We start from the raw sequence: 130,154 nt of genomic DNA, 5'->3' as shown, positions 1-130,154 counted from the left end.
GCTTTGCTAAAGTCAAGAAACAATACATCCACTGCTTTCCCTTCATCCACAGAACCAGTAATCTCATCATAGAAGGCGATTAGATCAGTCAGGCATGACCTTCCCTTGTTGAATCCATGCTGGCTGTTCCTGATCACTTTCCTCTCATGCAAGTGCTTCAGGATTGATTCCTTGAGGACCTGCTCCATGATTTTTACAGGGACTGAGGTGAGGCTGACTGGCCTGTAGTTCCCAGGATCTTCCTTCTTCTCTTTTTTAAAGATTGGCACTACATTAGCCTTTTTCCAGTCATCCGGGACTTCCCCGGTTCGCCACGAGTTTTCAAAGATAATGGCCAGTGGCTCTGCAATCACAGCCGCCAATTCCTTCAGCACTCTCGGATGCAACTCGTCCGGCCCCATGGACTTGTGCACGTCCAGCTTTTCTAAATAGTCCCTAACCGCCTCTATCTCCACAGAGGGCTGGCCTACTTCCTGTCTCTCACCTTTTGTCCTTCTTATCTGCTTAGAGCGCATGATCTTCAAGACAGGGACTATCTCATCTCTTACTGTGTGTATGTACAGTGCCTAGCACAATGAGGCAAAGATGTTAGAGCTTGTGGATGCTACTATGGTACAATAATAATAATCAGCGATTAATATTTATAAAGTGGCATATGCCCATTGCCTGTGCCTCAAGGCACTTACAAAAATTAAGAACACAATCCTATATTTATTATTATGCTGCCAATCTAATCTCTCAAATTTACCACCACCACCAGCACAGTAAAATGCATACACCCAGAGATAACCCAGAGATAACCAGGTTTTCTCACCTGGATTTGTGCTGGCCCACCCTGATTATCATGCACATTGTAGGGAGAGTGGTCACTTTCGATAAGCTATTACCAGCAGGAGAGTGAGTTGTGTGTGTGGTTTTTTGGAGGGGGGTGAGGGAGTGAGAGAACCTGGATTTGTGCTGGAAATGACCCACCTTGATTATCATACACATTGTGAAGAGAGTGGTCACTTTGGATGGGCTATTACCAGCAGGAGAGTGAGTTTGTGGTGGGGGGGGGGGGGCGGAGGGTGAGAAAACCTGGATTTGTGCTGGAAATGGCCCAACTTGATGATCACTTTAGATAAGCTATTACCAGCAGGACAGTGGGGTGGGAGGGGGTATTGTTTCATGGTCTCTGTGTGTATATAATGTCTACTGCAGTTTCCATGGTATGCATCCAATGAAGTGAGCTGTAGCTCATGAAAGCTCATGCTCAAATAAATTGGTTAGTCTCTAAGGTGCCACAAGTACTCCTTTTCTTTTTGCAAAGACAGACTAACACGGCTGTTACTCTGAAACCCCTAAGAATTGATACTAATAATACTTCACATATACAGAATATACCGGGTTGGAGAGAAAAAAGTTTTTTGTCAGAGCATGTTAGAACAAAGCTCTCATGAGGCGTTCTGAGGGAGTGGCAGGGAGGGTCTGTCAAGTGATCAGTAGACTGGAAAGCTGAGTAAATAAATGAGCAAACAGTTATAAGGTTACTTCTTACACGCAATGAAAAATACCCCATCTACCACTTTATTAAATAAACCTATATACCCCTTGTGTGTATCTGTTGACTATTAGTTCCCAATGAAGCATCAGCTCATGCTCTTGAAAAAATTCCAGGGAGGAGTGCTCAATGGCTATGTATTAAGCCTATCAGCTATCTCAAACAAATCATTTGGTAAGTGAGACAAAGGGAAAGTGGAAAAAAAGCACAATTGGAAAATAACCTTTTGGGGTGAGGGGGGTATGTGCCACTGTACATTTTAAAAATATGGGAGAACTGTTTCTAAAATGAAAACATTTGGTCTATTAAAGGTGGGGAAATTATCTTGAAAAAAAGGAAAAAAGGCTTATCTGACAACAGATTATAATGCCAGTCCATGCGAAGTTTCAGACTTTATGTTTAAAATGCTTTCACATGATGTTTCCACTCCTCCAGTGCCACCCAGTTTCTTTCAAATTGTGTCTGTTTTCCAAGTTAAAGGAGTTAAATATGAGCTCTCTAATTCATTTGTTTCAGAGTAGCAGCCGTGTTAGTCTGTATCCGCAAAAAGAACGAGAAGGACTTGTGGCACCTTAGAGACTAACAAATTTATTTGAGCATAAGCTTTTGTGAGCTGAAGCGAGCTGTAGCTCACGAAAGCTTATGCTCAAATAAATGTGTTAGTCTCTAAGGTGCCACAAGTACTCCTTTTCTTTTTGTTAATTCATTTGTGGTGTTGTAGCCATGTTAGTTCCAGGATATGAGAGAGAGAGGGGATAAATGGGGCAATATCTTTTATTGGACAAACCTCTGTTGGTGGAAGGTACTAGCTTTCAAACTTCACAGAGTTCTTCTTCAGGCTGAGGGAAGGAAAACAGAGTATCTGAGCTAAATACAAGTTGGGATAGATTGTTAAGCATGATGGGGTTGTCCCAACTTGTATGCAGCTCAGACTGGTTTCTTTCCCCAGACCTGAAGAAGAACTCTGTGCAGCTCAAAAGCTTGTGCCTTCCACCAACAGAGGTTGGTCCAATAAAAGATATTACCTTATCTAACCTCTCTCTCTCTCTCTCTCTCATTCGTGACAGGGAAGATATTGGTTATTACATTGTTAGTAAAAAAAACTGTTTTGAATCTATTTATTTTTAACATAACATGGGGGATTCAGGTCAGAATCTCCACGTCCTGTAAGTGCTTAGAGTAAATTGAACAAAAGTAATTGAATGAAGGCTAGATATGGCCTGTGGTAGTCGTAGAAGTTAGTAGAACTAACCATTCAGTCAACAGGGTAAGAAAATTTGCTAAGAAAGAGCCAGCAAGTTTTAGTTGGTGTCTCCTGCAAAGATCAAGTAAAGACTGGATGCTAGTTTCTTTTGCTTTTTCCCCGTCTTCCTGACAGAGCAACATTTAAGGCTATTCAAACCCTGCTCCTGAAACCACGTATTGTTAATATGAAGGTGCCAGAATTTCAATGCCGGGCCAGCATTAACACTCACATCATGAAAGCTCTGCATGTCCATAGGAGGGGGAGTGGGATATGCCACCTAACCCGTGTGATATCAGTACTAGTGTCATATGATTACATCTCTAGATTCACAGGCACCATAATTCCAGAACAGCCGGTTGGTATCATGGTAATTGCAAACATAGTAAATTCCTCCTTATTATTAAACGTATGCTAAATAACTTATGTCTTGATTCTGCTAACTTTAGAGGGTTTTGCCAGGGTTTTGACGTGGATGAGAGTTTTGCTGTTGATTTCAATGGAATCAAGACATGGTTCATGGAGCCTCTCATCCTGGAAGCTTCCAAACTCCTTCAAAATGGACCAAATTCTATAGTCTTTGGAAGTTTTGTCTTAATAAAGACTGCAAGCTTTGGCCTTTGATCACTTGTACACTCTCTGAGTGGAACCCAGTACCTTCTGTGTGCAGCAGGCAAGACTATATTCTAAATTTGCAATAATTTCTCCAATGGAAACTACAAATAGATACATAATGATACTATACTTGGCTAGATCACCAAGTTTACTACCGAGATTGTATATTTTTGTACTGGGGTGCTGTTGTCTTTAATTTATGATAATGCATTAAGTGTTTGCTACCTTTTTCCATCCACACAGAGCAAATATATTTGCAGTCAGAATGCCTTTTATTTTACATTAGGAATAACAAGAAAAGAAGCAACACTTTGAGAGAGCACACATATGTTTGTGGGTGCTGCAACAAGTTTGAGAGCAAAATGGCTGTTGTCTTCACACAAGTGGAAAACAAAAGCAAAGATTGCATAGCTTCATACAGCATGTTTGACTTGCTGGACCTTTTAATTAGCTTCTTTAAACACACTACTATTTTCTCTGTTATGAAGTCACCTATTATTGCAAAGTGAAAACACTTTCCTTTTCAATCTCTGGGTAAGAGACTGAAAACAAATCCCTTGTCACTTTATGGAATTCAACAGAATTTCATTTGGAGGGTTTGTTCAAAGAGCCTCTTTGGGAGCAAGTATTGCTGATTAGGAGTTCACAGTGTAGGCTGTTAATCGAAGCGATATGAAAAATGAAATGAGAAACTGCAGCTTCATAATGTTCCTCTCGGCTTTCAAATTCCGATTGTGTCTGAGTACGTATAACATTTGAAGTGAATGGAAAGAAGTTCTCTTGTTTCCTATTCCTTCCCTTTAGACAACTCTAAATGTCAGAGTTTCAAGTCTGAAAATAGACTTTAATGATTGTTTTTAGTAATCATTTTTTCTATTGCAATAGCACCCAATGGTCCCAGTACATATGGTCACATTGTGCTATTAAGGTACTAGCCTACGCTGGAGGTGATGTGGAACTCTACTGCCTCAAAAGAAGCTTAGACATTGTACCACAGAAATGCATGATGCATCCAGGAGCTCCTGGGAAGCACAGGTGCATATGCTCCCCTCTCCAGGCAGCTAGAGCTGCTGGCCATTGCAAAGGTGTGGGGGAAAGGGACTCAGGCTTTGCCTCCTGAGTAACTAGTGTCCCAGTGGGCAGTGCAGTCCTTGCATTCATAAGAGTATGGTCTAGTTTCAGTAAGCCCTTATGCTATAGGTGTAAGAAGAGGCGTGCAACTGGTTCTCTCCCCTATGCACCTGCACGGAGACCAATCCCAATCTGGCCATGTGCTTTTTAAGAAGAAAGTCAAATGCACCGAGGGGCCAATCTAAAATAGTGAAACATTACTTGGGAGCTAAAAAAAGGAAAGGATTTAAAGTGGCCATATGCACACATGTAATTTGCTTATTTTTCTGTGTGTCATTTTCCAAAGTGGCATGAGTTTACATGTATCCTGGAGCACTGGTTTTGATAAGAAGATCTTTTAATTGCTCATTCGCTCCTATTTTCTATCTTTTAGACTCTTCCCCCCACTCCAGTGCTCTTGTAATCTGAAGGCAACATCCAAAGACTGCTGTTGCCTGCTGGAGCATGTTGTCAGTTATGAGAAGCAGCACCAGTCTGAATCATTATTTTCCTACTATGTGTGAGTTGCCAAGAAGGATTATTAAGGGGAAAAAAAGAGAGAGAGAGTCTATGCACAAATTAAGATTGGGAAAATGGGAGTGGCATTACTTGTCAGGTGAGTTAATAGATTCTTTCTGCCCTGTGGGGTGGCACCACGAACACTTAGTTCTTTCTGCTGTGCCGATTTAATTTTTGTCTCTTCATTTTACCAGGATTATTGCCTAGCAAGGTAAGTGCAGATCAAAATTGTTTACTCACCTTTAACTAATATCTGTTGTAAAATATCAGTAAGTGGGATAGAAAGGCCAGTAAGAAAAAAATAATATTTTAAACTGCGGCATGTATTTCTTTTGTTTCATTCAGTAGAGCTTTTCAGTTCCATCCAAAGCCAATTGCTTTCCTTAAGTTACCTTCCTTTCCACTGAAAGGGTGTATCGTAAATAGTGAATAAGATCAGGTAGCCGTGGTTGAAAAGAGTAGGAATGATTAAAATCTTCATACATTCTGTTGCAGAAATTACTTTCCCTGTGTTACAACAGGCTGATTGTGTATTACGTGGTCAAGGCACCCTTCAGGTGTGTTTTGGGATTTAGACTATTAGATTGTTGTAAGAGCCTCTGCTGCAAAAGGAATTTTCCTGTCAATTTCTATATGGGTGTGTACACTCTGCTCTGCTTTCTGTGTACTATGACTAATCCTGACTAGGTTGCGCTGTGGGGCTGGGACGTTAATCTAATAATCATTTTGATTTTCAACCTGGCTGTTTAGTCTCCTTAATTCACTCCATATGTACTAGGCACAGTAAATTTTTTGGTTCAATTTGTCTCCTTTTCCCAAAGTTGCTTTCTCTTTCATATCTCCTGACACAGGACCTTATCCTTCTTCCAATAAAATCAGTGTAAAACTCTTTGCTCCCACTGAAGTCAAAAGAGCAGGCCTGCACTTTTAAAGAAATGACAGTTCAGAGGAGATCATATCTTTCACGTGTTCTCCTTTATACATCACTGGATGATCTGCCAATAGGAGAACTAGTTTTATTTTCTTCTTCTTCTTTTAAAAAGGACACCCCAAATCCTTCTAGTTCTTTGATACCTTTCTTCCTTAAGGGTTGAATTGAGCCCATTTTCGTTTTAAAGGTCAGTGTCCTACACATCAAGCATGGACATGGGAGGTTGACACTATTTACTCTGCTCAATGAAAACTTTCATTCCGTTTCAGCCTTGAAGTGGACATATTGGTCACATTGACAGCTCCAGAAATTCAAGTCCAATCATTATTCCCAGGATTGTGTAGATAGCAGCAACACAGGGTTCCATCCACTACCCCACACAAGGGTGCCCTATGCTTCTTTCGGGGAACTGCTTCTCAGAATAGATGGTCCTTCTCCATAGCTGATTTAACTGCTTCTCCTCTACTTAGACTGCCGAAAAAGTATGTCTATTTGGTAGTTATTGTATTGTAGATTACTGTCTTTTAGAAACTGGCCTGAGACCAAAGTAATTTCCCACAAAGCACTTTCACAACACTGGTTACTGCTGAGTCTGATTCAGCTGGATTCAAAACGGGAGATGCAGAGATTAAGAGCTTCCTATCATATTACCAGTCCTCTGAACCATGCAGGTCTCAACATGAATATCAATATTTTCCTGATTATTATCTATTGTGATAGGGTATGCTACGTGTAGGTCTCTGATTAGGCTTGCTTTTTCTCTACTATCTGTGAAGATTTTTGTTGCATTCAGGAATGAAGTTAAAACTATGTATTGCACCAAGAAACTCCTTTCTGTCAGGAGTCCTCAAACTTGTTCTAAAACCTCCCAGCTATTTTTGGTATTTGAAGCTTTTCTATAACGTCTTGTCCTACCAGTTTGTTTTTTTTTTAAATCAAATGCAGGGTCACAAGCTAACTGTGCTTAAAAGATGCCACTATGCCTTGGGCAGCTGTACAGATGCTGACCTATTATTTCCGTAGAGTGAGGAAGGAAGGACGCAGCAGGAGTCTATGCTGCAGTTTTTTTAATCCCCATTCAATTTTTTCTTGACTCCTCCCTGTGATTAATGGCTCAACAGTTGGGTCTCTCTACAGTTTGCTTCTTTTAGAAATGCACCAGTATAGTCTTTCTAGGTCTGCTAATGGGCTTTCCTTCAGTAGAAGTCCCAAACCTCCTCTCTTTAGCTATTCCTGTTCCTGTTCCCAAGGCTTTAATGGCAGGGAAATGAGGGACATGGCCCAAGGCTTTCCAACCTTTAAAGGGCCCTGATATTCCATAATATTTAATACAGTAGCTTTCTTTCAAACATTAGATATCAAGTCAAGAGCCTCTAAATCTCATACATCTCTGATAGGAGAACCTCATTCATCCAGAATCTGACCATGGCTGCTCCGTGTGAAAGGATATTTAAAACCAATGATCTGAAGGTATGGATAGAGTTTGAAGCTGGTTCTGCGTGATGCCAAAATGATTTTATTAAGGAAGATAATATAGACTTTGAATGGTTACCTTAAGCTTTTCCTCACTTTGAAGTCTTTAGCCTCCCTGATTCTCTGATTCACATTCTTCTGCCTTCTTTTTGACCCAGATGGATTATTTTCTTCTGATCCCAACTTTTCCCTCCCTCACTTGTTCCTCCATCTTGATCCCTTCCCTCTGAATACAAAAGATCAATAGATTGAACAGTCCAATCTGGACACAGGGTAATATTTCTTCTGTATTTTCTCTAATCTCTGTGTGGATCCAAGGCATGTCCTACCATCAATAGGGATCATAATCTTTGCTAACAGTCTACCAGCTCAGTTGGGTGTGGGAGATGGTAAGGCCTCAGCAGATCTCCCAGTCTCTCTTGGACATGGACTAATTACTGTCTTCAGATCTGGTATGCTGGGATTCCATGACTCAGAGGAAGCCTATCATGTGTGTCTTTGACTCCTGTAGGCCACCACAGTACTTTAGGTTTAAAGATTTGTGGTGGGCCAGCTGCTCTGATTTGATCACAGGTGTTTATCCAGACTGATCCAAACCTTCCATAACATTTGAATTTTATCTGGCTCAAGGTTTAGGGTGAAGTTCAGGCTGGGTAATTTTACAAACTCATTCATCCACCCCAATTAGTGCAGACAAGAGAGTGTGATGGGTGTCACCAGAATGAAAGTGCCTTTTGCTTCCTCCCAGTGGCGATGCTCAGGAAGTAAGAACTAGCTCAACCCTAATGCTGAGTAACACTTGCACGGCTCCAGTGGGAGTTTGGGGTGGGGGGGGAGAGACGGGGACATCAGGAATAGATTCCTGCACTTTCAAAAAGACAAATAAAACCCCACCCTTGTGGGGAAAAGGGTATTGCTGGGGGCTTTTTCCTCTTCCCCTTCACTCCAAATGCCAGAAGGAAGGGTTGGGGTCAGCCTTTTTTCCTGGCTCCATTTTCAAAAGCTATCAGCCAAGGAGGTTTGTCTGCAGACACACTGCCCAACTCAGCCACTCCTTGGCTAACTATCATTCATCCAGGAAAGATCTTGCCCACCTACTAGGAGATCAAGTGAGACACTGTATGTGCTCTGTGCCTTCCCTGATGTCATTCCGTCATAATCTCCAACTTCTTCCTAGGGCATCATAAACCTATCTCTAGTGAAGACTATCTGTGAATTTCTGCCTGCCCTAGAAATTCCAAAGAAGAGTAATACACTACCAGAAAGAACAGAACCAGATGAAAACCCTTTTGGTTTATAACCCACATCAACAAGCTTTGATACATGCAGGTGAAAAAAATGATGGATTTTGCACTATTCTTCCAATCCCAATACAGTGTCTTAGGGAAAATGATGACACTAAAGCCTTTTGAAACAAACATTCTATGTTTTACTGATGGCAATCAGATCACTAGAAAAAAGAAATTATAAATGTCGAGTAGTTTATCATCCCCAAAATAGAATCCATTTGGCAAACAGCCTCTCAAATAGGATTAATTGTTGGATCAATATACAATACAATGAAAGGTTCTTCATGCAATACTTTCAATTTTCAGTAAGGAATGCACTTGATTACAAAAGAAGCGTGAATCTTTGGTCATATCCATTCATGTTTCTCTAACACTATCGGACTTAGCAAAAGAGATGGAAGGGAAGGATTTCAAAGTCATTGTGTTGCAGCTTTTTATTGGAATAAGGAAGAAGAGTTTCACTCAATTTAGCAAAATTTTCGTACTCTTACTCTCTGGAAACCAAGTAAGACACTTAACTCACATGCATTTCCACAGTAGAATGATTTGCATTAAGTATGAGAATAAAAATTCTATTATGGCTTTGTAGAATCTTTTAGTTACAATCTGGAAGGACCAAATTCAGGTGTAATATTCTACTCTTCTGGTGAATAGTTTAGCATTTAAGAAGAATATCTTTCAGATAAGTTGCACATTTCATTCTACATTTTGTTAAGTCTTGCCAAGGAAGCCAATTGTCCATTGTCTTTTTGATGATGTCACACTTGTACACCAATTCCCATTAGCACATGGCTGGGACCACATTATTGAAAACGAAACAAAATAATCCTTACCTTCATTATACTAGAAGGGTGGGGAAACGAGTTAAAACGTGTGTGCTGGTGGTGGGGGAGGCGTGTATGTAATAATGCAGGCTGCTTGGGAAGGAGTGTGGGTATGTAATATTTTACATATATGCACACACATAAAAGTGAATGTGTGTAACTAGCAAGTGCATAAGAGAGAAAGAGACTCTAGGAGAAATAAAAGGTCAGTTTTTACCTGTTCTTTCCTCCCTGTCTCTTGTAACTGTTCTATATTTCATGTTTTGTTTAAAGTGGCTGTTGAGCCCTAAACTACTACTGAAAGGTCAGCCTGGCTTTTCAGGTATGGAGAAGAAATTTAAATAAGTAACTCTTCACTTAACGTTGTAGTTATGTTCCTGAAAAATGTGACTTTATGCAAAATGATGTTGAGCGAATCCAATTTCCCCATAAGAATTAATGTAAATAGCGGGGGTTAGGTTCCAGGGAAACTTTTTTTGCCAGACAAAAGACATTATATACATATACAGCATAAGTTTCAAACAATTTTAAACAAACAGTTTAATATTGTACACAGCAATGAATGATTGTAGAGCTTGGTTGAGGTGGTGAAGTCAGAGGGTGGGATATTTCCTAGGGAATGCCTTTCTGCTACATGATGAACTAGCACTCAGCTGAGCCCTCAAGGGTTAATATGCTGTTGTTAATGTAGCCTCACACTCTACAAGGCAGCATGGACTGAGGTAGGAGGGACGAAACACAATAGATGCAGGGCAGTAGCTACAAACACTTCCCTGCAAAAACTGAACATGATGATGAGCCCACGCTACCCAGCTGGAGCGCACCACACCCTCCTCCTGACAGCACATGCACGGCTGCACAGGCACTGACTTTCCAAAGTGCTGGGGGGGTGCGTGCATGAGTGAGAGAGAGAGAGACGTGCATTACCCCTTTAAGTACGCTGACCGCATTTCAAGTATGTTGCCCTTTTAAGCAGATCAGCCAGTTCATACAGGAAGCAACAGCTTCCTGCAAGCTCCCCCTCCCCTCGTTCTGGGGTACGGAGTGGAGGGCGGGGGACATCCTGACATCAGCACCCCTCCCCTTCCTGCCCCCCAGCAAGCAGGAAGCTCTGGGGAGCAGCTCCAAGGCAGAGGGCAGGTCAGGAGCAGCACGGCAGTGGGGGGAGGACCACCTGAATTGCTGCTGAGCAGCCGCTGAGCCACATACTTTACAGGGAATTTAGGGGAGCTGATGCAGGGGTGCTGCCCCCTCCCCCCAGTTCTAATCCCCATGAGGAGGGGCTGCTGTTCCAGAGTATCCTGCAAGCAGTGGACAAAGCAGGCAGCTACCAGAGGACGTTATAAGGGAGCATTGCACAACTTTAAATGAGTATGTTCCCTAATTGATCAGCAATGTAACAATGAAACAGCGTTAACCGGACAATGTTAAGTGAGGAGTTACTGTAGTCCAGGGAAAGGAAAAAAGATAGAGAAACTTAAAAGCAAATAAGTCAAAACAATAAGTGCTTTTCTCTTTCCTTTTCTCTTTTCTCTGCTATTTTCTCTGAATGCTTTTCTCACAATGGAAGGATACACTGCATAACCTTTGCGTCTCAAAATTTAAAAATACATTTATGTAAGAGCTCAATACAAAATGTAAAATTAATGAGCTATACTCTACTAGGAATAAGCCATGCCTATCTGTGGGCCTGAGTGTGTGGCATAGATTTGGTTGCAGTTCTTGGGTGGTAGCAGACACATGGCTCTCTGCCTTATGCCTCACAAAGCATAACGCAAGTTTCCAATGCCTCGCTATGCACACCACAATGTGGCATACAGCTGAGGTAAAAATGTGATAGAACACTCTTGGCATATGTTTACCAAAGCATTTGGTATACTTTGAAAGGTTTTTGGGAAACAGGTGCATCTTGCAAGGAAATTAATCCATTGCCAATAATCACTGACGCTGAGAAAACCTTGCAAGAATGCAGTATAAATTAGGTGTGTTTTTTAAACAGGGACCTGGTATGATGCCATTTGGTTGCTTCATATTATTAAATTGTGCAATACATTTCAATAATCTTTTTACATAGTGTCTTTTATAGATTAAAGATATCTCCAAATGCTTTACAAAAGTGAATCTAGAATTACATACAGAAGTTAATTAAAAAGAAATCAAAACTATTTTTCTTATAAAAGGCCCTCTCTAATAAAAAAATCTTGACTATAAGATGACAAATTAATTCTAATGTACAGGAGACACTAATATGCACATATATATATTCCCATAAAATTTACAAATACTATTGTTTATTTTAGAAGTCTCTACTAAACAGCAAGGGCCACATTTTCAACAGGTCCTCTATGCAGCATCTCTCAGCAATGTGCGTGCACCCCACACCTACATAGTTTGTGCATACAGATGTTAGAATTTACAGTCAGAAGTCTTTGCACTTACTATGTAAATGGAGGCAAGCGTGTACAAATTCTTTCACAATGTGCAAAAAAAAAAAAAAGAATTTGCTACATGCAATATTGCATAGGTACCTGATTACAGACAGTCCATTGTCCACATGGCTAGTGGTTCTTATTGCAGTTCCAGTATACTCTGCTGTTTGTATCCACTGGGATTAGGGTTGCCAGGTGTCTGGTTTTCAAGTGGAATGCCCAATTGAAAAGGGACCCTGGTAGCTCTGGTCAGCACAGCCGTTAAAAGTCCAGTTGGCATCACAGCAGGGCTAAGGCAGGCTCCATGTCTGCCCTGGCTTCACGCAGCTCCTGGAAGCAGCCAGCATGTTCCTGCAGCCCCTAGACGCAGGGGTGGCCATGGGAGCTCCATGCGCTAACCCCGCCCAGAGCGCTGACTCCACAGCTCCTATTGGCCGGGACTGCAGCCAATGGGAGCTACGGGGATAGTGCCTGTGGGCATGGGCAGTATGCAGAGCTCCCTGGTCCCTCCATCTAGGGGCTGCAGGGACATGCCATCCGCTTCCAGGAGCCGCGTGGAGCCAGGGTGGGCAGGGAGCCTGCCTCAGCCCCACTGAGCCGCTGACTGGGAGACTCCTGAGGTAAGCGCCTCCCGGCCAGAGCCCACACCCCAACCTCCTGCCCCAGGTCAGAACCCCTTCCTGCACCCAAACTCCCTCTCAGACCCTGCAACCCCTCCTGTACCTCAACCCCCGCCCCAGCCCTGAGTTCTCTCCTGTACCCCAAACCCTTCATCCCCAGCCCCACCCCAGAGCCCACACCTCCAGCTGGAGCCCACAGGTCCTCCCGCACCCCAACCCCCTGCCCCAGCTCTGAGCCCCCTCCCACACTCTGATCCCCTCAGCCCCAGCCCGGAGACACTTCCTGCATCCCCAGCCCCACCCCAGAGCCTGTACCCCTAGCCGGAGCCCTCACAACCTCCTGCACACCAACCCCTTTTTCCCAACCTGGTGAAAGTGAGTGAGGATGGAGGAGAGCAAGCAATGGAAGGAGGGGGGAATGGAGTGAATGTGGGGGTGGAGCCTCAGAGAAGGGCAGGGCAGGGGTGTTCGGTTTTGTGCGATTAGAAAGTTGGCAACCCTAATGGGATCTTTTCTGGTTATGATGAGAGAGATGTAAAATAGCTTAGTAAATGTTTGAGAATGCAGCAGAAGATTAAGTAGCTAGTCAAGTAAAAAGCCCATTTCAAATGGAAGTAAATAGACTGTGAAAGGTTCACTGAAACTTAGAGAAAACCTAAAGGTTCTTACAAAAGTAGCTTTCTCCCTTTCATGTTAAGGGGGAAAAATTCTGGATGTGGATCTTCAGGATCTGAACCTAGAATTTAACTTGGAGGAAAATATAAAAAAATATGAGATTGTCTGGATTCACTTATGTTTTTAACAGCCCTACTTGACAAATTTTTGTTATAATTTTGCTCTCTTTTCTGGTAACAGCACTCTCACAGCTAAGATCCATCTTCTAGACATCATAGTACTGGGGACAGAACTAGCCCAAATTAACTAAACCAATGGGCCATATTCTTCTGTAAATCCAGAGGAACGCTTAAATCCTACTAATCAAATTTGGCTCATTGACTACAGTATACCTGAGGTACACCTTCTTACACAAGGGCTGAATTTGGCCGAAATCTGTTCCCAATAACTTGACAGTCTACAAGATCAAAATGTTCCCAAACACCTTCATAGCAAGGACCACATTTTAATACAAAGATTGTCTCATGGACAATCCCTTCCTGATTTCACAGATCACCTAAACATCCCTGTGGCAATGACAGTAATTGCTTACATATAAAAATCTTAGGAAAGCAATTGCAATGTAAACAGTTGGAAATGATAAGTCAGCACCCTAGCTGGGATTTCCATAGGAACCTAAGGGAGTTTGGTACTCGACTCCCATTGAATTTCAGTGGGATTTAGTCTCAAAAAGATACAAAATGCACTTAACTCATTTAGCCTTCTTTGAAACTCCCAGCCTACAGGACTAGCCTGCTCTTTGCTGAGCACTAGTGTGAGGACCACCAGTCACAATCTGGGAATGGGAACTTCTGCTCTAGAAGATGGACATGCACAAAAATTCATCGTAGGCTTTGATGGAACAGTTCATTGTGAACCAAGAGACACGAAGGTCAATGAAACAAATAAAGGGGTGTTTCAGGTCAGGGGTACCTAGAGCACAGGAGAGGTACCTTTTAAATCTATGTAGTTTAATGGTAGACATCAAAAATAGATTAAATACAGATTTGGCCCTTTGTGCCTCAACATGCACTGTTTTATCTTGATCTGACCAAACTTCCCCCGCTTCCCGCTGCTGTTATGATGAACAAATCAGTGTTGCACCCCAGAATTCTTTACAGCATGAGCAAGTGGTAGATTTTTTAGTTACCTTGGTCTTTTTTTTCCTTTTTTCTGTTTCAGGAAAATGGCTATCGATGCTCTGCGTCTAGCAAACACTGCCTTTGCAGTTGATATGTTCAAAAAATTGTGTGAGAAGGACAAAACAGCCAATGTTGTTTTTGCTCCACTGTGTACTTCAACTTCTCTTGCTCTGGCGTATAAAGCTACCAAAGGTGACACCGCAACCCAAATGATAAAGGTGAGCCTCTAGTTTCATTTTTAGGTATACAATTATGCAACTGGCCATTATAGACTATGTATTTACTTATTCTTTTTAAAGTTGAACTCCCCTGCTAGGTAATAGTATACAGTAAAAGCTCTTCCAACATGTGTATGTGGGGGAAAGCGCATGGTTTAAGTGATATCATGGTCTATTGCACCAAGGCTTGCATCTCTTTCAGACCAGGGTTTACTCCTGGGGGAATTTTGTGCCCCAAATTGAAAATTTTGCACCAAAAATATAAAAATTCTGTCCACAATATTTTAAAATTCTGCAAAATTCTGCATATTTTATTTGTCAAGATAACACAATAATCATGCCAGTTTCAGTTGGTAATTTATTTAAAAATACCTCTCAACAAGTATGTCTATAACAATACAGACAACAAAAAAAGATTCAGGAAATGTTTTTTGACAAATAGATTCCTTACTAGACATAGTAATACAGAACTCTGAGTAATAATTCATTAAAACTAAAATACAAAACCATATTTTCCCCCACCCCTCAGAAGCAGTGCAAAGGCATGGGGGAATCAGAGTTAATGGAGGAGCTTAGGGAGAGGAAAATAATTGCTGGGAAGGAGCCTGGGTACGAACTTGGAGGGTTGTAAACAAACCGTCCTGGCCTGCCAGCAGATTTCCCTGATGGGCCACGTGCCAAAGGATGCCGATCCCTGATCCATCGCCATACGTCCTTGCATCCTCACTCAGCCACTCCTCCTCCCCCCATCCCCATGTATCCCTTTGTCCCCCTCTCCTCTGTACCCATGTGTCCCCAAACCCCCACTCAGCCACCCCCTCCCGCTGTGGCCCTGCATTCCCTCCCCCCCTCCCCTCCCCATCTCCTCCCCCAATGTGGTCCAGTACTTCGGTCAGCCAGCCCCCTCCTCTGTCCCCAGGTGTCCCTTGACTCTCTCCTCGATCACCATTTGTCCCTTTGTCTCCACTCAGTCACCCCCTCCCTCCATCCCTATGTGGTCTGAAACCCCCACTCAGCCATCCACTATCCCCATGAATTCCTGCATCCCCTCCCCCTGTCCCCATGTGTCCCTGCACCCCCCTATTCAGCCCTTGCCCCAGTCTGTCCTCTCCACTAGCCCTTCTGAACCTCATTCTGTGACCCCCACAGAAGCTCCATGCTGTCTGTTCCCGCATACACTGTGCCTCCTGACCTGGCCCCGTGGACAGGATGCTGTGAGCAACCTCTTTCTCTTTTCTATCCACAGCTGGGGCTGCTTGCACCTGGGAGCAGCTGATGTATTCTGGCAGCCCCTGGTGGGCAAAAGGAGTAACTGCATCACCTTTTCAACAGAATATATTTTCTGTTGAAAAAAAATTCTGCACAGCACATGAATTCTGTGCATGTGCAGTGGTGCAGAATTCCCCCAGGAGTACCAGGTGTGGTTTACTACACAACTGAGACCACCAAACTTTCTGGAGAATGGCTTTTCCTTACAGCACAATTCAGCATGATTGGCAATGCCTACTCAGGCTAGGCCTGGTGTTTTAATAGCAGTGTGTGTTGCAGGGATGTCTAGGGAAACATGCATAAAACAATTTTTGCCAAAATCCATCAGTAGTACAGTAGAATCTCAGCGTTACGAACACCTTGGGAACGGAGGTTGTTCATCACTCTGAAATGTTCGTAACTCTGAACAAAACATTATGGTGGTTCTTTCAAAAGTTTACAACTGAACATGGACTTAATACAGCTTAATACAGCTTAATTAATTCAGCTTTGAAACTTTACTATGCAGAAGAAAACTGCAGACAGACAGCTTTTAATTGTCTTACTATAAAGGAAACAAGCACAGAAACAGTTTTCTTGCCTTGTTAAATCTTTTTTTTTAAACTTTCTCTTTATTGTTTTAGTAGTTTACATTTAACACGGGACTGTACATTATTTGCTTTTTTTTGTCCCTGCTGCTTTGCTTTGATTGCATACTTCTGGTTCCAAATGAAGTGTGTGGTTGACTGGTCAGTTCGTACTCTGGTGTTCATAACTCTGAGGTTCTACTGTAAAAGTACTTAATTCCATTGGCAATAAGATTCACCCTTTCCCCTGAAAGTAGTCAAGAGAGGTTTAATGCAGTAGAACAAGCAGTGATGGCCCATGTGGACACAGCTACAGTGCACTGAAAGGTATGTAGTGTACTTCGATATACTGCCGTTGTGCACCGTAGCAGTGTGCTTTGATGTACTGGTAGTGTCCTGTAGCAATGTCCACCCTGGGTGCTACTACATGGCAAACTAGTGTGCCGTAGACCCTTCCTTTCCAGGTGCCAGTGTCCCCTAAGATAAGCCCTGATATAGCTCTGGAAGTATTGCTGATGTGCAAACTGCTGAAGAGTCTCCCCCTGCTGGATAACTTACAGGGTTGCAGCTTTACTAACTGCTTCATGTATAAAGAAAAGGAGTACTTGTGGCACCTTAGAGACTAACCAATTTATTAGAGCATAAGCTTCATGTATGCTGTAATTGCCATACAGATATATTTCCCATGCTTAAACAATAGCAATCAAGGTATGGGGCTTTTCATGAGGAGATAATGGGTAAGGCTTGGCCAAGACAATTTTTCTATGGTTACAAAGACAAACTGGAAAGAAGATGACATAGGCTTGGAGCTTTTCTTTTTTCTGTAGGAGATATGCGCCTCATTGGTATTTACACAACATCTCTATAGAGATAATGCCCTATATATTAGTGAGTCAAATTTCTGGAATCATACTTGAACATTTCATCAGTCATTTTGTGTGCTCTTTTATACCTGCTGAGGTGGGGCACTTAAAGGGTTACACTTGCAGGGGAATAAATAAGGTGGTGGGGGACATAGTGTATGCACACTGGCAGTGAACGGATTACATCTACTGGGGAAGGAATGATGTGGGGAAAGGACAATTATACTCTACTATTCCCTGTCCGTCATTTCAGGAACTTGAAATAGACACTGTAATGACAGTGGGGAGTCGATGAGAGCTGGGCGGGGCTTTTTATTTAAAGCAGTGTGACAAACTTAATGCTATTGATTAGTTTACATTTAGAAGGCGATCTTCAAATTGAAACTGCTAGAAATTCTCCTCCCGCTGTCCAAAAGCAAAATCAGCACTTACATTTAAAGGGGTAGCAGGATCGTCAATTCTCAGGATTTCATTGTGACTTTTGTAATATTTGATGATTTTCTTAAAGCCCTGGCTCTTAGAGAAAGGCGATTAGTAAAGAAACCCACTGCTTAATTAAAAAGAAAGTTTCTAGCCCCCATAGTTGCTGAGAAAAGCATAAAAACGTGACCGGAGTGTACCTGAAAGGCTTAGAAACCAGAAGACAAAAAGAATCCACTTATTTGTTTTTCTTTTTTTAAAATCTCATGACCCTTTGGAACCTGACTCATGATTTTTGAATGCTTGGGCTTTGCAGTTCTTAGTTAGATACCCAATTGTCAGCTGTATTTTTCATGTCACTGTAGCTGCTGGCATCTGATTACTCTTTAAGCAATTCTGCTTCTGCTCCCCTTCTACCCCCAAATAGTTTATATACCATTGTGTTGTATAAAAACTGCTCTTTCCTGTTCACTAATTCTTTGGGAGGTGTAAATGCATAAGAAGTTTGAACTACTGATATTTCCTTACCTTAAAGTTATAATTCAATAAAGCTTCTGTAATTTGCTTCAAATGTTTAAAAAGTTTCATCTGTCCTGATCCTAAGAATGATGTTTTCTCAAGCTACAAGAGGTTACTGAAAGTTTTTTTGGAGAGACTGGCATTTGTGGACACAGTGACAGCCCAATGCTGAAAAAACAAATGTGATTAGCATCACTTGCATGACTAGTCATATTGATTTCAGTGGGACTACTTCCACAAATAACGTTGCAGGATCAGGACTTTAGCTTTATGTGAGATTTGCAGACAGGGCTTATAAAGGGAGAAAGAAGCTTTGTTACCATTGTAAATATAAGGAGCAATGACAGTGGCCACATACTAGTACTGTTTATTACTGAACAGCTAGAAGTTTTAAGGCAAGAAAGACGCATAATATCTTAACATGTTCATTAACAGGCACTCCATTTAGAAGATGTCAAAGATGTTTTGTTTGGGTTCCAAACAGTAACGTCTGATGTTTCCAAACTCAGCTCTTTCTATTCACTGAAAATGGTCAAACGGCTCTATGTAGAAAAGTCTCTTAACCCTACCACGGTAAGTAGTTAAGGAATACATTTGATAGGCTGCTTGGCCAGCGTATTGACTGGCCATACAGACTTTATGGTTATTTTAACATAATAGACTGTCTCTGTTTGGATGTTACTGTATTGGCCTCAGAATTAAAATGTCTTTATCCCTTAAACTGTATTTCTTTCTAAAAAAAATTTTAATCAAGCCAACGTATCAAAATGCCTAGCCTACTGTTGACACTAAACAAGTTATTAATAATCAAAAATCTCTCCCTATCCATGCTATTGTAGTAACTTTAGAAAGCAAGCCCCCTTACTTAAAATTGATATAATGGTAGTTTACTAATTTCTGTCTAGCTATACATTAGCATGGACTGTTGAAATAAAAAATAAAGTTACAAAGTCAAGCACTCAGAAATGACAAAATGCCAGAATTAAAGCTGCCCATGCTGCCTTAACTCTGCTTCGTTGTGCACAATCATTATGATAGTCTTTAAATATATGATTACATCAAAAATTTCCCCTTCCCCTGGGTCTCCCTTTCCAATCAAACATAAATGACTTTTCTGTGTTTTGAAGACCCTGCACAACATAGCAACACTATTAATCAGCTTTAAAATGTTACTGTCTGAAATTGTTTTACCTAGGACATGGGTTCTCAACCTTTTTCTTTCTGACTCCCCCCCAACATGCTATAAAAACTCCACAGCCCACCTGTGCCACAACAAATGGTTTTCTGCCCACAGCACAGGAGCCCCAGTGAAACTACATTGCTCAGGCTTCAGCTTCAGCCCCGGGTGGCAGGTCTCAGGGCCCTGGGCTTCAGCCCCATGTGGTGGGGCTTTGGCTTTCTGCCTTGGCGCCCAGTGAATCTAATGCTAGTCCTGCTTAGAGGACCCCCAGAAACCTGCTTGCGGCCCCGCAGGGGGCCTCAGACCCCTGCTTGAGAACCACTGACCTTGGAGACTGTAATCACCTAAAGATAGTTAAAAATCTATTTCTCTGTTTTTCCAGGCTGAACATTTAACAGGATTCTGTGTAGTGTCAATTTCACTGTTTCCCCTAAAGAATCAGTTTCACGTTTTCCTTTTGGGTCATTTTCCTTGTGATTGTAAAACCACAATAATTAGAATGGGGAGCCAGGGGCAGTCTGTTACCTGAAACTATTTTTTACTCACATCTGGAAACTGACTTGATATCAAGTGAGTGTCACTTTAAATTATGAAAAAGAAGACCAAACGATTACTCTATAGCTTCCACCAATTACAATTTATTTTCCCTAATATCAGGCTTGAAGTTTTCAAGTACAAGACATGCTTACATTTTATTTTAAAGTATTGAGTGGTTAGTGGAAGCTAACTAAAAATCTCTTGTGATATACTCTTTAGAGGGTATATTAGACTTTGTTAGATCTGTATCACCTGTTGACTCCTATTAAGGGTCACCACACGGAGGACCATTAAATTTTTAGGGTCACCAGGAAGAGCTATAGTGTTATGATATTAAATAGGCATACATTATAGAATTACAGTATTGTAAAAAAATAAATAAAATTGCCTATAAGCTGCGTGCTATATAAGTATTATTGTATCTGCTCCCTATTTGTTTAGTAGTAATATTTGTTATTAGATGGAAACATTGTGTCAAATAAGAAACACCATCAATTAAGTAATGTACAAGGTAGAATGTTAAAGCTTTATTGTAATTTTATCTTTAAAAAAAGTTAAAAAACAAAAAAAGAAAATGAAAAAATGAAGTTTCTAGTAGCAACGTTAACACTTCTGCATTGCACATCCTGTGTGGTTTTATGCTAAGTCTTTTATGATGAACGGCTATATATTTATATATATATTAACACGTTTATCCAGACAAACAGGAGCTGAATTACTACATGCAATACTGGTACATCAACATTACATCGGGAACCTTAACTTAGGCATTTCCTGATTTTTGGAGACTTCCACTGTGCAATTAACTTTGCATTAACAGGGTTTATTTGCATTTAATGTGCCAGATTTTTTTACAAAGGAAAATCATTATGGCAGCATCAACTCTTAGAATAATCTCATAATTAAGATGGTTAAGAACCTTTTCCGCTAACTTAAACATTTACATCAGGATAAGAATGTCGGCTTCCTTACAGCTGCATAAATATTTAAACTACCTGAAATCTTTACAGTAAAAAGGCTTTAAGTCACAATAGGCATTTATGCTGGGTTTAAGGATTTATGTAACCTTAAGTTCTTCAGATCTTAAATTCGTGACCCCAAAGGTTCAAAAAAAGAGGGTGTGTAAGTGTGCCCCTAATTTACACACACACACACACACACATTATGATTACGTATATCAGGTTTTGAAGCTCAGCTGTTTTTTTAATTTGTGTGGGAAAAAACAAGTGTGAGAAAAAGAAAAAGAAAGTGATTTTTTGTTTTTTCAACTCGCAAAACTCAAAAATGGCTGAAGAGATTTCATTCAAAATTTAAAACAAACAAACAAACAAACAAACCTCCTTTGGACAGAGCACAAGCATGAAAAATTTCAGCCCAAAAGCTTTTTTTCAGAAAACTAAAATCCAGTGAAAACAAAGCTATAATCATGTAAACTGTTTTTCAGCCTTATTTTAGTGGAGACCTAATAGCATCCATTAAACTCTTCAAATATATTGTCAGGATGTTGAGGATGTAGATTGTGTGAATAGTCTGTTTTTACCAATCATTTGCAATAGGAAGACCATGGATGTGGTGTCATTGTATCTTCTCAAATTGTGGTAAAATGGGCACTTTTTAAGGGCCATAGGTCAATTTATTCCCTCATGTAATACAATTGAATCTTGACTCCTGTTGAACCTCTGAGTTGATGACATTCACAGGATCTCTCTGTGTCAAATGAACCCATGTGGTAGAATTGCACCAGGGATGTATTTGGCTCTGTGTATCTTTCAGGAGTTTATCAATGCCACCAAGAGACCCTTTCCATCTGAACTGGAACTAGTAGACTTCAAGGAAAAAACTGAGGAAACCAGGCAGCAGATCAACAAATCTGTTTCGGAGCTAACCGATGGCAAGTATAGTTAAATCCAGGAGACCCTACTTAACGTCTCTGACGAGAAATGGGAATTCTGTTCCCTTGTGACATTTTTTGTTAACATTTTCAGACATAAATATATAGTGAAAGAAAAGAAAGAAACAGGAACGTGCTTTTTTAGTGTGATCCTTAAGATAAAGATGTTAAATATATTCTGACCAAAAAAAGATGCAGTAGTGAAACTGAACTAAGGACTAGATTGTGAAAGCCTTCCTTATCCTGGTGAGAATTCAACAGGTCAATTTGAGAGTAATTGCTCTTTGACGTAAGGGGTTCACATTCTGGCCTAAACAAACATTCAAAGGATCGTATTAATAATTTTATTTCAATATATGACCTGCTTTAAAGTTATATGCTAATGGCAAATGTTCCCCAGATTCCAGATTTTGGAGGGGGGGAGGGGGTTTCAATTAATTTCATATAGGCCATTCATTTCTTGGCCTGTTCGCTGACATAAAGGTGCCAAAAGGTGGTGATGTTTCCTTAACTGGATATGTCTTTATGTAAGAATTGGACTGAGATCACTTACTCATATCAAATAGGCCACCAAACAGCTGTCAGAAGTTAATGATATTTTGGACACCACCAATGGATACCAGATTTGAATCAGTGACCAGGAGACTAATGGTCCCAGGACAGAGCGTGCAGAATTCCTTAGGGGGGTTGCATTTCCAGCTCTTGCCAGCCTGCTGCTGAGTTTGGTAGCACAGAGCTTGATAGCACTGTGTATTTACTGAGCACTCATGGGATTTCTTGGTCACTAGTAACCCCAGTGGTAGGACTATGAAATTAGATGTACATGATTCAAGTTTTCATTCTTCCAGAACTGGCACAGATGGGATTGTGCAGGTAGCTTGTACTGCCTATTTTGTGCCTAAAACTGTGCATAAAGAGAAGTTATGAGTCTAGAATGCTGTCAATCCAGTTCCTTTCATGACATTACTAAAATTTTAGAGTGTCTGGAAAACAAAACAAAAACCACACGCATATGACTTTAAAGCATACCATGCGGTACTCGGTAGTGTACTATAACTGAAACAGCACTTCTTGCTTTTTTCCATTCGTCTGATTCCATCTCAATCTGAAATTAGCAGCAACTGGCTTTGAACTTTGCCTTTTGCTCCCAAAATTACAAACTGTATCTCAAAGAAACTTGCTATAGAAGGCTGCAGCTCACTAGCCATTACCTTTCTGTATCTAGTGTCTGAATGGCTGCTGCTCTCTCATAATAGCACTTCCTATTTACCCATGACCACAATGGATCAAATTCATTAACCTCCAGTACTTCCAAGACAGTTACACCCAAGATGAATTTGGTCTCCAGTGCTTAAAATATTCCTTGTAAAAAATGTAACCAACTATAAAAATAAAATAAACACCTGTAACTATTTCACTAAAAATGAAAGTTCTATAGCTTTTTGAAATTTATTTATTATAATATACCCAGTATAGGAAAAATCATCTGGATTTCAACACCACATAAAACACAAAATAAATATTTTGCATCATTTGGAAGTGCAGTTTCCGAGTTAGGCTACAAATACTAAAATAACAAGTAGGATGTCTCCCTCTTGAATTAAATTTCCTCATCTGTGAGTACAGTATCTAGCCAACCCTAGTATTGTAATCTGGCAGAGTAATCAACTATTCAAACAACAATATGGCTGTATTCTATTAATGACATGCTTTTTTAAAAAACATGCATAGGTAAAATGGAGAACATTTTGAATGAGGGGAGTATAAATGACCAGACTAAGATCCTCCTGGTTAATACAGCTTATTTTGTAACAAACTGGATGAAGAAGTTCCCAGAGGCACAAATCAAAGAATGTCCTTTTAAAATCAACAAGGTATGTTTAAAAACGGCATTTAAATAACCCTGTTTCAAAGTAAGTAAATGTTTGGAAGAATTGAAATAGAAATCTTCAGTATTACTAGGCTGTCATGGAGCTCTCTACTGAAACTTGTTTTGTGGCCTGGGTGCCTTAAACCAGTTAACGTTTTAATGGGTTGGTGGTTTTATATAAACCTTTCAGAGACTCAGTTTCAAAGACCCCACCTCATCAGTTTCTATGATCTGAAGAAAACTTACCAGATATATTTTTCTCTATGCTGTGAAGTTTACTGCACCATGTGTTCTCACTCTTTTTCTTTCTGAGGCCCCCTCTCCAGCCCCCAACACCCTATAAAAACTCCATGGCCCAGCAGAGCCCCGACAACTGTTTTTCTGCATATAAAAGCCTGGGCCAGCATTAGAGGGTAGTAAGCAGGGTAATTGCCTGGGGACCCACAAAGCTAAGTTGCTCAGGCTTTGGCTTCAGCCCCAGGTAGCAGGGCTCAGGGCCCTGGGCTTCAGCCCTGCACGGCTTTCTGCCCAGGGCCTCAGTGAATGTAACACTGGCCCTGCTTGGAGGACCCCTGAAACCTGCTTGCAGTCCTCCAGGGGGCCCCAGACCCCGGCTGAGAACTGCAGTAGTACACTATGACTAGAGTATCATTGACAGAAAGGGTGACCGTTAACTGCCATTATGTGAGCGAGGGAGAAGTGCAATCTCACAGGTAACTGCACCCCAGAGATTGTAACCAATACCAGAAACTGCACCCTAAACCAAAGAGGTAGCCAGTGCAGGGCACAGAATATTGGTGTTATACACTCAGAATGGGTCCCCAGCTTGAGACAAATCACTGCACTAGCTGAAGACTTCAGATACTCTTGAAGTAACCTTAAATAGCTCACATTACGGAAATCCAGTCTAGAAGTTACAGAACAGTAGATCACTGTGGTGGGATTTGTGTCAAAGAGAATGGTCACAGCCTGTGGACCACACAGAGACTGAAAAAAGTACAACACACTACAACTAACTCCTGGTGATCCAGAGACATCAATGACTCCATCATAACCCAGAGACTGTTAACAGCACTGGTGAAGGCTAGTTGCACTTCCCAGAGAAGGCATACTCACAGTTCCTGCCCATTCCTCAGTCCAAATGCTTCCCCCTACCCATCAGCAACATTTCCATTTTATCAGAGTGGAGACACTAAGCTGGTTTTCTAAAGGGAAAGCAGAGATAACAGTGTCTGGGCTCTGCAAGAAGATGGTGCAAAGCTATCTACATCTTCATGTTAGAGCTTTGGAGCACCTAGCTGAAGGTCATCTACAAACTAGGAACATTTCAGGCCACAATATTTCACTATGTCATCTAGTGAAATAGCATGTCCTTGGCTTGTGTAATGTGGACCGTTATTTTCTTACTGGGTCAATGATATGTTGGTCCAGATCAGTTGCTCAAGATCAGTTAATAGTTTTGTTTGACAGTAGTCAAAATGTTAATGACAGGAAACATTTGGTTGTATTGTATGGTTGGATCCCCAAAGTTCCTTCCAGACTAGTACTAAAACAGTTTATGGAAATTGTAAGGTTCTTTATAAAATAGGGGCACTCTTTTTGCTTTCCGCTTGTAGCAGAGTTGTTGCTAATTTTTTGCTACCCCATGCTGATTATGTTGTGCCTCAGCCATTGGCATATCTTCAGTGCTTTAGGGTGACTGATATTGCAATGCCCTTTAGATGTTATACATTGTAATTTACAGTGAAACTGGTACCAGAGGCCACCCATCTGAGGCAACCTCCTGTCTTCAGAAACCTCCCCAAAGTGTTCCCCAGTCTATTAAGTAGAATCCTGATCCACCATTATTAGAAGGCCATTTCCACCCATGTTTGTCATCCTGGAATGAGGCCAGACAGGTTTCACTGTATATGAAGGCAAACAAATGCCCCAATCCAAAGAAATGATGCATAGGTACCACTCTCATCCAAGCACACACGCTTTCCTTCCTTCCATCCCATTTGTGAAAGACAGGGGCTGCCAAGTTGTTCCCTGTATGTTTTACAGACTGAAACAAAACCAGTGCAAATGATGAACCTGGAAGCTACATTTTGCTTGGGCTACGTAAAGGAATTAAAAATCGCAATCCTTGAGCTCCCTTGCCTCAACAAGCACATAAGCATGCTCATTCTGCTACCAAAAGAGATTGAGGATGATACCACTGGCTTGGAACAGGTAAGAGAAATAGACAAGGTTTAAGTGTTGTTTCCAAGGGAAGCATTCCATTTACAATAATTCTGCTTCTAAGGTATATTTTCTGTATTACTCTCAAGTTACTAAGAAGGGAACAGGATATTGGTTCCTTAGGAGTTAATCGTCTCCTTCTGCTTCTCTGCACTGGATGTCATGTTTGTGAAATTGTATTTCCACCTCAGCTAAAGGAAATGAATCACTTGGAGTGCTGTGTCTAGGACGAAGTGCTTTTGTAGAGCCCACTAGGTGCGTCACTGCATCTTTAGGCACCTAAGTACCTTTAAAAATCTGGCCCAGAGATCTAGTTTCCATGTTAATGTACGTGTAGCCTGGTGATTATAGCAAAGCACTTAGGCCCAGATCCACAAAGGTACTTAGGCTTCTAACTTTCACTGAAATTAAAATTTGCAGTGTATTTGTAGCCATGTTGGACCCAGGATGACAGGGAAACAAGGTAATATCTGTTATTGGACCAACTTCTGTGGTGAGAGAGACAAGCTTTAGAATTGACTCAGTGTTCTCAAAGTTTGTCTCTTTCACCATCAGAAGTTGTCACCAATAAAAGATACTATCTCACCCACCTTGTCTCTCTGTTGAAATAGAGGGTTGTTAGGAACCTAACTATCTTTCTAGGTCTGGGCATTACAGTCATGATTATTGGGTTCTCTTATCAGCTCTGACCTGAACTTGTTCAAAGTAAAAAAACAAGTCACTTCACTTTTCATGCCTCAGTCTCCCTCATTTGACAATGGGTATGTACTAGTGATTTATTATACAGATGAGACGCTTAATTAAGGCTTTTAATGTCTAATTTTGAGCAGAGGGTGCCTGACTATCTCTAACAATTTGCTTTTTCATTGTAACTGCACACAAACTGGAAGAAATTTTTAAAAGCATAGTCTAAAGATGAACTAGATTAGTGCCATTTTATTATAAAGTTATAAATTGATGTGGTTCACCTCCATTCACAGCTCAGACATTAAGGGTCAAGGAACCCCACTTACCTCTGTGCTACTCACTGTGAGTGAGGATCTCAGAATCTGGCCCTAACCGTGTTAGCACAAGCATAAGCACGTGCAGTTCTGTGAGTACTAGCATTTATACATGGAAGTTGTGTTCAGATCATGAGCCTTCCTTTAATGCAAGTTCAACATGGATTCCAATGAAATCGCCTGCTCTGCACACCCCTCAGGCGTTGGGCCAAATAAAATATCTGGAAACAAACACTGACAAAGCTGATCTAGATCCAGATCAGAATTTTGAAGCTTGAGTCTGTTGTCTAGTTCAAATGGCAGCAATTCCTTTGCTGCCGGGCTTGGGAATCAAGAGGCCTTGGCTCACGTATCAGCTTTGCCTTTTCACTTTCTATGTGGCCTTGGGCAAATCACTTAACCTGTCCTTCCCAATTTCCCTGAGGTACTTACCTCACTGGACTATTGTGATGATTACTCACACAGTACTTGTAATGTGCTAAGGACCAGATTATACTCATTTAATGGAGTTACTATAGAAACCTACACCAGTGAGTTAAACCAGAGTTCTACCAATGGAACCTATCAATGGAACTGAAAGCACCATTTACCCTTAGGCATGATAATTACTATATATCAAGGGCAAGTTTAAGTCCCTTATCTTTGGTTTTTGAAGGGAGGAGAACAGTGGGGAGGGTCTTTTCCCCCTTAAACTGACAATTAATATGCTCCCTTGCCTTATTCTTTCAGCTTGAACAGCTGCTCACTCCTGAGACGTTAGTACAGTGGACCAATCCCAGCGTGATGGCCAATACCAAAGTGAACGTGTTTCTTCCCAAATTTAAGATGGAAGGGGATTACGATCTGAAGCCTGCTCTGGAAAGCTTGGGGATGACAGATATTTTTAATGAGAATGTAGCAGACTTCTCTGAAATGTCTGAGACTAATGGCGTAGTTTTGTCACAGATCATCCATAGAGTCTCTCTGGAAGTAAATGAAGAAGGTGCTGAATTGAGAGACGTACCAGGATATCGGATCCTGCAACACAAAGATGAATTTAAAGCTGACCATCCATTCATCTTCTTGTTTAGGCACAACAAAACTCGCAACATCATTCTTTCTGGCAGATTCTGTTCTCCTTAAATAGGGCATATATTGAGAAAAGCAGAATCCATTTGTTGCGATTCTTATTTCTGTAAAGCTTTGCACCCTCAGTACCACTACTGAAAGGTAATCTAAGATGTTCATACATCAAACAGGCAACACTGTGTACTTTTCACATGCAGCAGTCATATAAAATGATGCAATTTAACTCCTTTTGTTTCACTCACCTAAAATAAGGAATTTACCACCACACAGGAAATCTCATGTCTTTTATGTGGAAATACCCCATCTCCAGCAGCAAACAAACATTCATGTTTCTCTGATGCATTTCTTTTTCTAAAAGAAAATTAAATCAAAGTCCATTTTCCTTGAGGAAGGTGAATTGGAATTGCTGAGGGATCTGGAATTTCATAATGAAAGCTGGCTCAGTTTTCTATAAATTTACCTTGTGCTGTGTCCAGAACCTTCCCAAACCTTTAAAGTGTATTCCTACTTCCAAAAAAGTAAATAAATAAGTATTTTGACATTTGGGATTATAGCTCTGATCCTTCGGTTGACTGTGCACTGGTGTGCTGGAGTGGAACAGTGAGACTCCATTCGGGTTGAGCAGTGTATCTACACAGTCTATTGGAGGACTGGGGCTGCCATCGGTAATACGGGAGTTAACAATTCTTATTCACCGTCATAAACTGCTGCGATATCTAGGGGAAGAAATGTGCTAGATAATAAAATAATTAATTATATTACCTTACCTAAAGTGGGTAAATTAACCTAGACTGAACTCCATATTCCCCAAATGAGAAGCAGGTAAATTCAGTTCACCCTCGACTACACTACTGCTCAGTGGCAGTTCCAGCTATAAAGAGCCTATGTTGTGTATATTCTGAAAACGAAAACTGGAAATACTGAATGCACCAAACATTTGCTATGGAGCGATAACTGCCACACGTCTCAGGCTTGTGTTGCCTGTCATTTCTGACTTCAGAGGAGTAGTTAAAGCCTACCGCATTTAATGGGATATGTAAAAAGGAAATCCAGACATTAACACGGATTAGATTAATATATTTAATTCCTGATGCAAGAATGGAAAAATGATATTTTTTTATGAACAAGGTCTTCAAGCTAAATATAACAGCACTGTAAGTAGGTATAATTTTTGGCTAAGGTCTTCCTGCTGCATGTGTTCAGTATTAGTTTACCTTATACCATTCAGAATAAAGCATTATAAAAAGAAGTGTGTGTTGTCTACTTTTAAACTAAAAAGAAAAGGAGTACTTGTGGCACCTTAGAGACTAACCAATTTATTTGAGCATGAGCTTTCGTGAGCTACAGCTCACTTCATCAGATGCATACCGTGGAAACTGCAGCAGACTTTATATACACACAGAGATCATAAAACAATACCTCCTCCCACCCCACTGTCCTGCTGGTAATAGCTTATCTAAAGTGATCAAGTAGAGCCATTTCCAGCACAAATCCAGGTTTTGTCACCCTCCACCCCCCCACACACAAACTCACTCTCCTGCTGGTAATAGCCCATCCAAAGTGATCACTCTCTACATAATGTGCATGATAATCAAGGTGGGCCATTTCCTGCACAAATCCAGGTTTTCTCACCCCCCCACCCCCATACACACACAAACTCACTCTCCTGCTGGTAATAGCCCATCCAAAGTGACCACTCTCCCTGTGGTTCAAAGGCCAAAAATTGGTTTCTGTTATATTCATGCCCACCCTTTAATCCTGTACTATTGATATTGCAGACAGATAGACACACTTTGGATATATTTTTTTTTGTTAAAAAAAATTGTTGTGTGGTGAAAACAGGAGATCAGAAGGGTGGTTACTGCATCTCCAAATACTGAATAAGTTTTTTTAAGATATTGCGCTAAAGCAGGTTATGTAATGAATGGATGACTGATGGGGAGAGATACACAATTAAAATGGTTGGTTAAATAGCGCATCTCTTCCGGCTGTTCAGATCAAATGTAAACTGGAGCTTTAGTTGGAGTTCTGCGTTTTTCTAGGAATGAGTTTTCAGCAAAATGCCTGCAAAGCCCCCGAAGTCAGTATGGTGCAATTGGTCCTTGTCTTCTGGCAGATTGTGGGGTTCTGAAAATTCACCGAAGCCTAAGAGCCAAGATAACAGACCTAACCGTTCTGGATCACCACGGGAACCAATATATCAGCATTTCACTGTCAAATGTACAACGCTAACGGTTCAAAATCTGCAGTAAGTCCAAACAGATGTGAACGTTACAGACAAAAGACTTCTCTTGGTACTTCTGAACTGAAAGCAAAGTCCCTCTCAGTGGGAATCCATGTGACTCAGGCTATGTCTACACTACTGCTTATGTTGGTATAACTTATGCCGCTCAGGGGTGTGAATGAGCCCCCCCCGAGCAACTTAAGCTACACAAACCTAGGTGCTAACGTGGGCAGTGCTATGTTGGAGGGAGAGCTTCTTCTGCCAATGTAGCTACCGCTGCTCATTGTGGGTAACGGGAGATCTTTCCCGCCAGCATAGAGCAGCTCCACTACAGCGCTTACAGCAGTGCGGATGCATAGTGTAGCCAATGGCGGATTTAGAGTTAGTAGGGCCCTGTGCCCAGCTTCATTTTTGGGACCATTCCTTGGGACCCAGCCAAAAAAAAAGAACATTCTCTCTTATCTCCTCCCCCGCCCCCGTTTTTCATTCTTTTTTTCTTCCTCCTCCTCCTATAAGTAATAGGAAGTAAATGAAAATAAAGTGAGGTACCTTGATTATTTTTGTAGTCAAACTGATTTTTCCACAGACCTCTTGAAAATCGCGGAGGGTCTCGACGGAACACTTAATAATCTTTCCAAATATTGTTTGTACCGTTAGCTAACTATTGTAACGTGCTTTGGATAAGAGCACTTTATAAAAAAAAAATGTAAAAAAGCATCGGGGTGCGGGGTCTGGCCAGGAGCTAGGGTGAAGGAGGGGGCTCAGGGTGTGGCTGGGGATGTGTGAGGGGGTGCAGGAGTCAGGGAGGGCACGGGGCTTGGGGTGCAGGGTCTGGGAGGGAGTTAGGGTGCAGGAGTGGCCTGGGGGTTGGGGTGCAGGGTCTGGCCAGGAGTTAGGATGCAGGAGGGGTCTCAGGGTTGGGGCAGGAGGTTGGGGTGCTTACCTGGGGCAGTTCCCATTTGGTGCGAGGGGTGCAGGTGGGAATGTGGGGGGGGTGCAGGAGCTCCCGTTTGGTGCTCAGGGTGGGGGAGGGACGTGGGGGGGTGCAGGAATCAGGGAGGGCAGGGGGCTGGGGGGGGTATGTGTAGGGAGAGTGTGGGGGGGCCTCACCTTTGCTCCGCCCTGCCCCGATTCCACCTCCTTCCCCAAGGCCCTGCACCTGCCTCTTCCCCGCCTCCTCCCCCGAGTGTGCTGCAGCCCCGCTCCTCCCCCTCCCTCCCGGAGTGACCTGAGCTCTGGCAAACAGCTGTTTGGTGGCGGGAGAAGCGCTGGGAGGGATGGAGAGGGGCAGGAATGCAGCATGCTTGGGGGAGGAGGTGGGAGCTTGGCTGTTGATGGGTGCGGAGCCTGCAGCAGGAGCCCCAGGAGCCGGCAAGCTTCTGTCCCTGCAGCTGCCCAGCCCTGGGGCCCCCTGTCCTTGGGGGCTCTGTGCCAGGGCACCCTGTGTTTCACTGTAAATCCACCTCTGGGTGTAGCTGTGCCATTGTAAGCTCTCTAGTGTAGCCATAGCCTCAGAACATATAGGCATCTATCTTCCAGAAACAACATTTCTGCAACACAGGGGAAAGCCCTGGGTCTAGTGGTTAGAGAGCTGGTTTGAAGACAGGAGTTCTGGGTTTTACTCTCAGCTGTACTATAGACAGTGCGTAACCATGGGCAAGCCACGTAAGCCCTGTGCTTCAGTTTCTGCATTTCTAAAGTGGTGGCAATAACACTTAGCAACCTCACTAGCATATCTAGAGACTATCTATATAGGCTTGTAGGTGTGACCATAATACGAAGCCATCACCGCTGGGAAATGACGGAGGGCAATCATTTAGTAGAATCCTTGTCTGGGCCTACAGAAAGGGAAATAGTTCACTTCCCAGCAGCCTGCAAATATCTAAATATCTCTCTCCTTCTGAATGGATGTTCTCAATGACAATCAGCTAACACTGTGTAATAAAGTGAGACTCAACTAAGGGTATGTCTACACTGTAATAAAAAACCTGCACTTCTAGCATCCTGTGAGGAAGGAGGGTCCCTGAACTGGGGCTGCAGCCCAAGCCTGAACGTTTACACTGCAATCAAACAGCCCCGCAGCCCGAGAGCCCAAGTGAGCTGGCACAGGACAACGGTGGTGTCTAATTGTAGTGTAGACATACTCTAACTGGCTAATCCTTTTGGTAAAGCGATCTTGTGACCAGGAAACCCAGAGCAATAATTATTTTGGCTACAACTATGACTTTCCAAATTCCCTTTTTTCACACCTCCTGCCAGTTTCAGAAGAACAGAGCATGAAAATATTCTATTTGGTGAGTAAGGCCCAGTTCCACAAAGTGATTGAGGTTCCTAACTTCCATGGATGTCAATGGAAGTTAGGAGCCTAAATATCTAAATATTCACTTGCTGCAAGTTGCTTGCTGTTTGAATTAGAAATAGACCCTCATACACACACTTAGAAATCAAAGCTTCTCAGACCTAATACCAGCCCCCCGTGAGCTGTTATCTCATCTGATCTCACCACCTAATCAGAGTTGGGCCTGGACTGTATTTGACGGGAAATCTCATAAGAAACACTTCTGGCAGGTATTGCAGAAAGTGCTGTTGCTGATTCAATAGGTGGTGTGATATCCTTGGAGACCCAGTGGCGTGCCAGGGGGTGCAGCTGAAGAAGAATCCCATCTACTTGCAAGTCTATGGAACTGATTGGTTTGCCCACTGATACCAAGCTTCGCCTGCCCACTTCCTGGATCCCAATAGGATACCAAGCATTGTTTCATTGTACACACCTTCAATCTCCACGTAGCCCCATTACCACAGTGTCTGATACCTCACAGTCTTTAGAGTATTTATGCTCACAACACCCTTGTGAGATGGGGAAGTGCTATTATCCCCATATTATAGATGGGGAAAGTGGAAAAATACACACCACCCCTGAGTGCTTCTAAAAGGCTGTACTTCCCCTCTCGCAAGCAGGCTGTGTATGGAAAAGAAAACTTTTAATGAAAAAGGAAAAGGAACCCAGCATTATGACATATAACCATAAGCAAAACGCCCACCCCAGAGTACACTGGGCAGTGCCCTTTGCCTCAGTTTCTCACAGTCCAGTGTGAAAGTCCGACAAAGTAACGTTCTTTTACCAAGCCATTCCCCTCTCCCTTCACCGCACCCCACTCACAGTTGTGGTCCTTGGCCAACAATGACCCAGAGTTCAGAGGTGCGTTCATGTGAGTTCACCTCCTGCCCGAGGGGGATGAAAGGCATCAAGCAATGCCTCAGCTGCTGCTGCCGTGCTGTCGTTCACTTTGCGTCACTGACCTCCACGCTGCCGTTCACTGCTGCATCGTTGTTCCCTCTGTGACTGTGCTGTTGCTCACTCCACTGCTGTTGGCTGCTGATCCATCACTTTCTCTGCTGCCACCAGCCTCCCTACTACAACCTTGGAGGTTCTTGAGGTCCCACCACTTAACACAGCTCTCTAATTTCAGCAGAGGCCATACCACCAAGTACAAACACTTGTCCCCACACCTCTCTCCCTTTTACTGGCCTCCCTACCCCCTGCTTAGCAATTGCAGTTCAGTTGAGGGTGAACCCTCCAGCCAGGGCAGGCCAAGCTCGGCCTCCTGTCCCCAACTCACATACCAAGAACAACAACCTTTCATTACTCCTGCACTCAACACCAACATGACTTGCAATCCAACACCAGTCAAAAGCGATCATTTGGGCAAATCTGCTCCATGATGCTGAGCATGTAGGCAGAATAGGCATGTCTATGCAAACAAGGTTGGTTCCTAAAGTCTTTTTCCCCAGCTCATCACTAGATGTCAGGGGAGAGCTCATTCAGACCCTGCTTAGACATAGTTTGTATAAGCAAGGAGTCAGATAACTAGCACAGAATGTATTCCAAGACAAAGATGTGTGCTAGGCTGGAGTGCAATGTAAATATAGGTAGTTCAATGGTAAGAAGAGGCTTAGCAGAACATTGCCTTCATCATTAATAAAGAAGCAACCATTAGATTATTCAGAGTGAAGGTTAAACTCAAAAGAACCCAAACATTTGAAATATGGAATCCACAGTTAAGGTCAATTGTAACTCTGCCCCATAGTGACATCAGCCATCCTGCTTTTTTTTTTTTTTTTTTTGTTCCTGCTGATCCTACTGCTTAAGTTGTGTTATTTTTGAACCAACGATTTTTCCTATGGGCTTTAAGAAGTTACAGCCTACTTCTTTTGAAAAGCATCTTATGCTTTCTTCTCATTCCTCTGCTTTCATATTTACCTCCACTTTTCTGGATCACCCAGTGGAATCATATTGTCTTCTCCCTTCCTTTGCTTCTTCTGTTTGTGTCTGTTTCCCTGCTCCGTGTTGCTTTCCTTCCATCTTTTTGCTGTTTCTCTCTTTCCCTCCTTTTTTTTCCTTCTCAAATTCTCCCTGAGGGTCTTCCCACAGGTTGCTATTACTAATACTATTATTTGTATTACCATAGCACATGGGAGCCCTAGTCACGGACCAGCACCCCATTGTGCTAGGTGCACAAACACAGAACAGAAACAGTCTGGGGCCCAAAGAGTTTACAAACTAAGTAAGAGCTTATGTCTCCCTGCTCTGAATTTCTTTGCTCCTCCTTCTTCTCCCCCAGCTTCTCCCCAGCATCTACCCCCTGTACTCTCCAATTCCTGAGGATCTCTAGAGACCCAATGGGTGGAGGGAGGGAATCTGTGATGATAGAGGAAAATGCTTCATGGATCCTGTTCTATGCTCTCCAGCCCACTCTTAAATTTGATTCTCTCCTGAAAAGTGACTTCAAGTGACCTCTCAGTTCCGTATCCAGATGGCTCACTGATTACCACATCTGATTTTCTCAGTTTGCAAGCAAAGAGATTATTGTTTTCATCACTGCAAGATCCAAGAATCGTGCTGAGTTCTTTTCATCTTGTGCACCACACCCAGTAATAGAGATTCTGCTGAATGATGCCATCAGCTACACTCATGCAAACAAAGACATTCATGGCAATGGAGCTGCACTGAGACATTATTGAAGGCAGAACTGGATCTGCAGAGTTTTTATTTCTGGTGATGCTGCACAAAATGGGAAGAACACACCTGGCTGGCCACTATGTGGGGCTGACAAGATGAGAAACAAATAAACAAACCACCACCATCATTGTATTTGCTCTGCCACAGAGTGAGCCTTTGGAAGTCAGGAAAAAGGCTCCTGTTGAATAGGCTTTACATCAAGTCCCAAGTGGCCTAGACTCGCTCTTGTAAGCTTTACTAGCTACTGCTCACTGACCAGAATCTGACAGGAAGGCCTGTGTTCTGGCAGAAAGTTTGCTCAAGTCCTGATGTTGTTAATTAGGTTGTAAGCGCCTTAGAGCAGGGACCATGTGTGTTTGGCACCTAACACAACAGGTCTCTGACCGGGTCTTTTTGGTGATACAGTAATATCAATCTGTTGGAGTTTTATCTCCGAGGTGAAATCCTGGCCCCATTAAGTCAATGGCAAAACCCACACTGACCTCAGTAAGGTCAGGATGTCACCCACTGTGCCCAGGCCAAATTTCTAAACTGGGTAGTTCCAGGCTGCCTCCCTAAATTCTGCAAATTAATTTGGATAAGATGTTGTATGGAGTTGCATCCAACTCTTCTTTCTATTAAAAAGATTAGCAGCATATGACTGAAAAATGGTGTGGCACACCCTGCTTTGAGGAATTATACCTCATAGGTTCCCAAACTCATTTCATGTTTTATGAAATGTGCAATTATGCTCATCGTGAAAAGTTTTCAACTCTCCTTGTACTCAGCTTTTCCTTCTTTCTCTCAAGCCCAAGGCTGGCTTTAGGGGGCAATGTTTAAGGGATATCCAAAAACAGTCCAAAATTAATAATGCAAAACTAGACTCTCCTCCCTTATTGATTCCACAAACTTTTTTATTCCCCTGCTCCCATGGCCATGATACTCTGGTTATCTGGGTTCCTGATTCTCCACTGCCCAGCAACAGAAAGGATTCACAACACATGCATAATATAATTAAAAGAGAAGAGTTTGTGTTCTTGTTTTTCCTTTTCCCTTCCCCATTTCTTTGGTTCCTTCTTTCTTTCCTTTTACCTAATGTTTTTTCTTATTTCACAGCCATTCTCTTTTTTCTTGCTATATGTCTCTATTTTGTCCTTTTATACTATTTTACCTTGAGTCTCTCCCTATTCCTCTTTCCTTTTTCTCACCCCACGCGCATCTTTCTTTCTCCTTTGGGCCTCTTTCACTGCCCACTCTTTCCACATAATTCCTTCTGCCATTGAGTCTCCTATACCTTTCCCCCTTGTCCCCCGCACCAGTTTTCCCCTTTCCTCATTACATTCCCAACATTCCCCTATCTCTTTTCCTTTTTCTTCATAGCTCACATTTCCTCCCTGGCCCTCGTACCAACCGTATTTTGTCCATTAATCTATCCACTGCTTCTTACAAACATCCCTTCAGCTCTCCCAATTCTCTAACCCTGTTTTGTCTGAATCCTGTACTCTGAAACTTCTCTTCCCCCGCAATACAGCCTTGCTATCCTTTAGCCTTTGTCCTTTTCCTGCAACAGCTGCCATCTCTCCCCATAAAGTCTACACACATTTTCCCAGGGCCTCCCCAAACAATCCTCTCACGACATTCCCAACAAACTCCTTCCCTTCCTTCACCTGCCTGCAGACCTACACGATAGCAGCAGCAAAGATAGTGATTGCTCAGGTTTGAAATTCTGGCAGTTTCCTTCTAGAGATGGGCTTCTAGAAAGCCAGGAGATAGGGGGTGTTTGCCCTTCCACCAGCCGTTGCCTGTTGCTCCATTGTTGGGCCCCACATCAGTAAATCTTGGAAGTCCAGTTGCCTGTGCTGGGTGCTTGATAGCTGAACTGCCTCTTCAGTGAGCTCCCTCAAACCCTCTGTAGCTGCAGGATGGGTTTGTGGCTCTGCTGAGGAGCGACTAGCTGCACTTCTTAGTCCAGAATCTCAGAGGGCTGTGCTGGCCCACGTGACCAGTGGAGGGGACCTTATAAATTGGATGTCCTTAAAGTCAGTCTTGGCTAATTACCTGCCATGTTCCACTACAGAGCTGGCTGTTCTTGTGTGGTAGACTGTACAATGTTCAGATAAGATGGTAGTCGGGAGAAGGATGCAGAGGAGTTGTCATTGGTACCCATCAGGTTTCTCCCCCCCCCCTTTATAATGTTACTACTGGAGTCAGGGAGAAGGTGGTTTTTAATCAGGTTTTGTTGCAGAGGGAGCTACAGCTCAGAAAAAATGTCCAGCTATTAGAAACAAACCCACGCTGCCATTCCTGATCTATTTTTACTGGTAACTAACATTTAAAAGCTGTCCTGACTTTGGATTTTTTGTTTTTCTGTGTTTTTTGTTCCAGGAGACAATTTTCTCTTCTTGATTAAAATCTTTAAATACAAATTAAAACTAGCTTTCTGTATTATCTTCAAATAAAATAAGATAAAATAAAATAAAAAGAGAGAGAGAGAGATGGCCCTAGGCAATAGAAAAGTAATACATCTCAATTGTTTCCTCTATTACTTGCAATTAGACTGAATTCCAAGCAAGGACTCTCTGAAGATAATATCACCTTCTGGCCTCAACCCATGAAATGAGCTCTGCCTGGAGAGATTTCTGTGCACATGCAGAGCCCCACTGACTTCAAAGGGGTGCCCCGAGGGATCCACCTTCACTGAGCTCGTTGCAGGTCTGGATCCTGAGTTTCCATGTGAAGAGTATCTTGGCTTTGTGATCAGGAGATTTTGGCAACAGATATAGACTGTTAGACTTGCCAGGCAAAATAGTCAAAATAAAGCTCTAATTGCAGATAGTTGGACACTCTGTTCCTCCAAAATGCTGCAAGAAACTACAAGATGATGGGCCTTTGACATGACTAAATTATAATGATTTCACCACCACTGCAGAGAGTGGGTAGACCATTATGCAGTGGGAGTGGCAGAGACTTTTATATTCTAGCAGCCACAGAAAGCTGCTTGGAGCTCACTTACTCAGCAGACAAGAAGCAGACAAGAAGGTAAACAATTTTAAAACAATTTTGTTTTGTAACTATGAACTGTGATTGGTGAGGAAGGCTGTTTTAAAAGCAAACTTTTAAAATTAAGGAATTCTGTAGGTTTGCAAAATAAACAGTGTTTCAGAGGGGACGGACAGTATGATCTTTTAGATTGTTCATCTTTTGAAGAACTAGGCAACAAAAGCACCATGAAAAATCTGAACATGGAGGAGATAAGTTCAAAATTCTTAGACGTGTATGTTGTGTGATAAAATCTGTTGTGACATATGTATATAACTGCATGTGATACTGTTGAAGTTGTAATTAGTGGAGGCCCTTGGCTAAAATAACCCAAATCTGTTGATTTGCATGGCACAATGCAAATCCTATTCCCTCTCTTTGGCTTTTGGAGAACTAGAGAGGTGGGAGAGTTGAGTATCTTTAGTTTTTCAGTATTGGTTGGGAGGTTAATGTTGGCTCTGGAAGTATCCGATGTTGGCTTTGATATTTGGATTATGCTTTAATGTTTGGTAAAAAGCACACAGAGCTCAGGATAGATGTAGGTAAATACACAGATATAAAAGTTCTTCATGCAGGAACAAATAGAGTCAGAAAGTAATGGAAGGGATGCACTCCCAAGGCATTAGCTACTAATTAGTGGAGCATTGCCAATGGCTTTACCAAAGAGAATGATCCTCATTATTTCATTTTACAAATGGGGAAATTGAGGGACAGAGGTTAAGTGTCTTGCCCAAGGCCACTCATAAAGGTAATGGTACAGCTGGGATGAGAATCCAAGTTTCCTGACTTAAGCACAGTGTTAGGATATAGATATTCAGGCCTGTCTGCAAAGGCCTGTACTTTAAGAATTTAGGTGTATTCTTATCACTTGGCTAATCAGAGGTATAAAAGAAAGAATCAAAATCACTGTCTCCCAGTGTAAGGTCCTTCTCTTACTGTGACAGTCTAAGGCCCTGTTCTTAGGCTAAGGCCTTTGGCTAAGCAACAGAGGCAGCCATAAACTGGGAAGCTACCGGTCACATCCTCACATTCCAAACTAGTCACATTGAAAGAAGGTTGTCATAAATATAAGGGGAAGGGTAAACCCTTTTAAAATCCCTCCTGGCCAGAGGAAAAATCCTCTCACCTGTAAAGGGTTAAGAAACTAAAGGTAACCTCGCTGGCACCTGACCAAAATGACGAATGAGGAGACAAGATACTTTCAAAAGCTGGGAGGAGGGAGAAAAACAAAGGGTTTGTGTCTGTCTGTATGATGCTTTTGCCGGGGACAGAACAGGAATGGAGTCTTAGAACTTAGTAAGTAATCTAGCTAGGTATGTGTTAGATTATGATTTCTTTAAATGGCTGAGAAAATAGCTGTGCTGAATAGAATGAATATTCCTGTCTGTGTGTCTTTTTTGTAACTTAAGGTTTTGCCTAGAGGGATTCTCTATGTTTGAATCTAATTACCCTGTAAGGTATCTACCATCCTGATTTTACAGAGGTGATTCCTTTACTTCTATTAAAAGTCTTTTTGTAAGGAAACTGAATGCTTTTTCGTTGTTCTAAGATCCCAGGGTTTGGGTCTGTGGTCACCTATGCAAATTGGTGAGGATTTTTACCAAACCTTCCCCAGGAAGTGGGGTGCAAGGTTGGGAGGATTTTGGGGGGAAAGATGGGTCCAAACTCCCTTTTTTCAGGAACCCAGATAAAGTTTGGTGGTGGCAGTGGAAATCCAAGGGCAAAGGGTAAAATTAATTTGTACCTTGGGGAAGTTTTAACCTAAGCTGGTAAAAGTAAGCTTAGGAGGTTTTCATGCAGGTCCCCACATCTGTACCCTAGAGTTCAGAGTGGGGGAGGAACCTTGACAAAGGTGCTGTTGGGCTGTTAGGAATACAATCCTGTCCTGATAATGCCTGTTACCTCCAGAGAAAGGGAAGTGCCTAGAAGATGTAAAAGGAAATTTAGGTTGATAGTTTTCTGTCTGGTAAGAACTCACTTATCAATAGACACAGCTGGGAAACCCTTATGTCTTTATAGATGTCGTTGTGAAATCCTCACTTCTGTATTGTTTTGTCATTATAGTTCCCACTTTGCTATTGTTTATTGGCATGGTCTCTGTCTGGTTCTGTGATTGTTTCTGTCTGCTGTATAATTAATTTTGCTGGGTGTAAACTAATTAAGGTGTTGGGATATAATTGGTTAGCTAATCATGTTACAATATGTTAGGATTGGTTAGTTAAATTTCAGTAGAATGATTGGTTAAGGTATAGCTAAGAATATCACTATATAAATTAGGGGCAAACAGGAAGTAAGTTGGGATTCAAAAATAAGGAAAAAGGAACTTGTATTTAAGCTTGCTGGAAGTTCACCCCAATAAACATCGAATTGTTTGCACCTTCGGACTTCGGGTATTGCTGCTCTCTGTTCATGCGAGAAGGACCAGGGAAGTGGGAGAGTGAAGGAATAAGCTCTCTAACATCTTTGTGCTGGGACTTGGGTACATCGCATCGGATAGGTGAGTGGCAGCCTGTAAGTCCCCCTCCCCAACAGTCTGCGCAGCTGCTTGGAGGGGGTATGGCGAACTCTTGTGATGGTAGTTGCGGGTTCTGGCAAGCTGACCTTAAAAACTTCAAAGGAAGGAGATTCCACCACCTCCCTAGGTAATGCATTCCAGTGCTTCACCACCCTCCTAGTGAAAAAGATTTTCCTAATATCCAACCTAAACCTCCCCCACTGCAACTTGAGACCATTACTTCTCGTTCTGTCATCTGCTACCGCTGAGAACAGTCTAGATCCATCCTCTTCGGAAACCCCTTTCATTTAGTTGAAAGCAGCTATCTAATCCCCCTCATTCTTCTCTTCCGCAGACTAAACAATCCCAATTACCTCAGCCTCTCCTCATAAGTCATGTGTTACAGTCCCCTAATCATTTTTGTTGCCTTCCACTGGACAGTTTCCAATATTTTCACATCCTTCTTGTAGTGTGGGGCCCAAAACTGGACACAGTACTCCATATGAGGCCTCACCAATGTCGAATAGAGGGGAACGATCACGTCCCTCGATCTGCTGGCAATGCCCCTACTTCTACAGCCCAAAATGCTATTGGCCTTCTTGTCAATGAGGGTACACTGTTGACTCATATACAGCTTCTTGTCCACTGTAACCCATAGGTCCTTTTCTGCAGAACTGCTGCCTAGCCATTTGGTCCCTAGTCTGTAGCAGTGCATGGGATTCTTCCGTCCTAAGTGCAGGACTCTGCACTTGTCCTTGTTGAACCTCATCAGATTTGTTTTGGCCCAATCCTCTAATTTGTCTAGGTCCCTCTGTATCCTATCCCTACCATCCAGCATATCTACCTCTCCTCCCAGTTTAGTATCATCTGCAAACTTGCTGAGGGTGCAATCCACACCATCCTCCAGATCATTAATGAAGATATTGAACAAAACTGGCCCGAGGACCGACCCTTGGGGCACTCCACTTGATACTGGCTGCCAACTAGACATGGAGCCATTGATCACTACCCATTGAGCCCGACAATCTAGCCAGCTTTCTATCCACCATATAGTCCATTCATTCAGCCCATAATTCTTTAACTTGCTGGCAAGAATACTGTGGGAGACAGAGCCCAGACTCCATCCTGTTGTTCCATTGCATCTAAAAAAGAGGGAGAGGAACTACTGTTGGTCATGACGACATCCAGAGACACTCTATCACATCTGGATTGTCACAGAGTGTAACACCAGAAGGGACTATTAGATCAGCTAGTGTGGCTTCCTGTATATCACAGGCCGCCAACACCCACACACTAAACCCATTCAGTCAGGAGAACTATAAGTTCACGTCACTAGCGGTATAATGTCACTTAAACTTATATTTGTTTCATAACTGCCTGCTTAATCTTTTCATAAATTTATAACCGATACACTGACTGAACACGGTTGTTTCTCAAAACTTGAACACTAACTTATGTGGGGCAGAGGGGAACAAACTTAGTCATCTTGAATCCATTCTATATTTCAATAATTTAAAATATTGCCTGATTCTTCCTATAACCTATAAGTTGCTCTGCTGGCATTTTCCCCCCTTCTTTATAAAAAACAGGGGATATAAATAATCCTGGGAATTACTGGCCAATCAGCCTTTTAAATTTGGTCTTTAAAATGTAGACCAGCTATTTTTAGGGGAGGTTAGAGGACTGTGCTGAGAGCTTTGATCTTCTGTACAAGAACAAGCCAGCTTTAGGCATGGCTGCTCAACCACAGATAATTGTTTCATGCTCACACATCTGATTTATAAATATTGTTGCCTTAAGTGGAGAGTTTGATGTGACTGCTGATTTTAAGTCTCCTTTTGATTCTGTGGACAGAGGTCATCTTTGGGAGAAACTAAGGAAGGCTGGGATAGATTTTAGGTTACTTTATCTTTTGAGCCCCCCCTCAAGGTCAGATGGTGGCCAGGGTCAGGACATTAACTGATCCCATTCCCATTACAACTGGCAACAAGGCTGTCTACTGGCCCCCTTTTATTTTTACTTTTTATATCAATGAGGTTTTGATGGTTTTGAGGGGAAACAGTATTTTCCTCCCAAAATTTGTAACCAACCTGGGCGTGCAGATGATGTGGCCAGGTCGAAGATTTGCCGTGTTGCCTATTATTTTGCAACTTTTATTGCAGTTTGATAAATGTTTCTTCCCAATCTTGGCTCAGAAGCCTTTTGCATCATGGACTCGAAAATTGGAATATTAGTTGTACAGCAATAATGTTTCTGTTATATGGGCAGTTGCTGTATTTGCCTGATCAGCAGCCAAAATAAAAATTGTGCGAAGGATATGCTAAATGTCCTAAATGGATCTGTTTATTCCTAACTTCTGTAATTTTATTTTTGTATATTGTTTTATGGACTGTTTCAAAAATGTAAATTGAATCTTGGAGACTGGTGTTTAAATCCATTCTTTTTAGTTACTGCATTGTAATGAGTTTAAAACTTATATTATTCAGTTATGGCTAATTGCTAAGATGCCATATTAACAAGAGAGATTTGATTGGCTTTCTCAGAAAGGTGTCTCACCACTGCCCTGTTTTGAGTGTTCCTTTTGAGCTTATTTTATAATTCCATTTTGAGATATTTTTGGAAACATTTGCATTTTTCTTATTTCGGGTTCTTGGGGCCCAGTTCTGTCCTCAGTTACAGTACAACTCACTGATGTAACTCATGATTATATAGATGATGCACACAATTTAATGATTAAGACAACAAGGAGTACTTAGAATCATAGAATATCAGGGTTGGAAGGAACCTCAGGAGGTCATCTAATCCAACCCCCTGCTCAAAGCAGGACCAATCCCCACTTTTTGCCCCAGATCCCTAAATGGCCCCCTCAAGGATTGAACTCACAACCCTGGGTTTAGCAGGCCAATGCTCAAACCACTGAGCTATCCCTCCCACTTGTGGCACCTTAGAGACTAACAAATTTATTTGGGCATAAGCTTTCGTGGGCTACAACCCACTTCATCAGAAGCATGGAGTGGAAAATACAGTAGGAAGATATATATACAGAATACATGAAAAGATGGGCGTTGCCTTAACAATTCTAACAAGACAATTCAATTAAAGTGGGCTATTAATTTAATGGTTGTGAGTCTTTGAAAACCCCTTCTGCCTGTAGTGGGTTAGTGGTTGTCCCTCCCCCTCTGGCTCAAAGGGAGGCCAACCCAGTTGCAGGGGGAATTAGCAAATAAGGGCTGTGATCTATGGGGCTTGGGCACAGTCCTCAGGCAGGGCAGAGCAGCCAACACCCTAGGGGGGCTCTGGCCCTCAGGCAGGGCAAAGCAGCAAATAGGCCATTCAGCCTAAGATGGGGAGAGGGTGGGGTGGGGTTGGCAGCAGGGGGTAAGGGCCCACTCTACTCCACTGGGTCCCAGCCAAGGGCCCTGACAGTGGCAGAGGGCTCCACCATTGGGTCAGCAGGGATCCCACCAAAACACACTGACTCGAGCACTGGGCTACTTCCTATCATAATCCAGGGGGGGTTTGCGGTGGCCAGGGATAGTTGGGGTAGTCGGCCGCTGACAATCTCAGCAGTCCTCTCCAGCCTCAGTCTCTTCTGAGGGCTGGGCGCTACTCAGCTCAGTCTCAGGACCAGTGGCCTACAGCAAGCAAGAGACATCTGTCTCCTTCCCTGGCTCTCACTCAACTGAGCTGGTATCTGAAATAAGTTCACTTTTTCCATGGTGCAGATCGGGTGAACAAGCCTTCCTGAAGGCCATGTTCTGATCATTTAGTTAGACAGATTAGAGGAGGACACACTAGAATGAGGGACCCTGCAAGCTATTCACATTCTGTATATCGTACAGTTTTCATTAAGGACCAAGTTATAGTTCATATTTTTTCCATTGAGTGTTTCATCCTGTAATAGATGTAGTGATCTTTGTAAATCAATTGCATGGCTACTTAGCTTATAATTGTGATTGCTAGAGATAGTAACAGACCTATTTATTTTCCCTTACCTTGTAACTAACTATTCATAGTTATAAGGGAGAGGTAGGTTATATGTAGTTTGTAATTACGTTATTCTCTCCTAGTGCTGTTTTAACTAGTCCAGAGTAGTCTAATAGTGATCTATTCTCAAAAACATGACCTGCCCATCATGAAAGAGCAAAGCAACCAATTTTAGCTATGACTTTTTCAAAGTTCTTACTTGCTTAGCTATCATTCAGTAAGACAAGGTGGGGGATGATACCAGTCAGCTCTGTGTTTTTGGGGAACCAGGGCGCAGTATCTAGCCTGTCTGACACATAAAAGACACCCCACCACACACCAGTCTCTGCTTGAACCAAAACCGACCAGAGAAAAGGCTTGCAGAGAGCAGTGAAGGGCTTTGGGAAACACACCCAGACCCCTCCTGACAAGGGTGACAAGATTAAGACATCTCCATTAGCATACAGAATGGAAAACAGAGATAACTCCCCTAGCCTCATCTGCATGAAAGATGGGACAGGGAGACAACTCTATTTGCATAAAGAATGGAGAACAGAGACCTGCACTGAACTCTGGGATCAGAAAAGCAGGGACGCACTGCATCCTGTGGATCTCTGCTCCAGATGTTAATGAACCTATGCCTGCACACACCCAGCTCAGCAGTTATCAGACCAATTCTAATAATAAATCCTTGATTGATATCCAAAATACTAAAGCAGCCTAGTTGCATTGTGAGCTCCCTGGAAGAAAACACCACCCATAGCCAACAGTGATCAGCTCCTATTGTCTAGCCTAAAGAAAACTCTTGAGTCATCAGTTTACCTATAGACAAATCTAGTGTTCTCCCTTGAACCATTGTATTTCCTCTACAAAAATCCCTACTCACCCTCCAGTCAGTGTTCTGATGCATGGATGCAAACTCTGCATCAGTTCCACTGGGACTCCATCTTCTCCTGACTGATCGTGCTGGGGGCTCTGCCTGTCTCCCGGCCTCAGGACCCTGAGCTACCACCATCACCTGGGAACCCCGACCAGTTCATGCTTCAGGGAACAGTGAGATCCTTTTCTTTCTCTCTCTCTGTTTTCCTTTCTACCTCAGGTATTGACATTTAATAATGTATGTTATGCTGGTTTAGGCTTTTCTTGTGTGGTTATCACTATTATTCAATAAATAACTTTTATGGTTAAGCTGGTTGCTTCTCTCCCTCTCTCTTAACTTTACTCTTTTGTGTTTTTAGCTTCCCCCATTTACTCCGCAGCAACACTTCTTTTACCTAAGCTAAAAATCCCTGTAGCGCCCACAAATACTGTGGGGTTTGCTCATCAAGTGGGTTACTACCAGTACAATTGTGACATGAAACTGGAGATAGGGACATGGTAAACCTGTGGCATATAAGGGGGGACAGCTGAAAGTGCTGCTTGGCCCAGCCTATTGAGTACAGGGACATAGAAGGGGGTCAGCTTAAGAGTGCTGATTGACTGGTCCACTCAGTCTTGCTCTATTAGTGTGTGTGTGTGTGTGTGTGTGTTCATCTGGTTCTAGGGCTGGAGGGACCCAGTCCTGGGGAACCTAGGTCCTGCGGGATAGCTCCATTGGGAGGGGACTTGCAGAAGGAAGGAGTAGAGCTCCATATGAACATACAAGTGACATAAGTAGTCCATTAATAAAATTACAGAACCCTCCCGCCCCAGAAGAGTAACCCTAATAAATGAGCATACCCCAAAGTAAAGGGCACATCTGGTAACAGGGAGGAAATATCTTTTATTGGACTAACTTCTGTTGTTGAGAGAGACAAGCTCTGGAACTGACACAGAGCTCTTCTTCAGGTCCTCTCACCGACAGAAGGGGGTCCAATAAAAGATATTATCCCACCCACCTTGTCTCTCTAATATCCTGAGACTGACACGGCTACAACAGCATTGCAGACCATTCAGTAAGGCAGAGAAGAATCCAGTCCTACATTAGGAAATCAGAGCATGTTCAGTGCTGGATCTAGTATCATTGCCCAGGCCCAGCTGCATTCTTGCTGCTAAGCTGGGCACAGTCAGGAGCTGTACCTTGGAAAGTGGAGAAGACTGGAGAGAAGATGGCTCATGGCTATACAAGATGGTTCATGATGATCAGTAGTAGCCTCCTTGGCTCAGGAGCACCTAAGCTTCTGTTGGTTAGCAATCAGATATAGTAATTTCAGCTGAACTCAGGCTTTAGTCTCACAAAGTTGAGCAAAGTAAATTATTCAGATTTGGTTCTCTTCTTTTTTGTTCCTAGCCATCTGTGACTTCACAATGGGCTCCATTTCTCAAGCAATTACTGAAATGGGCCTTGATCTTTACAATGAACTGAACAAAAATGCTGCAAACAAAAATATCTTCTTCTCCCCTATGAGTATCTCTACTGGCCTGGTCATGGTCCTTTTGGGTGCCAGAGGTAACACTGCTAATCAGATGCAAACGGTAAGTGTCAACAAAACACGTGTACGTGCTTTTATATTTTACATGCTTTTTTCTGTTAAGGCAAACATTAAAAGTAAAGACAAATTATGTGAGAATTTATAAAAAAGTGCATTTTCCGGGGATAATGCGGAATTAAGAAAAGAAACACTGTTGTCAAAATTGCTGCATCATGATTTCTATCACCTGCTTGTAGTGTCTGACTAATGATATGATTAGGATTCAGCGGCGTAGAGGCAGGGCTTAAGTCACATGGTGACATGGCAGTCTGCCACCATTCCCTTGCCACCACCTTGGGCTCCATTTTAAAAATAATGTTTCTAGTAGTTATGTTTGTCAAGATATCCTTAAAACTGGAAATATAACCAGTGCAGAGATGTCTGCAGAAAGCCTGGAGCAATTGTTCTGAGAGGTGTGAACTGTCCTGTTCATTTTAGTGAGGTGTTAGCTCAGCTGCTCAATGTTGACATTTTGGGGTCTAATTTTCTGAAGTGCTGAGCCCAACAGCTCCTTTTAAAGTCAAAAGAACCTACAGAAGGTCTACTTCTCTGAAAATCAGGCCCTTAAGTTTTTCACTGCTCATCAGAAAGTCAGAAAAGACAGAGTTTAGTTTGCCACTGCATAGGACTCATCCTCTCAGAAAGCCCTTCAAACTTCCTGTCCACTAGCAAAGTTGTAAGAGTTGGTCAGAAATCAGGATTTTTTTCCTCTGTCAAAAACGTTTGCCTTTTCATCCGAAAACCAAAATGTTTTGGCCAAAAGCTGCTGAAAAACCAAAAACATTTGGTCAAAAACTTCTGAAAGATTGAAAAATTTTACTTTAGGTGTTTTTGGTTTGCTGACATCAACAGTAATCACCTTTTTGAAGAAAGCAGACACTTTCCACAAAATTTTGTTCGACTGAGACCCCAATTTTCCTTTTTTTTTTTTAAAGGAAAAGTTTCAACCAGCCCTTTAAAGGATGTCCTTTTGTTTAAGCTACCTACCAATAAGTGGCTTTAGAGTGCATTTACAAAGATTGTAGCATCTATGTTGCGTGGGGCTGTCCTTTAAAAAAACAAAACTAAATGTTGTCCTGTATTTTCATATCAGTCCCCTTTATTTCCTTGAAATGATGGTCATCCTCTCAAACAACAAATGGGAGAGGACTTGATTCTACTCTTACACCAGTATTAATTTGTAGCAGCTGCACTATAGTCAGTGGATTTACATTGCTGTAAAACTGATGTGAGATCAGAATCAGGCTTTTAGTGTGTGAACCACTTCTTAGTCTTCATCTTAGATTTGAAGAAAAATTCAGAATAAAACTATGAAATGCTGGACTACTTAAAAATTAGACTATGGATTAAGAACAATGGGCTGCCTCCTCAGCTGTTTTAAATTGCTAGCGCACCATTCAGGACAGGTTCCATCAGCTCAGATTTGACCCAGCGATTTAATCTCTTTATTTAGAAGAAGATATTGAGAACGATAAAGGTAGGAAAACCATTCGGACATATTCAGAAGTACCTAGCAACGTCCTAATTCAGGAGAAGTAAAAAGGCTTGGATTCTAGAAACTCTATGATATGGACCCTTTAATTATCTTTACCAATCAAAGTCTAGCACAATTTTTCAATCTAGGTGCCAAAAGTAGGTTCTTAAATCCATATTTATGTACATAAATTGCTGAGCAGCCACAAATTCCACTGAAGTCAAGAGAACGTGCAGTATATGATAAAGATGTGAACAAATTAGAGAAAGTCCAGAGGAGAGTGACAAATAATAAAAAGGTGTAGAAAACCTGACCTATGAGGAAAGGTTAAAAACACTGGGCATATTGAGTCTTGAGAAAAGCCTGAAGGGGGACCTGATAATAGTCTTCAAATATGGTAAGGGTTTGTCATAAATATAAAGGGAAGGGTAAACCCCTTTGAAATCCCTCCTGGCCAGGGGAAAGCTCCTCTCACCTGTAAAGGGTTAAGAAGCTAAAGGTAACCTCGCTGGCACCTGACCAAAATGACCAATGAGGAGACAAGATACTTTCAAAAGCTGGGAGGAGGGAGAGAAACAAAGGGTCTGTGTCTGTCTATATGCTGGTCTTTACCGGGGATAGACCAGGAATGGAGTCTTAGAACTTTTAGTAAGTAATCTAGCTAGGTATGTGTTAGATTATGATTTCTTTAAATGGCTGAGAAAAGAATTGTGCTGAATAGAATAACTATTTCTGTCTATGTATCTTTTTTGTAACTTAAGGTTTTGCCTAGAGGGGTTCTTTATGTTTTTGTAAAGAAACTTGTAAGAAACTGAATGCTTTTTCATTGTTCTCAGATCCAAGGGTTTGGGTCTGTGGTCACCTATGCAAATTGGTGAGGCTTTTTATCCAACATTTCCCAGGAAAGGGGGGGTGCAAGTGTTGGGAGGATTGTTCATTGTTCTTAAGATCCAAGGGTCTGGGTCTGTAGTCACCTAGGCAAATTGGTGAGGCTTTTTACCAAACCTTGTCCAGGAAGTGGGGTGCAAGGTTTTGGGAAGTATTTTGGGGGGAAGGACGCGTCCAAACAGCTCTTCCCCAGTAACCAGTATTAGTTTGGTGGTGGTAGCGGCCAATCCAAGGACAACGGGTGGAATATTTTGTACCTTGGGGAAGTTTTGACCTAAGCTGGTAAAGATAAGCTTAGGAGGTTTTTCATGCAGGTCCCCACATCTGTACCCTAGAGTTCAGAGTGGGGGAGGAACCTTGACAGGGTTGTTATAAGGGTATGGTGATCAATTGTTCTCCCTGTCCACTGAAGGTAGGACAAAAAGTAATGGGCTTAATCTGAAGCAAGGGAGATTTAAATTAGATATTGGACAAACGTTCTATCTATCAGGATAGTTAAGCTCTGGAATAGACTTCCAAAGGAGGTTGTGGGATCTCCACCACTGGAGGTACAAGAGCAGACAAGGCAAACACCTGTTGGATGGTCTTGGTTTCCTTGGACCAGTCTTATTGCAGGAGGCTGGAAAAGATCAGTGTTTCTCAACCTTTTTGATACCAGCTTGCTGCCTTCTTAAAGTGTGTCAGGAAGATTTCAGGACCTGGCGCCAGTCCATGGATAGGCTGTTGAGAAACACTGGACTAGATGACCTCTTGAGGTCCCTTCCAGCCCTACATTTCTATGATTGGTATTCTTAGGTTACCATGTGCAGAACCTGACTGCTGCATGAACACTTTCTCAAGGTGGAGCTTGCTCCCTTTTCACCCACCCAACGGCCTTGACAGCTATACTGAATACGCTTATGTTAAAACAGGGATGGAGTTCTAATCTTCCCCAGAAAGGGGCTAATACCTCTTCTTCTTTCTGAATTCAAGTGTCAATCGCAAATTGAGATTCACACCTTGAACATTTTCAAAATGAAAATTTTGTTTTCCTGTTCAAAATGACTAATTTAGAAACAATCTACTTATAGTTAAAATATGTAAAGTAGAACTTGAAGTGTTTCAAAATCATCAGAACAAGATGTTTTGATTGACCCAAAATTATTATTTTTTTTTTTTGCTTGTGGGTTCAAAAATTTTAGATTTAGACATTTTATCCCAATTTGGGACTGGAAAACTTCTCAAAATCTCAAATATTTTGTCAGGACAGGAAAACTGTTTCCTGCTCAGCTGGTATCTAGTGTAACAAATGTCTTAAGATAAGAAAAAGCCTTTCTGTGGATGTATTTATGCTGCTTACAGCTGCCGTAATGTTACAATTTCAATCACAGGTTCTTCATTTGAACAGAGCTGCAGGAAGTGCAAACCTTGGAACTGGGCCTGTCTTGGAAAGTGGGACGACAGAAGCTGAGCCCGAATATCTCAATGAAGGGCAATATCATGAACTTCCTCACTTCCCAAAGGTACCTCTTCTAACCAAGATAGATAGCATTTTCATAGCTGTAAGGGGAGCTGCAGGCAGTATAATGGCCAGTGACAGCCGTTAGAGGAGTCATGATCACAGGCAGGAGGCCGCTGTAGTATACTAGGAAATCCTTGACCGGGAGGTCGTGATTGATTGATTAAGGGCCCAGTCCTGGAGAAATCAGTGCGCGCACGCGCACGCGCGCGCACACACACACACACACACACTCTTTCTCTCTCTCTCTACTAAGAGCCAGGGGAGCAATTCCCCTGCTTTTGTACACTTACTCATGCTGGCTCCCAGGGGAGCTAGGATGAGTATAAATAGCCGTAGAGCCGCTGTAGTATGGGTCGGGGCAGTGGAGGCGCTGCTGAGCCATGCCGTGTGCATGCCCACCAGTTTCCGGCAGGCTTGTACTTGTTGCCACTAGCTGCCCTACCGTGGTTGTGCTGCTGTTTATATCCATTGCTAGCTCCCACTGAGAGAGATACTCAAACACCCTGTGTAATGGAACGATCAGTCCCGCTATTTAACTTTTATACAACTTTAACAAAGAGAAAATGAAGCGTCTTTATTTCTACTTCGTCTGAAGCCGTCTCCTTCCCGATGTGACTTGGCTGGAGGAATCCACACAGAGTTCCAGACACTCCTTTCCCAACTGAAAAATCTCAACAAGAGCTATGTATTGAGCCTGGCCAACAGTCTGTTTGCACAAAAAGGATATCATTTTCACCAGGTAAGTTACCTGTGTTTGTTACATGTGAGAATTGAATCAAAGCTCACCTTTATACCAGATATTCAGGGATGCCAACTCTTGTTATTTTTAGCATACTTTTCACAATATTTGGTGTTTTCCTTAAAGCCCTAACTCCTGGACTTATGATTGGGTGAAAATCTCAACTTTGTGTTTTTGTTGTTTTAAGCAAGCTTCTAGTCCTCAGGAAAGCTTGAAAACGTGACCCAAGTACACCCTAGAGGCTTAGAAACCGGAAGGCAAAGAAAAAGAATCCAAAACTTTTGTTAATTAAAAAAAAAAAAAAAAGATGTTTTGGTCGGAGTTGGCTGCCTAATTCCTCTTTGTGGCCTTGGGAAATCTTCCTTCATGGTCAGGAGACTTTTCCCTTTTTGTTCAACTACGTGTTAGTGGGCTGAATGCACCAGATGCTCAACATAAATAATAACAACAGTAACTTTCTATGTCTGATCTAATCCTTATTTTTACACTTATTGTAGATAAGCAATTCTCCATGAAAAATCACCAATGTAATAAGGGTCCAGTTCATGATTGTACTATAAGGCAATTAGCTCTGTCCAGATGCTCAGTGAATAAACTTCTAGTACTTTAGTTTCCCTATCAACTTCAGTCCTGAACAAATTGTAAAAGAGCAGGGCTTTTTTCTAATTGGCTTGAGTCACCCAGTTTCATATGGAGGATCTGATTTATGGATTCTAACATTCATTAATGATCTTTATTTTACTGAACAGCAATATTTAGAATGCACTAAGGAATTATATGGAGCAATGCTGCAAACAGTTGATTTTGAAAGTGCTACGGAAGCAACCAGACAGACGATAAATTCCTGGGTTGAAAGCAAGACACAAGGTAAGAAAGCATAGGTCCGATTGTCATTGGCTTTTCTCACCGTTTCAACAAAAGAAGAATCAGGATTTGAAAGCAAAAGGTTTTCCACCTGTGTGTGTGTGAGTACTCGTCTAAAATATTTTAACATTAAAAATATGAATTTGCTATCACATTTTCATTTTTATAACATTGCTTTCATATCCTGGTTGATGGCAAGAATACAGGTCCACAGTGCTGGGGCAACAAATGGGGGTAACAGAAGCTGTGGGTCTAGCTGTGAGGTGCAGCAAAGCCAGGGAATGGGAGAAGACAGATCGAGAGACTGATCATGTGGAAAGCAGAGCCTACAGAGGAATGCTCAGGGTGTGGATGATGTCCTAACTGCCAGGGAGGGTCACATCATGAGTAACTTACATTTTCTGTTACCATCTCCATTAAGAACCCAAACATGAGTAATGATCTCTTGCACGCTGGCATATGGCACATTCCCTTTACCTCGGCTGCAGTCTCACCTAGCCAAAGATAATCAAACTTTGAAATTTCAATCTGAAGGTGGACAGAATGGCCCAGAGGGTTGGTTTTGAGCAGTGGAGCTTTTTCTCTAAGTCAGAGATTTGTCTTTGTCTCTGTAAACAAGTCAGTTTTGAATAAGAAGTTATCACCTGATGACTGTCCAGTGACCCATGTGGAAAGAGTTGTTGTTTTCAGTCAGGTTTCTAGTATCAGAACCTGAGGTTCACCTTTTAAAAGCAGCCTCACAAGGCTGGAAATGCATGCTTGTGCAGAGAAGCAGCCCAAGGGCTGTGCATCAATGAACTCCAGCTTCAGTCCTCAGAATGGAAGTAAAAAAACTACACAGATTATTACAGGTTTCAGAGTAACAGCCGTGTTAGTCTGTATTCGCAAAAAGAAAAGGAGTACTTGTGGCACCTTAGAGACTAACCAATTTATTTGAGCATGAGCTTTCGTGAGCTACAGCTCACTTCATCGGATGCATACCGTGGAAACTGCAGCAGACTTTATATATACACAGAGAATATGAAACAATACCTCCTCCCACCCCACTGTCCTGCTGGTAATAGCTTATCTAAAGTGATCATCAGGTTGGGCCATTTCCAGCACAAATCCAGGTTTTCACACCCTCCACCCCCCCACACAAATTCACTCTCCTGCTGAATTTGTGTGTGGGGGGGTGGAGGGTGAGAGAACCTGGATTTGTGCTGGAAATGGCCCAACCTGATGATCACTTTAGATAAGCTATTACCAGCAGGACAGTGGGGTGGGAGGAGGTATTGTTTCATATTCTCTGTGTATATATAAAGTCTGCTGCAGTTTCCACGGTATACATCCGATGAAGTGAGCTGTAGCTCACGAAAGCTCATGCTCAAATAAATTGGTTAGTCTCTAAGGTGCCACAAGTACTCCTTTTCTTTTTACAGATTATTACCAATCCCTAGAGCCATTCTGTCCATATTTGACTAAAAAAATGCAACTGAAATGGTCCTGGCCCCATGCACAGGGGTGAATGTCTGTACCCTCATTGAATGAGATGGGTTTTGTGAATTATCTACTTAATCCTTCTAAATCAGGGCTGAGTCATATTAGTAGCAGTGCATAGAGAAGTTTACAATGCAGCTGGCTATTTCATCCCCGCTCGGTGGATAAACGGAAAGATTTAATTTGCAGAGCCAAGAACTAGATTTTCCCTATGTTAAATTAACCTTGCAAATAAATAAATATTGATAAATGAAAATTCAGCTAGATCTGTCTGCCTCAAATAATAATTTACATTTAGCTTGTTTTTCTCTGACTGTTTTTAAGGTAAAATCAGGGAACTCTTTGTTCCTGGTGTTATTGACTCAACCGCTGTGCTGGTGCTAGTGAATGCAATCTACTTCAAAGCAACTTGGGAATACAAGTTTGAAGAAAAACACACAATGCCAAGAGACTTTAGGATAAACCAGGTACTGTAGCAGAATTCTATAGTTTTAGCTTTGTTTTGTCTTAGACACCTTCAGCAATGTCACTGTAGAGCACAACTTAGATATGGACCTATAGACATTGGCATCCCATCAACCTTACAAGCAAAATGAGGGTATATATTAGGCATAACCCGACTCTTCTACTGCATGAAAGAAGTTTTTCAGTAGAGGCCAGTGATCTCAAAGTGAATGAAGAAAACAAGAGCAAAACTGTAGCAATGTTAACTGCTTAGTACGCTACATACTTGGAACATGGTCTAAACACCAGGATACAGATTTATTTATTTTTAACTACACCATCACTTCCTGTAGGCCATGATCCTGGAAAGACTTACACATGTAAGTAATTTCAGCATAGGTCCGTTGACTCGTGAGTGAAGTTGAGCACATGCAGAAAATTTGAGCTTCGACTTCAGAATTTTAAGCCTAGTCCTGCAGGTGCTAGTAACACCAGATAAGTGCCAGAAACCTTAGGGAAGGAAGGTCGGGGTTTAGCCATGAATTGGTTTATGGTACTAGTGATGTCACACACAACTGGCAGAGAAACAAGAAAGTCTGAAGTTCAGATTTCTCACAATCTTAAGGCAATTGTGTCAGATTTTATTAAGTGTTCATTGTACTTCAACAAAAACCATAAGTTTTGGGAATTTAAAAATAAAATCACAACAAAATGCCCATTATACTTCACATTGAAAGGCAAACTGCAAAGCAAAAACAACAACCAACACAGGTTTGTGTTTGCTTTTTTATCATGTCCAAAAAAGCCCTTTTTAAAAAAAAATGTAACTTTTTTTCTTTGTTTGCCATAGGGATTTCAGGGAATGTCAAAGCTGGCTTTCCCTGTTAGCTGAGGTCTTAGAGGCCTCAGGTGCCTGTTCAAAAGAGGTATGAACTGAGAGAAGGTCACGAATGATGGAAGTTACACATCAGTTAACAAGTCATTGGCCAGATATTCATGTAGATTGGAACCCATTACAATCCTAGATCCAAATTCTCCAGTCATTAGGAAACTTCCAGGGACCTCAGCTAGAGGAAAAACAAAATAGATAAGATGAGACCTGAATTTCTACAGTAATAAAACATGCAGATTTTTGTTGAGAGTCCTGTTTAAATCTTCTTTACGCATTAAAAAACAAAACAAAAAAAGGTCAGCAACCTATATTCCCACCCACCCCTTTGCAGGGTTAAGAGACTAGCAAGATGGCGTTGCTACAATATCTAATGGGTTCATTTATATCCAAAGCGTTTACTATTTTCTTCAGAATATGGAAAAAGAGTCTGTTCTATAGCTGAGAAGAGTCAATGCATTTGTGAGCACCATATCACATACAAATCTCAGCTACACCTTTTTATTTGAATACAAATTAGCAGGGAGGGGAATTTTATTGAACAGTAAAAGAGGGTGTCACCTTAAAGATTTTTCTCTGAGCAAATTGGTTACACCTAAAATAAGACTTGAACAACAACCTAAACAAAGATATAAAAGAGGATGAGGCGCCCATTAAAGATGAAAAGGAGGACTTGTGGCACCGTAGAGACTAATTTATTTGAGCATAAGCTTTCGTGAGCTACAGCTCACTTCATCGGATGCTGTAGCTCACGAAAGCTTATGCTCAAATAAATTTGTTAGTCTCTAAGGTGCCACAGGTACTCCTTTTCTTTTTACGAATACAGACTAACACAGCTGCTACTCTGAAACCTGCCATTAAAGATGGTAACTTCTAGAAGATGAATGATATGAATGAATGACTACCAGAAAACCTAGATATGATTGTAATCCGGACATGGGTATTGGTTGCTGCACTGCTACATCATACAGAAGCCCACAGAGATGGGGAGAAATTGTGCAAGTGAATTACTAACAAATTTTGGGAAACAAAAGTCAGCAAGGTATTGAAATCCCATTTGTTAAATTGAGCAACTCTATTTGCATAGCAATGAACTTCAGAGCAGGTTAGCATTTAAAGCCATATCTTCTTCTCGCAGGGGGAAGAGGAATAATGAATAATTGTTATTAAGCTAAAAAAACAGGAGTACTTGTGGCACCTTAGAGACTAACAAATTTATTTGAGCATAAGCTTTCGTGAGCTACAGTCCACTTCATTAGATGCATAGAATGGAACATATAGTAAGTGTGTGTGTGTATATATATATAAGTTGGAAGTTACCATACAAACTGTGAGGCTAATTAGTTAAGATGAGCTATTATCAGCAGGAGGAAAAAAAACTTTTGTAGTGATAATCAAGATGGCCTATTTAGACCGTTGACAAGAAGGTGTGGGAAATAGATTCAATATGTGTAATGACCCAGCCACTCCCAGTCTCTATTCAAACCCAAATTAATGGTATCAAGTTCGCATATTAATTCAAGCTCAGCAGTTTCTTGTTGGAGTCTGTTTTTGAAGCTTTTCTGTTGCAAAATTGCCACCCTTAAATCTTTTACTGAGTGGCCAGAGAGGTTGAGGTGTTCTCCTACCGCTTTTGAATGTTATGATACCTGTTATTAAGCTCTGTCTTTGTACAGGGGCAAGGTACAAACAAATGGGGGAGCTTTCTGTGTTGAAGTGCTCAGGATTCTAGGAGACAAACTATGGTTTGGTTGCACGGTTCATAAAAACAGGGAAGCTACACTTTTATGGCTTGTCAGACATCAGCATTTTTTCCAACCAAAGTCATTCCACAGCTCTTCCTGTGTGGAGCCTCTGAAGAAGCTGTGTCACAGGCAGAATGAGGGGGGAGGGGGAAGGGGGAAGTCTCCCTTCCAAAAAGCTTCTATTCTATGGCTTTCAGCAACATTACAATTCTCCTTTACCTAACAGTGCCATAGAGATGTTCCTTAAATGACTGGTTAGCAATGATTTTCACCTTTCCTGTGTTTTATTCAAGCCAAGTATTTCCAATGACATATAATGTTTGAAAGATAGCAGGAAGGTGAACTGAACGAATTGGGGTGTGTGTATTTTCCTTGATCTTGTTATTTGAGTACTGATCACACTTATGCTGGTTTTATACCAGCATAACTCCAGTAGACCTGATTCTCCTCCCACTTACACCAGTTTTAACTGACTTCCATGGAAACAAAATAGTGGGGGCTCAGCACCCACCAGCCAACCACTAATCAGCTGTTTGGCGTCAGGCAGGAGACGCTGGAGGGATGGCATGGAGCTGGGGTGGGAAGAGGTGGACCAAGGGTGGGTGCTTGGGGGAAGGGACGGTGTGGGGCAGGGGCTCAGGGCAGAGTGAGGGTGGAGCACCCTCCTGGAAAGAAAGAAAGAAAGAGCCTGTGTTTCCCACACCATTTGCATCCTGTTTCTCCTCCACCTCATGTGTTTGTTAAAAACAAGAGAAGTCAATAACCTTCACACAGCGGGATGGAGAGTAAAAGTAACCCTTCCTTTTTCATCAAAAAACGGTTGCTGAAACATGGGAGACTGATATTTCGCCTCCAGCAAAAGGAAACAAACTTGAATAGGTTTTAATTAAGTTTGTTTTGCATAATCACTCAATTCCAGTTTCACTGTAAATGCTTGTTTTAATGTCTCATTCCTTCTTGTGTTTAATTAATAAACTTTCAACTTTAGAAGGAATGTTTTTGGGTGATTGTCAAGGAACAGAGTAAATCCAAGGCACCTGCAGAAAATGATGTATCACTGTTGGACAGTGAAAGAGTTGATAAACATCTCTCTTTTGGCCCTTGATATCAGTTCAACAGCCCCACTGGCTTTCCATGATACGTAGGCTCCTAAGTGCCTTAATAATGCTTGAAAATGGGACTTAGGAGCCTAAGCCACTTCGCAGCTTTTGAACATTTTACCCTCAGTTAACATTGCCAGACCACTTGTCCATGATCTATGTTAGGTCCAACTTCTTGTCTCCATTACACTACTTTAAATCTGGAGTGATTCCACTGACGTCAATAGAGTTACTCTGGATTTACATCAATGCTCTGAAAGCGGAATTTGGCCTTTGCACTGGAACTCAGCTGCCTGATTTTTTGAGAGTTGATTATCGCACCAGAACAGGACTGACTTCAGTTGAGGCTATCCTGATTTACAGCAGTGTTTGATATCCCATCAGGCCCCAGATCTTTCAGTGTGGAAGCCCCCGGTATTAATCTACTACATTCCCTCATTTTGTTCAGTTTTCAGCACCTTCTGTTTGTCAAATGATCATCCCATTTTAAACACTAGCTTGAGCAATACTCTGCTATGCCTTGATTGATAGTTTTTCCATTTACGAATATAATTGACTTATAAAATATTTATCCTATCTGCAATCAGTGTTCCTGTGAGCACTTTTCATTGTCTTTTGTTCAAATGCAGGAGGGCACTGTCAGTTGTATTTATGTATCATTTTCTTTTAAATAGAATGAGAGCAAATCTGTGCAGATGATGTATCAGAAAGGCAGATTTAAAATTGCCCACATACAGGAGATGAATGCTCAGATTCTTATGATCCCATATGCTGGAAAAGCACTGAATATGATCATACTTCTACCCAATGACATCACAGGTCTGGAACAGGTAAAGGACATTATACCACTGAATATCTGTGAAGTAGCCCGAATGTTGGCTCTCCTTTTTATCTGAATTAAACTTAGATAAAGATCTGAAGTGTTCAGAACTTCTCAGTTCCTTTGTCATTTATCGTGATCTCTCTTTTGGACCCTATAGGTTGAAAGGGCAATGACTTATGAGAAATTAACACACTGGACTTCCTTGGAAAGTATGAGAGAGAGAGAAGTGGAGGTGTATTTGCCCCGGTTCAAACTTGAAGACACCTTTGATCTCAACTTACCTTTACAAGAGATGGGGATGATTGATGTCTTTGAGCAATCAAAAGCTGATCTCTCTGGGATGGCTCCCTCACGACGGCTGTTTCTGTCAAAGGTTGTCCACAAGGCCTATGTGGAAGTTAATGAGGAAGGCACTTTGGCAGCAGTTGCTACAGGAAGTGTTGTTGTTAACCGATCCTATCCATCTGGTGATCTGTTTATGGCTGACCATCCTTTCCTTTTCTTTATACAGCACAATCCCACCAATACCATACTTTTCCTGGGAAAACTCTGCTCTCCTTAAAATCAAGGCAATTTTCTACCTCAGCAAGCACAGACAGATTGTTATATTCTTCTACCATGAAATACTAGGACAGGTTTATTTTCTTAGTGTTTTTATAATCCTTTGAGATAACAAGCTAATAATTTTGGTGATGGCTCTTTAGATCCTTTCCATAGAGAGGAGAGAATTAGGGTCCATTTCAGGGGCACAGGACACTCCCACTAAGCAGAATCTCTTTTGCTAACATAGGTCAGCAGTTCAGACTGAGCTCAAATTCAAGAAGTACTTGGCATAGCACCTTCATGCTTCTGATCAGCGTAGTTATAATGGAGTCTTACTCTGTTACTATACTTTTAACCAATCCACATACTACCCAATTGCAGCTCATGTGGCATCCATTAACTAGGTCTTAAACATTGTCGGCCAGATTCTTGATCCCAACTAAGAACACTCCATAGCAAAGCAGGCACACAGTTGCTCTGAAAGTGTAGCCAAGGACTCCTGTTGGTAGGTATCTGGCCCTATGTCACCTTCCCCCTCCCTCGTCCACATAGGGTATGTCTACACAACAATTAAAAAATTGAGTCTGGCCCAGATCAGCTGACTGAGGTTCGCAGAACTCTAAAACTAGTGTAGATTATTAGGCTTGGGCTAGAGCCCAAGCTCTGGGACCCCATGATGGGGGAAGAGTCCCTGAGCCTGAATGTCTACACAGCAAATTTTAGCCCTACAGCCTGAGCCCAAGTCAGCTGACTCAGGCCAGCTGCAGCTGTGCTGAAGGTCCTTTATTCCACGGTATATGTATTCCTAGAAGACATGGTGGGGTTAGAGAAAGGAAAAGTGACTAGTGCTCCACTGATCCTGGTCCCTATGTCACAGTTGTTACTGCAGCCATTCTAATTTAGGACAGTGATTAGGATGCATTAAATCAGCATAGGGACTGTTTGGGGCCCTGGCCAGCCCAGTATCAGAAATAGAAAAATGGTAGAGAAGGGTCACATTTCCCCCTACCCCACTTTCTGCAGCTGTGTGCTAAGTCTGAACTTGACTCAGATGGCAGTCCAGCCCTGAAATTCTCTTTTCTCATTCATATTCAAATAAGAAATATTTCCCTACAGCAAATAATAACCACGTATGTGCCAATAAATGCAACGCCTTACCTGTGATAATGGATGCTTGATTTGTCTTCGTGCTATTTTACACTCCATTAAAAATCAATTGCACATAAAGTCCCCCTACCCTCTTTTTTTTTTTTTTGCACATAAACCCACAAGATTTGAGTTTACAAAGGTTTACACAGGAGAGTGATGTGGTGTGACTTGGGTGTCTTATCTACATGGTATCTGAATTTTGTCACATAGCTGGAGCATTGTTTTGTATTATAGCAGCACATAGGCCCCATATCACAACTGCAACTCCTATCACAGGGCAGCTCAGTGGCTACCCTGTGTACCACACTGCCTGCCTGGTTTGTGTGGTCTCACAATCTCAACCATACACTAAGTTGTAACTCTTTCATCACTTATGTATTTATTATTTCCTTACAAAGTATAACAGTGTACGCCAGGCTTACAGTAGGAGAAAGCTTCCATGCAGCCATCACTCCTCAGCCCAAACTTACCCTCTGAACTTAGAGTCATAGGGTTAGAAGTGACAGAAAGGGTCAAGCTTCCTCTTCCTGTTCCTCCCACTGATAGCCTTTCAGTTACTGAGCCCATTGCCCGATTTGTCCAGCAATTATCACCCCAGTGTTAGTAATCCCCAACAGAAATCAATTAATTGGCTTCAATTAAGCCTGCACTCTTCCCAGTGCTGCAGCAACCTCCGTGACCAGGGTGCTCCTAATAGTGCCCTGTCACTGAGCCCCATCTGTACACATTATAGAAGATAAGTTCTTCAGGGCAGGAATTGCAAGACAAATACAGGGTGGGAGAATGGAAGTGCCATCTCTGCTCTACAGATGAGAAACAGAGACAGAGATTAAAGTGAAGTGCCCAAGAATATACAGAAAGTTTGTGGTAGAGCAGGAAATTTAACCCAGATCACCTGTATTCCAGTCCCACATCATAATCCCCAAACCATCCTTCCAGGGGTATGCTTATTACCAGAGGCATGAAAGTCAAAAGTCCAGAAAGGAGGCTAGGAAAAAAAAAATAGAGGAAATAAGCCACTACATCATGATCAACAAGCACTTAGTATACTGTATCTAAGGAGCATTTGTCATTCTAAGTCCTACGGGTCTTAGGCATTTAGCCAAGCCAAACTGTTTCTCCATGTTTCGCTCTGTACAAGAGCCACCCCACAATATTTGTTACCATTATCACATTCATGTGCACTATTGCCAGGCAACTTTGAAGGAAAATGAAAATTACTAGTCAAGGTTTTGATTTGGTATTGTCTCTTGCAGTCGCAGAGACAGTAGTAAAAAAGGCAGGTATGAACTGGGAGACGGTCACTAATGATGGAAGTTACACATCAGTTAAAAAGTCATTGGCCAGATATTCATGGAGATTGGAACTCGTTACAATCCTAGACCCAAATTCTCCAGTCATTAGGCAACTGCCAGGGACCTCAGCTAGAGAAAAATCTTTATAAAAGGCTCCAGGATTTGGCCTAGAAAGGAGTGAAATTGGTACATTTCAATGGAATTTCATCTTACTTATTGGTCTTGACCAAATATTCATTCCCGTCAATGGGATTCTTTCCAAGATAGCTAGATGGGGCCTATAAAAAAAAAAGCTTCACTATATTTACAGTGAAGTTTCACTCTGCCATGGTAATTCTTTGGAAGGCAACAATTAACTACTCGACATGAATTAAGTGCACCGTGCCACTGCTTGATATTTATTATTAGGCATCTAATCTATGTGTGCAGAGTGCTGACAGTATATTATTAGTGGTTTATCCAGCCCAACTTTAAATGGCTCAGGCAATGGATCTTCCTCCAGCCTTGCAGCGACAAAGTGCCCAGTCTTTGCTGAGCAACAAAGCCAGTAGCAATGCAGTTGTTATAGATGGAAGCATCTGAACAACCCTCAGATTTTAATGCAAGACATAATGCCCCTTGTTTTAGCCAATCTTCTTTTGAGCATCTCCAGGACAGCTCCTCAGCCATTATCCATGCTCTAGCCCAAAGCCTGATACATCTGCAAATAAGTGTTTCCCATTACCTGGCCTGAGTTATTTTGATTTGACTTTGAAGACATTATTCCTTTTCTCACATTTTCAGATAATGGGAAGAGACGAGGTGTGTTCCCTTTTCATCTTTCCGTGAAAGTCAGTGGCAGAGACCCCACAAACTGTAGGGAATTCAGAAAATGATGGTTAAAAATGCATGTAACAGAGGCATTGCAACAAAATGCATGGATTAACATTAGACTGACTTAATTCATTTATTTGCACTAATAAAGAGAAGCATTTAGTACTCCTCCCAGGACCTGTAAAGCTACTAGCAGTGCTGCAAATATGCAGTGGGTGAGAGCCCTTTGCATTCTGTCCAACTCACAGACCCCATTTAACAAGACTGTGTGTGGGAGCTGGCTTGCAGATTGTTGTTTGGGCAGTTCTGGCATAAAGTACACTATAATCTTTATGGAAGTTCCTTGGAGCAAGCTCCCGTGAATTACAGTTTTGTTCTCTACTAGATCAAAAAACCTGTAAGTAGACCAAAAAACTGCAAGTTTTGATGTGTACAGTTACAGCAGAAAGTAGAATTGGTGAAATCATTTGTTATACTAAAAGGCAATATTAAAGGGACATTCAGGTGGCAAAGTCAAACATTCAGAAGCTAGGAAATGCTCAACTTAAAGTTGCCTCTGAAACCTTAATTTTGCACCTTTGTGGCTATGAAACAGTCTTTAATTACAGTAATTCCTCACTTAAAGTCATCCCCGATCAATTAGGGAACATGGTCATTTAAAGTTGTGCAATGCTCCACTATTACGTTGTTTGGCTACCTGCTTTCTCCACAACTGACAGCCTCCCTCCCCCTCACAGTGCCTCCTGCCAGACCCCACGGATCAGCACCTTCCCCCTCCTCCCCCCACCTCCTGCCTGTGGCAGTCAGCTGGCTTGTGGCATTTAGGAGGCAGGAGGGACTGGGGAGAAGCAAGGACTCGCAGCTCAGGCTCCCCCTCCCTCCTGAACACCGCAAACCAGCTGATTGCCCCGGGCAGGAGACAGGGAGAGGGTGGGGGAGCCTGTGCCCCGAGTCCTCATTCCTCCCCCCTCCCTCCTAAACACAGCAAGCCAGCTGATTGCCCTGGGCAGGAGGGAGGTGGGAGGAGCGAGGACTCGGCATGCCTCCCCCTTCCCTCGGTAATCAGCTGGCTTGCCACGTTCAGGGGGAGGGTGAGGAGAAGCGAGGATGCAGCGTGCAAAGTAAAGGGGGGGGACAAGAGGCGGGTCAAGGGTGGGGGTTTGGGGGAAGGGGTGGAGTGGGCGGGCTGAGGGTTGAGTGATGGCAATCCTGACAGGGAACGCAGATCCAAAGTAATTAGGGGAGTTGGTCATCTAATGACTTGCTATAAAGAAATTTACCAAGAAAAAAAAAAAAAGGAAATCAAAACAACAATCTCTAGATGTGTTTTTTCGAGTTCAGAAAGTTCAGCAAGAGGAGCAGACGGACAATACACCCTCTTCCACTCTCTGACTCCACTACCTCAACCAAGCTTCATACTCAGCAATGATGATTGCAGTATTAAACTGCTTGTTTAAAATGTATATAACACCTTTTGTCTGGCAAAAATTTTTTCCCCTGGAACCTAACCTCCCCCGTTTATATTAATTCTTATGGGGAAATTGGATTCGCTTAACATCATTTCACTTAAAGTCGCATTTTTCAGGAACATAACTACAACGTAAAGTGAGGAGTTACTGTACCGGATACGAATACCCAAACCCAAACCAACCCCCCCAGCAAGTCCATCCTGTGGAACCATCCTGACTCCCATCTGGCTCATCAACTGCACGACAACTCCAAGGAGGCACCGCAGCAGGCTTTTTGAATAAGAGTTTTTCAGTTTTCAGCTGAAAACCAAAATGTTTTAGGTTTTGGGCTAGGACATAAAGTCAACATTTTCTGCACAAAGCAGGTGCTTTTTGTTAAATCTTTTAGTCAATGTCACAGCCCCAGTCAACAGCCCTCTGGGGTTAGACTACTTGATACCCCTTCTTGGAAGTAGCCTCAGCCCGATGGCCACTGCTGAACTCCCACAGGCAAGCTCACCCTGCCCACAGCTCCGCCCTCCCAGTGGGCACTCTGGTTTACAGTTTAACCCTTCTGGGAACCCTTGATGAAGCCAATAAGACACTTTGCAGAGGGATTTTTAAACCAATCCAGTATTGCCAATCCCCAAGGCTCAAAAATCATGAGTCTGTCCCCCAGCTCAATGAGCTTTAAAGGGGGGGAGAGATAATTTTGTATTTATTTTAATCTGACTTTTGATATTTGACCTCCCATTGCTCAGTGTGTGTGTGTGTGTGTGTGTGTGTGTGTGAGAGAGAGAGAATTAGCATTGCCAATACTCCCGTATTTATTAAAGTGATTTTCACCCCTGCTGCAGGAACTCTCACTCCCGTCCCCCACCCCTTATCAATTGTGTTTCACCCACAGCCTCACCTCTGCTCTTCCTGAAGCTTTGGGGGCTCTTCACTGCTCTCTCCCTGGGAAGGGGGATTGCAGCAGGTCCCCCTTTTTCGCTTTATAGACTGGGGGCAGCTCTGAGGGATTTTCATCCCCTGTTGCCCCTTCCCAGGCCAGGTGCTGCAGGGAGAGAGGGGAGGAGCTGAGGAGTTGTCCCCATTGATCACAGGGGAAGGGGGAACCACCCTGAGCTGCAGGGCTCTTTCAGCTTCTTCCTTATCCTCCCCCTCCCCCCTTTGAGAATGGCATCAGCTCCTGAGGAAAGGAGGAAGTGAGCTCTGCCTGATTCAGGCAGTCTGGGTATTTTTCCCCCAGGCAAGCTGGAGCTTATGATGTTAACACCAGGCTGGCTGCAACCCCAGCCCAACTCTTGTGAATCAGGGAGGTATTGCAAGAGTTGACAGCGCTGCCAATCACACTTTCTTTTCAATAGCACAAGCAAAATGATACACCTCCATGCAAAATACAGGACATTTGTATGTCATTCCCTGCCTCAGTTTCCTCACCACTCCGGAATGTACCCAGTCCTGCATGATATTCCGCCAGCACAGGGGTCTCTTTCTGTTCTGGTTGGTGAGGGAAAGCGGACGCTGCTCTAAGCAGTCCTGGTCTTTTGATAACTTCCAGTCCCCTCTACTGTGGGAAACCTTGTGGTCAGCCTCAAGGCACTCCCTCAGGAGATCAAGATCCCACATCATGTGGGCTGTGCTTGGTTACCACCCATCTGGTAACCAAGTCCTAACTCAAAAAAACTGGCTCTAAGTAGGCTATTGCCCCACCAGCCCCAGTGTTCTGATTAGTTGTAGATCATCTTGAAGGATAATCAAATTCAGAGGCACACCGCCCTCTCCTTATCACGATTAGTATGGTGAAAGAAGTAGAGCAAGACATCCATAAAACAGTCCCCAAAGTTACCTTGCCTCCACATTGAACAAACAAAGGCTGCGTCCCTGTGAGAACTGGAAAAACAGAATATCTAGTGCCTCTTTTCTTTCAGAGGATAGTAGCACAATTCCAACAACCTTCTCCTCAGGATTTAAACCAAGTTTTTAGCTTCTATTTCCTTCAGGGAAGAGATCTGGGAAAAGTTCCAAACGATATTTAATAAAGTCTCCAATTTTTTCTTCCTTCATGGAAAATGTATAAGGAAATTCCAGACAGATCTTAAACAAATGAATGAGCATCTTAGAAAAAGCCCCTTTGTGGCCCATCAGTTTCATACTGTTAGCTAGTCAATGTCAGATCCTAGAAGCTAACTTCCTCTTCCTTTTACCTGCAGCAGCCTGGCTCCCTGAGAGGCCAATCAGCTCCAGCTGTTTCTTGACTCCCTGCATCAAACCCTATCCCGGAGTTTCCTGACCCAGCTACTCTGACCTTCCTGAGCCCCAGAGGGGTAGCAAATTATTCTTGTTACACAAGAATCTTTATTATTTGCACAGAAGGGTCCTCCATTTTGTTAGAAATCATTTAAAAAGTAAATACCCCATTGTGAAAATATACATAAAAAATTTTGCAAAAATATAAATTTCTTCAAAACATAACAAAATTCTAGAGTTTTGGTTAAATTGGACAGACCCTTGCAGCAACAGTAAGAAGTGCAGCTGTCAAGGTTCCTCCCCCACTCTGAACTCTAGGGTACAGATGTGGGGACCTGCATGAAAAACCTCCTAAGCTTATCTTTACCAGCTTAGGTCAAAACTTCCCCAAGGTACAAAATATTCCACCCTTTGTCCTTGGATTGACCGCTACCACCACCAAACTAATACTGGTTACTGGGGAAGAGCTGTTTGGACACGTCTTTCCCCCCAAAATACTTCCCAAAACCTTGCACCCCACTTCCTGGACAAGGTTTGGTAAAAAGCCTCACCAATTTGCCTAGGTGACTACAGACCCAGACCCTTGGATCTTAAGAACAATGAACAATCCTCCCAACACTTGCAGCCCCCCTTTCCTGGGAAATGTTGGATAAAAAGCCTCACCAATTTGCATAGGTGACCACAGACCCAAACCCTTGGATCTGAGAACAATGAAAAAGCATTCAGTTTTCTTACAAGAAGACTTTTAATAAAAATAGAAATAAAGAAATCCCCCCTGTAAAATCAGGATGGTAGATACCTTACAGGGTAATTAGATTCAAAACATAGAGAACCATTCTAGGCAAAACCTTAAGTTACAAAAAAGATACACAGACAGAAATAGTTATTCTATTCAGCACAGTTCTTTTCTCAGCCATTTAAAGAAATCATAATCTAACACATACCTAGCTAGATTACTTACTAAAAGTTCTAAGACTCCATTCCTGGTCTATCCCCAGCAAAGACAGAATATAGACAGACATACAGACCCTTTGTTTCTCTCCCTCCTCCCAGCTTTTTAAAGTATCTTGTGTCCTCATAGGTCATTTTGGTCAGGTGCCAGCGAGGTTACCTTTAGCTTCTTAACCCTTTACAAAAAGAAAAGGAGTACTTGTGGCACCTTAGAGACTAACCAATTTATTTGAGCATGAGCTTTCGTGAGCTACAGCTCACTTCATGAGATGCATACTGTGGAAACTGCAGAATTATATACACAGAGACCATGAAACAATACCTCCTCCCACCCCACTGGAGAGTGGGGTGGGAGGAGGTATTGTTTCATGGTCTCTGTGTATATAATGTCTTCTGCAGTTTCCACAGTATGCATCCGATGAAGTGAGCTGTAGCTCACGAAAGCTCATGCTCAGATAAATTGGTTAGTCTCTAAGGTGCCACAAGTACTCCTTTTCTTTTTGCGAATACAGACTAACACGGCTCTCTTAACCCTTTACAGGTGAGAGGATTTTTTTCTCTGGCCAGGAGGGATTTTAAAGGGGTTTACCCTTCCCTTTATATTTATGACAGCAGCAGCTTAAGTAGTTCAGCTGGCAGAGTCCACACCTTAAAAGGGATGCTGAAAATCGGAATATGTTCAGAAAAGAGCTACAAGAATGTTTTGAGGTATGGAGAACATACCACGTTGTGAGACACTTAAGGTCAACCTGGTTAGTTTATCCAAGAGAAGGTTTAGCGTTGACTTAATCACAGTCTACATCTACCTACATGGTAAGATTCTCCATCACATGACATCGTTAAATCAAGACTGGTGATTTTTCTGAACGATACGTTATACATAGCTCAGACAGAAGATATGGGCTTGAAGAAGAGTTTAATGGGGGAGGTTCTTTGGCCTGTGTTATGCAGGAGGCCAACTAGATCAGTGTTTCCCAGATGGTGGGTCCTGACCCACCAGTGGGTCCTGGAAGGTTACAGATCGGTTATCATGTCCAGGGCCAGAACTGGCCTAGACAAACATATACTTCTCCCAGCCCAGCCAGTTTGGAGGGGAAGCCCCGGGGGAGGGTGCAGGCTTGGAGAGCAAGCCACCCCTTGCTCACCCCACAACAGCTGGGGCAGGCTTTCTTTCCAAATCCTGTCCGCGGTGGGGCTTCCCTCTACACCAGGCTGGGATTTGGGTTGTGGAGCCAGGCAGAGGGTGCACACGTGTATTAATGGATTACCAAAAAGAAAAAAAGAAAAGAAAAGAAAATGCAGTTGGTGGTTGCCTTGGTGCAATATTTGGGAACCTCTGAGCCGGATGATCATAATGGTCCCTTGTGGCCTTAAAACTGAGAAATCTGTTATCCAGTCCCGTGCCTTGTCAGATCTCTCAGCTACAAAATAAAACACCACTAGATTATCCTATCTCTGTTCTGAGATTATTTATGGGATTGGTGAAAGTATAAAGATTCAGGTCCCAATCCTACAAAAACTTAAGCACATACACAACTTTATTCATGTGAAATTAAATGGGCCTTCTCATGTGAATAAAGTTATGCACATTCACTTTTCCCTAGCCACACTCTGTTCATTAGTCCTGGCTACGGTGGCTCTATGGCAGTGGAGGAGGATTCCCAAGGGGGCCTAATCCACCATATTTAGGGCAGATTTGTGTTGGAGGATCAGTGAAAATATACAGCAGAGGTAGCCTCTGACAAATAGTGTCTTATCTTTCCAGGAGTATAAGAATGATAATTATATTTTATGACTAACAAAAAATATTCTGTGGATTGCATTCTAATTAGTTATGCAAGATACCGTTAAGAAATCATACATCTAATAATTTCGACATATGATAATGCCAGTGGGTGTTGCAAATGCTTTATATTCCAGCACCCTGCAAGACACCACACCAAATATCTAGCAAGTTTCAAACTTCCTCTCTATAGCCAGGTAAGCATTTCTTTTTTGTAAGTTTATGGTTTTAGTTACTGTTATGATTTGTGAAGGGAATATTTGTAAATCGTTTTGCTATACCCAGTCCAGTTTAGGATTGCATGGATTAGTCCAGCTGTCCAGAATGTTACATCCCCAGTGGAGCGTGTGCTAATGGTACAAGGCTGGGGTTCAGGAGTCTATTCCTGACTCTGCCATTATATTCCAGGGCAAGTCACTTTGGCAAAATTTTCAGATGTGGGTGCCTAAGGGTAATCACTTAAACCCAGATTTATGTACCTAAATAAACAGCATGATTTTCAGAATGCCTGATCCCCACAGATCTTGTTGGCTTAAGGTAAATTATGATGCATCTATAACAGTGTAAGAGCAAAATTTAGCTTGCAGAATTTACATAAGATGTTGCAGGTGTCACCACTTTCCAAAGCATATCACATTGCTACATAAAGCCATCAACTCTTGTGAAATCTGTAATTTTCCAGCTTTTGATTAGGAAAAGAAATTCTCAGCAATCTTCTTACTTTTTCCGTAACAAAGCATGTTGTATTAACAATAATACACAAATTTTCTTCTCAACTTCAGACGGCAGTAAATCTGTGCATATTTTTGAAAAGAGTCTGAGATGGAAACAATATATTTAAGTAAGGAAATCATATAATGAAGGACCAGAAGGGAACTCAACAGGTCATCTAGTCCAGTCTCCTGCTCTGAGGCATGACTAAGTATAATCTAGGTCATCCCTAGATTATAGTTAGTCCTGCCTCACATGTTTGTCTAACTGGTTTTTAAACACTCAGTATTGGGGTGTCAGTCCATGATCTGTTCCACTTTGCATTTTGCTATGATGCTAGGAGAACTTTTCCAGACCCGAAGAAGAGCTCTGTGTGGCTCAAAGGCCTGTCTCTCTCACCAACAGAAGTTGGTCCAATAAAAGATATTACCTTGCTCACCTTGTCTCTCTAATATCCTTGCAGTTAGGAAATTTTTCCTAATGTTAAATCTAAATATCCCTTGCTGCGATTTAGTCCCTTACTTCTTGTCCTGTCCTCAGTGACTAAGGAGCACAATTTATCATTCTCCTTATTATAACAACCTTTTACGTACTTGAAGGCTGTGATCATGTCCCCCCTCAGTCTTCTCTTCTCCAGACTAAACAAACCCAACTTTTCCAATCTTTCCTTATTGATCATGTTTTCTAGACTTTTAATCACTTTTTTTGCTCGTCTCTGGACTTTCTCCCATTTGTTCACATCTTTCCCAATTGTGGTGCCCAGAACTGGACACAGTACTCCAGTTGGGGCCTTATCAGTGGTGAGTAGTGTGGAAAAATTATTTCTCATGTCTTTCTTACAAAATGAAAGGTGATGAGTATAACACAATTTCAGAGGAACAGTGGATTAGAATTTGGAAAAGGAAAACCACTACATCGTTCACTTGTGTAGAGAAGAAGATGGGGGACTCAGATTCAAGTCCCTGACCAATGACTATTTAATTTACACAAAGTTGAACAGCTTCAGTAGGAGACACTCACTCCAGAATATCTGATAGCCTAGTCATTATGGTAATCTCCTGATCAGTGAGAGATTCAAAATTGAACTCTCTGTTCCAAACCAGGAAAAGGGGAGAATTGAACCTGGGTCTCCCACATCCAGGTGAATGCCCTAACCTTCAGGCAGAAGTTATAAGGGAGAGCACCACCACCTAAATACTGGGCTAAAGCTATAGAGGAGCAAGGACCACACCACCAACCACTTAACAAATCTAACCTGAAATATTTTTTTGGCCCAAACTCTGGAAAATTTGGGCCAAATTTACAAATAGTTTCAGGTCAACCAGGATTACATTTTTTAGCAAATAAACTATTTGTCAGAAAAACTCCCCCCCCCCCGGATCTTTTTTATCAATTTGTGAAAGTCTTGAAATAGCTACCTGGGAAGAAATCAAGGGTATCCCTTTTCAGAGTTAATGGAGATGGATTAGAGTATAATCTTCCTCTCAGTCAATCCCAGTTGCAAAATGTATTGCAATAAATAGATGTTCACACATCTTACATAGTGTAGATTTCTTTTACAATAGAATAAACTGATTTGGTGATACCTTATCCCATATTATTCAAATAATTTTCTACCCATTGTCTGTTTTTGTTACCTAGATACTAGGGGTCAAATTAGACTCTCATTTACAACCGTGTATATCTGGATTCACTCCTCTGAAGTTGCTCCAGCTATAACTGGGTGCAAAAGAGAGCCTAGTGTGGCCCTGATCACATACAAACAGAAATTGGAGCATCCAATAATCCCTCTCAGGATGCCTGATTTTGAACTCAGACTGCTATAAATCATGAGTAACTCCCCTAAAGTCAGATGGGGAGATGCACCAGTGTGTTTCATTGCTCTAAGAAATAGTGTTGGTAGAAGATTTTACTCCTTGTAGCATTGTACATTAGCCCCAGAAGTGGAAGAAAAAGGAGAGTCTCAATTTCCTGGGTGGAAGATTGGAGATGAGGCTGTTTTCTTAATGGGAATTCTTTTTTTAAAAGTCTGTATCACAATGTTCCCAACACGTATGCCCATGCCCATCCTGAGGCTAGACACGAGTGTATAACTAACAAGAAAGCCACTGAAAACATCTGATGCAGTAAGAGGTTGAAAAAAGAGACTGTTGAACTCCATTGATTTGGTTTATTTTTTTCCTCGACAGCTTTTCATTTTCACAATGAACTCCATCAGTGAAGCAACTACAAAATTTTGCCTTGACTTTTTCAAAGTACTGAACAAAGATTTTCCATCTGACAATATCATCTATTCTCCTCTGAGTATCTCAGCTGCCCTGGGCATGGTCCTTCTTGGGGCCAGAGGTAATACTGCCACCCAGATAGAAACGGTAGGCAACAATAAATCATTTGTTTTATTCCTTCGTATTTGTTCAGCAATGGCAGACCATTCCCATGTGCAATGTTAGTTGAGCTCCTCAAGGCTTTTCTTTTAATGCAGAGCGTTTTCATTTTCCACGTGTAACATAGCCTGCACAAGTAGCAATTGTCCTAGTTAAAGGTCTCAAAGGCACTTTTATATTGAATGGAATTAAACTTTATGTAGTTGAAAAGGTGCCTGGCAGAAGGTGCAGGCTGAGAACATTATTATAAACTGGAAATAACATTTCCAGTCCAAGAGCAAGAGATTTTCCCCCTCAAGCCCTGATCCTGCAAACCACTCCATACATGAGTGTCATCATGTACATGAGTAGTGCACAATGGTACCTGGGTGTGTTATTGTTTGTGAGACTATGGCCTATGGTACAGCTTCACTTACCTTCTGCCTAGGCTGGTCTATTTTGGCCCATAGGAATGTTTGAGCCTCTTGGCCAATAGGCAAAGCCCCAGCAGCAGAAAGGTCATCTTTGATAAAACCCAGAGAAACATTTCCTCAATGTTTGCAATTTCCAGCCCCTCACATTCACTTTACATATACATTTCTGTGGTATTGTGCACTGCCTGGTGCCTCTGGTTTTAAAGGCATTTTTATTTATTTTGTTTTGGTGACATTTTTGTGTTCTGCATTGTACCAAAAAGGGAGATACATAGAGTAAATGGTTATTTCAGAAACGGGTGTATCTCAGACGCAGGGTCCTTTTTAGTTGCTTACTATGGACATGCTGAGCATCAGACTTACTAGTGCAGAAGTGTCACAATTTTGGGTCATAGTTATTAAAAAAATTAATTGAACATCTAGTTTGGCAAAAGTATTAACTTATTTCGGATCCCATGAGCCTGTATGAGTCAACTTTTTTCATTGGAAAATTATTTGTACTGCTCAAGCTTGGATTGCACAGGAGTTAGTACAAATCAAGAATCACGTATCATCAGTCTGAATAAATCAACTGTCATTATTAGAGCTTTGAGATGAATATTTTTCTTTGAAGGCTAGATGTGTGACCCAATACAGTTAGGGGATGTAAAGGGATCTGCAGATGAGAGGAATAAAATTAAAAAATAACCACACAGGTTCCAATGATGCTGGCACTGAAGTCAAAGGCAAAACTCATGTCCACTTAAATATGAGCAGCAACTAATTCTACATTTGACAGACAAACACTGCATTTGTTCGATTTAAACCTAGCAAATTCTGAAAGCATTTCCAGTGGTCTTCAGATTGTTCCTTACATTTAGGTTTTGTAAAAAATAAGCTTTTATCCAAGTCCCAATCATGTGATAGGATCCACACTTGCAGATTGCTGCGTGCCTGCAGAACCCTACTGAATTTATTGCCCTATTGCAACACAGTGCAAAAAGATCTAACAAACTGAATATTATGGGCAGAAATAGGAAGTGATTACCACAATCATAGAAATATAGCTCACCCTTCTAGTGATTTTAAGTAGTATTCACAAAATGGCTTGCTGATCTTGATGTCAATGGATGGACTGGAGCATTCAGTGATAAAAGTTGAGAACACCTGAGTTTTGAAAGTGTGATGTCCATCTCCAGTAGAAAGGACAGTAGGTAAGACAGACAACTGAATTCTCTGTAACAAGTTCAGTTTCACACATTGTCGTAAGTAAATCAAAATAGTGTATGACTGTTGCAATGTTACATTTCCACCTCAGGTGCTTCACTTCCGAGAATTTGCAGAAAATGAAAATCCAGAAACAAGAAGCTCTTTTGAAGCAACAAGAAGTGATGACAATTCAGAGAGCAGTCACAGACAACCTCTTCCTCCCCAGCAGCCGGTATCTTAGAACAAGTGTTGGAGTTGGAGAAACTTTGGGGAATTTGAATAAAAATTCAAAATTGGCAGATTTGAATTAAAACATAAAAATGGGGGGGGCGGGGAGAATGCTGTGATGTTGGGTGACAGAAAGTACAGAGAGAAGGATAAAAATGTATACAAAATCGCAAAAAGTAAGGTTTAGGGGGTTTTTTTATTGAAAATATTGTACAATTATATGCTTGATTTGTGAATGCAATAGTCATAACCGCATTTACAAGTGATGAGTTCAGTTTGCATCTTGTTATTTTACGAGCTTCTACCATGATTCTGAGCACATTTGCATGTATAAATCAGACATACAGAAAGCATTTGAAACTCTTCTACCCTGAACATTTTTCATTATTCAACAAATTTTCACGTGTGGTGCTCCATAAGTAACAAGTGGAACATCCCAAAAGAGCCACGAAATACTTAGGCCTTATAACAGGCTTTTGCGCCACAGATTTGCACTGTCAGGAACAAGAACAAGTCAGACAAGGTAAAGCTAGTTAAGTTATTGAATCTGAATGGTTTAATAGGAGAACAATTATTTTAAAAAAACCAGTGTCTCTGTTACTCTCAGCCTTCTTCAGTCAGAAATAAACTACAGCAGCTTTGTGTTATTTGAAGGTTCCTGATGATCAGTGTGATATATCTGGAGGGATTCATTCCCAGTTTAATGACATCTTCTCTGCAATCAACAAACCTACCACTTCTTACGAACTGGCTAATGCCAACAGACTGTATGGAGAAAAGACATTCAATTTTCTTCAGGTGAGTTGCACTGGGGATTCACATTAACGGCCTGTGACATTGTAGGACAGATAGAGATGAACAACATGGACTTAGTTCAGCTGAGGTCCCATTTCCTGCTGACTTGTATGTGATGTGGCAAAGTACCTTGTTCTCCTCAGCAGACTCAGTCCTTTTTAGCCTGGGAGACACTGGCTAGGGCAAGGCAAATCCTTACAGGTAGCACAGGGTCTGGTTAGTCCTTTCCCTGATCAGTCCCTGGTGCTTACTTTCCCTCCCTTCTGGGCAGGGAGTGCAGCCTCCCTTCCTGGAAGGGTTCTGTGTCTTGCTGCCCTTATTCAACTGGCAGCTTCCCTACTTCTCTCACTCTCTCATCCCCTCCCCCTATTTCCACCAAGGGGAGGGTTAAAAAGAAAAAAAAAAGAAAGAAAAAGAAAAAAAAAAGGTCTCCAGCAGTTGGAGCCAGCTGAACCTAATTAGTTCTCTAGCAACCCCTTTTCCAGCTGAACCTTATTTCCCCATGGTTCTCCTCAGTGGACAGGGAGAGGCCTTTTAATCCCCTACTACTCCTCCCTTTTTTGTAGCTGTTTGTCCTGGGTTTACCACAGTGAGTTGTGTCCACTTAGACAAGGGGTGGAGTTGATCCCATGGAGGTACTGAACAGTAGGGCAGAACAGCCAATCATCTTAAAATAAAGTGGTTCCGGAATGGAATATTTAAGATAACTTCAATCTAAGGCCTTAGTTACAGGCTCTGCTCATTTCTCCCCTGGTCATAGAGCATTATAACCTAACTGTAATTAGGTGTGTTGAACAGCACTGAAAGCAAAATGTCTAAGTGTTTACTATTACTATTTATATTATGGTAGTGCCTACAGGCCAGGATCTCCCTGGGCTAGACACTGTACAAAAATATAACAAAGAGACAGCGTTATGTGAACCTCACCCTGAAAAGCTGTTTTATACAGTACATTATTGTTACTCAGGTTTGTCTTCAGCTTTGTAACTATTACTTAAATAATTACTTCAGTACATCAACAGCAAAATAAAGTTTAGAGGGTTGCTATAGTCAAAAAAGTAACTGTTTAATCATGGCACCAGATACTCAGATATATATTCAGAGTTGTATTTGTTTATTTCATTGACAAAATTAAGATTTTAATGCTTTTTACTCTTGTTAGCACTCTAGAAGTAATACAATGATAGAAAAGTGAGCTAGAATTATGAATTCTGGCTCATGAAAATTCAATAAAATTGCTAGCTATGTTCTGGGGTTTCATGCTACATTTTTAACCAATTTATTTCACATTATTTACAAGGCCTCACCATTTCATTTGTGTGAAATTTCATAGGCCCCAAAACTATTCACAAATCAGCTTTCAAAATTTGCATCTAGTTTTAAATTTTATGTGGCAGCACCATTGTAGTCATCTTTAGTTATTTTGGCTGGTGGGGAAAAAGAAACATTACAGGACAGTGCTTCAAAACATTCATGAATTACATATAAATATACAGTCATGGACACACTAAGTTAGACAGCGACAGAAGTGGCCAGACAGTATATATTGGTTTCTACTTCCAAGATAAATTCAGGGTTCTACCTGTAGAACTAACAGAAAGACCTGTAGTGGGTCCTGTTCCACCAGTTTCTCCTGTTCCGCAGTCTACCCAGGATGGAAAGTAAACTTGAGAGACCTAAGGATTGGTTGCTGCAAGAGGAGGCGCATCTATCAGATCTTTCCTCTGAATGGGAGTAGGAAGTGGCCTACGTGAAAATGGTCCCCCAGTCCTTTAGGGCATAAGCAGCCATTTAAGGACCACGAGAGGACCTGTGACAACCAGATATTCTGGTTATTCAAGAGCGACCTAGGTCCACCTTCCATTGTGTAACCAGAACCTGATGTTCTCTAAATGCCTGCTAAAGTGGCTAGGTTGCCAGGGGGCTATATGTGTTTATTGCATCTAAAAAACAGAGAGTAAATCAGCTTTACATAACAAGATCACATGGAAAAGCAAACACCAGCCTCACCACAGCAGTAGTGAGAAGTCTGGGGAGAAGTCATTATTATTTGTGATGAGTAGTATAACATAGGGGTCCCAACCAGTGACGAGCTGCCAAAATCTTAACAACGGGTTCCCTCCTCACCCCACGAGGGGGTCGTTGCCCACCCCCGCCCCCCGGGACTCCTGCCCCATCCAACCCCCCCTGCGTTCCTTTACGCCCCCCCCAGGATCCCTGCCCCATCCACCCCCCTCCCCTGTCCCCTGACTGCCCCCAGAACCGGGCAGGAGGGTCTCATGGGCCACCGTAGTGGGTGCCCACCTCACCCCTAACAACCAGAGGCACCTGCCAGGGGGCGAGGTGGGGAGTCCTGGCGGTGCTTTCCTGGGGCAGCTCCCAGGAAGCATCCGATAGGTCCCTCTGGCTCCTCGGTTCAGGGGAGCGTAGCTAGGAGGGAAGTAGGGGGAGCAGCCGCTACCCCCCACTGATCACATCAAAAGTGGTGCCCTAGGCGCTGACTCCCTGGGTGCTCCAGGGCTAGAGCACCCATGGGGAAAAATTGGTGGGTGCAGAGCACCCACCAGCAGCTCCCCGCCCCACCCCCGGCCCAGCTCACCTCCGCTCCGCCTCCTCCCCTGAACCCACCGCCCCGCTCTGCTTCTCTGCACCCCCACCCCCACCAGCTTCCCGCAAATCAGTGGTTCCGCAGGAAGCCAGGGAGGGCAAAGAAGCAGGTTGCGGCTTCCCACTCAGGCTGAGAGTGGCGGAGGAGAGCTGGGGCGGGGAGCGGTTCCCCTCAGCACCCCCCCCCCCCGGTTACCTGTTGCGGCACGGGCGGCCCTCCTCATGCCCCCTTCTCTCCCCGCCCGAGCTCACCTCCACCTCCCTGGGCCTGAGCGGGAAGCCGCCGCTTGCTTCTCAGCCCACACAGGCTTCCTGTGCGAACAGCTGATTCGTGGGAAGCCTGTGGGGGTGGAGAAGCAGAGCGGGGCGGCGCGTTCAGGGGAGGAGATGGAGGCGGAGCGGAGGTGAGCTGGGGCCGGGGGTGGGGCGGGGAGCTGCCGGTGGGTGCTCTACACCCTCCAAATTTTCCCTTTGGGTGCTCCAGGGCTGGAGCCTAAGGCGCCACTTTTGGCTGGTTAAATTTAGAAGCCCTTTTAGAACTGGTTGCCTGTCGCGGAACAACCGGTTCTAAAAGGGCTTCTAAATTTAACAACCGGTTCTAGTGAACCGGTGTGAACCGGCTCCAGCTCACCACCGGCCCCGACCAGGGTCAGGGCCCTGTTCTGCTAGAATGCTGTAGAAACATAGTAAAAGACAGTCCCTTCCCCACAACTTACAATATAAATAGACAGGACAGACACAGGGGTAGGAGAAAAGCAGTATCACTATCCTTATTTCACAGATGGGGAACTGAGACACAAAGATTAAATGACTCTCTCAAGGTCATACAATGACTCTGTCACAGACTCAATCAGCTGGTGGAACTTCAAAAAGGTTCAGTGTTTGACTCTTATGTAAACTGTCCAAACCCATGTGGCCCTGTATCTACACTCTACCCATCTGGTCCAGTTCCTTCTGCTCGTCCCCACACTGTCTCTAGCATGTACAAACACACTTTTGAATATTTTGTATATTTCTTGCAGTGTTGCAGAACTAAAAAACAGCGACATTTTATTCTATTCAGGAGACAGCCTAAAAAGAGACCTGTTTTCTGATATATTCTTCTGATCTTCTCTCTTATTGTACAGCAATACCTGTCCTGCATCCAAAAGTTATACCAGGCTGAATTGAAACCAGCTGATTTTCTGAATGCTGCAGAGGAAACCAGGCAGCAGATAAATTTGTGGGTTGAAACCTTTACAAAGGGTAAGGACAAGTCAGCCATTGGCTGCTATTTCTTGATATTTAATAAAAAAAACAATGAGGTAAAGTGTACAAGGTGCTTAAAAACCTGGAGGAGAAAACTATTTTGTCATAATTGGAGCATGCCCAGTATGCAGTGGCAGCTCTCAGCAATTTGACCACCTGAGTGACCTGAAGATGGATCATTAATTCCCACAGAGAAAACATATTTGAGGAGAACAGAGTAGCCAGCAGACTCTGGACCTAGTACAACACCCATTGAAATCAATAGGAATTCTTCTGACAACTTCAGTGAGCGCTGGATGAGACCACCAGTGTGGTTGACTGCATGGAGTTTAAGGAATTATTCAGTCAGTTGCAAGAGGTATTGGAGCAAGGAGAGGGAACCCTCAAAAAGTACCTTGATTTATGAGCTCCTCCACAGAGAAGCAAAAAGAAAAGGAGTACTTGTGGCACTTTAGACACTAACAAATTTATTTGAGCATAAGCTTTCGTGAGCTACAGCTCACTTCATCGGATGCATTCAGTGAAGTGAGCTGTAGCTCACGAAAGCTTATGCTCAAATAAATAGGTTAGTCTCTAAGGTGCCACAAGTACTCCTTTTCTTTTTGCGAATACAGACTAACAGGGCTGTTACTTTGAAATTTACATATAAGGTAAATGACAGCACACTACTTAAAATTGACTTGGATCCAAGACTAGTCGGCAGAAAAAGAATAAAATGGCCATTTTAGGAGATGGCATCTATTCTCCATTATTCACTTGAAGCACATCAGTGTGGGGAAGCGACAAAGATGCTGCTTGTGTTGCACTTGTTCTGTGAATAGATAGAAGACTTCAGCCTCTTAGGCCTGTCAGTCTAATATCTTTCATGTGTGTCCAGTGTCATGTGTATATTCTTACACCCAGGTACATAGATGCACTGTACATCAATGTTATTACAACAGATAAATGGAACTAGAGTTACTGAACTGCCAAAATGAAATAATTTGCCTCCATTTTTTTAAGGTAAAATCAAGGACCTCCTTGCCCCAGGCACTATTTCTGCTGGTACTAAGTTAGTCCTCCTGAATGCTGTCTACTTCAAAGGGCAATGGGAAGTGGAATTTAACGGAAAAAACACCAAAGAAAGAGCTTTTCAGATTAATAAGGTAGAGTACAGAAATACACATATCACATCATTGCTTCTATTGTTTTACACGCTTGGCAGAAAATGGGGAGCTACCATGGGATATGGCCCTCTGCCTGGAGACCAGCTCTGTGGGTGGAGAGGGAGCTGTTTCCCAAAGCTTCTGCTAGAAGAGTGCATCATGCCTGACACATGTACAATGCCTCACAAAGCCACTTGGAGCACAGGGGAAGTCAGTGTATAAGAAACTGTGGCCTGTCAGCTCTTCATTCAGGAGTGGAAGTGCTCAGGACAAAGCCCTGCTTTTTCCCCTTCCGCTTTGGGGTTGTGGGTGAAGTTAGGTTTACTATCCTTGTAAAGATTTGCACTCAGGTGAGCAAAGACCGACTGGCCCCTGAGCAGAGGCCTAGCATAAGGGTGCTTCTTGTACCTTCCCCCACTACACTCCTAATTTGGAGCAGTCCACAGTCTGGCCTCTAATCATTATCTTCATAGACCCTTAACTGGTTTCCATTGTATTCAGACCTACAATGAGCTGTTTTGCTGCCACATTTACAATGACGGCCACCAAGCGATCCATTTAGTCTGTGTTCGGTTTCCACATTCTGTCACCAGATTGAGCTCTCTCCTCATTAAAGTTGAATACTGTAAGTGGGTTTTTTTAGGTGACATTCTGTACATTGTCCCAATGCTACTCCCCCCACCCCCATCCCCCCATATTGGGTGGGCAATGAATGTAGAGTAGCCAGCTTCATATTGCTTCAGTTCCATTTCACCTTCTGTTGGTCACACATTAGCACAATGTAGCAAAAATAGGTTGGCAACGTTGCGAGGGAAACATTTGTTTAGCTAAAGGAAAATTGTTCCTAGTGGAATTTGTTTCCATGAAATTGTTTTGTGGATGTCTGTTGCTTTTAGGTTTTGTAAATTTCTGGGTCAACGTGACCTAAGAACATGCTATTATATTGAAATGTAAATTAAACAGAAGATGGAAAGCCTGTAGTTTTAATGTCCTTAGCATGGTTCTCAAGCTCAACAACCTAACTGTGAGGCACACACTATCAGTGGCAACTACTGAAAGTGTTGGTCCAAGGAAATAGCATTAACTGTTCTTCTAAACCTTCTATTCGTCGTGGGGTGGGTGCACCTGAGTGCAGACACAGGGAGATGATAAATGGTATCTTAGCTTTAAAGGGGCAGGGGAGAAGCAACATCGTGGAATCCTGGACCATGGGGATGGGCTTTATGGAGTTTCCCAGTCCCCCCACCCCCGATGCCTCACTGACCCCTTTCCCTTGAGTCCAAGACAGAGATGAACCTGTTGTGAGATGCTTGAAGAGATTCAAGGGGACTATATACACCTTTCTTTAGAAGGTGCGAATCTGGCCCTAAACAATCACTGCAGCATTCAGGTCCAAGTGAAGATATAATACAAGGAAAAATATGTAAATACAGGAGGATATATTGTATGAATTTCATTTGTTACTAATTGTCATTGCTTTCAGACTACAAGCAAACCTGTGCAGATGATGCACAAAATGGGCGAGTATAAAATAGCTACAATAGAGGAGCATGATTGTCAGGTGCTTGAACTCCCGTACAAGGGTGATGACCTGAGTATGTATGTACTGCTGCCAAAAGACTACACGGGTCTAACACAGGTAAAGTTACCTATGATGAGATGATAACCTTATAACCAGAATATGAACATGGCAATATATCTCTGACCACCTGGACAGGCAGTATAGAAGAAAATTACCTTTCCTCCTCCTTGTTGCAGAGTATGCAGCATGTTGAATAGTAAATCTGAAGGCAGGCTGCTTATGCTGTTCCTGTGTCTATTGAATTTTCAGGAAACAAACAATGAGCCAGCCTTTTTATTCTCCAAATGGGGCACAGTGACAATGTAATTCATAGCTAATTGCTACATTTTTGTATTATCAACCTTTCTAAACAGTTAATACCCACACAGACTCGTCTAAAAGTGAATGAATAATAAATGCAAACAATATAGGTAACGCATCGGCAGATCCACAGAGGCTGACTGCCACATATTGCTGCCACACTTAACATCTGATCCATCTCCTTACCCTTCTCCCATACAATTTAATTGCAAAACACCCATTGACTTCACTGTTGCAGGATCAAGTCCTTTAGCTTTAATGGTAGAGGTCTGAGCACTGAAGTTAAAAGTTTCACCATTGACTCCCACTGTTGACCCAGCATTGTGGTCATTATATTTACATTAAAAAAAAGAAAACAAGATTCTATAATCAACACTGGACAAACACTTATTTGGAAATCTTTAGGGTACAGCTACATGGAGATAAAAGCCCTGCAGCTGAGGGGCTAAAAATTGTGGTGTACACCTTCAGGCTTAGGCTGGAGCCTGAGTTCTAGGACTCTGTGAGGGTGGAGGGTCTCAGAGGTTGGGCTCCAGCCTGCGTCCAAAAGTCCACAGAGCAATTTTTCAGCCATATAGCCTGAGTCAGCTGAGACGGGCCAGCTGTGGGGTTTTTATCCCTTTGTAGACATACTGTTAGTGTACGTCATGCTACTGACCCCAGTAGTATTGTAAGAATCATGCCTGATGTGGCTACCACAGTGTGAATGAAAAATCATTTTTCCAATTTCTCACACAGTTGCATGTCTTGTTGATTTTGATGCATAACCACAAGATTCTGATTCCCATGTATCTTTATACCTGTAGCTGGAAAAGGAACTTACTTATGAGAAATTAACAACTTGGATTAGCCCCGACCATTTGAAAGAAGATAAAGTGGAGGTGTCTCTTCCTCGGTTCAAAATCGAGACAAGCGCTCAACTTAAAAAATATTTAGAAGCTTTAGGATTGACTGATGTGTTTCACCCAGGAGTATCAGATTTATCTGGAATGGTAAAAACAGATGGCCTGTCTGTCAGTGAAGCTATCCATAAAGCTTATATAGAGGTCAATGAAGAGGGCACTGTGGCAGCAGCTGCAACTTCAGGTAGCATAGGTATAACCTCAGTAAGAATACCTGTACAGTTTGTGGCTGATCACCCTTTCCTCTTCTTTATTAGACACCAAAAAACCAAATGCATTCTCTTCTATGGTAGAGTCTCTTCCCCTTAAGAAAATTTCTAATTAACATGAATGAGATTCTGGACCATGGAACCATGATATGGAAAATACAATGGAAATGTTTATTTTCTTCATTTTTCTCTTTTCCTTCCACTGTATCTTGCCAGTGACTCCATAGTTGCGGGTGAAAATGCACACTATACTCATGGCAGGACTCATGTGACATTCTTTTGATGAACATGTCCTACATTGTCTGTTGTTTCTCTCCCTCACAAGGTTGCTTCTGGTTCCTACTTAAAGAATGCCCCACTCTCTCAACACCTAAGGAAGGGCACCTCTGCTAAGTCCCAGCTCACTAGGAATCACCTTGAACCAAAGCTTTGATAATCAGTAGTGATCCTGAACTGAATGGGTATTGACACAAACATTGACCAAACACTTGCAGTGGAGAACCTGGCCCAGAGTTGAAGCTATGTAATGGTGAAGGATCAGGCTCATTGTTCTTGGTTATTGCTATTGCCCTTCAGCCACCTGTACTCAGAGAGAGTTGTGCTTACTTCATAAGGTATTTTGCTGAAGTGAGTAGGACTACCATGGAGGAAGGCACTATGCACTGAGGGAGAAGGGAGAGCTGGAAAACAGAGTCTGACCTCTTAGTACTTGAATATAAAGTTAACACTGTACACTGATACAAACTCCTACAGACAGGGTGTGAATTAGGGATGCTGTGGGAACTTTGTACTTCCTGACACATGCATTGATAATTAACACAAATGTTGCTGTGACCCCAAGAACCTCTTAATACCAGCAGGCAATGGGGTGCAGAGGGCTCCAGGGTCTTCCTGATTCTCATTCATCAAAAGGGTGTCATGTGAGGTCAGAAATAAGAGTCCGTGTTGCACTCTTCATCCATATTGTTGTGAAATGTATGTAAGGATACTATGTAAGGAGTAGTGTATCTATACTGAACATATGTTCTTAAAGTCTGTGTCTGGGGGTTGGTCACCAGCAAAGGTAAAAAACAGGTTTTTTGTCAAACAAGAGATGTTCAGCCACCTACATATTTACGTGTACATTGAGCATTGTCTCATTCACAATGGGTCTCCTATCACCAGTCTGAATGGAATGCAAATAAAAGGATTGTGAGAACTTCAGAAAGGAACTAATAGGAAGAAAACAGCAGGGAGGGAGAACCTTATCTTGAAGTGCACCTCAAAGGCTTTTTCTACTATATTTGGGGGGCAAAGACAACACCCAGGCATCCATCAGCTAGGAAGGAAATGGACAGCAGATTTGCTTCATGAAAATGGGATCTCAGCCAGGCTGGGCTGAAAACACTGGAGAGAACTTTGGGTGAGATAAGCTTCTTTAGCAGGAGGTCAACCTGTTAGTTAAGTCTAGCTAGTCTATAGAAAGAGCGTTATTTTGCTTTATACGTAACCATTGGATTCTAATATTCTTGCTCACTTTTACTTGAATCTCTAATCTTTGATAATAAATGTATTCTTGTTTTCACTACAAACATATCTGAGTGCTGGGGTGTTAAGTAAAGCGATGATCCTGAGTTGAATTTTACAAGCTAGTGTTTAATGTTTCTTTGGGAACGGCAGGCTTGGTAATTCTGTGAGTGGTCAGTGGATCAGGGGCCGGACGCTGCAGGGAACGCTCTGAGGACTCGAAGGTTGATGTGTGTCCATCACTACTTGTGCAGAGAAAACAAGGGCTGGAGGGCAGTGCTTGTGTTGTAAGAGGCTGTTGGTTTCAGGGAGCTGATCCACAGCAGGCCCAGACATGACTTCTTCACACTAAGGGCAGGTGGTGGTGAAGTGCCTCACAATCGTGGGTACCCCGAGGAAGTGTCACGGTTGCATTAGCACTTTTAAAAATCATTTAGTTTGTTATAATTTAACTAAGTCCAGGTGTTTGCCACCAGCTGAGAGGTTATTGTGAACAGGAATATGGGATCTTCCAAATTTCATGTAGCGATTTCCTGCCAGTTGTTTAGCGTTTAACACAAAATTAGAAAATTTTGTTGACTTGTCAGAAAAATTTGAATTGTAATTAACCAATTGTCTTCCAAAAGGGCAACTGGGGAAAATAACTCTCTTTCTGCAGCGCTCTCGAGATTGTAATTTTATAGCTTTTCTTTGGTGAAGTACTATAGATGTATTTTGCTTTTGACCTTTTAATTTGTGCAATTGCAATGCATCTATACAGCTATCAAGTCAAAGATTCAATAAATCACTACATATTTTGCCATTTTCAGTAGTGGCAGGGAAATAAGCGGAACAGAAGTTGAAGACATACCTATCTGCATTCACGTAAGACAGAAGCAGCAAGTGTATAACATACGGCTAGTGGTCACATGGTGATAGACAGCATATTGATCCCTGTTCCAGACAGTGGGACATAAATGCATGGCCAAGTGCTGATTGCAATGGGACTCAAGCAGATGTGTTTAAGTGCTGTTCTGAATACAGATGCACTCCTTAGGGCCATAACATACATCTTCTTCTAATCATTCTTAAGTAGACAAGTGAGTATTACTAATACATACTGATGTTTTGGCAATTCTACTCAGTTTCATTTTTCAGTTTTATACTCCCTTGGTTCCTAACCATAAATGGTTAGTCTTAAAACATTATATTGGTTTATTACAGAAACAATCTACCTAGACCAGTGTTTAGATAATTTATGTCCCCTGAGAAATGATCAAAAGAAAGAAGCTCTAATCTACAAGGTACTAAGCGTTCCTCATATATGAGGTGAGAAACAAGAAAGCAGCCTCCTGTCCATAAATTAGGGCTTGTAGCAATCTGCATGGAACTGGGAGGGAAGAGTTTGGAGCAGGCACTGGGAAGCCAGTCTGTGTGCACATGGCTGGAAATGTCACTGCAGTTACAGCATTGTGTAAAAGTTGCACTCATCGCAGGTTCACCCTAGTGGCTGGGTGTTGTGTAGCAGCTCATCATCTAGCATTCCTTGCTGACAGCTGCTACGGCCTTGGGGTAGCCTCTTTTCTCATGACTTGGCCTTCCTGCCAGGTCTCTTTAGAGTCTCTCTCCTGCCAGGGTTTCTGTGTGCTACATGGACAATGCCCTACACAATACTGGTAATCGATCTGCCATCTTCCTCCCCTCCCAGACTCCTCTTCCACTCTTCTATCAGACTAGCAGCCTGAGGGCTTCTCCCTGGAGTTTGTTAACCCAACTCAAAAGCAAACCACAAATTTCAGGGAAAGCAGCGTCAGGCCCTTTTCCTGCCTTGAACTTTTAAACCATCCTGTGTCTGCTCCCTTTCCCACTGCAGCTTTTTAGTCTTCTGCAAAGTACTGACTTTCAGGGACTATCCTCCTTAAGTCTTGCCCTGTTTGGCTCCTCAACTCCAGTCCCTCCTAAGGCTTTCTGCCTGTGGGGTGGCCTTCTCTCAGGCCCACTTCAAGATTCCCCATCACCCCGCTCCCTCTTCCATCCAACTCCCTCCTGAACTTCCTCCATGCTCTACTTCCCAGACTACAGGTTTCTTCCCCTTTCTCTTTGTCCCTAAAGCCCTTTTCTACTCTGGGCTTCCTCTCTTTATAAAAACCACCCACATCCTCCACCAGCTGAGAGGTCATCTTTAACTGGTCCTGGCCTGCTCTCCAAGTGCCATCACCTGTGTGTATTGGTCTCTCAGGACCACATTAACCATTTCATCACCTGTGTGAGGTAAACAAAAAGAGAAATTTAGTTTTAGGATCATGGAGTCTTCTCATCTTATTGCCCTGTACACGGTACATGAAACATGGTGTCAATGGTCAGTCTAGAAAGAGACAATAAGGAAGAGTGTGTGATTAACAGGCCTACAAAGCAGCACCTAGAAAGAGAGGAAACATGCGACATGCAGGTAGTCAGAACAGCAAAAAGGTTGACAGCCATTCAACTGCCATACTTGCAGCTACAGCAGATCAGTGATTGCTTCCATTCCAGGCAGATTAACTGGAACATAGAGGCTGTGTCTACACTAGAAACACTACAGATGTAGCTGCACCTCTGTAGTACTGTTATGTCAACACTCGCTACAGCAATAGAAGGGGTTCTTCCATTGCTGTAGTAAACCCTCCTCTCTGAGTGGCGATGGCTAGGTTGATGGAAGAATGCTTCTGTCAGTCTAGCAGTGTCTTAACTACATTGCACAGGGTGTGAAATTTTTCACAGCCCTGAGCAATGTAGCTAAACTGACCTAACTTTGTAGGGTACTTCAACCCTGATAAACAGCACTATTAGACCGGAGAAATGTGAGCAGATGTGGTTATGTACAATAAAACCATTTGGAGGTCAGTGGGAAAATACAGATGGTTGATAAGAAACCCACAAAACGAGAGACAGCTTGGAACTTATAGTAGTTGATGCATAGATGCACCACCCACTGCTGGACAGGGTAAGCCATGGATTTGATCTTAGTACAACACTACAATATCTTTAATGTGAGAGAGGAGAGATACCAGTCACCATGCGCCCTGTCCAGCATTCTAACAGAATGTAAGGATGAAACGCAAGGAGATGAACACCTAGAGGGCAAGCTGAAGTTAGAAATACATCCCCACGTGCAGCCCAGGATACTACTGAAATGCAGAGTTTCATTACCACTATTGAAGTCACTGAAGAAGGATCTGACAAGCCTTCAAAGAAGAGGCATCATTACACCCATAGAAACTAGCACAGAGTGGATAAGCTGCCTAGTCCTGGTGAGAAAACTAACAGGTAAACTGAGGATCTCCATGGATCCCAAACCATTGAAAACAAGTCACTAGCCATTGCCAGTGACTGAGGACATACTATGTGATGTATCCAGGGGAAATGCATTCGCTGCTTGTGATGTCAAAAATGAGTTCTGGTGTACTGAGCTAGACAAGCCATCCGGCCACCTGACAACCTGTGTCACACTTTTTGGCAGGTGCCGTGGCTATAAAAGCTTATGGGCATCAGCCTGGCCCCAGAAATGTTCCACTGAAAATTGAACTGGGCACCTCAAGAGCATAGTTGACAACCTTAATATCTTCTTCCTCTGTAATAAGAATGAAGCGGCAATCCAAATCCTCAGTACTAAGCTGTGGCAACTTCTAAACAGGTGCCAGGAGCGCAATATTACGCGGAATACAGACAGGCTGAAAATGAGAAGAACTGAGGTTCTCTACTCCAGGAATTTGATTTCTAAGGGATTTGGTGAGAGACGTTTTGACTGCCATTAAGGAAATGCTCAGACCAAAGGGAGTCCAGCAATTTATAGGGATGGCCAACAATTTTTCCAGATTCTGTTCCCACCTGTTAGAAGCCTATGATCCTTTGAGACCGTTAACATATAATGACGCACCCTAGGAATGATCAGAGACCCAAAATCAGGCTATGATGCTGGCAAACCAGGTGTCAGTTCTTGCCAAGGCTTTAGGCCTCAGCTGAGCACTGAGAAATTCCCTACTGGAAACCAGACCAGCTCACCTGTGTGTTAGTATGGTTAAGATGGATATTAGACTTATAACATGTGTTTAGTCCTTATAAAATGCTTGTAAGTTGCTGCATGTATTAATCCTACTTATAATGTCTGTTTTCCATGCTGTAAGGTAATACTTAAGTATTTGCTATACAGTTGTAAAAGGTTTGTTCTGAAATATCTAACTTATGAACCAAGAAAAAACCCTGTTACCTAGTGCAAAATGCTAAATCCCTATGAAAGGTTTTACCTCTTGCCCATCAGGAGGGGCTATCCGAAACTAAATGGGCCAGCGTGAGACATCAGGGTAAAAAGACTTTTCTAATTGTCTCTGCATACCCATGAAGAGGCTACATGTAAAAGGACTTGTCCCATCAGCTTGAATTCTGGAAGAAGGAAATAAGTTTGCTTGCTTTAACCTTGTAAAAACCCTCTCATTTCTTTTCTTAGTTAATAAATCTTTAGTTAATTAATTACAGGATTGGGTACAAGTGTTTGTTTTTGGTGAAAGATCTAAGGTACAAATTGACCTGGGGTAAGTGACTGGTCTCTCGGGACTGGGAACAACCTGAATATTTTGTAATCTGTGGTGTATAGCAACCATCTGCCACATAATCCAGTTTGCCTTGGTGGCAAGATAGATTGGAATGCCCAAGAGGATTGCCTGTGACTCCATGGTAAGACTGTTACAGAGATTTAGGAATTCACATTTGTTAGTGGGTTTGTGAAATCTCATTATAACATCTAACCAGTTTGGCGTCTCGGCCCTGCTTCTTGACAGTCTGCCCTAAGGTTGGCACACATGGTTGTGAACCACTCCAGACAGGGTGACACAGGCATTTGAAAGAGTAAAGAAAAATGCAAAGTAAGCCATCAGTCCTAAAGTACTAAAACCCCATGAAACAGCTAGCACTGCAACGTGATGCCTCAGAAGGAGGCCTGGGAGCAGCATGGATGCAAAACCCATAGCATCTTCTACTACAGCCCAGAGAGACACAGAAAGGGGATATGCTCAGATACTTGCTGTGCTGTTAGGAAAGAAACAATTCCATCAGTTCACTTTTGGGCACAATGTAAGATGTGCAGCTGGACCAGACGCCAGTAGAAAGCAGCATAAAGAAGCCACTTCTGAGTGCACCAAAGTCTACAATACCTGTTATTGAGATGGCAGCACGGTGATTGTGAGGATAAGGCACTGCCCAGGAAAGGGTCTACTGGTGGCAGATGCACTCTGGAAGGTAAGCCTTGCTTAGTGTAACACAAATGGCTCTGTGGAATAGAAGACGGGATCGATGAATATGCCACAATACCTTTGCATCTTTGATGGGAAGCTCCAGGAAGTCCAGCAAAGCACCAAGAGGATGGAGTCCTCCAGACAGTGAAACAATACAGACTTCAGAACTGGCCAAATTGCAAGAAGTAAGTGCCATAGGAGGTTACCTGATATTATCACATAAGGGATGAGCTGAATATGCATGATAGGATTTTGAAAGAAGGGTGGAAGACATTCCCCACCATCAGTGATAACACAAAGAAGAAGTGGGAGACTGGTTTTAAGACCAACACACTTGAAGGAATATGAAACTTAACAAGCCACAAGGGGCTGGTGGAAAAGGTCATAGCTCCCTAGTGGGTTATGTACTAGTAATCTGTGGCCCCAGCAACTCAACAGAAAAGTCAGGCCATAAGCGTTTCAAATTGGGCACTCCAAAATCAATGCATACTGCCGGTGGCACAGGAACATTTTTAGTTGTGGGGGTGCTGAAAGCCAGTCCCTTTACCCGTCTGCCCCCCACCTCTGAGGCTGGGAGCAGGGCTGTGTCTCCGGGATGGAGGGACCCAGACAGAGGTAAGGGGGCCAAGGCCACAGCTGGGGGTGGGTGTGGGGCCAGGATCGGAGCCCGGGCAGGGGCCGGCAGCCGGGACCCCACCTGTGAGGCCAAAAACAGAGCCCCGGCCGTGGAGCGGCCAAGGAGCGGGGCCAGAGGCCGGGCCCCAGGAGCGGGACCAGAGGCCTGGGACGAGGGTGAGACGAGGGGTTGGGGAGCAGAGTGTGGGTGGAGGACATAGGCGCGGGAAACACCCCCAGGTTTTATGCACGGCGCCCCACAGCACCCCCACTTCCCACACTGGTGCATACTGTTGACATTGATGTCCCAGTGCTTCCATTCCTCAAGTGTAAAATGGAGAGATCACCACCTCACTGCGGCGTTGTGAATGTAAATTCATTAACATTTGGGAAGAACTCAGCTGCTACAGGGATGAGTGCCACAGAAAAGCTCATAAGGAAATTAATAATTCTGTTCTCAGTGCTGTGTTTGAACGGTATACAGTAAATAAAGCCAAGGGCCACATATTTAACACAGAAACATAATAGCTTCTCATTTACTTAGTGTTGTCCATCCTGTACACTGAATGAGGCAGCAGTCCTGTGGAAAAATGTGATTGTGTAATTAGAAACTGTATCATGAAGAATAGAGACCTTAATTGGGTCTTTCCTAACTCTTGTGTGCTTGACTTTGCAATCTTAATGTTTCTTTAACATAGATTTGTGTGTGCAAACATAGCTAGGTTTTCTTTAAAAAAAATGAAAAAAAACCCCAAACCAACCCCCCCAGCAAGTCCATCCTGTGGAACCATCCTGACTCCCATCTGGCTCATCAACTGCATGACAACTCCAAGGAGGCACCGCAGCAGGCTTTTTGAATAAGAGTTTTTCAGTTTTCAGCTGAAAACCAAAATGTTTTAGGTTTTGGGCTAGGACATAAAGTCAACATTTTCTGCACAAAGCAGGTGCTTTTTGTAAAATCTTTTAGTCAATGTCACAGCCCCAGTCAACAGCCCTCTGAGGTTAGACTACTTGATACCCCTTCTGGGAAGTAGCCTCAGTCCGATGGCCACTGCTGAACTCCCACAGGCAAGCTCACCCTGCCCACAGCTCCGCCCTCCCAGTGGGCACTCTGGTTTACAGTTTAACCCTTCTGGGAACCCTTGATGAAGCCAATAAGACACTTTGCAGAGGGATTTTTAAACCAATCCAGTATTGCCAATCCCCAAGGCTCAAAAATCATGAGTCTATCCCCCAGCCCAATGAGCTTTAAGGGGTGGGAGAGATTATTTTGTATTTATTTTAATCTGTTTTTTAATATTTGACCTCCCATTGCTCATCCCCAGTGCGTGTGTGTGAGAGAGAGAATTAGCATTGCCAATACTCCCGTATTTATTAAGGTAATTTTCACCCCTGCTGTAGGAACTCTCACTCCCTGTCCCCCACCCCACATCAGAACTACTTACCCACAGCCTTACTTCTGCTCTCTCTGCAACTCCTGGGGCTCTTCACTCCTCAATCCCTGGGAAGGGGGCTTCCAGCAGGGCCCCCTTCTCCTCCTTATAGGCTGGGGTCTATTCATCCCCTGCTGCCCTTTCCCAGGCCATGTACTGCAGGGAGAAAGGGGAGGAGCAGAGGGGTCATCTCCATTGCTCACAGGGGGAAGGAGAGGCTACCCCAAGCTGCCAGGCTTTCTGCTCCTCTTCCTCCCCTTCTCCCCCTCTGAGAATGACATCAGCTCCTGAGGAGAGGGGCAAGTGAACTCTGCCTGATTCATGCAGTAGCTCTGCTGCTCTTCCCTAGTGGGGAAAGCAGTCTGACTGTTTTCCCCCTAGGGAGAGCTGACATTCACCAGGAAGCTGGAGTGTCTTATGTTATCACCAGACTGGCTGCAACCCCAGCCCAGCTGTTGTGAGTCAGGGAGATATCGTGAAAGTTGGCAGCACTGCAATCACACTTACTTTTCAACAGCAAAAGCAAGGTACACGGTACACCGTCATGGAAAATACAGGACACTTATGTCATTCCCTGCCTCAGTTTCCTCAACACTTTGGAATGTTCTTTGGGATTTCTGGGCTCCAAGTCCCTTCTCCTGCATATCACTCCACCAGCATCCTTATCATGATTAGTATGGAGAAAGAATTACAGCAAGACATCCAATAAAACAGTAACAAAAAGTTACCTTGCCTCCAGATTGAGCAAACAAAGGCCAAGTCCCGGAGGAATCTGAGAAAACATAATATCTGATGCCTCCTTTCTTTTCGAGAGAAGTAGCACAATTCCAACAACCTTCTCCTCAGGATTTAAACCAAGTCTTCAGCTTCTATTTCCTTCAGGGAAGAGATATGGGAAAAGTTCCAAACATTATTTAATAAAGTCTCCAGTTCCTTCTTCTTTCACAGAAAAGGTATGAGGAAGTTCCAAACAGAGCTTAAACACATTAGTGAGCATCTTAGAAAAAGCCCCTCTGTGACCCATCAGTTTTGTACTCTTAGCAAGCCAATGTCAGATCACAAAAGCTAACTTCTTCTTCCATTTACCTGCCCCAGCCTGGCTCCCTGGGAGGCCAATCAGCTCCAGCTGTTTCTTGACTCCCTGCATCAAACCCTATCCTGGAGTTTCCTGACCTGGCTACTCTTCTGACCTTTCTGAGCCCCAGGTGGGTAGGAAATTATTCTTGTTACACAAGATTCTTTATTATTTGCCTAGCAGGGACATCCATTTTGTTAGAAATACATTAAAAAGTAAATACCCCATTGTGAAAGAGTGATATATATACATATATAAAAATTTAAATTTCTTCAAAATTCTAGAGTTTTGGTTAAATTGGACAGACCCTTGCAGCAACAGTAAGAAGTACAGCAGCATAAGTAGTTCAGCTGGCAGAGTCCACACCTTAAAAGGGATGCTGAAAATCGGAATATGTTCAGAAAAGAGCTACAAGAATGTTTTGAGGTATGGAGAACATACCACGTTGTGAGACACTTAAGGTCAACCTGGTTAGTTTATCCAAGAGAAGGTTTAGTGTTGACTTAATCACAGTCTACATCTACCTACATGGGTAAGATTCTCCATCACATGACATCATTAAATCAAGACTGGTGATTTTTCTGAACGATACGCTATACATAGCTCAGACAGAAGATATGGGCTTGAAGAAGAGTTTAATGGGGGAGGTTCTTTGGCCTGTGTTATGCAGGAGGCCAACTAGATCAGTGTTTTCCAGATGGTGGGTCCTGGAAGGTTACAGATCAGTTATCATGTCCAGGGCCAGAACTGGCCTAAACAAACATATACTTCTCCCAGCCCAGCCAGTTTGGAGGGGAAGCCCTGAGGGAGGGTGCAGGTTTGGAGAGCAAGCCCACCCCTTGCTCACCCCACAACAGCTGAGGCAGGCTTTCTTTCCAAATCCTGTCCGCGGTGGGGCTTCCCTCTACACCAGGCTGGGATTTGGGTTGTGGAGCCAGGCAGAGGGTGCACACGTGTATTAATGGATTACCAAAAAAAAAAAAAGAAAAGAAAAGAAAATGCAGTTGGTGGTTGCCTTGGTGCAATATTTGGGAACCACTGAGCCGGATGATCATAATGGTCCCTTGTGGCTTTAAAACTGAGAAATCTGTTATCCAGTCCCGTGCTTTGTCAGATCTCTCAGCTACGAAATAAAACACCACTAGATTATCCTATCTCTGTTCTGAGATTATTTATGGGATTGGTGAAAGTATAAAGATTCAGGTCCCAATCCTACAAAAACTTAAGCACATACACAACTTTATTCATGTGAAATTAAATGGGCCTTCTCATGTGAATAAAGTTATGCACATTCACTTTTCCCTAGCCACACTCTGTTCATTAGTCCTGGCTACGGTGGCTCTATGGCAGTGGAGGAGGATTCCCAAGGGGGCCTAATCCACCATATTTAGGGCAGATTTGTGTTGGAGGATCAGTGAAAATATACAGCAGAGGTAGCCTCTGACAAATAGTGTCTTATCTTTCCAGGAGTATAAGAATGATAATTATATTTTATGACTAACAAAAAATATTCTGTGGATTGCATTCTATTTAGTTATGCAAGATACCGTTAAGAAATCATACATCTAATAATTTCAACATATGATAATGCCAGTGGGTGTTGCAAATGCTTTATATTCCAGCACCCTGCAAGACACCACACCAAATATCTAGCAAGTTTCAAACTTCCTCTCTATAGCCAGGTAAGCATTTCTTCTTTGTAAGTTTATGGTTTTAGTTACTGTTAGGATTTTTGAAGGGAATATTTGTAAGTCTTTTTGCTATAACCAGTCCATTTTAGGATTGCATGGATTAGTTCAGCTGTCCAGAATGTTACATCCCCAGAGGATCGTGTGCAAAAGGTGCAAGGCTGGGGCTCAGGAGTCTATTTCTGACTCTGCCATTATATTCCAGTGTGACTGTGGGCAAGTCACTTTGATATAATTTTCAGATGTGGGTGCCTACAGGTAATCACTTAAACCCAGATTTATGTACCTAAATAAAAAGCCTGATTTTCAGAATGCCTGATCCCCACAGATCCTGTTGGTTTAAAGTAAATTACGATGCATTTATATCAGTGTAAGAGCAAAATTTGGCTTGCAGAGTTTACACAAAATGTTGCAGGTGTCACCACTTTCCAAAGCATATCACATTGCTACAGATAATCATCAACTCTTGTGAAATGTGTAATTTGCCAGCTGTTGATGATTTGAAATTCTGAAAAAGAAATTCTCAGCAATCTTCTTACCTTTTCCATAACTAAGCATTTTGCACTAACAATAACACACAAAGTTCTCTTCTCAACCTCAGACATTGGTAAATCTGTGCATCTTGTTGAAAAGAGTCTGAGAAGGAAACAAAATATGAAAGTAAGAAAATCATATAATCATAGAAATGAAGGACTGGAAGGGACCTGAACAGGTCATCTAGTCCAGTCTCCTGCCCCAAGGCAGGACTAAGTATTTTCTATATCGTCCCTGACAGGTGTTTGTCTAACCTTTTCTTAAAAACTTCCAGTGATGGGATGTCAGTCCATGATCTGTTCCACCTTGCATTTTGCTGTAATCCTTGGAGAACCTTTCCCAGACCTGGAGAAGAGCTCTGTGTGGCTTGAAAGCCTGTCTCTCTTAACAGAATTTGGTCCAAAAATAGAGGCTACCTCACCATTCTCGTCTTTCTTGCAGTTAGGAAGTTTTTCCTGATGTTAAATCTACATATCCCTTGCTGTGATTTAAGTCCCTTACTTCTTGTCCTGTCCTCAGTGAATAAGGAAAACAATTTATCATTCTCCTCATTATAACAACCTTTTACGTACTTGAAGGCTGTGATCATGTCCCCCCTCAGTCTTCTCTTCTCCAGACTAAACAAACCCAACTTTTCCAATCTTTCCTTATTGGTTATGTTTTCTAGAGACTTTTAATTATTTTTTTTTTGGCTCTTCTCTGGACTTTCTCCAATTTGTCCATATCTTTCCCAAAGAACTGGACACAATACTCCAGCTGGGGCCTTATCAGTGCTAAGTAGAGTGGAAAAATTATTTCTCTTTTCTTGCTTACAAAATGAAAGGTGATATGTATAACACAATTTCAGAAGAACAGTGGATTAGAATTTGGAAGGGGAAAAGCACTAGATCATCCACGTGCAGAGTAAAGAATCTCAGCTCAGAGGAGGGGGACTCACATTTAATCCCTGCTCCAATGACAATTTAATTTGCACAAAGTGGACAAGCTTCAGTGGGAGAGACTCTAGACTACCTGATAGCCTAGGCCTCATGGCATTCTCCTGAGCAGTGAGAGCTTCAAATTCAACTCAGCCCTAGTCTACACTAGGACTTTAGTTCGAATTTAGCAGCATTAAATCGATGTAAACCTGCACCCGTCCACACGATGAAGCCCTTTATTTCGACTTAAAGGGCTCTTAAAATCAATTTCCTTACTCCATCCCTGACAAGTGGATTAGTGCTTAAATCGGCCTTGCCGGCTCGAATTTGGGGTACTGTGGAAACAATTCGACGGTATTGGCCTCCGGGAGCTATCCCAGAGTGCTCCATTTTGACCGCTCTTGACAGCACTCTCAACTCAGATGCACTGGTCAGGTAGACAGGAAAAGAACCGCGAACTTTTGAATCTCATTTCCTGTTTGGCCAGCGTGGCAAGCTGCAGGTGACCATGCAGAGCTCATCAGCAGAGCTGACCATGATGGAGTCCCAGAATCGCAAAAGAGCTCCAGCATGGACCAAACGGGAGGTACGGGATCTGATTGGTGTATGGGGAGAGAAATCCGTGCTATCAGAACTCCGTTCCAGTTTTCGAAATGCCAAAACCTTTGTCAAAATCTCCCAGGGCATGAAGGACAGAGGCCATAACAGGGACCCGAAGCAGTGCCGCGTGAAACTTAAGGAGCTGAGGCAAGCCTACCAGAAAACCAGAGAGGCGCACAGCCGCTCCGGGTCAGAGCCCCAAACATGCCGCTTCTATGATGAGCTGCATGCCATTTTAGGGGGTTCAGCCACCACTACCCCAGCCGTGTTGTTTGACTCCTTCAATGGAGATGGAGGCAATACGGAAGCAGGTTTTGGGGACAAAGAAGATGATGATGATGATGAGGTTGTAGATAGCTCACAGCAAGCAAGCGGAGAAACCGGTTTTCCCGACAGCCAGGAACTGTTTCTCACCCTGGATCTGGAGCCAGTACCCCCCGAACCCACCCAAGGCTGCCTCCTGGACCCAGCAGGCGGAGAAAGGACCTCCGGTGAGTGTACCTTTTAAAATACTATACATGGTTTAAAAGCAAGCATGTGAAAGGATTACTTTGCCCTGGCATTCGCGGCTCTCCTGGATATACTCCCAAAGCCTTTGCAAAAGGTTTCTGGGGAGGGCAGCCTTATTGCGTCCTTCATGGTAGGACACTTTACCACTCCAGGCCAGTAACACGTACTCGGGAATCATTGTACAACAAAGCATTGCAGTGTATGTTTGCTGGCGTTCAAACAACATCTGTTCTTTAGCTCTCTGTGTTATCCTCAGGAGAGTGAGATATAATTCATGGTCACCTGGTTGAAATAGAGTGCTTTTCTTCAGGGGACACTCAGAGGAGCCCATTCCTGCTGGGTTGTTTGCCTGTGGCTACACAGAAATGTTCCCCGCTGTTAGCCACAGGGAGGGGGGAGGGTTGAGGGGGTAGCCACGCGGTGGGGGGAGGCAAAATGCGACCTTGTAACAAAAGCACATGTGCTATGTATGTAATGTTAACAGCAAGGTTTACCCTGAAAGAGTGTAGCCACTATTTTATAAAATGTGTCTTTTTAAATACCGCTGTCCCTTTTTTTCCCTCAACCAGCTGCATGTGTTTCAATGATCACAGGATCTTCTCCTTCCCAGAGGCTAGTGAAGATTAGAAAGAAAAAAAAAACGCACTCGCGATGAAATGTTCTCCGAGCTCATGCTGTCCTCCCACACTGACAGAGCACAGACGAATGCGTGGAGGCAAATAATGTCAGAGTGCAGGAAAGCACAAAATGACCGGGAAGAGAGGTGGAGGGCTGAAGAGAGTAAGTGGCGGGCTGAAGACAGGGCTGAAAATCAAATGTGGCGGCAGCATGATGAGAGGAGGCAGGATTCAGTGCTGAGGCTGCTGGAGGACCAAACCAGTATGCTCCAGTGTATGGTTGAGCTGCAGCAAAGGCAGCTGGAGCACAGACTGCCACTACAGCCCCTGTGTAACCAACCGCCCTCCTCCCCAAGTTCCATAGCCTCCACACCCAGATGCCCAAGAACGTGGTGGGGGGGCCACCGGCCAACCAGCCACCCCACCACAGAGGATTGCCCGAAAAAAAGAAGGCTGTCATTCAATAAATTTTAAAGTTGTAAACTTTTAAAGTGCTATGCTTAAAGTGCTGTGTGGCATTTTCCTTCCCTCCTCCACCACCCCTTCTGGGCTACCTTGGTAGTCATCCCCCTATTTGTGTGATGAATGAATAAAGAATGCATGTATGTGAAGCAACAATGACTTTATTGCCTCTGCAAGCGGTGATTGAAGGGAGGAGGGGAGGGTGGTTAGCTTACAGGGAAGTAGAGTGAACCAAGGGGCGGGGGGTTTCATCAAGGAGAAACAAACAGAACTTGCGTAGCCTGGTCAGTCATGAAACTGGTTTTCAAAGCTTCTCTGATGCGTACCGCGCCCTCCTGTGCTCTTCTAACCGCCCTGGTGTCTGGCTGCGCGTAACCAGCAGCCAGGCGATTTGCCTCAACCTCCCACCCCGCCATAAACGTCTCCCCCTTACTCTCACAGATATTGTGGAGCACACAGCAAGTAGTAATAACAGTGGGAATATTGGTTTCGCTGAGGTCTAAGCGAGTCAGTAAACTGCGCCAGCGCGCCTTTAAACGTCCAAATGCACATTCTACCACCATTCTGCACTTGCTCAGCCTGTAGTTGAACAGCTCCTGACTACTGTCCAGGCTGCCTGTGTACGGCTTCATGAGCCATGGCATTAAGGGGTCGGCTGGGTCCCCAAGGATACATATAGGCATTTCAACATCCCCAACAGTTATTTTCTGGTCTGGGAATAAAGTCCCTTCCTGCAGCTTTTGAAACAGACCAGAGTTCCTGAAGATGCGAGCGTCATGTACCTTTCCCGGCCATCCCACACTGATGTTGGTGAAATGTCCCTTGTGATCCACCAGAGCTTGCAGCACTATTGAAAAGTACCCCTTGCGGTTTATGTACTCGGCGGCTTGGTGCTCCGGTGCCAAGATAGGGATATGGGTTCTGTCTATGGCCCCACCATAGTTAGGGAATCCCATTGCAGCAAAGCCATCCACTATGACCTGCACATTTCCCAGGGTCACTACCCTTGATATCAGCAGATCTTTGATTGCGTGGGCTACTTGCATCACAGCAGCCCCCACAGTAGATTTGCCCACTCCAAATTGATTCCCAACTGACCGGTAGCTGTCTAGCACTGCAAGCTTCCACAGGGCTATCGCCACTCGCTTCTCGACTGTGAGGGCTGCTCTCATCTTGGTATTCATGCGCTTCAGGGCAGGGGAAAGCAAGTCACAAAGTTCCATGAAAGTGCCCTTACGCATGCGAAAGTTTCGCAGCCACTGGGAATCGTCCCAGACCCGCAACACTATGCGGTCCCACCAGTCTGTGCTTGTTTCCCGAGCCCAGAATCGGCATTCCACAGCATGTACCTGCCCCATTAGCACCATGATGCATGCATTGGCAGGGCCCATGCTTTCAGAGAAATCTGTGTCCATGTCCTGATCACTCACGTGACCGCGCTGACGTCACCTCCTTGCCCGGTATCGCTTTGCCAGGTTCTGGTGCTGCATATACTGCTGGATAATGCGTGTGGTGTTTAACGTGCTCCTAATTGCCAAAGTGAGCTGAGCGGCCTCCATGCTTGCCTTGGTATGGCATCCGCACAGAAAAAAGGCGCGGAACGATTGTCTGCCATTGCTCTGATGGAGGGAGGGGTGACTGACGACACGGCTTACAGGGTTGGCTTCAAGGAGCTAAAATCAACAAAGGGGGTGGCTTTACATCAAGGAGTATTTCAGGCAGGACTTCACGGAGGGTTCCAATAAGAAATGGTGCACCTAAGTTATTGTTCTTATTGGAACAAGGAGGTTAGCCTGGCCTCTGATTGATACATGGCTAGATTTACCTCGCTGCACCTTCTCTGTGAGTGATTGCAGTGTGACCTAGAGGAATGAGTCCCCTAGACGGGGGAGGAGGCAAATGAGTACAAAACAAATCTGGTCTATTTCTTGTTTTGATCCACTCCATCTATCTTTTACATCTTTGGCTGGCAGCAGACGGTGCAGAAGGACTGCATGCCATCCACATCTCATGGCTGCTCAGCAGAAGATGGTGCAGTAGGACTGCTAGCCATCCTCATCTCTTGCCTGCCCGGCAGAAGATGATGCAATAGGACTGCTAGCAATTCGTATCGCCTGCCCGCTCACCATAAGACAGTTCAATAGGACTGACTGCAGGACTAAAGAGAATGACCTGGTCAAGTCACTCCAGATTTAGTCCCTGCGCCCATGTCTGCCCAGGCGCTCCCAGCCGACGTGGCCAGGAGCACCTCGGACATGACAAGGACAGCTACCAGTCGTACTGTACCGTCTGCTGCTACAAGGCAATGGGTTGCTGCTACTGTGTAGCAATGCCGTACCGCGTCTGCCAGCACCCAGGAGACATACAGTGACGGTTACCTGAGCGGGCTCCATGCTTGCCGTGGTATGGCGTCTGCACAGGTAACTCAGGAAAAAAAGCGCGAAAGGATTGTCTGCCCTTGCTTTCACGGAGGGAGGGAGGGAGGGAACAGGGGCCTGACGATATGTACCCAGAACCACCCGCGACAATGTTTTAGCCCCATCAGGCATTGGGATCTCAACCCAGAATTCCAATGGGCAGTGGAGACTGCGGGAACTGTGGGATAGCTATCCACAGTGCAACACTCCGGAAGTCGACTCTAGCCTTGGTACTGTGGAAGCGCTCCGCCGAGTTAATGCACTTAATGCACTTAGAGCATTTTCTGTGGGGGCACACACACTCGAATATATAAAACAAATTTCTAAAAAACCGACTTCTATAAATTCGACCTTATTCCATAGTGTAGACATACCCATAGAATCACAGAACTGGAATGGAGAAACTGAGATGCTAGGAAAGGTTAAACAACTTCCTGTATGTGTAGAATCCCAGTTTTCTTTGGCCTGCCCTCTGTCCATTGAGCCACATTGCCTCCCAAGTGTTGTAAGCTGGGACGAGTCAATATGTGACTGAACAAGAAGAATACTTCAAACAACCAGTTATCCTCTGGTAGCAGATTTCATTCCATCTGCAGCAGCATCTCTTTTTGGCTCTGATTTACTAATGCATTGCTAGATTTGAATATTTTGACACAGGGCCAGTGTTTGCTTCTAATGATGAGAATATAAAAGTACCCCCAAAATGTTGTTTAACTGAAATGTTTTCTGCAGTAGAAAGAATTCACAGTACATTGAGGAATTTCAACATTATGGGCCTGATTCTAGAGTAACTGTTGAAATCAATTTAAGTAACATTGGTGTAAAGCTTGTGTAAATAAGAACAGAATCAGGCCCATTGCTTTACGTTTGTTACTTAAGCATAAAATTTCAGTTTATTTCTGCTTATGTAGTTCTAAAATGCTGATTGTCAATATACGGTACTTTTTTGTAGTTGGCAGAATTTTTCACTCGGAATTTAACACAGTATCGTTTTAAATATTGTGCAGAATTGCACATAATGCAGAAGTACGTATAGCTTTGATTTTCTTTTCATGGAAGTCGGATTAATTTTTAATGCTTGGGTGCCTAAACACCAATATTCGTTTCTGTGAGTGGAAATGTATAGTTGTTCGTAGGCTCACGCTGATGTTTACTATCAGTGTCAGTATTGGAATTAGCACCACTTGAGTAATTTTTAATGTTAACTAACAGTGAAATATGATAATTCAAGAATATTCAGAATATCTGGCAATAAAATAACATTGGTCCATGTTTGTTTGGGGGAAAAAATAACATGCTACCAAGCTAAAACACTTTCCTTTAAATTTCGTGTCAGAGGAATATAGGTCTACAATGCATAGGAAGTATTTGCAAACTGGTTTATTTTCCTAAAACATATTGTTACTACAATAAGTTTTTGTAAATTCTACTCATGATAGTAGAAGGGTTGGTATTTGTACAGTTCAGTCATCAGGGGGATTAATTTACAGTGCTTTTAAACTAATCTTCTGGTTAAGGCCTGATCCTGGAAATACTTACTTAAGGGCTTAGTTTTAAGCATGTGAGTAATCCCATTGAAGTAACAGAATTTATATGATATGACTGGTTCTAATACCTATCTGTTTTCTTAAAACAAACCAGTTTTAAAAATACCTCCTCTGAATTGGGGATATGAATTTCTCTCACAGTGTAAATTTAAAAGGCCGTCTTTTATCGTAGTAGCATCTGGATTTTTTTCCAAACAATCATAGAACTGGAAGGGACCTCGAGAAGTTCTAGACCAGTCCCCTGCACTCATGGCAGGACTAATAATCTAGGCCATTCCTGACAGGCGTTTGTCTAACCTGCTCTTAAAAGTCTCCAATGATGGAGATTCCATAACCTCCCTAGGCAATTTATTCCAGTGCTTAACCACCCGGACAGTTAAAAAGTTTTTCCTAATGTCCAACCTAAACCTCCCTTGCTGCAATTTAAACCCACTGCTTTTTCTCCTCTCCTTAGAGGTTAAGGAAAACAATTTTTTCCCCTCCTCCTCCCCACAACCTTTTACATACTTGAAAACTGTTATGTCCCCCCTCAATCTTCTCTTTTGCAGACGAAACAAACCCAATTTTTCAATCTTCCCTCATAGGTCATGTTTTCTAGACCTTTAATCATTTTTTGTTGCTCTTTTCTGAACCGTCTCCTATTTGTCCACATCCTTTCTGAAATGTGGCGCCCAGAACTGGACACAATACTCCAGTTGAGGCCTAACCAGAGAAGAGTAGAGCGGAAGAATTACTTCTCATGTCTTGCTTACAACGCTCCTGCTAATACATCCCAGCATGATGTTTGCTTTTTTTGCAACAGCGTTACACTGTTGACTCATATTTAGCTTGTGTTCCACTACGACCCCCAGATCCCTTTCCACAGTACTCCTTCCTAGGCAGTCATTTCCCATTTAGTATGTGTGCAACTGATTGTTCCTTTCTAAGTGGAGTACTTTGAATTTGTCCTTATTGAATTTCATCCTATTTACTTCAGACCATTTCTCCAGTTTGTCTAAATCATGGCTTCTGGAATGCTGGCCTGACTATAGCATGGACTGGGCTGGGCAATAAAATTCTCTCTCTAAAAGATGGCATTGAGAGATAATAGGACTTCCAGGCACTCCTGAATGTCTTTCACCATCCAGGATGGGATGGGTACACACACAGGGTGGCTCACATTTCATTCAGTTTCTTGGTACGCAAATGGCCTGAGCTCTTCAGACTCATGTTACCAGTCCCTGTTTGTGCTATTTGGAGACAGCATCAAGAGGATGCATGAGCTTCTCCAAGAAGGAGGGCTGGCCTATCGCCACAATTAGCATTACTGTGTTATGCCTTGGGTAGAGTGGATGCACTTTAAGATGAGGAGATTTACACACGGTGGTGTGAGTAGCTATCAGTCCTACTGCACCGTCTGCTGCAAATGCAAGGAGCTGCTGCTGTGTAGCAATGCAGTACCACGTCTGCCAGCAGCACCCAGGAGACGTACGGTGACGGTGAACTGAGCGGACTCCATGCTTGCCGTGATATGGCAACTGCACAAGTAACCCAGGAAAAAAGGCGCAAAACGATTTTCTGCTGTTCCTTTCACGGAGGGAGGGAGGCCTGACGACATGTACCCAAAACCACCCACGACAATGTTTTTGTCCCATCAGGCATTAGGAGCTTAACCCAGAATTCCAATGGGCAGCGGAGACTGCGGGAACTATGGGATAGCTATCCAAAGTGCACCGCTCTGTAAATTGATGCTAGCCATGGTAGTGAGGATGCACTCTGCCAACTTAATGTGCTTAATGTGGACATACGCAATTGAGTGTATAAAATCGGTTTCTAAAAATTGACTTCTATAAAATTGACCTAATTTCGTAGTGTAGACAAGGCCTAAGTATAGCTGTTTTAGCTCCACTGACTGCAGTAGAGTTGCTCCTGATTTACATGGCTAATCCTCCTCAAAGCAATTGCCACACATTTTACAAATCAAAGCTTACAAGATGTGAGGTACTTGAGCATTATTTGTGTCCCAGTTTTATCACTGGGTAAAAACTGAAGCAGAAGGGACCAGTTTCTGTAAGTAAACTTAATTCTGTGGTAGTTCTGCACACAAAACAGCAACAGATTCAAGGACAGGGAGGTTAACTGACTTACAGGTTTTCTAACCACCGAACAATGTATGGAATCCCAAACTGTCTGACACTCATTTATCCACATTCTTCCCTTCTATGTTAAAATTCAGACTATTTTAAGTTCTGTAATTATGGTCAAGGTTACTGCCCTCCAACGCTGAAAAGATACACTGAGAGGTATAGCAGAAAACAGAGAGAGAATGAAGTAAACAAGGGATACATCTAAGCTAATGTATTTATTTGAAAATGCAGCTTCAAAGATATTTACAATAAACTAACCAAAGGGGTTGTGTTGAGGGGATGGGATGGGATAGAATAGAACAGAGGGTTGTGGTAAAGTGTATTTAGGGCAATCCTTATTAAAAGCATTTCTTGTTTTCTCTGGGTGAAGTGTACTGCAAAATTAGAGACATTTCTCTACTTCATACCTTGTTAATTTTAAATTGCATTTCCACTGTGCAATCCTTGTTGAATTGGGTTTCCCAGTTGCCTTTGAAGTAGATGGCATTCACCAAGACCAGTCTGGTCATTGAATCAACAACACCCTGAGCCAACAGATTCTGGATTTTACCTTTAGGGCACATTAAAGGAAGAATAGATTTTAGCTGGTACGCATCTATCTACTTAGTTGTGTTATTAACTACAGTATCTTCTACCAGCTGCACAATACAAGAACTTCATCTTAATCTGAAGGATTCAGTTCTGTTTTTCTTCTCCTTCCCTTATTGTATCTCTCCTATTGGCCATATGCTTTTTAAGCAGGCTTTAGCTGTTTAGAGAGACACTGTGGAACTCTGCAAGTTATTTACCTTCAGTTTTTTCTTCTACCCAGGAAATTATATGTTTTCTGGAATCTTCTGCAGCTCTAGAGAAGTCAAGTTGTTCTAGCTCTGCATGGTAGCATTTCCGGCAGGAGTCTATACATGTCTAGGACAAACTAAAGAGGATGCATTAACAATACATTTTTCTGGTGTGCAGTTGCAGAAGACTCAAACATAGAATCTACCTCTTCTTCTATTTTCTATTATTACCTTCTGAGTCAGAGCAGCTGGCTTACTGACAGATCAACAACAAGACTGCATGGTGAAGTGAGGCAATCAATTTGCTTCGGTTTGAGAGTACAAAGCTTTGTAAATTGGTCTCTAGAAAAGGTTTTTGTAACCCTCCCAGAGTATCTCAAACCTGATCTAGTTCAGAAGTGAAACCGCAGGGGGGTTATTTCTATATCTTTTTTGTACAGTATGTGTGGACCATATGTGTGACCTGCTCTTCAGCCTTAGGAAAGGTCTACTGTGAAAATGTCAATAGGTCAGTAATTACATGGTTAGGTCAAAATCATGCTGTCTTTCTCCAATTTGTATTTTGGAGTCTTCCATTTTATGGACAAAATGCCAAAGATGCCAAGTTTAAATATTTAATCACAGTGGTTTTAACTTTATTGAGAAGAGGAGCTCTGGATCATAGGGCTAATCTACACAAGGCTTTAACGTGCCTTGTGCGGTCGCAGCGTAGCGCTGGGAGACAGGTTTCCCAGCACTCTAAAAAAACCACCTCCCCGAAGGGCATAGCTCCCAGTGCTGGAGCACTGTTTACATGGGCGCTTTACAGCGCTACAACTTGCTGCACTCAGGGGGGTGTTTTTTTCACGCCCCTGAGAGAGAAAGTTGCAGTGCTGTTAATTGGCTGTGTAGACAAGCCCTGAGCCAATTTATACTGGCAATCTCTTTTAGTAATAAAATTACTGTAGATTGGGGAGGGTAAGGTTGATTGGCTTACTGAAAATGTAAGCTTGTTTTTTAGTCTAGGACTCAAGAGAGACTTTCAGTTACCTCTTAATTTTCTGAGATGAACGAAGCGGGTCAGAAAGAGTAAAGTTAAAATCAGGGGTACACTTTTTGGATACATTTTAAAAGGGAAATGTATACCCCAGTACCCGTTACTCTCAGCTAAGTCTTTGAAGAATTTCTAATCACTCTTGTCTGGTTTAAAAAAATAATTATGTGCCCATTGCTGTGTCCTTTGAATGCACTGTCCAATTTACGGGGAGAGAAGACACCTCAAAAAGTCACACCATAATGCCTATTGCCCTCCCTGTCCACCATTGGAAGGAAATTCTTAAAATCTTAGATCCTGGCCAAAAATGCCTGAGTGATTAATGGAATGCTGAAGAGTTCGGGTTTGTTGGGCCTTCCATTGACAACACTACATTCCAGTTCTCAAGAGTTCAGAGCTAGGGACTGTCAAACAATCAGCTGAGCACACAAATTGTTTGGATTTTACAAGGAGACTGGCTTTGGTTAGCCAGGTCCTGAACTACATAGTGCCTGTAGATTAAAGCCAATCCCTGGATTTGCACTCAGAAGTGGAAGCGTAGCAAATGTGTTATAACACAAAAGCAAACTGAACGTTTGACTTACTGCAAGAAATTTAAACGTCAATCTTAAGAAATAATTAGTGCCTGGTTTGTTAATTTCAGAAATAAGGGACTGTATCCATCATGAATGTCTTCACCTTTGTCCAGAGAAAGCACCTATAGAAAGAGACAGAAATACACTCAGCATGACCCACATGTGCTGAAACATGGGCTTTGGGACAGGTTAGTACAATGACTTTCAGAAGCTTAGAGATGAAAGCTGCAGCCTGAACACCCAAGGCAGCCTTAAAAGGGAAAGGATTTCCCATTACATAATACATTGGGAGCTCATTGTGCAGGTTCGAAGAGAGAAACTGCTGAAAAAACATTTTACCATGGAAATAAACATAGCTGTTTTGAAGAGACCCCTCACTCAGTCCTAGCTTTAGGGCACATAAATGAACAGTTCTGGAGAGTTAAAGGAAAACAATCAACTTGAAATCTACTCAGTTTCAAAACATGAATTTAAAGTAGCTTCAGGTCTCATATCTGTCTCTATATCCCCATGTCAATTTTTGTAGCTTTATAGTTGCATTTTTTAAATTTGTTTCATTGTGCAAAAGAGCCTGACAAACGGGGAAAATGTCTGTATGGAAGAAAGAGTGAAACACAAAGTGCTGTCAAATGCACAAACATACAAACTGGGGGGAAATGTCCCTCATTTTTCCTTAATCTTAACTGTTACTTGCAAGACTAAGAGGTTAAAGAAAAAAATTCAGACAAGGTAAGATTTATGTTGACGGTATCCCTTTCAACAGTCCTTTTCCCAAAGCTTCCAGCAATGTTTTGGAACTATGCCTTCAATTCAACCACTACCATAGGATGCTGCTGCCTTTGTCCCTTTGTAACAGGGCCTCCATTTTGCCTTCCATAATGCTTTATTTGTTGCATCATTTCATGTTTGCATTGTTCAATTCCCCATGCTTTTCCGTCTTCTTCTTTACTAAAATGAAGCACCTGATAATACAATAGTTAGCACAGGTTCTCTTGGGAATACATTCAAGAACAGATCTGGCTCTTATTTGAGCTTAAACATTAGTGAAATGAAGAAATGCTATGGATGACCTAGTGTTCCAGTACGTTAGTTCTTAGCTTTAATACAAGCAAGCTTTATTTACTAGAGATCAAGAACGACTCTTCTAGTATGAAACACTGTACTGCAGTAAGACACCCTGAAAAGCCCTTTCTAAGGGAAAACTTTAGTTCTACAGTGCTTTACTGTATGTGGGCAGGCAAATGTCAAAAGCGACAAAAATAGCCCAAGACCTCAGAGGCTTCCCAAAGGGCCACAACAGCCAACAGGGGAGGCAGGTGGTTCATCGAAGGAAGTGTCCCCATAGGACACAATAGGCCCAATTCAACCGAATGCAGTCTGGGATAACTCTGTGGGACATCCATGGTAAGTCTCTGGGCTAAATTCACTGATATCCGGTCTCGTTGGTCAACGGTTTTAAAATCAAGATCAGGCCATATTCTGCTTTCATTTACATAGATGTAAATCTGACACAATTCCATTGAAATCTAATAGTTATTCCAGTTTTACACCAATGTAACAGCAGAATTTGTCTCAATGTTTATTTAAACATAATTAGTACTAAAGCTTAAAATTAATCCTCAGTTTGAGTTCAGGTGACACACTGATTAAGATTGATTTTTTTTTTAAAATACTACCTCCCAAATGTTGAATTTGCTTAAAAGTAATAACTACTAAAAAAAAAAAAGCCATGATATGAATACCATAACAATTGCAGAGCTGTTGTACTGGTTGATATATTGAGCAAGAGATTTACTTACACAGAACAAGAGAATGTTTGCACGCACTAGTGCATGTAATTTTTAGCAACGTCTCCTAGTCTGGTAGTTAATCATTCTAAACAAAAGACATAGTCTTGTGATGTAAGCAAATAAGTCTTGTCTATTGCTATAGCTTTGATCCAAAGATCAAAAAAGGAATATTAACAGTTAGAAAACACTTGAGTGAAATAGTATTATTGTCTATGTATCTCTTTGAAGGTTGTGATAAACTATATATGAACTGTTTAATGGATAAATTACACTATGTTAATTGCCGTGATGTTTGGGAGGCAGAAGATTAAGCTTATTCTCTCAGGCCAAAAGGCTGCTGGAAATGTATAAAAACCCTGGGACACAATCCTCCTTCATCTCAGATCTGCTTTGGGTTTCAAGAAGGGGAAACCCTAAGCCATAAGAATTGAGATCCCCAGTCAGTGACTGGAGTCACCCCGAATATGGATATTGGACTATAACCTACAGACTATTTCTAAAAGGACTTTTGGCAACTAAAAACTCATCTCTGTTATGTATCTGAACCTCAGGAATGGAATTCAAGTCTGTATGTATATTGATCTTTTATCCAACACTAACTCTTTTCGTTTTTCATAAATTTTAGTTTAGTTAAGAATTGACTATAAGCATGTATTTTGGGTAAGAGCTAAGTTATAAGTGGACCTGGATGTGTGCCTGACCCTTTGGGATTGGAAGAACCTTTTATTTTATATGATGAGATAAGATTTTTAGTAATCATCATCATATCTGACATGTGAGTCTGGATGGAGGCCTGAGACTGGGTACTTTAAAGGAACTGCATTATTTGGACTTCTGAGTAACCAGTGAGGTAATATAGAAGCTGTTTTGTGCTGGCTTGGTAAATCTAAGTATTGGAATATCCACCAGCTTTTGGGGTTTGTCTGCCCAGTTCTGACTGCAGTTCACCCTAATTGAGTGACCTCAGCTGGCTCCCACGGGCAGTTACAAGGCCAATTCTAAAAGTCCTTACATATTATAGGGAATCAGTTTCAACTTCACCCTATTTTACTGTTGAAGCTGCAAGTTTAGGCAAACTCTTCCCCTCCCCTAAACCCAATATTGTATAAGGCTCTAAGTACACAGCTGTAAATTTAGTTCTGAAATTTGTAATTCTCACCTCAGGACCCCTTTCATACTACACTAAAAACCTACAAGCTAAGAGAACCTAAAAGGGTATGTAGCTACAACACAGAAGTCCTTCTTTGCAGACAGATCTCAGGGCCTCAACTCCATGCTCATCTTCCCTGACTCCTGCCAATTTTGCCACCATTGATCACCTTCTTTTTCTAAATCTTGTTCTGTCTTTGCATTTGTAACTCTGTCTCCTGGTTCTCCTCTTAGGTCTTTGCTTGACCTTTCAGTGGGACCTCAGGGCTCCATACTTGGCACCCAACTCTTCTTCCCTAGGCCCTCTTTCTCTCTCGAGGTTCTGAGTGCTCATTGGAGCAGGATTTGGCATTAAGAGTTTAATGAACTAGGCCTACATTTTCAAAAGTGACTAGTGATTTTTTTGGTTGCCCAACTTGACACCTTAGAGGGGGCCTGATTTTAAGAAAATGCTCCTGGCTATGTTTTTAAGACATATTTAGGGGATTAGTATAATCTGATATTAACCCCAGAGAATGTAATTGAAGAAGTTCTTTTCTAACTCTTGAGGCAGCTAGACAGCTCTTTTTCAAGACACCTCAGCTGTATGGTGCCACCAAAATTCTACTCTCAGGCTCGCAAGGATGACAATGGGAGTTTTCCATAGGTACAGAACATTCAGTAGAGATATCTGGTTCATAGATACTAAGGTCAGAAGGGACCATTATGATCATCTAGTCCGACCTCCTGCACAACGCAGGCCACAGAATCTCACCCACCCACTCCTGCGAAAAACCTCTCACCTATGTCTGAGCTATTGAAGTCCTCAAATCGTGGTTTCAAGACTTCAAGGAACAGAGAATCCTCCAGCAAGTGACCCGTGCCCTATGCTACAGAGGAAGGCGAAAAACCTCCAGGGCCTCTTCCAATCTGCCCTGGAGCAAAATTCCGTCCCAACCCCAAATATGGCGATCAGCTGAACCCTGAGCATATGGGCAAGATTCACCAGCCAGATACCCAGGAAAGAATTTTCTGTAGTAACTCAGATCCCACCCCATCTAACATCCCATCACAGGCCATTGGGCCTATTTACCATGAATATTTAAAGATCAATTAATTACCAAAATCATGTTATTCTATCATACCATCTCCTCCATAAACTTATTAAGTTTAATCTTAAAGCCAGATCGGTCTTTTGCCCCCACTGCTTCCCTTGGAAGGCTATTCCAAAAGTTCACTCCTCTGATGGTTAGAAACCTTCATCTAATTTCAAGTCTAAACTTCCCAATGATCAGTTTATATCCATTTGTTCTTGTGTCCACAGTGGTACTGAGCTTAAATAATTCTTCTCCCTCTCCGGTATTTATCCCTCTGATATATTTATAGAGAGCAATCATATCTCCCCTCAACCTTCTTTTAGTTAGGCTAAACAAGCCAAGCTCCTTGAGTCTCCTTTCATAAGACAGAAAGAAAAGGAGTACTTGTGGCACCTTAAAGACTAACCAATTTATTTGAGCATAAGCTTTCGTGAGCTACAGCTCACTTCATCAGATGCATTATGAAGTGAGCTGTAGCTCACGAAAGCTTATGCTCAAATAAATTGGTTAGTCTCTAAGGTGCCACAAGTACTCCTTTTCTTTTTGCGAATACAGACTAACACGGCTGCTACTCTGAAACCTTTCATAAGACAGGTTTTCCATTCCTCAGATCATCCTAGTAGCCCTTCTCTGTACCTGTTCCAGTTTGAATTCATCCTTCTTAAACATAGGAGACCAGAACTGCACACAGTATTCCAGGTGAGGTCTCACCAGTGCCTGGTATAAGGGTACTAAAACCTCCTTATCTCTACTGGAAATACAAAGTTGTGTTAAGTGGTTCAAGTTTATCCAGACATACCTTTGCCATCTGGGCTGCAGTGTTCACTTTTGCACACAAAAAAACCATGGACAAAGCAGAGGAGATACTCAAAGGAGAAAAGAATAAGTTCTGTGTATTGGCATTTTCACTCAGCTTTTTGAATAGGTTGAGTGCAAAGGTGGTGTTTCCTTTACTGAGGTTATCCATGGTTCAGAACCTATAAGATAAAACACAAAGGAAAGGTCACATAAGATACAGATTTAAAATATAATGGAGTATTTACTGTGCCAGATTCTCAGCTGGTATAAAGCACCATAACTCCACTGAAGTTTTACACCACCTCAGGATCTAGCACAGTGTCAAATAAGTTTAAGGATCACGTGTTCTCTCTCTCAAAATCTGAGTTTATATAAAAGAGCCTTCAGATAGCAAGTGGGACAAACTCACACAAATTGCAAAGTTTTCCAACACTCTAAGATTCATGTTGATTTTCAATAGCATTAAAAGCTATTTTTCAGGAATTCAGTACCTATCTAGCAGACTGTCTAATCACATGAATACAATTTATATTTCATATAATGTTTTATATTTCATATTTAATTTTAATATTTAATACATTTTATATAATATTTTCATATAATATGTTTTATATGTAATGGTCATTATTGCAGGCATGTTGTTTAAGTCACAGCTATGCAATTCTTAATGCCTCAAATTTACTTTAATCCAACCTGTAGTACATAGTTATTTGAATTTATATTAGATTCTCTGGTGTAAAATAGTCACTGGATGAGCTGGGTTGATAACTTTGTCAACTGATTTTGGGTGTAAAGTTCTATAAACACCTGCCTTATTCACTCATTAGTGGTAAATCCCCATATTGCTTCCCGCTGCTTTCTAGGATAGTGTTTGTCTTCTATTTCACAGCAGAGTTATGGAGAGTGGATCCTGTGACTATATGTTCTAGGGGGTGGAGTGCCACTTCTGCAGACATAGGGAAGAGAAATGGGAAGAGAAATAGGAAAATATAATAGGAAGTAGGAGAGGGAGGTTGTGAGGGTGAGGGAAACGCAAGTAAGACAAGAGCTCTTTATTGCAGTCTTCTCTCTTTAACGGTTCATCCCTTTCTTACTTCCGGTTCATCCCTTTCTTACTTCCGTTCCTGTTTCCTCCTGACACCTCAATTAGAGGGCAATTGTTCAGCAGTGATTTTGTTTTATACTCTCAGCCCATCTATTCCTGTCTGTCAGTGACCAACTGGAAATTCTGCTTCCAGCATTTCTCATTCAACCAATTGGGACACTGACAGCAATCACGACAAGAATGTATTACCCTTAATTCACATTGTAGCATGACAGAACCTTTAGGATTAAAGAAAGTCTAATGAAGATGTGTAGTAGACATATGTGCCCATCCAAGAACACATATTAATAATAAAACAAACCAGCGTTGACATTTGATGACCGTTCTATAGCTTATATGAAGCGAATCTGGTTAGCTCGGTCCAATAGCCCATGAAAAGGAGTCCACACTACAGTCTCTTTATTAATCTCCATTAACTTAATGGCTTTATTTTCATATTGCCGCCCAGTAGTTGCTCATTGTAAATATACTTGTGCATAAAGAAATTACTGGAAAGCTCCCAATTACAGCTGATGATATCTTTTGTATTTTCAGAACCTATGACCAGCAGGCAATACTAATTGAAATTAATGGTGTGGAGGATTTATTTGGTTATTGATATGGCAATAAAGAGCGAGAACAAACTACAGAGACTCGACAAAACTGTCAAGGCAACTTTCTAATAAAAATATTCTAAAAATATTCAGCTATTTAGGGGATTTCTCAAGTGCACCCTCATAGCGCAGTAACAAAGAAATCATTATTGTAGAAGGATGGACTGCTGATTACAGTGCTATTTTGGGACGCAGGAGACCCAGTATCAACTCCCTGCTCTACTACAGACTGCCTGTGTGGCCTTGGGCAAGACACACAGGCTAGGTCTACACTGCAACAAAGACCTGAGGGACAGATGTGGCTAGTCTGGGTCAGCTGACTCAGGCAGCAGGGTTATAAAACTGTAGTGTAAAATTCAAGCTTAGGCTGGAGCCTAGGCACTGAGACCCGGTGAGAGGGGAGGGTCCGATTGTACCACTGAATCTAAAAAACAAAACAAAAAAAAGGGGGGGGGGGAAGGGAGGAATTATTGTTGGTCATCATGACATCCAGAGATTACAAATTAGTTTCTGTTGCAGTGTTACCAGAAACATGAAGTCTGATTCAGTCCATGTTTGGTTACCCTAAGTACCACTGGAACATGAGACACTTCTGCACTGTAAAGCTTAGATTGAATTTAAAAAAAGAATCCACAGAGAATTTTACACCACATACACAGGTAAAGACTTGCACTTCTCTTGTGCAGATGTCATACATGATTTAGAGTTTTAATTCCTGCAGAGTTTTTTGTTTGTTTTTTGCATCATGTAGTTTTTTGGCACTATTAAAACACCTTGAAATTAAATGGCACGATGATTTAAATTAAATGTATTCTGTTACAGAAAAAAATCAGACTCAGTACTGTCACTTGTTCTTTGTCCTCCTTGACCCCAAAACTAGGAGACATAGAACAGCAAAATATAAATCTGTTAGCTCCTAAACACCTCTGACCAAATACTGCAAGACCGATCTGTCTTAATCATGCAATCTTATTACCAAAGAAAGAAGTTTATCAGAACCCTCTGTCTTAATCACGCAGTCTTATTACCAAAGACAGAAGTTTATCAAAACCCTCTGTCTTAATCACGCGGTCTTATTACCAAAGACAGAAGTTTATCAAAACCCTAAAACAGATAATCAGCATCCGAATGGACACTCACCCTGGTTCCAAAAATAGTGCTACTACCTTGGAAATAGCAGGAATACATTGACTCCATTTGATTTAGAATGTTAATTGACCATCTGGATTAAAGCTCTTTAACACAGTTTGAGGGCAATGTTACCAAGTAAATAAATTATCAGCCTTTTTCCATTTTACAATAATCCTATTAGGAAAAGAACACTCGTCTCCCTCTCCCTTAGAGGAATGCATTTCTCTGTGGTTAACAGGTCTATGTATACCACAGTCCACACCATTAGACCTAGCCGATCAGATTCCTTTCATGACCATGATAATGGAGCTGCTTTTTTAGTTTCCCAAACAGAGTGGAATCTGTATGTGTGCTGGTACAGACTGCTACATGGCAGAGGGAATAAACTTCTGGGATCTCATAAAAGGGTATTGCTCGTATTTCCCCTTTGCTCTGTGTTGTGTAGGATAACTCCCTGCATTACAGTGCGAGTTTCCATGCCACAACAGACAATTCTTTTGGAATTTAGAAAAATTTCTAGATCTATGGTCAATACAGTCCAAGTAAGAAACAATCCTGCAATCCTGACAGCTGCCACAGGCTTTATAGTCTTGCAAATTTCCAGTGTATTTCTCCTCTAGTTACTGAAGCTGAGAGAGGGAAAAGAGTCAAAATTAGGGGAAAAAATCAAATGTATTTGATAACTGCTAACCTGCATATACATGAGAATAAATGCTACCTTTTCTAGAATTGATATTACATTTAAAAACTATCACAGAGATATTAAGGGGCTATAGTGCTAACAGAGCACTTCATTTCATGTTGTTCATCACAGTGCATCTGAGGCATGTGTCAGGTAGCGGTGTGTATCATATTGTCCATCTCTGTTTAAATACTGTACTTAACGTATACATATTCAATAAATCCAGTTGAATGAAACAAAAAGTTATGGAGTAGAAATGGGAAACTAGGAGATGTGACGGATTTGTTTATCAAAGGGCTTGCTCCCCTTCCAAACTGCATTATGTTCCAGCTTCTTGTTCTTGACTTCAAGGCCCTGCATAACTGGTCTACTTTCTTTGTCTGTTCATTCCAGCAACATCCCGTGCCCAAACCGCCCCATTCCCTCCATTCTGCCAATGCTAGCAAACATCAAATTTGTACAGGACTCAGATTTTAAGGATCACGATGGTCTCTCATGACTATCTGCATAAGCCCAATAGCTTCACTCTCCTTATAAGCGTGTGAAGATACTTCACACATGTTCATCAGGGCAACATCAACCCCATAACTTGTGGCTGAACTACAGCATCTCTTTTGGAAATACAGCCAATCTTAATTTAAAAATGTGAAGTGTCTGAGAAGCCATCAGGTCTTTAGGGAGATTATTCCAATGATTAATTATCCTCCCTGTTCAAAATTTGTACTTTACTTTCCATTTGATTGTGTCAAGCTTCAACTTCCAGCTATAGGATCTCATCATGTTTCTGTCTGCTAAATTAAAGAACCTCTTCTACCAAATATCGTCTCTCCTTCTTGGCACTTCTCTCATGCATGAAACACCCTTCTTGAATTAGTCTGCAAAGTAACTTCAATCCTCATATTTAAATCTTTCCAGAGGACCCACTCCATATGTGACACCTACAAGCCAGCAACCTGTGCTGCGTGTACCACACCCACCAGGTCTGCCCTAGCCCACCGGCAAGGGAACCAGGGAAGGGTCCTTGGCTGGCACTAAGAAACCCAGCGCCAGGCGCACAGAATCACAGGGTTAGGAGGGACCATAAGGCTAAATAACCCCCCTCCTCCACCTGGTCTTACTGGGAGGAGGAAACCACAGGCTGAGCCACCTTCTCAAGGCAGGAAAGGCCCCCAGGTGCCTATTGTGAGGTGGAGTCAAGATTCCGGGGGCCGGTCTCCTAGGAGCCTGACTCCTCCCCTGTCCCCCCCATACGCTGCCCCCTCGCTCCCGCCCATCCCACCAGGAGCACAGGGTGCCGCACCCCCCGGCCTGGCGGCTTCCATCACACGCGGGGCTCACGGTTCGGTTCCTGGCTCTCACCCCGCACCGCACACGCTCTCCCAGCGCCCCGAGCAGGAGCGCTCACTGCAAGAGAAACGAAACTCACCGGACACCAGCCGGACCCTCCCCCCGCCGCCGCCGCCGCCGCCGCCCTCGGCTGCTTGAGCCAACCCCGTTGGGGCCGCTGCCCGGGCCCGACTCCGCCTCCCAGCGTCTCCTGCCCGCCCGCCAGACCCGAGCGACCCCGAGCCCCAGGCTGGAAACTAAACACAAGTCGCAGCCCCGGCCCCGGCCGGCTCCGGGTTCCCACCGCGCCCCAGGCAGCGAGCGCGGCAGCTCCCGCCCCACACGCGGGCGGCCCCCGGGCACCGCGGCAGGGGGCGCCAGGCCGGGGCTGGAACCAGGGGCGGCGGCTGCGGTACCGGCGCGGGAGCGGCTGGCGGCGTCGATCGCTGCTGAGCGCAGGTCGAGTGAAGCGGCTCCGGTGGCGCTGGGCAAAGGGGAGGTGGCCTCGGGCTTGTGTTAGCTCCGCTGAGCCCCGGCGTCCCGCCCTCCTGTCCCCGGAAGCGCCCGGAGCCCCCCACGGGGCGTTTCATCCCTCAGCCTCCGCCCGTCGCTGGTTTCCTGCACCAGCGGGTTTGCCTTGTTCTGTTCGGGGTAAATTTCATTCATGCTGCTCCCGGCAGGTTCATGGAAGCAAGTCACTAAGGCCCTGCCTAGACTAGGAAAAGGAGATGTGTTTGCCAAGTGTGTTCCCGAACATTGCAAATAACATGATTTTAAACACCACTGTGCAACCTCATGCACACAAAGACAATGGTCTTTCTAAAAGTCTCAGCTGGGCGTAATCGTGCTTAATTTTGTGCTAGGTCTTGCCAGGGCTGAGCCCAGCACCTCTAGGCTTGGCAGTTCATAGCCCTGGCACCTCTGGGTTTGCTGCATCTGTTATGTATGTAAAAAATTGCTTGAGCCCTGGCACCTCTTTCATTACAAATTAAGCACTGGGCATAATCAACCCTAGTTAAGTGACTATCATTTTGGAATGGTAACAAGGAAACTATTAAAAGTGCTTGGAATATCATATCAGACAAGTGACAACCCCTCCTCCTCCAAAACCCCACTGTCTATAATCAGCTAAATCACCCATTTCAATAGTAGATACATAATCTCAGCGTGTGGTTTTTTATTGCTTTAAGTGCAAATCATACACTAGAGTTATGGCTTAAAGCAGGGATCAGCAACCTCTGGCACACGGCCTGTCAGGGAAATCTGCTGGCGGGCCGGGACGGTTTGTTTACCTGCAGGGTCCACAGGTTCAGCCAATCACAGCTCCCAGTGGCTCGGGTTCGCTGTTCCAGGCCAATGGGGGCTGTGGGAAGCGGCGGCCAGCACATCCCTTGGCCCACGCTGCTTCCCACAGCCCCCATTGGCCTGGAACGGCGAACCGGCCAGTGGAAGCTGCAATCGGCCAAATCTGTGGACACTTCAGGTAAACAAACCGTCCCAGCCTGCCAGCGGATTTCCCTGACGGGCTGCGTGCCAAAGGTTGCCGATCCCTGGCGTAAAATATCAGCTAAAAGCACATTGGAATTTGTGTAAATAACAGGAATATCTTTGCTAAAATGCATTCTTGAAATGAAAGCCTATTTTTTCTACTTTATTTGTGAAACAGATATCTAGGAATGGGTTCAAATTACAACTAGTAATTACATTAACAACACATTACTGTTGTTTGAATGCTGCAGGTTTTAGATCATATGTCCATACGCATTATAGTCAGATAGGAGGCATGGTGGCGAAAGTTTTCATATCAGTTGTGCTCATCAGACCTGTTAGACAATTTAATTTACAAACATTTTCAAAAGATCAGGCACAGGAACAAACGTTAGTATGAGCAACATGACACACCTGTATAGCCCTCTAGAAACAGCAGCTGGTCATGAAATGGACAAAGATGACAAGTTCACTAGCTGGGGAGGCTAGGCCAATTCACTAACTCTATGCCAACATTGTCAGAGAGCACTGGCAGAATGTTTAATGCCTCATCCAGAGTCCTTCCTCTGACATCAGTAAAAACTGAAAGGGGCCCTTAGGGAGGAAGGATGGTCTCACTAAATATAAATGTTTAGTTTAGAGAGTTTCTGGTGAGGATTGAATTTCACATGCTTTTGCCTTGGATTTTATGAAAGATAGTTGACGGTTTTGTATACCTTCAAGTTTATTACATATCAGACAGTAAGATCTCTTACAAATTTGTTATGGTCTATGGTGATAACATTTCAGTCAGCTGGATCACACTCACAGTAAAAAGAAAAGGAGTACTTGTGGCACCTTAGAGACTAACCAATTTATTTGAGCATGAGCTTTCGTGAGCTACAGCTCACTTCATCGGATGCATACCGTGGAAACTGCAGAAGACATTATATACACACAGAGACCATGAAACAATACCTCCTCCCACCCCACTGTCCTGCTGGAATAGCTTATCTAAAGTGATCATCAAGTTGGGCCATTTCCAGCACAAATCCAGGTTTTCTCACCCTCCGCCCCCCCCCACCACACAAACTCACTCTCCTGCTGGTAATAGCCCATCCAAAGTGACCACTCTCTTCACAATGTGTATGATAATGAAGGTGGGCCATTTCCAGCACAAATCCAGGTTCTCTCACTCCCTCACCCCCCTCCAAAAACCACACACACAAACTCACTCTCCTGCTGGTAATAGCTTATCCAAAGTGACCACTCTCCCTACAATGTGCATGATAATCAGGGTGGGCCATTTCCAGCACAAATCCAGGTTGGGTGAGAGAACCTGGATTTGTGCTGGAAATGGCCCACCTTGATTATCATACACATTGTGAAGAGAGTGGTCACTTTGGATGGGCTATTACCAGCAGGAGAGTGAGTTTGTGGGGGTGGGGGTGGGGCGGAGGGTGAGAAAACCTGGATTTGTGCTGGAAATGGCCCAACTTGATGATCACTTTAGATAAGCTATTACCAGCAGGAGAGTGAGTTTGTATGTGTATGGGGGTGGGGGGGTGAGAAAACCTGGATTTGTGCTGGAAATGGCCCACCTTGATTATCATGCACATTGTAGGGAGAGTGGTCACTTTGGATAAGCTATTACCAGCAGGAGAGTGAGTTTGTGTGTGTGGTTTTTGGAGGGGGGTGAGGGAGTGAGAGAACCTAGATGTGTGCAGGAAATGGCCCACCTTGATTATCATACACATTGTGAAGAGAGTGGTCACTTTGGATGGGCTATTACCAGCAGGAGAGTGAGTCTGTGGGGGGGCGGGGGGAGAAAACCTGGATTTGTGCTGGAAATGGCCCAACTTGATGATCACTTTAGATAAGCTATTCCAGCAGGACAGTGGGGTGGGAGGAGGTATTGTTTCATGGTCTCTGTGTGTATATAATGTCTTCTGCAGTTTCCACGGTATGCATCCGATGAAGTGAGCTGTAGCTCACGAAAGCTCATGCTCAAATAAATTGGTTAGTCTCTAAGGTGCCACAAGTACTCCTTTTCTTTTTGCGAAGACAGACTAACACGGCTATTACTCTGAAACTCACAGTAAAGTCAGTGAGAGAAGGATTTGGCCAAATGTCAATTTTCCTCTACTTCTGTGAGCAGTGTTATTATTAATTTATTAACTCTTTTAGTGCTTTTGAATGTACAATGTATGTCCAGCAGACTGACTCCTAAATGGTCCGGCATCTGTCATGTAGATAGAATGATCTAGTTCCAAATGGAATGTTGTGGACAGTATGTGATGGGGTTAAATTTCTATTTTAACACTCTGAAAGGAAAAAAGAAAATATATATTTTGGGAGGGAAAAACTTTATAAAAATACAGCTCAAGGCAAATATGAATTTCAGAGCTAATGCTGACTCTCTCTATCATTATATCATTAACTGGCCTTGTTTTGCCTGGGATTTGCAAACAGGACTTACTGTGTTTTCAATTACCCTTTGTATACAGATCTGCAACACCTGTGAATAAGAGAGCTAATTATTAAGTACTTTACTGTGACATCAGGAATGGTCTAGATAATACTTAGTCCTGCCATGAGTGCAGAGGACTGGACTAGATGACCTCTCGAAGTCCCTTCCAGTCCTATGATTCTATGACTGGGTCTAAGGTGGCCATGGACAACAGAAGGAGCGATTAAGAGCCCCCCGCCCCCAAATCATTCTGCATGACTGCTTAGGCCTGTCCCCATCTTGTCTGCAGGCATGGGGATGAGGTCATGGCCTGAATGCCCAGGTGCATTCTCCTGTCCTATGAAGATGTAGGTGGGGAGGGACAGAGGCTACAGAGCCATGACTCTGGCCCCCATAACACTAGCCAGGAGAGCAGGCTCAGTGCAGTGGGTGTTATGCTGCACTCTGTAATGGGCTACAGTAGATTACTGTCCCCTCAGTGCAGCAGAGGAGGCACAATTAATTCTGGAGCTACTCCTGACAGAGGCAGCTCATGCTCAGGGCTCTAACTAAAAGCGCAAACTAGACCTATGCTTTGAATTTCAGGCTTCAATTTGTATTTCCCAGTTGCTTGGTGAACGAATGATGCTATTTGGTAGCATAGAGTAACATTCTAAGGGGAGCAGAATCTGCCTAAGAAGATGATGCTTTTGGTTTAGTTGTGCCTGATGAAGAAGAAGAAAGGATGATCTGCCTTAAATCTTACAGAATTTACAGATGTTCTCACTACTGCACTGGTAGCTGGAGCCTCAGGGCCCTCTTCATTGACCTCAACAAAGGACTTGTGAAAAACTTGTGACAAAAAAAGATTATTATTCTCAGACAACCCTGTGAAGTCAGCTTGGCTCTGACTGAAAGCATCTTACAGCCCCATACTGCTCCAAGTGGACTTGAGGTTATAGCTCTCTTCCAGCTTGATCCTGGGCAGAAACAACTCCACTTCAGTCATTTTCATCATTTCTGGGCTGGTCCACTTAGATAATTTATCATAGGTCAATTCCCTCTCTAGCTACAGTGAGTTAAGAAAGAGAGGGATTTGACAATTAAAGAGCAGAAAGGAAATCAAGAGTAAATGAAAAAAACTCATCATAAAGGCATGAAACACATACATTGCTACCACCCATGGCTATTGCCATCATTAGAGGATGTGCTACATGCAAATAGCGTTTGATCCTGCAAGGTGCTAACTGACGTATGCTCCCATTTATCTAAATGGGAGGTGACCATACATGCAGGATTATGTCGGTAGAGCAGTTCCTTGTTTTTTCTCTTTAAACGTACATGGGAATGTTCCCCTCTTATGTACATATAGAGCTCCTGTTAATGTTAAGAGAACATCTACATGTGCATACAAGGAAGATTTGATGCTCTGAGGGATTTGGCGTCATTACTGAGGGATTATATAAGAGGAGCAAGTTAGGGGATTTAGAAGGTGAGACATAGAGGCCTCTGTTCCTCTTAAAAAGCAGCAGACCTTGTCTAACAAGCCATCCTTAGTTCCGCAGCCAAGGATTCCCTGCTGAGGAATGACAGCTGGTACACCTACAGGAAATGCTGGCACATGAATTTTTAAGATATCTTCAGGGAGAACATCCACCCCTATCCCTGACCACTCCCAAAATGATGAGAGGAAAGGGGTTTGTCTTAGAGCTGTCCAAGGAGCAGAACACACCTCAGCAGCTCCCCTCTCTGGTCTAATGAACCAAGGCAGACTCATCAGAACGCACCTGCTGGTTTGGTGGGGAAATAGGGGTATCGTCACCACCACCCGCCCCATCTCTCCAGCACTACATACACCTGGCCATTCTCCTACCTTCCCACAAGCACTTTCCAAATCTTCCGTATACTCAAAATATTGTTGCATACCCCTCTCCCACCTTAACTTCCACATCATGCTTTCCCTCTTTATGTCAACACATCATACCCTTCACAACTGTACATATGCCTGTAGGATATGTCTGTAGCTATCCAGTCTCTGAGGTCAGAGTTCAGGTTTTGCATTGCAATGTGCGTTAGAGGAATTGTCTGTGTGTGTTGTCCATCTGTACATGTGTGAGGTGGAAGGGCACCCTGGGGAGGTGCAGAGTCAGTGGTGTGTTGTGTTGCTGTTCAGGAGTGGGAATCAAGTTGCCTTTCCTGCCTTTGAAGGTTTGAATGATTGTGTTTTGCACTTAAGCAACCTTAAAGAATACCATCTTACTTTTTTTGGCCTCCCACAAGAAGTTCTTGTCACCTGCAAACAGCGTCCTCCAGTTCCTGTACTTTCCTTAAAGTGAAGCACCTGCAAGCAGAGTTTGTAAAGACAGTAAATATACTTGAAGACAGCTATCTAAGACAAATGTACACACAATTTGATTTTAGTGACCTAATTGTCAAAACCTCAAATTTATTATAATTAGTGAGCAAAGATGGTTGCTACTTAGCCTGCTAAGGAAGCTATATCTATGATTTTCAATGACGATTTGAATGTAACTGAGACCCAAGTCAGAACCACACAGCCGCACTGCTGGCTTAATAACAGATCATCATTATGAATCAGATGGAAATTAAATTAGACATATGGTGAGACCATGTAAAATTCATGGTGGCTTCAGCCATGTATTATTATACTCTGTTTATTATTGGGCATCACTGTTGTGCTAGATGCTGTATAATATATAAAGGTACAGTGCTTCCCCAAGGGCTTACAACCTATATTAAAAAGACAATGCATAATGTACAGAATGGCCATATGAAGGTGTAATCACAGAGCCATCAAATGGTAATGATCAGATAAATTTATGGTAAAGCATAGATTGATTAATCTTGTCCCATATCAACATCTTTTCTTAAACCCTGCAAGTATATAGTACTTGTACTCTGTTTTCTAAAAACTGAAATCTAAACTAAACTTATGATGAAAATGTGCAGTCCCTATTTTACTGCATGACATGGATGTTATCATTTAATCTGCTCTGTTGGCTGGGGTTTAACTACTTCAGAAGACGTTTCAAAGAAACCTAAATATGTCTAATACCAATATTACATTACCTCAGATTCCTGTGAGAGACAAGAAATTACTTGTCTCGTCAGCTGGGTTCTGGATCTGTTTTTTAGGCAATAAACACATTTAGAAATATAAAACAGCTGTGCTTCCTTCTGGCTGTGCTTCCTTCCATCCTCCACTCTTACCGTCCAATATATTTCACCACCTATGTTTACCCCTCCTCCCCACCAGTTTCCAGAACTTTCTGTTGTAAAGTTTGCCCGGATTGTTGACATACCGTGTATTTCTTGGGCAATAAAGTTTAGAAATAAAATCAGATTGCAGCTCACTTTCCTTCTAGCCTACGTTCTACACCCCGAGCACCTATCCAGCTTAGGTAGGCACCTCTTGATAATCTGGCCCTTGGACCTTGGACTCTTCAGGTTCCATGGCTGGCAACAGGGTTCATTATGGAGTATCTGAACAAATGGATTCTTTTGTTATGAGAAGACTAACAAGAGGATGACAGAATAAAAATCTTTTTCTTCCCCCTGAGGGGAACAACAATTTAGTGCTTGGCCCACTTATTTGCTGTGTTGTACCATCTCACAGCAAGAGATTTATCCTTACTTATCTAATTTAAGATGGTAAGGAACAGATTTTTGGTTCCTCTGTTCGTTGCACTGAGGACAGTGTTTAAATTGCAGATACTGCAGGGGAATGCTTATGATTTAATTAAAACAAGTCTGACACTGTGAGGATTTAGAGACTGTCAGGCTTTTGAAAATGGAGGGATTGAGGTCTCTCTCCAGCTTTTCTTTCTGTTCAAGCCCACTAGCATATATGAAATTTCATGGCCTAGTCACATACCTTGTTCATTCTGAAAGGTTGTTCCTCTGTAAATCCATCCTTAAATTTCTTTGCCCAGTTTTCTTTGAAGTAGAGGGCACTGACAAGCACCAGCTTGGTGAGTTAATCAACAGAGTTGACAGACAATAGCACCTGAATTTTAACTTTAGGAAATAGTGAGACAGTCATATCATTGTGCAGCTTTTATGCTTGGAGTAAATACCAGATTTGAGTTTTGGAGAATATATGTAAGAAAAATGTACTATTTGAGACCATACTTGTAAGGCAGCTTCCTGTCTTAAGAGATGAAATATCCTCAAACATATTGGGTTGGACTTTGTGGTATCCTTCAGTGACTTTGTCCTACTCAGGCTGCTTCTCACTAGTAATAACCCCGATTGATAGTCTTAATCTACATTCCTCCCATGGAGAGAGAAAGAAGACTGAAGTCGACATTAGAGGCGACTTAGGTCGGCATAAAGGACCTGGTAGTGTAGATGCATACATTAACAGGTCAACTTAAGGCAGCTTCCATCTACCTAACTCTGTAGTGTAGACCAGGCCTCAGAGTTTATCACAGTAGCTGCAGAACCTCAAACTGGTGCTGAAACATCTTCACCCCTTTCTGGTTTTGGAGGAGAAAAGGCCTAAAACCCCCCCTGAGTAATTTCAGCAGAGTGTACCCTTTCTGTCAGACTGTTTCATGACACTATATATATCAGAAAATGAACCCCCTGAACATACTGCATGGAATCCCATCAAAATGAAACACATTTTGCTATGTAGGTATTTGTATGAGGCCCAACACTCTGGTATCTTATTGCCTTCAAACACATAAAGGTTAAATTGTTATCATAAATATTTGTGCAGCTGAAAAGCAGTAGTCATCACTGTTTTCCCCTGTGGTCCGAGTAGTGTTATAACTGAAAGGAGATGTCATTTTGGATTTGGTGTTACTGAACTTTCAAATGTAGTTATCTGCCTGCCTCCAACCGGGGCAGTGGGGCAGCAGCCATTTTGTGTTTCAGTTCAAATGCGGAATAGAATGAATCAACGTTTTTTCTCTCCCCTCAGAAACAATTTAGGGTGGAAAAATACATGATGTCTCTCTGTGAATGGTAAAAGAACAGTCCTGAACTCACCTTCAGTCTGGCGTTCAACACTGGAATTGATCTCTCTTCTGACTTCTGCTGCTGCTCCCAAGAAATCAACAGCTCATGGCTCTATGTGGTAATATTTTTTGATCAATTGTAAGTATTCCTACAAGGCAAGAGAGAGAGAAGTCTTACATATTATTTGGCAATATATATGGGCCAACTACTACAATATATATGGGCCAAATAGAAAAGAGAATTCATGTTATTACACAGTTTATTAGGATCATAAAGCTATATCTTCAGAGAAGCAAAATATTTTTAGTTATATATGTTATCAATCATTTACTCATCTATGATTGTTCATGTTTACATACAGTCCAGACCAGAAAAGCAAATTAAAAGAATACCTGTAATCTTGATATGAGTATCTACGAAGAGTCAGTGGGAAATAAATCTTAAAGGATAACAAACCTTTTTGCAGATGTAATTGAAATATTTGCATTTAGCTCTTGTATGGTTTGTTGTCCTAGACCAACCATAAAGATGAATTTTCTCCCCATTACACAGATAGATGAACTGCTTCACTTTATTGAAAGGTGATGATTTTTCTCCATGTAACTGGTTGGCACTTTTAAGCAGGTAATTTTTAGTGGGTTGGTTATTAATTTCAGAGCTAAGTGCCTGAAACCCTGCATGGATGTTACGGGCTCAGCCAGGCAGTAATGGCACTTCTGGGTGCTGCCTTGGCTGCCTGCTCCTCTGCTGCTGGGAACTCTGGGATACATCCAGAGGACTTCTGGGACCTGACCGAATTAGGCCAGGGCCGTGCTCACAGAAGAAACCAACAGGGCTCGGACCCTAGGTCTCAGCTTAACACTGGCTGGGGCCCTCCAACCCTGCAGAAACCTGGGACCCTGGGTCTTAGCCCTAGGATAGCACATTTGTAGGACGCACATGTGGACATGTGGACGCAAAGTGGGGTTGGCTTGAGCCTGAGCTCAGACCTGGACTTAAATTGCTTTGTAGACATAACCTCAGTGTCAAAGCAGAGAGGTTGAAATATCTGCATAAATAGTGACAAATAAATTGGTTCTATGAAGTTTCATTTTTTAGTAACCCTAACTAGTTATAAGTAGTAAGTTATAAGTAGTATATATAAGTATATAATTTATATATAAGTAGTATAAGTTATAAGTACAAGAAAATTTAATGTTCATTCTTAACTACGGTATATTGTTTTCACCTGATCCTTTAAAAGTGACATTTGTCCTCCTTTGCCTTGTTGCAGAATACAACTAAGCCAGTGCAGATGATGTTCCAGAGAGGGAAATTTAATTGGACCTACATACAAACAGTGCACACTCATATTGTTGAGCTCCCATATGTCAATAATGACCTCAGCATGCTCATAGTGCTACCAGATGACATCAGCAATGATATCACTGGCCTAGAAATGGTAAAGAAATTAATCATATTAATACGGGGAATTCAATTGTTTTTATATCCTAGATGTTTATATGGCTGCTGTCTGATGGTAAGTGATGCTACATTCTTGTATTAGGAACAGGTGAAAAGATCTGGCTCAGGAAAAAATAAGGATAGACCCAAACCTTGTCTAACACTCAGAGAACCTGAGCCTTTATTGACCTATGACAAGATTTTCATAGACCCAACACTTTTTTGCACTTCTTACTGTCATCCAGTCCGAGAAGCAGAAGCCCCAAAATCCTGCAAGAAAGGCAGTTCTTTCAGCCCAAGCAAAACCAGAGACTACAGGAACCCTTGACAAAAAGCCAGGATAGATGGGAACACTTCATACTAAACAAATATCTACATCTTTGAATGTATTTTCATATGATAAATATTTTAAATAAAGATAAATATAACTTAGAATAACTCAGCTAACAAAGTGACTAAGTATATATGCAAAAAGAAAAGGAGTACTTGTGGCACCTTAGAGACTAACCAATTTATTTGAGCATGAGCTTTCGTGAGCTACAGCTTACTCCACGGCATGCATCCGATGAAGTGAGCTGTAGCTCACGAAAGCTCATGCTCAAATAAATTGGTTAGTCTCTAAGGTGCCACAAGTACTCCTTTTCTTTTTGCGAATACAGACTAACACGGCTGTTACTCTGAAACCTATAAGTATATATGTAATTAATTAACAAACATACTTTTCTGATACATTGCATATGGATATGCTAGAATGCCAAAGACTAAAGACATACAATATGGTTACTATCATGTAAAACAGGACTCTGCTGCTATTATGCTACAAATAGTCAACACTGAAGGTATTCACAAGGTGGGGTCGGGAAGGAATTTTCCTTCAGGTCAGCATGGCAGAGACCCAGGGGGGTTTCACCTTCCTCTGCAACGTGGGGCATGGGTCACTTGCTAGTCTGAACTACAGTAAATGGTGGATTCTGTGTAACTTGAAATCTTTAAAACAAGATTTGAGGATTTCAGTAACTCAGCCAGAGGTTATGGGCCTATTGCAGGAGTGGGTGGGTATGATTCTGAGGCATCCAATGTGCAGGACATCAGATTAGATGATAATGATCATCCCTTCTGGCTTTAAACACTGAAATCTTCCAGTTACTGCACGAACCTGCCGTAAGAAAACATGCTGCTTTACAGTTGAGAAGACACCTGTAAACTAGCCAGAAGCTTTTCAGTGATCTTCACTATATTTATAAACCATCTCTATAGTTTCTCCATTCAGGATAGTGAAGGACATCAATGTTAAGGAAGTTTCATTTTCACTGTGTAATTTTTGATTCTCTCTTTTTTAACTAACTGTAGCTAGAAAGAGACTTGACGTATGAGACATTATCCAGACGGACCAGCTCAGAAATGATGGAGAAAACTGAAGTGGACGTGTATCTGCCCAGGATCAAAATGGAAGAGAGTTATGACCTCAACTCTACTTTGAGCAGCATGGGTATTTGAGATGCCTTCAGTCAGAACCGAGCTGATTTCAGAGGGATGACTGAGAAAAATGATCTGGTTTTGTCAAATGTTTTTCACAAGTGCTTTGTGGAGATCAATGAAGAAGGCACTGAGGCTGCAGCTGCCAGTGCAGCTTCTATGCCAGCACGAAGTCTCATTTCTGCCATTCAGTTTGCAGCAGATCACCCTTTCCTCTTCTTCATCTGGCACAATAAAACTAACACCATCCTCTTCTTTGGCAGATTCTGCTCTCTATAAAAACTCAGATTTCTGTTGCTAAACAAGATCTTGCAGCAGCAGGACTGTACCATAAAGACAACGCCTCAAGTGTCTAAATAGTTTGGGTAATTTTATTTCACTTTCCTGTATTATTGGCCAATCTTTGTAGCTTGGGAAACAACAAATAGTGCAAATAATATTGGGCTACGACTCTCAAAAGCACAATAAAAATGCACTGGTTGCTTTCTAAATGATTGTAAATTGCACTCTTTCTTAATATTGTACAACTATACAGTTTGCCAGAAGCTGTGAATGAGTGACAGGGGATGGATCACTTGATGATTACCTGTTCTGTTCATTCCTTCTGGGGAACCTGGCACTGGCCACTGTTGGTAGACAGAATACTGGGCTAGATGGACTGTTGGTCTGATCCAGTAGGGCCATTCTTATGTTCTTATGTTATAAAGCAGAAGAACAAGTTTGATCTAGAGAAATACATCTCAGGAATAAAACACTTACCTGTGCAGGCACACAAAGAGTACACAAGCAGGGCCAGATCTTCAGTAGGTGCAGATTGGACCACCCCTACTGAAATCAATGGAGCTAGGCCAATTATACCAGATGACGATGTGGCCCACAGTCTCACGAATTATACTGAGTGAACATAGGCATGGCTAGCAATGCAATAAAACTATTTGAATGTAAATGTTTTGTAATAGTTACATTTCTAATGGCATTTTTTCCTGTTTGCAGACTGCTTGCAAGTGTACTGGAAAAAGTGGTAAACAGTGAGGTGGCAAAATTTGCAGATGATACAAAATTACTAAAGATAGTTAAGACCCAGGCAGACTGCAAAAAGCTACAAAAGGACCTCTCAAAACTGGGTGACAGAGCAACAAAATGGCAGATGAAATTCAATGTTGATAAATGCAAAGTAATGCACATTGGAAAACATAATCCCAACTACACATATAAAATGATGGGGTCTAAATGATCTGTTACCACTCAGGAAAGAGATCTTGGCGTCACTGTGGATAATTCTCTGAAAACATCCACTCAATGTGCAGTGGCTATCAAAAAAAAAGCTAACCAAATATTGGAATCATTAACAAAGGAGTAGATAATAAGACAGAAAATATCATATTGCCTCTATATAAATCCACGGTATGCTCACGTCTTGAATACTACGTGCAGATGTGGTTACCCCATCTCAAAAAAGATATATCAGAATTGGAAAAGGTTCAGAAAAGGGTAACAAAAATGATTAGGGGTATGGAATGACTTCTGTATGAGGAGAGATTAATAAGACTGGGACTTTTCAGCTTGGAAAAGGGACGACTAAGGAGGAATATGCTAGAGGTCTATAAAATCATAACTGGTGTGAAGAACGTAAATAGGGAAGTATTATTTACTCCTTCTCATAACACAAGAACTAGGGGTCACCAAATGAAATTAATAGGCAGCAGGTTAAAAGCATAAAAGGCAGTATTTCTTCACACAACACACAGTCAACCTGTGGAACTCTTTGCCAGAGAATGTTGTGAAGGCCAAGACTATAACAGGGTTCATAAAAGAACTAGATAAATTCGTGGAGGATTGGTCCATCAGTGGCTGTTTGCCAGGAGCTGGGAATGGGCGACGGGATGGATCACTTGATGATTACCTGTTCTGTTCATTTCCTCTG

General features: G+C 42.6%; 3 protein-coding genes, 1 long non-coding RNA gene and 1 pseudogene across 5 annotated transcripts; 3 read left to right on the top strand and 2 right to left on the bottom strand.

Moving 5' to 3' along the window:
• The first annotated feature begins 5,155 nt into the window (after positions 1–5,155).
• On the top strand, positions 5,156–60,902 carry SERPINB5 (serpin family B member 5). The gene is made up of 15 exons (XM_084621093.1): positions 5,156–5,238; positions 14,430–14,607; positions 18,680–18,817; positions 21,735–21,852; positions 23,584–23,726; positions 25,769–25,936; positions 27,676–28,065; positions 38,219–38,276; positions 47,006–47,190; positions 50,919–51,050; positions 51,645–51,788; positions 52,538–52,655; positions 54,456–54,598; positions 58,984–59,139; positions 59,290–60,902. The coding sequence occupies exons 2-15, from the start codon at positions 14,434–14,436 to the stop codon at positions 59,692–59,694; spliced, it is 2,472 nt and encodes an 823-aa protein (XP_084477219.1). The 5' UTR covers positions 5,156–5,238; positions 14,430–14,433; the 3' UTR covers positions 59,695–60,902.
• Positions 60,903–69,519: 8,617 nt separating this feature from the next.
• Positions 69,520–84,908, top strand: LOC311516986 (serpin B3-like). Its single transcript, XM_084621425.1, has 8 exons — positions 69,520–69,564; positions 72,268–72,450; positions 74,173–74,295; positions 74,946–75,089; positions 78,821–78,938; positions 79,944–80,086; positions 81,570–81,725; positions 82,775–84,908. The coding sequence occupies exons 2-8, from the start codon at positions 72,283–72,285 to the stop codon at positions 83,177–83,179; spliced, it is 1,257 nt and encodes a 418-aa protein (XP_084477551.1). The 5' UTR covers positions 69,520–69,564; positions 72,268–72,282; the 3' UTR covers positions 83,180–84,908.
• A 5,994-nt stretch (positions 84,909–90,902) lies between these two features.
• LOC311516993 lies at positions 90,903–92,738 on the bottom strand. The gene is made up of 3 exons (XR_014710550.1): positions 92,608–92,738; positions 91,892–92,035; positions 90,903–91,026 (listed from the first exon to the last, which is right to left on the bottom strand). It is a non-coding gene; the product is annotated as an uncharacterized lncRNA (long non-coding RNA).
• Positions 92,739–95,239: 2,501 nt separating this feature from the next.
• LOC311516750 (serpin B6-like) lies at positions 95,240–117,027 on the bottom strand (the record flags this gene model as incomplete). The annotated part of the gene is made up of 7 exons (XM_084621092.1): positions 116,826–117,027; positions 111,574–111,751; positions 107,563–107,721; positions 105,161–105,278; positions 104,780–104,922; positions 99,848–99,955; positions 95,240–95,278 (listed from the first exon to the last, which is right to left on the bottom strand). The coding sequence occupies exons 2-7, from the start codon at positions 111,739–111,741 to the stop codon at positions 95,240–95,242; spliced, it is 735 nt and encodes a 244-aa protein (XP_084477218.1). The 5' UTR covers positions 111,742–111,751; positions 116,826–117,027.
• Positions 117,028–125,321: 8,294 nt separating this feature from the next.
• LOC311516991 (leukocyte elastase inhibitor pseudogene) lies at positions 125,322–128,363 on the top strand (annotated as a pseudogene). Its single transcript, XR_014714658.1, has 3 exons — positions 125,322–125,429; positions 126,585–126,752; positions 128,105–128,363. The product of XR_014714658.1 is annotated as a leukocyte elastase inhibitor pseudogene (transcript).
• The last annotated feature ends 1,791 nt before the right edge of the window (positions 128,364–130,154 follow it).

This window comes from Lepidochelys olivacea (assembly GCF_965140295.1).
Source record: "Lepidochelys olivacea isolate rLepOli2 genome assembly, chromosome: 2".
Lineage (NCBI taxonomy): Eukaryota > Metazoa > Chordata > Testudines > Cheloniidae > Lepidochelys > Lepidochelys olivacea.
This window is presented reverse-complemented; position numbering and strand designations above follow the sequence as displayed.

What these genes read in the sequence shown, in the direction of transcription:
- SERPINB5 (XM_084621093.1), top strand. Translation starts at nt 14,434, where the DNA reads ATGGCTATCGATGCTCTGCGTCTAGCAAACACTGCCTTTGCAGTTGAT. An exon ending in CCGCAACCCAAATGATAAAG is followed by an intron (nt 14,608 to 18,679) that starts GTGAGCCTCTAG and finishes GTTCATTAACAG; the next exon opens with GCACTCCATTTAGAAGATGT. An exon ending in AACTTCCTCACTTCCCAAAG is followed by an intron (nt 51,051 to 51,644) that starts GTACCTCTTCTA and finishes CTTCGTCTGAAG; the next exon opens with CCGTCTCCTTCCCGATGTGA.
- LOC311516986 (XM_084621425.1), top strand. Translation starts at nt 72,283, where the DNA reads ATGAACTCCATCAGTGAAGCAACTACAAAATTTTGCCTTGACTTTTTC. An exon ending in CTGCCACCCAGATAGAAACG is followed by an intron (nt 72,451 to 74,172) that starts GTAGGCAACAAT and finishes TTTCCACCTCAG; the next exon opens with GTGCTTCACTTCCGAGAATT. An exon ending in CTCTTCCTCCCCAGCAGCCG is followed by an intron (nt 74,296 to 74,945) that starts GTATCTTAGAAC and finishes TGTTATTTGAAG; the next exon opens with GTTCCTGATGATCAGTGTGA.